The sequence below is a fragment of the Solanum dulcamara genome, chromosome 9, assembly GCF_947179165.1.
Source record: "Solanum dulcamara chromosome 9, daSolDulc1.2, whole genome shotgun sequence".
NCBI classification, from domain to species: domain Eukaryota; kingdom Viridiplantae; phylum Streptophyta; class Magnoliopsida; order Solanales; family Solanaceae; genus Solanum; species Solanum dulcamara.
Genome location: NC_077245.1, coordinates 18,889,142 through 19,033,320, shown reverse-complemented (window position 1 = coordinate 19,033,320; position 144,179 = coordinate 18,889,142). Strand labels below are relative to the sequence as shown.

The following is a 144,179-nucleotide window of genomic DNA, read 5'->3' as shown; positions in this document are numbered from 1 at the left end:
CGTTGGAAATATTGTATCAATCTCACATGTTGGTAACACACACATCTTTGGGAATCAATCTATTGGCAATGTTCTATTTGTTCCTGACTTCAAGTGTAATCTCCTTTCTATATCACAGCTCACCAAAGAGCTCAAATGTATGGCAGCCTTCTTTCCTGACTTCTGTATTTTCCAGGATCTCTTCAGTGGTCAGGTCAAGGGGATTGGTAAAGAGGATCAAGGGCTCTATATTCTGAAGGAAAGAGGTCCAAAGGCAGCAGTCAATGGTTGTTCAACTCAACTCCCAGGTGTAGCTCCTACACTCTCCACAAGTAGTAGTGTCCATCCAGTTGGCAAACCTGTCTCAGCTACTCTATGGCATCTAAGACTAGGTCATGTTCCTATAGATATAATAAAAAAATCCTCCAGTATTGAGGTTCTAGACAATGAACACTCTATCTGTACAGTTTGCCCACTTGCTAAGCAAACTAAACTTTCCTTTCCTGTAAGTTCTCATGTGTCAAATGTTGTATTTGAACTAGTTCATTGTGACATTTGGGGTCCCTACAAGGTACCCACTCATGATGGAAAGAAATACTTTGTAACTGTGGTTGATGATTACCCCAGGTTTACTTGGACCTTTTTTATAGCCTCTAAGTCTGACACAATTGTGGTGTTAAGAAATTTTTTCACACAGGTTCACAACTTATTCTCCATAACAGTGAAGATTCTGAGAACTGATAATGGCAGTGAGTTTCTTAGTGCTCCATTTCAGACCATGCTGTCTACACTTGGCATTCTTCATCAGAGTACCTGTGTTTATACTCCTCAACAAAATGGAGTTGCAGAGAGGAAGCATAGAACTATCCTAGAGATGGCCAAGGCACTCAGGTTCCAATCCTCTGTACCCTTAAAATTCTGGGGGAGTGTGTAACACCCCTCAAAAAATTTCTCTAAGATTCGGACCCTTCTTGTATACGGGTAGGGTCGAACCCGAGTATTGAGGAGCGTATGCATGAGCTAGGATGAGTCCCCGAGAAATTTAAGGATGTTGGAGGTGATGTGGGGTCACAAGGGGGCCCTTAGTACCAAATCAAATCCAAAAGATTCGTCGTGGCTAAGTTTGAGGAAGAGTTCGCACAAGGGGTTGACTTCTAACGACCCTATCTTTTGAAAGACGATAATTTGGGTGGCCCACAACCTATCAAATTAAAGTTCGTTGAGTCTTCTTTCCAACGCCACTAAGAATGTAAATTTTGAAGTTCGGAGTCAAAAGATATGGCGATTCTAAGACAAACTAGCATGGCAGGGATTTCAGGCCTAGGTTGCAATTGCTGGAAAACTGGGCTTGGCGCTACAGGGGCGCGATGCGCCACTATCGCGCCAGGAACATGCCTCAGTAGTTTGGTCCTTGGTGCGACGCGCCACTAAAAGTTGTGCAGGGTTTTTCAAGCCAAATTTCCAGAACCCAGGAATAATGGCCTTGGCGCTGTAAGGGCGCGACGCGCCACTATCGCGCCAGAAACATGCCTCAGTAGTTTGGTCTCTGGCGCGGTGCGCCACTATGAGGTGTGCAGGTTTTAGGCATAATCGGCCTGGCACTGCAATGGCGCGACGCGCCACTATCGCGCCAGGTGCATTTTTGCCTATTTTTCAGAACTTTTGAGAAGGGGCAATTTGGGAATTGTCCCAAATTATATATGTATCCTCCTTGAGCATTTGGAGACACATTTTTTAGCCCTCACTCTCTCTCTAGAAAAGCCCTAGAAATCTCTTTTTCTTCATCTTCTTCTTCTCCTCCATTCTCAACAAAGATTTGTCCCAAGAGCTTCAAGACTCCAAGTTCCCATTGAAGGCCCAACAACAAGGTTTTCTTCAAGTCTTCACTAAGGTATGTAAGGCTATCTAAAATATGGGTTGAGTCCACCCATGTGCCCTAAACCTTCTTTGAGAATAAATGTCCATAGGAATGGAGTTTCTTGCTAGGGTTATGTTCAATTGAGTCTTGTCATCTATTAAATTGATTTTTTCTATGTTGATGAGGTTGAGTCAAGAAACTTCTAAAAAGAGTCTTTGTGTGAGTATGAGTTGATGAAGATGAGTTGTTAAATATGTTTTATTGATTTTTTTAGCTATGTGGATTATGATAAAAGATGCTATTTTTCTTAAAAATGATGCTTATCTTGATTTGTTGATTTAAAGCCTTGGAGTTGTGATGAGATTCCAAGATTAATTGAATGGATGGAGGAAATGATTGGTTATGTCTATATGTTGTTATAAATGTGCATTTAAATTTCTCTTGAAAGATATGATTATGAGAGGTTTGATTGTGATAGAGTTGATGAGTTGACAAGGTTTAAATGAGAATTGTCGATATGATTTGATTGAATCGATTGGATGGAGTTTTATGAGCATTAAGTCTTGGGAGGAGTATCGAGCACCGAATTGGGTAAGAGTAATGTCCATACTCGAACCTAATAACTACGTCGCCAAACGTAGGAGGGGATTGAACTATTAAAGTCGAATGTTTCCCCAAAATATTTGTCCTGACATTATAGGACTTGGTTGGATTGGATCCATGATTGGTTGACTCGTTCATGCCCTGGGAAAGTATGAACGGACGCGGCAACAACGTCGGCTTGTTGTACTATTACTGGCTCATAAGTGACGGTTGTCGGATAAGAGAAACTCCCACATAAGTCTTGATAGTACTCTGAGTCGGATTGAGTTGAATGGTATGTGATTGGTCCCGTCTAAACCGTATTCTCGTTTAGATCTAGGACATTTGATTGAGTTGTTATTTCTCTTGAGTTGAGTTTTGATAGAATTGATGTTTCCTTTATGTCTTTCTATTTGGCCATTTTACATACCAGTACATTCCACGTACTGACGCCATTTGGCCTGCATCATTTTATAATGCAGAGACAGGTACCAGAGATTATCAACCAGCGCTCCGTTGAAGATCCCCACCCCCACCCAGCTAGCGGTGAGTCCTCCTAGTTCCGGAGGATGTCGAGCTCTTCTTATATAGTTCTGATGTCATTTGCTTTATTTTGAATATTGGTAGCCATGGGCTTGTCATGGGCACCTTCTAAATTGTAGATAGAGACATTATAGACCGGAGTGTAGAAATGTTGAATTCTTCTTTTGAGCAGCCCTTTTTAAAAATTTTTGTCGAGTTGATGATTGTTTGGCCTTTGGCCCTAATTTATGAATAATATATCCTTAATTGAGTTTTTCCGCTAAGAGAACGTGATTGAATGAACATGTGACTGGACCAGGTGGTTCACTTGGGAGTTAGAAATGGCCTTCAAGTGCCGGCCACGCCTAGGGTACCCTCCCGGGGCGTGACAGAGTATGTCACTACTGCAGTCTATCTCCTTAACAGAATTCCCTCAAAACTACTTCAGTTCAGAACCCCATTTGAGATGCTTCATCTACATCCTCCTTCTTTAGCCCATATCAAAGTCTTTGGCTGCCTCTGCTATGCCACCTACCCACATATTCTTGACAAATTCTCTCCTAGAGCTATCCCAGCTGTCCTTATGGGGTACTCCTCATCAAAAAAGGGGTATCTTCTGTATGATCTCCACTCCAAAACCTTTTTTTGTTAATAGACATGCAATTTTCAAAGAGGATATTTTCCCTTTCAAGGATGTCCAGACCTCCTTTAATCCCAGTTTCCAGTTCTTAAACTTCTAGACTCCTCTCCATATTTACACCAAGAATTCATCCAACCACCTTCTCCTCCTGCAACATCTCATGATAACCTCCAGCCTCAACCTCTATCCCCTCCTGTCCCTCCCAGAAAATCTTCCAGACCTAGTAAGCCCCTTTCTTGGCTTCAAGATTTTATCATAACCTCTACAGGCAACTCTTGCTCATATCCTATTGCAGCATATATATCCTATTCTGATGTCTCTCTTTCCTACAGTTCCTATCTGGCTGCATACTCAGCCATCACTGAACCCACCTCATATAAAGCTGTCTCTCTTGATCCTCTATGGGTTCAGGCAATATAGTTGGAAATTGATGCCTTGGAATCTAATCACACTTGTTCCCTAGTGAATTTACCACCTGGTAAGAGACCTATTGGCTGTAAGTGGGTGTACAAAGTCAAATATAAATCTACAAGTGAAGTTGAAAGGCTGAAAGCAAGACTGGTGGCCAAAGGGTTCAATCAACAAGAGGGCCTAGACTACACTGAAACCTTCAGTCCAGTGGCTAAAATGGTCACTGTTAGAGCTGTTGTGGCACTTGCTGCATCTAGAGGGTGGTTTATTCATCAAATGGATGTCCATAATACCTTTCTCAATGGGGAACTGCTGGAGGAGGTGTACATGACTATCCTAGATGGGTTTGCTAGACAGGGGGAACCAAATACCAAGGTCTGCAAACTCCATAAGTCCTTGTATGGCTTCAAACAATCCCCCAGACAGTGGAACTTGAAGCTGACTGAGTCCTTACTGAAGTTGGGATTTCATCAAAGTCACTATGACTATTCCCTGTTCACCAGGCAAGTTGATAATGACATACTTGTAGTACTAGTCTATGTGGATGACTTGCTGGTTACAGGTAGTAACACAGGTCTAGTAGAGGATACAAAAAGAGACCTACAAAAGCAATTCAAAATGAAAGACTTAGGTGAGTTGAAGTTCTTCTTAGGCATTGAGTGTGCTAGATCCAGCCAAGGGATCCACATGTCTTAGAGAAAATATGCACTGGAACTGATTGCTGAATATGGGCTAGGAGGAGCTAAGCCTGTTGGAACACCACTAGAACAGAATAAGAAACTCACATCAGTAAAATATGATGAACTCATCTCACATGAAGGCAGAGTTGATGATCAACCACTTCAGCATCCTGAAAGGTATCAGAGACTGGTGGGGAGACTCTTGTATCTCACCATGACCAGACCTAATATAGCTTTTCCAGTCCAAGTATTGAGCCAATACATGCACAATCCTAAGAAGTCACATATGGAATCAGCACTGAGGGTTGTCAGATACCTCAAGGAAGCTCCAGGTCTTGGGCTGTTAATGTCATCTCAAGGTACAAATACATTGACTGCCTACTGTGATTCTGATTGGGGTGCTTGTCTAGAAACAAGAAGGTCTGTCACTAGATACTTAGTAAAGTTTGGTGGATCACTAATCTCCTGGAAATTAAAGAAATAAGAAACAGTATCCAGGAGCTCTGCAGAGGTTGAGTTTAGAAGTATGGCCAACTGTGCAGCTGAGATCACTTGGCTGGTAAGTCTGTTTAAAAAGCTAGGAGTTCAGATTGAATTGTCTGTTAACATGTTTTGTGATAGCAAAGCTGCTATTCAAATTATTGCAAATCCCATCTTTCATGAAAGAACCAAACACATTGATATAGATTGCCATTTTTTAAGGGAAAGATTATGCCAAGGTATGCTGAAAACTAACTTCATACATACCAAAGACTAGCTAGCAGATATACTCACCAAAAGTCTAGGAAAATCCCAACATCAACAGTTGCTAAATCAGCTTGGAGTTATGAACCTCTTCAAATCATGAGCTTGAGGAGGAGTGTTAACTTGGCAAGCTAACATGGTTAAAGTAGTTAGAATATTGTTACGAGTTGTTAAAAGTTGTTGGTAAGTTGTTGTAGTTAGTTGAAATATAGTTGAATGTATAAAGGATGTATATGTACAAGTGAAAAAATATAAGTACATATACTGATGAAGTAATACATACACATTAGTTTCATTTTTTGAGATATTTTTCTCTCTCTACCTCACCGCTCCTCCTTCTCTCTACAATTCCTCTTCTCTTCTCTTCTGTACATTCTTCTTCATCTTTATTCTTTGTTCTTCTTCTTCCTTCTACTACTACTTTCCTCTTCTCAGGTTTAACTCCACTGGTGGAGTTATCAGTAATATACTGGTTTGATAAATTCATGCGCCAAAAAAGCGCTCCTAAAAAGGACTTTTGTATTAGAGATGACGATGGAGTAGTGAAGGTTTTAGGCTATACAAAGCGGACAAATTTAAGATTTGTATCCTATTTGACTTAATATCGATGAAAGAAACTAAACTACACTGAACAATGTCAATCAGCCCAATTAGAAGCAACCTCAACTTGACATGAAGGGTACAAGTAAGATGAATTGACATGAAGATGAAACATTCAAAGTTGACCATCTTGCCATAGTCCAAAATCCTCTAGATATTTGATTTGTATAGCTCTTACATTTTGGTTGTTAAATTATTGGTATTCGTAATATATTGATTTGGTAAATTCATACGCCAAAGAAGCGCTCTTAAAAAGGGGGTTTGTATTAGAAATGACAATGGGGTGGTGTTGGTTTTAAGCTATATAGGGAGGACGGATTAAGATTATGTGGGGCGAGGCAGTTGCACGGTGAGTTAAAAAAAATTTCTTTAATTGACACGGAGCAAGTTGCAGGTTGTAGAGTTATGAGTTTTGATATTGTGAATCATTATCGTTGTTTTTTCAGAGAGATCTATATTAGCCATTTAGAATGATTTTCTAATTTTTCGCTGCCATTTAGATTGGTTTTTTATCATTATTATTTTTTAAAAGGAAAAAATAATACTAAGCCTCCCTTGGTACATATTCCTTTAATAATATGGTATGAAAAAAATAATACATATTTATTATACTATAGTTGATTTTACATTATAAAGATTTCAGTTAATATTTTCTAACATATTAAGCTGTTCTATTACGGAAGTTGGGATCCCACACGCTGGGTTAATCACTAAGGTCTCTTATCAAAAAGAATAACAAAGTAAGTGGCAGAAAGGTCATAAGAAAAAAAAAATCAAATTATGTGGAGAGAATTTATGTTGGATGAATTTATGCCAAGTGAAGTGGGTTGAAATTTTTTTGCTATGTGGTTTGGAGCTAAATATTTGCGGCTTACACAAGTTTAACCCGCACCCCACCCCACCCCACCTCACCCCACTTGCCATCTATATTTTTTATTTTCATAATTCAAACTCTAAACGTCTAGTAAAGCGTAAAGTGTAAAACAATCTTATTTAACTCACCACATTTCTTGATAATGATTAGGACATCTAGTATCGTGTTGTTAATATGTATAACTATTTTTTTCGTTTCAATTTATGTGACACTGTTTGGATGTTGAGAGTCAAATAAATTATTCTTTGATCATACTTTTTCATACCTTTTTAAATTTTTTGAATTATTAACAATTATAATTTATATTACTTTTTACGTAATTTTTAAATATGTAAATTTTATTCGAAAATCTAAAAGATTCTAAGGGCCCGTTTGGTCACAAGTATTCTTGGGAAAAATTTGAGAAGTGGTGTTTGGTCATATAACTTGACAAATATATTTGGCAACATCCCAAGTTCCCAATACTAGAAAAAATTGGCCAAGTTCTAGTATTTGAAAAGTTTTAAATATTTAAAAATTACTTTAAATTTTTATATTTTATAAAAAATACCATCATTTATTTATTCCAACTAATATTTATCTACCTCTTCCGAAAAAAGTTTGAGTTATAATTTGAGTGACAAGATTGAGAAAAAAGATCAATTTGTTTTCAATGGATTATAACTCCAACTGAATCAGTGAAAAATTTGAGTATGCGATTAATGTATTGCTTTTGCCCATATTGTTATTTTGTTGTTATTGATTGTTATAAATTATGTTATATGATTATTTTTTAACATAGCATATTCATTATAAAATGATAATACAAACTTATGGTATTTTTAATAATTTTAGAATTTACGGATATAAGTCATATTTTTTGAAATCCTCAAATATTCTTGTGTGGTCAAGGGCATGGTGAAACTTCACCAAAACTTCACCTAAGCATAACTTGCCAAGAATATTTGAAAACTTCATCCAAACATAACTCACTACGTTTAAATATAAAATCAAAAACTAAAAAATATAAATTTCAAAAATTAAAAAGTGTCGCATAAATTGAACAAAAAAGTACTATACGTTTGATATTATATATTATAATATTAATAATTCTATATGTAGAACTATTACAAATCTACAATATAGAGAGCAATGTTTTTTTGGGTAGTTATGACCTTTTAAATAATATATAATTATAAAAAGAAAATTTGTGTTCTTTTGTTCTCCGTAGAGTAATTTATAGGGAAAAGTACACGTGTTCCATAAAAATGATTTGCTTATTTTCCTAGGGAAAAGACATAAAAAAAAATTTAAACTTATTTCTAATATGACTATCTATTACGTATTTGTACTACTAAAAAAATGAATTTATTTACTTTTAAAATTAATGTGGCAAAAATCTTTTAAAAAAACGCGTTTGATAAAAAAATTAATTAAAATCTTCTTTCCACCACCATCTTACCCTACCCTATCCCATCCCCCACTTCTCTACTTCTTCTTCACACCCCACCCGCTTCTTCTTCTTCTTCATTTTATTTTTTATTTTTCATCACCTTTCATACTCGATTCCCACCCACTCCACCCCAGCCCACTCCCACCTCCACCAGAATCATCTTCCCCCCCTCCCCCTCCCCCTCCGATCATATCCTATTTTAATTCTTATTTGATTTTACCATTTTTATTATATTCGATTTTTTTCTTCAACTTTATTGGTGATTGATAAAATTGATGATTGGGTTTAAAAAATATATAATATAGTGGTAGATTTGTTGTGATGGGTGGCAAAGAAGAGGAAATTGAAGGTGGTGAAGAAAAAAATCAATATTGATAATGGTGGTGATGATATTTGGTGGTGGATTTGTACCTTTTGATGGTGATGATGTGATTTTAGTGATGAGTTTAGTTATGGGTGTTGAATTTTGTGGTCGTTATTTACAATTTTTGTGGGTTTGATCGTAGATGATTTTGATTTTTAATAGTAAAATATATGAATTTGGTAGTGATATGATGGCAATGCTAGTGGTTCCATAGTGATGTTCATGGAAGAATAAGCAATTGATGACATGGAGATTTTTTTTTGAAATTTGACATGACATCTGATGTGGCAGTGGGCTGACAGTGATGTAGTGCTAATGTAATACACCTCTCATTGTGGGAGTGATGTTATATATCTCGGGGGTAAATAAATTCACTTTTGAATAGTTATGGATGTAATAGATCATCATAATAATTTAAACGTGTTAATTGATTTTTCGAAATAAGCTGAAAGGTGAATTTATGTTTTTCCCCTATTTTCTTATTAATTTTGTCAATACTCATTTGGCGCAAATTAATTACATGCTTTTTCGCGCATGGTCAGCGTGACATCAACAGGAAATCTGTCAATATAAACATATCAAATGGATATCAACGTGATTGAGTTCTTTTCTCTAAGAATAAATAAAAAGTAATTAAGAGAAAAATATTAAAGTCACTAGCTTATTATTAAAATATATTATCATGAAAATATATTTTTATAGTTTTTTTATCTTTTGCAAATAAAGAAAAACTTATATCTAAAATATAATTCTATTTTTTTGTAATTATTTTACCAAAATTAACTTGTTAAAAATGATATAAGAATTAAAATATCAGAATTAAGCTTATACTCTTTGTTGTATTTTTTTTATTTTGAAGAAATAAACAATCTTCTATGTACTCTATAGTATATGAATATATCATATAGGATTGAGAAGTATTTTTAAGAAATGAATCAGTTTTTATGATACTCTATTAGTATATTTCAATTAAAACAAGACATTATTCAACTCTTCAAATTAAGATTTTATTTCATTAACTCTACGATTATATTTTTTTAATTCAACATAATTTCTCTACGTTTCTATCCTAAAAGTCTACTCATAATCACATAAAAATCTCGCGAAAGGATTTAAAATTATTACCTTGATGGTTTGGAATGAAAATTCTTATTTTTTTTCTTTGATGGTTTTGGATGAAAATTCTTATTTTTTTTCTTCTCCTTTTCTCCCTTCCTTTTCTTTTCCAGCTTCTGTTTTTTGCTACGTTTTCAACTTGTTTCTCTCTTTCTTTTTCTTTTCTTTTTCTTTTCCTTTTTCTTTTCCTTTTTCCTTTTGGACCCTCCCTTCTTTTTTTCTATAAATGCCTAATTCTTTTTTTTTTTCATTTAAAACCTCTAACATCCCCTTTTCTTTTCCATTATTGTTATTAACCCATAATTAATATCGAATTATTACATTCTTTCAAAAATAAATTATTTTCTCCGAAATCATTCAATCACTTAAAAATTGCATTACTCATTTCGCAAGTCATAAATCACATAAAAAATACGAAAAGGGTTAAAATTTAAAAAAAAATCACAAAACGACTAAAAGGATCATTACACAAATGAATTTTGTGGTTTTCTAAATTTTTTGATAAATTGATTCTAGAAAATTCGTTGGGGATGCCATTTTAAATTTGTGATTGAAGTTTGAAATTATTTAGAAGATTTGAACTATTTTTGTGGTGTTTTGACTCATTTTCTGGCTTGAAGTTCGTAAGAGATGAAATTAATTTTTGTATAAGTGTATATAATTTTGTATAATAATATAAAAATGTGTATAAACACCTATTAGACACTATTAAGCATCTTATACAAGGTTGATACATTATGTATAGTAAATGTATATATATATATATATATATATATATATATATATATATATATATATATATATATATATATACACACCAAGTGCATAAAACTTGTTACAAAAAAGCAAGAGTAAGATATGCGGGTGTAAACTAAATATGTGGCTACATGAATGTACAATTTTGTGTCGGGTTGTGTATTTTTTAAAAATATTAAATATTTTTGTGTAAAAGTAATTTTCCAACTAACACTTTAGTATTTTTTAAAGAGTTGGTTTGTGGCTCTTTACAAAAAAATAAATAAATTAGATTTATGTTAAAAATTCTCAAAGATTTTATTTTTATACGTAGATCTAGATAAGGAAATAATATACAAGAAATTATTTTTGGATAGTGAAAAATACTCATTTGTAAAATATGAAGGAGGGAAATATTTATAATAGGGAGGAAGTATACTTTGTAACAATGTAATTCAACTATTGTATCATATATGTATACGATTTCTCTCCGCTAATGTCAATCATCTTTTTTCATGATTCTGCAATAGTATAATATTATATAATATAATTCAGTGCAATAATATGCAGTAATAGTATACCATATATTGTAATAATACATTGCAATTGCATATAGAAACTATAGTGAATCTATATTCATTTATGGTAAAATAATTAAAATTTCAGGAATGTTTTATTTTTTCAAAATTGCTACACATTTTTTTTGATATTTTTAATTTCATTTTTTTTAAATTCAAGTCTTGAAATTATGTTCTTAAACGATGGAACAATCAAAACAAAAAAATAATAAAATTAAAGTGATACTTTGAAGTAGAAATATGAGATGAGTTGACTTCACTTTAAACTGAATTTAAAGTGAAGTGTTGATTGAAGGTCAACAACTCGTTTAAAGGGGATGAGTAAATATGTGTCAATGAGTATTGATAACTAAGCAATTATACCTTGCATAAAGTATTTGTGTAAAAGTTTCAACAAAGTTTGATTTAGTTTAAATTTGTTATTTTATCAGTTTTGAGATGATTTTGATTTAGTTTAAATTTGTTATTTTATCAGTTTTGAGATGATATCTTTATTATCATTTCAGTTTTTATCAAGTGTTCCTTGAAGGGACTTGAGATGATGGTATATTATATATGTTCACAAAAATAAAACATCTTAAATTATCATATCATTTACGTAAATGAATGTTATTGTTTTATTGGTTAAATGTGAAATAATTATTTTTTTGCTGCCAATTGTGATTAAAATAAAATATGCTAAACAAAAGTAAAGTAAATTATTTCAAACAAACACTCAGGATGAGCATAACCTATGTTACGATGAATGTAGAATAGTTAACATATGTTTACAATGAATTTCACGAGTCAAATCTATTCTAAATTTATGTTGTTTATCTTCTTTTTCGAGCTACAATAGAACCCTCTTCATTTTTCTCTTTTTTAAAATTTGCATGATACAGTATTATACATCATTATACACTATTATATATTACATATATGATATACCTCCTTATATAATGTATATGATTTGTATAATTGTGTATAAACACACGAAACCAACTCAAATTGTAGTTGAATATCTTATAACTCAAAATTGCATTGACTATCATAGGTGTATAGATCAATAATGTATTTGTTCTGTATAACTATGTAGAAATCATGTATATGTTTGTATGACTATATACAAAAAAATAATTAAAATAATGAGCATCACTCAAACATTTCTCGTTCTAATTTTAAATATATATCAACTTAATAATTCTCAAATTTTTGGCATCATATAAGTCAGAACAAACAAAATATTTGAATAGCACTATGTCACGATCCGACCTCTCGAGTCATGATGTTACCTATTATAACCTCCAGTATATAAGTCAATCCGTATTCCGGAACTGCAAGAAATGGGATTAATGATAGAAATTAAACAGAAATAAAGCAATAATTGGAATAACATGAATAAGCGAAAGCACATCAAATAAATATATACATCAAAACATAAAATCACTCCCAGAACCTGAAAGTCACAAGTACAGAGCTACTACCAAAAATTGATACAAATCCCAAAAATGGACCAGAGAAACAAGACTTGTCTCAAAAAGCAAAAAACTAGTCAAATATGTACATATGAAGACACTAAGATCCAAAAACGTCAAGTGCTCACCCACGCATCCTAAGTAACTGCAATTGACCCGAATCAGCGCTGGTAACTGGTGCTCGGACCTGCATCACGAAAACAAATGCAGAGTGTAGTATGAGTACCAAAACAACAGGTACCCAGTAGGCATCATAGGTCGACTGAGCTTGAAAAGTAAAGGCAATAAGAAAAGCTTGAATCAGAGGAAAAACTAGAATCAACAGAAAGGTATAGGAAATACACACAAGTGTAAGAACTAAAAGAACTAAGTACAACTAACTAAACTTAACTAGGCTTTCATAAACCCAGAAGGTACACTCATGACAAGTTTAAGTAAAAATTCGAGCGGACCCCTATAAGCCCGACGGGTACACAAAATTGCTAAAGCTACTAAGAATGTGAAATGGTGAGTCCCTGAGCTAGAAAAGCGTAGCCCAAACCTCGAACCGCGGATAACCTCCAAGTAACCAATAGCAACAACCCAACTAAGAAGTCCAGTGCTCGGACCTCAAACTATGGATAAGTCTCAAAGGGGAAAATCAGTCTACAGTATCCAAATAGTCAATAAGGACAGTCCAGCTAAGAAGTCTAACGTCCGGACCTCGAATCGAGGAAGTGTCTCAAAGGGGCAAGAGTCTGTAACCAGATAAATTATCTACGTAGAGGATAATAGGGCAGCATGACCAAACCTTAAATCTACGATGATAGTGGCTGCCAATTAGTATCGTGTCATCTCTTTATTGTGAAACCATCGTGGATCAACGTCCACTCTTAGTTATTCAACCAAGCACTCCAAGCTTGAACCAAATCAAATCCCAAATCCCCGAACGAAGCCTTATAGCTTAAACCATACGTGCACGGGCCATAAAAAAGGGAGAACAGTAGAAGTCGTCAAGCTGAGGCAACGCCTAATGTAAGGCTCCAACTACCAGACCAAAGTCCGATATTCCGATCAATAGGGAGCTAAGCCGTCCAAATCAACGTCGGAGTAAACGCAAGGCCTAAGGGCTCCAATTATCGCAAGTCTATGGCAAATACTAGTCTAAGCCTAGATTAAACCAACATGCTCAGTATCAACAGAAAACAATAATACACAAGGCCACAAGGTATGGATGATCATATTAAAACAACAATAAGCTCACAAGTATCAAGTACTACCCGAAAAAGGCCTAAACAGGATTTCTACACTAACAGGCATACTCAAGCACCTAACCAACCCAAATTATAAATAATCTTCATGCTATCACATAAACAAGCTCAATATAGGAAGAGGGAAATCGTAGCCTACTTGTAGGCCGATCATGCGCGCTCCAAAATCAAGGTACCAGAACTTTCCCTTTTCGAACGGTCTCCGAACGCTGTCACACTATCAAAATAGGTTCACAATGTCAATACGATCGTTTAGACACTAAAATTACTAAAATTGGAGACAAATCAATTTTAGAGTCAAAAAAGAAATGTGGGACCCGCTTCGAAAATTCCGAAATTGACTCTATGAAAAAAATCCAATTTACCTCCCTAAACTTATGTTCTAAAATGGAACACAATTTGGGGCTCGAAACAGTCCGAACTTAAGTCATGCAATGATGATGACCAAGAGGTTAAAAGAACCAAAAATCATAGAAGCGTAATGCAAGAATTACCTCAAGCGATGCTTCTTCAACACTTTCCAATCACCCCAATGAATTTCCCTAACAAAGTCCAGCAATCTAGCCTTTGAACCACCCAATTTAGACTTAAAACAAGAGAGAAAAAGACTTTTAAAGTTGGAGAAATAATCTAAAAAACAGGCTTAAAATATTTTCCATAGGTGTCGCAGAAGCGACCAAATAGGCACTTAAGCGACCACCCCTAAGGAGACAGGCCTCGCTAAACTGAGACCCTTGTCGAAAAAGCTGGGGTCACTTTAGCGAGTCCACTATCGCTTTAGCGACACCCGCCCTCAGGGGCATGCTCGCTTTAGCGGCGCCCTGTTCACTTTAGCGACAATCACTTTAGTAACCCAGGGTGGCTTTAGCGACGGCACCAGACATAACTGGTGCAGTTGAATTTTGGACATGCCCAAGTCTCTGACGGGGTGCTCTGATTCATTTGAAATCCCATACACACAAATGAGATATTTTATCCCATCAAATTCGATGTTTCAGACTCAATGGCGCAATCGAAATTTTCATACAAGGTCATTTTGATAAAAAAGTAGGCCCCACACCCAAGTGTTATTTTTAGCCAAATTCACAATGGGACTCAAAATTCGACCGAAAGTCTCGAAAAGCGCACGAAATGCCGTTCTAGATAATACTCAATATTTCGGAACTAACCGTGCTAATGAAATTTTTATTCGAGTGTGTTTTCCAAATATGTTGAGCAAAGTCAAACTTAGGCCGAATTTCAATGGCTAAAACGCTTAATGGTCCAAACTCGCATCGAGAGCCTCAGGACTCGTGTCGACCATGCTTTTTGCCTAAAATGACCATTTCAGAACTGATGGAACTATCATAATTCTATTTTGAGATCACTTACCTGATGTTTTGATCGAAATCAACTTTTCAAGATTCAAAAGCTCCAAAATAGGGAAACGGGCATAAAACTCAAACGAACGACCAGAAAACTGAACAGTTAGTGCCAACAAGTCATAAATGACTTGTGGTCACTATCGTAACGTTCTAAACGACGAAATGAATGCATTAACGTAAAAATAATTTGGAAGTTCATTACATACAAGCATTTCAAATTGTTGATTTTTATCTTCTACAATGGATATTTTAGGTAACGTCAATAATGTACTTATAAATAATTAAATTGGATGATGTCACGCTATATATATATATATATAATATACTAGTTAAGATACATGTTTTCACTTTTGTATTACATTAATTAATAATTAATATATATACAAAACTTGCTGAAGGTGCGATCCCCCTTTCCATTAATGCTACTTTCCTTGCTTTGATTCCTAATATTTTGAACCCGTCAATTTGGGATCCAAATTAGAGATTTTCCTTGGAAGTTATCGTAAAGTATTTGGAATGGAATAATATCGATTCATACAGAAGAAAAGGTAAAGAAATCGAATATGAAAGAAAAGACAAAGAAATGAGATAATATCGGATTCTATTTCTTTGGATCTGAGCTGAATCTGAATTGGGTCCATGAATCTAAGAAATGGTGAGAATTCTTGATCTCTCTCAATATCTCTCTCAATAATTTACATGTACGTTTATATTATTGAGTACAAAACTATAAACGCCTTGAAAAAACTACCACAGATGCAAAGGCTTCTATGCTCATAGTTACGGGTGTAGTGGTATTTTGAATGTGCTTACCTAAACTGATAATAAATATCCAAATCTTGGCCTTCTCATTAGTTACCATATATTGGGGATATCTATCTAGCCTGATGAACTACATATAATACTCTCTCACACTCATGCTTGTATGTCTCAGTTCCTCAAACTTAGTAGCATTAGCTTCCCTATCCTCTTCTAGTATGAAATTATCTATAAATGTCTAGTAAACTTTTCCCAATTCAAAGGTTTATCTTCTTTGCTCCTTTATTTTTCCTATATCGATCTCGAACCAAGCATATGCTATTTGAGTGAATGGAAGGCGAACTCAACTACATCATTTTCCACCATTTTAATAACATGGAGAGTTTTCAAAATTTTCTCTAACCATACTTGTGGATCTTGCTCAGGCTTAGTTCCACAAAACACCGGAGGATCTAAGTTAATAAATTCCTTAACCCTAGAAACATAGAACCATATCGTCAACCTGTGTTGTTTATGTAGCATTCTATTAGTCAGCAACTAACTCATTCTAACTAACCATGTGATAGGTTGTTACAACTAACAACTTGAACAAAAGGACTAATATGCCATTTACTTAGTCTTAACAGCCACTTAACTCCTAACTAATTCTCTCACCAACTCTTTATATCACAATACTCCCCTTCAAGCTGGGAGGTGCAAAAATATTTAAAACTCTTAGCTTGTATAGAAGATGTTCATGTTGAGGTTTAGATAATTCTTTTGTTAGGATATCGGCAGGTTTTTCTTGAGTGGGAAGGTAATCTACTTTATAAAGTGAAAATCAATCTCAATGTGCTTGGTCCTTTCATGGTATACTGGCTTGGCTACAATTTGAATGGCTGCCTTACTATCACTATACACTTTAATTGGTAGTTTAACTTCAATACTTACTTCTTTCAGCATTCCAAGTAACCACACTAATTCAGACACAATAGAAGCAAAACTCTTATACTCAGCCTCACTTGAACTTCTTGATACTGTAGTTTGCTTCGTGTCTTTCCATAAGACTAAGGACTTACCAATATTGATAATGTAGCCTGTAACAAACTTCCTGGTATATGGACAAGAGGAATCGACATCACAAAATGCAATAACCAATTCATCTGAGCAACTAGCCAACAATATGCCTTGTCCAGGTTGTCTCTTTAGGTATCTGACTACTCTTAATGCAACATCCATCTAAGACTTCTTTGGTTGATGTGGAAACTGACTCAAGGTTTGAGTACTAAAGGATATGTCTGGTCTTGGTCATGTTAAAATACAAGAGCTTGCCTATTAGTTTCTGATACATAGTCTGATCTACCAAGGGATCTTTTGATGCTTCTTGATTCTTTCCCACATGCTCATCATACTGCTTTGATGTTAGTTTGATGTTAACATCTATAGGAGTTCCTGCAGGTTTGGCTACTGTTATTCCAACTTCAGATATAAGCTCAAGGGCATACTTTCTTTGATGCATTACTATCCCTTATGCTGATCTAGTGAACTCAATGCCAAAAAGTATTTTAGCTCCCCTAAGTCTTTCATCTTAAAAGCTTATTGTAATGCCTTTTTTGTTTCTTCTGTCAATAACAAGATGCTGCCAGTTATCAACATGTCATCCACATACACAAGTGCAATAATGATATCTTTTTTGGATTTGTTAATGAATAAGGAATAATCATATTGACTCTGTATGAACTTAAGATTAATGAGAGCTTTAGTTAGCTTATAATTCCACTGTCTTGGAGCTTGTTTAAGCCCATATAAAGACTTTGTCAGTTTAGACACCTTCTCACCTTGACTGACAAACCCTGAGATAACTGCATACGGATTTCATCCTCTAGATCACCTTGTAAGAAGCATTAAACACATCCATCTGATGTATGTGCCAATGCCTTGAAGCTGTGAGAGATAAAATGGATCTCACTGTCACTATCTTCACAACTGGTGAGAAAGTCTCTTTATAATTTCTCCCTTCTTTCTAACTATACCCCTTAGAAACTAATTTTGCTTTGAACCTCTCTATTTCACCTGTTGATTTTTACTTCACTTTGTATATCCACCTACAACCTATAAGCTTTCTCCCTTGTGGTAAATTAGTAATCTCCCAAGTCTTGTTACTTTTCGGGGCTTAGATTTTAGCTTGCATGGCATCCACCCACCTTTTATCCTTGATAGCTTCTGAATAACTGGTTGGTTCCTTAATAGAAGAGGTAGCTTCAATATAAAACTGATAAGTAGGAGAAAGATTAGAATAGCTCACATAGTTAGAAAGTAGATACTGCACACTATTGGTGATGTTTAAAGACACAAAATCCTTCATCCATGGAGGAGTTTGAATAGTCCTAGTAGATCTTCTAGTAGCTACTGGCAGATCAGTCTTTTGTTAAACTTGAACTGGTACTCTAAGAGCACTTTCATCATTAGGAATAGTTGCAAGTACAAGTACTTCAGACAAGTCATACTCTTCACTAGCATGGTCAAAACTAGTAGCCTATTGCTCCATACTAGCATACTCTTTTTCAGTTTCCACACCTTCTATTGTTGTAACATTTTCATTATATTTAAATGAATGAGGATCTAACTGGTTGAGGTCTTCGAATTGCATACCTGAACCCCGTAGTGTATCTATAACTATGTGTTGTGTTTCAGGATTATTCATATGTGAAAAAGGGAATATGTCCTCTCTGAATATGACATCCCTACTTGTAAAGAATGATCTATTAACTAGACCAAAGAATATGTACCCATTTTGTATTTATGAATACCCCATATAAACAACGGACTTTGATCTTGGCATTATTTTATCATTTTTAGTAAGATTCTTGGCAAAGCATAGACACCCAAGTGTTCTCAAATGAGACAACCTGATTTGCTTCTATATAATCTCTCATAGGGAGTTTGATAATTAACACACTGCTAGGTAATCTATTAATGAGATAAGCTGCAAATAATACACAATGGCACCAAAATCTCAAAGGTGTTTTGGCTTGAAATCTTAATGCTATTGTCATTTCAAGTAAATGTCTATATTTTCTCTCAGCAACTCCATTTTGTTGAAAGATATAAGGAGAAGACCTTTGATTTACAATTTCCAATTCTTTAAACAAACTGTCAAATACTGAGTTAACAAATTCAATGCCATTGTCAGACCTTAACACTTTGACAATTCTTTCAAATTGTGCCTTAACAAACTGTAGGAATACTTTGAGAGAGATACAAACATTTGCCTTATGCTTAAGCAAGAATAACCAAGTTATTCTAGAAAAGTCATCAATTATTGTAAGAAAGTATTTATTTCCGTCAAAAGTAGGTGTATTATAGGGACCCCAAAGATCAACATGTATCAAATCAAAATAATTTTTACTTTTGATACTATTGGAAGGAAATACATTTCTTGTCTGTTTAGCAAAAGGACACACCAAGCACTTAGAGACTTTACCCCTACTTTGCTTATTCATTTCAAACATTCTAGCAAGTACAACTGAGGACACATGTCCTAATCTTTGATGTCACAATGCCACATCTGACTCCTTGATATTTGAGTGAATTTTATCAATAACACATGCAGTTTCTTTATCATTACTGTCATTGCTTTGAGTTAATTTTCTCCACAACAAATACAACCCTCCTTATTCTTTACAAACCTCCTTCACCTTTCCAATGTAGAGGTCCTGGAGAACACAAAAATCAAGGGAAAAGAAGACTGAACAACCTAGTTTCTTTGTGATTTTGCTGACAGATATCAGGTTATACTTGAAGTTAGGTATGTGAAAAACATTTGTAATGACACTTTTAGCTGATAAATTACAAGAACCAATATGAGTCACTTAAATAGTATCACCATTTAGCAGAGATACATCCTTAGGAACGTCAAGTTTTGATACAGAACCTTTAGTCAACATATCCAAGTTAGAAACCATATAAATTTTTTCTCCAGTATCTATAATCCATACTTCACTAGTTCCAGTAACAAATAAAGCTTTACCTGTAGCATTTGCAGCATTGCATTGAACTAAAGCAGTTTCTGACTTTTGATTCATCATCTTAAGAATGTAGTCATATTGATCCTTGGTAGTACAATTCTAAAGTAGTTGTTTGACATCCTTCTCGGCTTGACTTACTGGCTGAGTGTTTGTTTAGGAAATTTAGTTGTAATTTTATTAGGGGCATTTTGATGATCAAGATTTCTTTCCCAAATCAGTGCCTGAACATTAGTGTTTAAGCATAGGAGAAATAAGCTTGAACTGGTTGAGTTTGATTAGAATAGCTAGTATCATTTGCAGCATAGGTAGAATTGCCACTTTGAACCTTCTTTCTGGACTTGTAGTCTGGTGGATACCCCACAATTTTGTAGCAAAACTCTTTGTTGTGGCCTTTACACTTGCAAAAATCACACACCAAAAGAGAGTTCTTCTTAAACCCCTGACTAACTCCTGAACTACTACCAACTTTTGAGTACATAGCTACTGAGTCTAAGCTAAGAGAATTCATTCCCATACTAATAACAACCTTTAGAGTCTCATCTCCCACTATTATAGCATATGCTTGGTTAATAGTTGGTAATGTATCCATCATAAGAATTTGACTCCCTGCCTGATGATATAATTTATTTAAACCCATTAAAAACTGATATAGTTTCTGCCTATTTATGTGTGTTACAAAACCTTTAGATTTTACACAGTTAAAGCAAGGTGATGACACTAACACTTCAAACTTATTCCATAGATTTTTGAGCCTAGTATAATACACTAAAAAGAAGTAGTACCTTATTGTAAAAGAACAATATCCTTGTGTAGACCATATATTCTTGAACTATCAATTCTGTCAAATCTCTCTTGCAAATCACTCCAGACATTCAAAGCACTAGAAGCAAATGCAATTCCACTAAGAAGACTCTTTGAAACTAAATTCATTAACTAGTACAACACAATGTCATTTACTCTTTCCCATTGTCCTCCACAATTCTTCACCATATATTTCCTTTCTACATGTTCCATCAACTAACCCTAACTTGTTTCTTTCTAAAAAAACCAACTTAATTGATCGACTCCATAAAGTGTAATTATCCAGACCAAGCAATTGAAAAGAAATAATGCCAATTCCACTCACATTAGTAGGACTAAGAAATAAAGGATGATTATAGTCAATACCTTGCCCTGGCATAGAATTTTTATTTAAAAGAACAAAGTTACCAGTTTGTTGAACATTGTTGAGATCCACTGCTGCATGTTCACCTACCATTGTTGATCTCTGGAATTTGAGGTTTTTTTGAGATACCTTTGTTGTGGAAGCAAATATTGTATGCAGATTCCAACTTCAGCAGAGCTACGACTTGCCAATCAACTCTAGAAATGAATGAATCTATGAATCAAAAACTTGATTCTTTGATACTATAACCAAATTGCCTCTCATAGTAATCATTGTGATGGCTCTGATACCATGAACGTAAATGAAGAAATCAAAAATGGAGGATGGAGAGTGAGCAAATATTATGATCTCTTATTAAAATTGAGAATTTATTGATTCACTGAAGGAGATGTTGTATATATAGCACTTTATTAGTCATTAACTAACTCATTCTGTCTAACCATGTGATAGATTGTTATAATTAACAACTTGAACAAAAGGACTAATCTGTTCTTTACTTAGTCTTGACAACTACTTAACTCCTAACTAATTCTCGTAACAACTCTTTATATCACAACACATATCTCTTAACTACATTGAAAGCTTCTACCATTTGCAAAGGAATCACGACTTGAGTTGGAATAGTTGTTGGCATTAGCTGAGGTACTTGTTCCTGAATCACATGTTCAGTTTGTCTGGCTTGAGGTAATTAAGCCATCTTAGTTGAGGTCTTTTTAGCTCTTCTCTATGCTATAGAAAATTTTTCAATAGATATGGCAGAGCATTATTGTCAGAGTTACGAACGCGAGCCATTTTTGCGATTTAAAAACAATATGTCAGACGTATACTTAAAATTAGGCTTTATCATGTGATCAAGAATGAAATGATTTGCTTATAGCCCCCTGTATATAAATATAGTGCGTTACATACTTATAGACAAGACTATATTGACACAATATAACACCTCAAAATTTTACCTCAAAAGTTCTAAGTCTAGATTAAACTACGCCTATCAGATCATGAGGAGTTAAATGATTGATAATTTTAGAAACTTGGGGTTTATGGGTGAAATTTACGACTTGTAAATGGAACCATAAATTATAAATGAAGCTCGTAGATCAACTTCAAAAACATGAATCTTAGCTAGAGTTTTATGGCTCCAGTCTACGGGTTGTGAATCTCTTTATGAATCATAGATGGAGCTCATGAAATAAAGTCTTGAAACCTAATTTTAGACTGACTTTTATGGACTAAGTCTACGGTTCATAGATGGAACCATGAATCGTATATTGGTCCGTAAATAAAACTTATATTTAGTCTGGTTTCTACTGAAGGGATCTACGACCCATAGATCAATCCACGGATCGTAGATGGTCCTCGTGGATTGATTTTGACAGTTTTCTTTCAGGGTTGTTTTGGTCTTTAATTTTTCCATTCTTTTAATCTCTATACTTTGTCATTTGGGCCTATCCTAAGTGGGATTAATGAAAAAATAGGTGACTGAACCTTCTCATTCATGCCCAACACTTAGACAAATAAAATTCTGTATATTCTAAGTTCTTTTAAGGAAGAAACTAGGGTTCTTCATCTTCAAGCTTCAGTTCAAAAAATTTCAAGCTAGTATTTTCCTTCCAGGTATGTGGAATTTCATCATCGGTATTCTTTCATCCATTGAGTCCCAAAGCAAACCTAGTTCTCCAGTTAATGATTTCTACAATAGTTAGGGTTCTTATGAAAAGCATGATTTTCATTATATTTCTCATTTTTCTACATTGATAGTTTGATTATGTGATTTCATCTATAAATTGGTACTTCTAAATAGTATTTTCATGTTTGATTATGTGATTTCATCTATAAATTGGTACTTCTAAATAGTATTTTCATGAATCCTCGTGACGTAGATATTTTATGTCTTAGAACCATGTTGTTTTAGATTGCATGTCTGCGGTTATAAATTTCTCATGATTAAAGATACTTTTAGATAAAGTGTCTATCAGTTATTACTAATTTATCAGTATTCGTGAGCTATTCAAATTTTAGTTTTATCATATTATTAGTATTATTAGTTAATCAACATAAATTTCGTTGAGAGTATTACTTAACACCGAGCGGCCAAAGGGATGAAGAATCACATGAAAGTTTAGGAATGAGCTTTAGTAGCAATCCTTAATGTCAAGCCCCAAACTAGGGGAGATGCATAGGCACCCGGTGCCTCACTTGATCGAGCAAATCAACAAAAACATAAAAGAAATAAAATAATGAAGGCCGACAAAGCCATCACCATCAACTGCTAAAATAAGATAACTGGATCGACGGGATCCCAACAATAGCAATGATATAATGAAAGGACCGACAAGGAAAACTTAACTGATAAAGAACTAGCAAGACACTATAGCTGCAACTGAAATTATATATATAATCAGCCGATAAGGCTATAAATGGAAGCTGAGTAGACCCAACAAAGTATGTCCACAATTCTCTAAAAATATTATAACTCAACTAGTTGGGAAGAATCCCCTAATAATACCAATAATTATATACAAAAATCAAGTATGCAAGACCTATAGACAACCAACAGCTTCAGGAAGAATAAAGCTTGCTAATCCCTAGCTAAGACAATACCCCTAGTGCCAAGGCCGATCAGGACCTCTATCTAAACCTGCAGCACGAAATGCCGAGTCTCTATGCAATGGGACGTCAGTATGAATGAAAATGTACTAGTATGTATGGCTGAAAGTGAAATCATAAATAACTGCAGTAAAAAGGGTAATAGAGATATCACCTGAAACTGAAACTCTGACAATCTCATACATGACATCTGACCTTATAATAATCAAATATTCATGGGATGCTGGTGTGATCGTTTATCGAGAATATATATATGTTATCTATTGTCTCTACTATGTGTAGATAATCTTCTAAGAATTTTTTCAATTTCTTAGCGGTTTGTTTTATCTTATATTCTCTATAGAATAATCAATAACTAGATCTATAGTCTCTATAAGCAAGGTGTCTTTTCATCTAGTATCCACAGAAATTTCTTACTCTGATACCAAATTAAAATAGTGTTACATATATATATAATGGCATACCCAACTAAATGCTAGCAATGACAGTCTCTTATTGTAGCTAACCGGCATCATATTGCTAACTTGTGGCCATTTGTACAACATATATAGTCGTCTGAGAAAATAGTGCCCTTCCCTCTAATCATAGCTCGAAGTCCATACATAATGAGTCATGTGTGATATGAATTTTGAATTCACATAGTAGGCCATAACAAGAACTTAGTCAATCTTGGCTCATTAGTACTCCTATTCTCATAATCTCATAATCACTTCCGTATAACATGCAAATGCCCTGTAGAACCTCATATGTTTTTCAAATAAGCCTGAACACTTAACTTGACTCTAGAAAGATAACTTAAACCTAAGGACATTCACAAAGAGCTTAAGGTGCTTAAAGAATCTCATCGTAACTTTGTTTAACTTTCATACGACCCTTTAGGTCTAAAAAACTCATAATAGAGTAGAAGCTCTTGACTTGACTTCAACTTAACAAATTAATCACTTAGAAACTCAAAAGGAGACTGACATGCCAACTTGATTTATTGGAGGCGACTCTAAATTGGTGATAATATGATCCTTCTAGAAACAAGATTGCTTGACAAGTGTATAACCAAAAGAATAGAGTGCAAGATTGGGCCTTAAAATCATTTTCAAACAACATTTTCATAAAAGCTTCTAACGGAAAGGAATGGTTTAACAATCCTCCTAAGATACAATATAATAATTCCCCATTGTAGGACTTTTAAGGATCACCCATCAGACCAAAATTGATACCTTAGTTCTTTAGGGACATCAACTTAGTAGTACCACATTATCTTAGATCAACCTCTATACCCTAGCAAGATATATTGGGCTCTTTTCGATGGAGATTATACATTGAAGTCCATGTTTATTTCACATGGTTATATGTCAGTTAATAGTAGCTCCCAAAATTCATTTTTAGTTATCGCATGACCTCGTAATCAGTTGTTTCTGCTCAGTACTTATCACTTGTATGTTTTCCTACTTGATCATTGCATCAGTTCATGTATTTCAATTTAGTATTTCAGGTTTATCATATTCAATTTACTATACTTACTATGCATACCTTACATACTCAGTACATTCAAACTACTGACCACATACTCTTCGTGCTATATTATTTTATAATATAGGTTCAAACACTCAATATCCAACTCGTGGTTAGGACAATTTCGTGTTAGCTCAGCAATAGAGTTTGGTGAGTCCTCATCTTTCAAGGACAAACCTTATATTTATTTCATTTATTTAGTCTTTCAATTTTCAGACAGCCAGAGTTAGTTAGGGGTCTGTCCCAATAACTCATCATAATAGAGGCTTTCAGACAGTCAAATAGAAGCTTCAACTTATGTTTTTTTTTCATATGTTTCATTTAGTGTTTTGGAATTTAATGAACTATTCATATTCAACTTCCGCATTAGTTATCTTCAGTGTTAATAATATAAATCTCAGCGTTATGCTAAATCATGAGTTAGCTAGGGATCACTTGTAGCTTTAAGCATCATGTTACGATCATAGGGTAGTATCAAATCGCGACACATGACTTCATAGACTATTAGGACTTCTTAAATTTGTTGTCTTGATATCAAGTTTGTCATGATCCATGAATAAAATCGTGATCAACACCCGATGCTTCACTTGATCGAGTGAACCGACTTGATTGTTCTAACATGTACCTTCATATCATACCCCGCATGTATATAAAAATAAATAACTTAACTCTTTCTTAGAAATTTCAATTCAAAATATTCTTAAAATAATCCAAATAAAAATTAGAATCTATAAAAACTAGAATCTACTTACAATAATCTCAAGTAATAAAATCAACTATCACTCAACTAAAATTATGTCTATGAAGCCTCTACTAGGGTGTTAAGAGAAATGCATATGACATATATTTTTTGACTAATCTATGAAATAAATGTTGAATAAATAAATGAAATTGTCTAATTGAAAGATAAAAACTCCACGGTCAAGGACAAAGATCACCAAAACAACTTCTGAAATAAATCAACCTAGTTTGTAACTCATCTGTGAAACATACATCTACACTAACATAGGTCAATGTCGGTTTCACAAAAAAAATTATCAGGCCACCAGTAGTGATCCTAGTAAGTCTCAACATTCTGCTCGCTAAAGTCAAAATAAGACCTTGAATAAAAATATGTGGATAATGAAAGGATAAGAGAGGAAACGAGTCATAATTATCATAGAGTATCTTATAAAAGTGATGCAGAAAAATATCACTAAAACTTATAGCTTAATTTTTTTGTGCCACATTATGGCAATATTAACAACCTTTTGTATGGCTGCTCATATTCCTTTATATGGTCACCATTTATGATATGTCTCATTATGGAAAAGTTAATATCCTTTTATACGATTACTCGTAATCATTTACGATTACTATTTATGTTATGCCTTATATGACAAAATTAGTAACATTTTGTAATGTTACTCATAACCCTTTATATGACTATCAATCATTAAAGTTCGCATTAAAGTTTCAATATTTTTCTTTGTTATAATCATAATATAAGAGGCACATTGTGACTTTCATCACTATGAAAGAGAATCATATAATTCGGGATGGGATAGATTTTCTTTTCTTAATTATATTTTTAGAGACTAACCAAGCAGTTGGCGAGATCCAAAGAGTAGCCTCGAATGCAGACTAGAGATCTTAAATGATTTAGATACTATTCTGAGGCTAAAAATTATCACCTAAAAGAAGAATACACAACCTATCCATTTATTAAGTGAATAAAAACAAAGAAGAAGACAAAAATCACGAGTTACACTCATTCAAGGAAGGACAGTGTGAGTTCACTCGTTTCACTTTAACTCATACTAATATTTAGAAACATTCTATTAAACTTTTTACGGACAAGACTTCATAAGGAAAGAACTTTAGTTAAAACAAGTCTTACTCGCATGAAAGTTTTAAATTCAGCTCACTTCTTCAATTTCCAAGAATATTCAACAACTCACATTCTGCAAATATAAAATCTATAACCATTAAGAACATACTCAATTAGCTCAATTTATCAATATTGAACTAAGTCCTAAATCATGAATTTCTCAATATATATTTAAAACCTTATCTGACTTGAAACCTATTATGTTCCGTATAATAAAACTTTAGTTACTTTATCTAGCTCATAACATCTTTATTGTAAATGAATCTATCTAATGTCGAGAGAATGAGAAGTATACCTTATAACCGATGTATCTAAATATATATACTCAATTTATGGAATCTAAACCATATCATTATACGTATATTACGAGAAGACTATTAACAGAAGTAAGGTCTGGAACTAATTTTAAATGCACAATTGAGAACTTTTCACTTTTATCACTTTCTAAAATTCACCATAACACCAAATAACCTCTTTAATACCATTCACTTACGGTTACTTAAATAATCTATATATTTCAAAATTGTACTTCATAATTACTTTAATCAAGCTCAATATATATTTGGTAATCGATAAATAAAAAAGATCATGAAAGTGAAGAATTAAAAAGAATTTTTACACTATGTATCAATTTTGTTGCGTATAAAGGCATGGTGTTAGGCATGATGTTGCTCTTTTCTCTATAGCTTAACCTTATAAAGCTATTCATTAATCATAAATGATTTAACCAAAATCTTTTCACGTGAATTAAGTGGGTTTGACCTCTTGCTTTCATTTTTCTTTTAGTTTGGTCAATTAAAAATTTTCACAATATCAGTTCAAGTAACTTAGTTATAGTGTGTGGGTCCTTATAACCTCCAGACCACCTTGATGATGCTATATTAAGTCTGTTATTTATCAAAATTGTAGATCTATAAATTTATGGAATTTTGCATGTAGAACTAATAAACCTGATTCTTTAATGATTTGCCATATATAAGAAAAAATAGCTACTTAGTTTTAAAAATTGTCAAAGATCCAGGACGATTAAATTCAAAAAGAACATTTTTCTTGAGAAAAAAGAGAAACTTCAGAAGATAACATCCAAGTTTCACAAAAAACAAAATGGATATATACTTGAATCATGAACTTTTTGAGAACTTAGATAAAGGTACTGATTCTCTAGAAAACGAAGATGATTTGCATATCAAGAAGGCAATGGAGAAATTGAAAGATGTCAATGCTTTTCTTGATAAATTGTTTAGAAACTTATTTAAAAACCTTTCTTTTTTGCAAAATAATCTATTTTTGAGCCACTTGTTGAATACCAAAATCATACTAAATATTTTCACTATAGTGTGATATGCCAAACTTACTCTTCAATTAAGAAGTATAAAGTAGTCGCTGTCAAATATAGAACCTAATTAGGTTGGGGTCGAACCCATAAAAAATGCGGAGAAAATAAGTTTACTAGCACTTAACTTCAGTTGTAGTCAGTATTTCAAAAATAACAAACATGCATAAAGTAAATGGGGGAATTTTATTGTTTTGATAATTAGAAGTTCGCAGCAATAGAATAAGACTTAAGTTTGTTGACAATGTGAGATGGTAACTAGGACTGTGTTTCCCATGACATATAACTCAGTAGTCGTTATGTATTGATAATATTGTATCAGTGCGTCGCATGCAAAATCTAGCAAGTTATGTATATTTAAACGCCTCCCGACCCTATTAAATGTATTTCACTCATCTCCTCCCGGTCTCAAGTTCTTAGAAGAAGGCTATTCTTTGAATCTTTATTGTAGTTATCTTTTCCTAATCACTACCGCTCTCCTGAGCAATTAGTGAATACAGACGAGTTTTAACATGTGCACTCATTAAAAAAAAAACAAGATGAAGAAAACTACAATGCCATGCTAAACACTAACCGACAATCACCTATAGTTTTCCTACTTCATTATTGTGCCATGATTCCCACAACCCTAGTTATGGGGTTTAGCTACTCATAATCATAAGAGATGAATCAAGAATTAGTGTTGAATTCATACAACAAGACTTATGTTTATAAAAAAGTAAACCTCGAATTGCAAGATGAATAATTGATCAAGAACAAACAAAGGATTGAATTAAGTTTGAATCTTGAAAAGTCTCCAAAATATGCTCTTACAATGTTCACAAAAACTAAAAACTCATAATAAAACATGTAACCTCAAAAAAAAAATCGGGTATTTATAGAAGTACAAAACCTACTCCTAAACCAATTAGGAAAATTTAAGTCGGCAGAGTTCACGCCCAAGAACCACGGTCCGTACTGGCTCTCACGGTCTGTGGTCCTGCTCCGTGGTGTTTGACTTAGCTCCACCACTATGTGGGCCTTCACTTCTTTACGGGCAAGCACCACGTCTCGTGGTCATGACTAGGGCCCGCACTAGGGTCTGTAGTGATTTTCTTTATAAATTTCCATCTTCCATCAGCCAGCCTCCATGAGATTTCATCACGCTCCATAGTGGACTTTACTTCCCGTGAAGGATTCTGTGGAGTTTCACTTGATAAAAATTTTAGAATCTACAACTCAATCGTAGTAGCATCACGCCATCCACCATGGCTCATAAAGTCACCACGGTCCATGGTGGCCCTCGTAATCCCTGGTCCTCAGCAAAAATGCATCATATCATCAAAAATCATCCAACGACTTAGTTTTCTTGTAAAATGAACAAAACACACATCATATTTACAAAATCATGCTTTCAACGCACACGAATCCACCATTTTGAGCGTCGAAAAGTCATACATATGCGACACATCATAGTTTTGTAAGCTAATGTAATTGTCTATTTATTTTGGTCCCTATGAATTAAAAGGAACATCAAAATTTCTTCTATTTAGACTTCGATGAGTTTTTGGGTTGAAAATTAATATTGTTATATTCTCATTAAGAATCTGTTTAGCATTGTTTCTTTCTGATGATGCCAAAAGAAAAAGAATTAAAGAGAGATTTTTTAGTCTCTGATGTACATACAATATCTTTATTGAATTATAAAAGAACATGACTCTATGTATAACCAACATGACTCTATGTATAACCATGAGATATGTTCAGGATTGAAATAAAAAATATATAATTTCTTAAAGAAAAATTAAGAAGAAAGTTCATGAATATAGAAGTTACAAATACACTATGTAATAATATACAAATTTTGTTGTAACACTTGGTTCAAAAAGAAATAATCTGATCCTCATGCTTATAATGACGAGATGTGAAAAAGAAAACACATGAATATGATCAGATTCTAAAAATAGTCATTTATAGAGTTGTAATGAGTGAAATATGGATCTGCATAACTAATAAGTGAGCTTACAAGCTTTTTCTAGTCAACCAATGATTTACAGTAAATGAAAGATAAGACCTCCATAAACTAATATAAGCTTACAAATCTTGTTGAAGTTTACAAACAAGAATCAAGCTTACAAACCTTGTTGAGGTTGACATAGATTGTAGTAAACTTAAAAACCTCACTAAAGTCAGATGAACAAAAGTCAGAACCAATATCAACAATAAAGCTCGTTCTCGAGGGGGGAGATTATCAAGATAGAAGCTGCTTGAAAAGGGAAATGCATATAAAAATAATATGAAAATTTATAAAGCTACAAAATAAACATGAAGAAGTATGACGTTGTCATTAAAAAGGAAAAATTGTTGCATTGCCCAGAGCTATCTTGATCTCTGAATCTACATTTAAGATCATATGTTATTTTGATGATTGAAAACTATTGTATAAGTGACAATATATGAACAAAAAGAACGAATAAAGAAGTACAAGAACAATGTCCTTAACATATTTTATAAAAGAACAACATCAGACCATATGAATGGTACCTCCTTTTGAGTCAACCTTGTCAAATGCGTAGCAATGAAGGCAAAGTTCTTGACAAATATGTGATAGTAGCTAGCAAGACTCATAAAGCTCCTAACATCTATCATAAAGTTGGGTCGAATCTAATTCTTAACTACCTCAATCTTTTGGGATCTACCATCAACCTTTTTTCGAGACTACATCCTCTAAGAACGCAACTGAAGATAGACAAAATTTGTACATTGAAAACTTAGCATATAATTTATGATCTATAGAATACCCAAAACAATATGAAAGTGATCTTCATGCTCCTCCTTACTCTTAGAGTAGATCAAGATGGCATCTAAGAATACGATCATGAAGGAATCTAAAAATGACTTGAAAACACCATTTATCAAACTCATGAAGGCCATCGGTGCATTGGTCAATCCAAACGATATTACCAAGAACTCATAATATCTATATCTAATATTGAAAGGCCATTTTGGGTATGTCCTAGGACTGATCTTTAATTGATGGTACCCTGACCTCAAGTCAATCTATGAGAATACTGAAGCACTTTGTAATTGGTCAAAGAGGTCATCTTTGCGCGGTAAAAAAATTGTTGTAGATAGTAACCTTATTTAACAGTCTGTAGTCTATGCAAATTCTCATACTATTATTTTTTTTCTTTACAAACAACACTGGAGCACCCAAAGGAGAAGCACTGAGACGGATAAATCCTTCATCAAAAAGTTCTTAAAGTTGAATCTTGAGTTTCCTCAACTCTGTCGAAGCCATGCGATAAGAAAAAATAGAGATTGGATGAGTGCTCAGCTCTAAATCTATACAGAAATCAATATCCTATTCAGAGAGATATCAGAAAAGTCCATAGAAAATACCTCCTAAAACTCTAAAACTAAAAGGATTGGATAAAGAGAAGGGGACTCCACACTAATATCCCAAAGATGAGCCAAATAGGCCAAACAAATCTTCCATACTAACCTTCTAGATTGAAAAAAATATGATCTTTATTGGCTTAGACTTATATACACCTTCTTATTTATTCCTACCCAAGATCTCAAGAGTTACTGTCTTAGTGTTACAATTCAACACAACAAAATAAGGACACAACCAAGTCATACCCTATATCACATCGAAATCTATCATATTCATATGACCAAATCTATCGAATTATGAAAACTCACAAATATCAAAAATCATAAAAGGCACACATAAGTTAGTACTACATACTCTTCAAGCGGGGTAGAAATATGAATGGGGGCATCAAGGATATCACAATTTAAATTAAGACTCAAGGCAAACTTAACAGATATGTAGAAATAAGTAGATAGAATTCATCTGCTCACAGATGAGAATAATATCTGTTATCACCACGTCAGACGCCTTAGACTCAGACTTATCCAAAAAGGTGTAACACTGAGCTCTATCATGAGTACGAGCAACCCCTCTGCCTAGTTTTGCTGCTCTTCTTCCTGCGCTACTATTTTCTTAATTTCCATGGCCTTTCTATTACCACCTCTCCCACCCTATGGGCGTCCTCTGTCATTGCCACCTCTACTTGCTGGTGCCACAACCTTTACCTGTTGCTGCATCCGGCCACTCGCCTACTTGTGAGGGCATTACCTCTTAAAATATTCCTGCTCACCATAATTAAAACATGGTCATTCAAGTGGGGGCCTGCTGGCTAATGAGTAAGAAGTCCTTGACCATCTTGAGTCAGAGATTGCTACACGATCCTCGAATACTCGCTTGTAGAAGCGGGTAAAACTAGCTGGGATGAAATGAATATACATGTTGACCCCAACCCTTGGAATAGAAATCTTTGAAGTTGCCCACACTTTTTGACTTCTTAGCTAGTACCTTGTCCAATCTGCTGACTCTCTCTAGCTTCTTCACATAGTCAGTCACCTCATTAAAGCTCTTTTCTTCAGCGGTTATGTGCACAGATAAGACATGCAATTTAGTGTTCAACCCCTTAACATATAATCAGATCCTCTCCTCCTCTGTTCCCAATAACTGAGTAAAATAACGGGACAAAGCATGAAACTTAGCATCATATGATGCAACTGACATATTGCCTTGCTCAAGGGACATAAATTCATCCTTCTTATAATCTCTTTCGGTTCTGTAGAAATAATGCATGAAGCTGGGTCCAAGTTAGTGGAGGAAAAGTTGATGAACTACACTCCATATGAGCTCTTCACCACTTCTTAACATCCCCTTACAACTAAAAATCCACAAAATTCTACCCCATGTTGTTGCACAATGCCCAACCTATGTAACTTCTCATTGTGGTCCAAGATAAACTCAAATGCATTCTCATTCTCTGAACTGTGAAATATTGGCGGCTTCAATTTCAAGAACTTAATCAATATATTATGTTCCATTCTAGTCATAATAGGGCCCAACAACGAATGGAAGAACACATTAGTGTCCGAAGCTTTATTCATCTTGGAGGCGATAGTACTAATAAGATGAGTACCTGGAGCATGATTAGCCGACAGTGTGGGAGTGACTCCAGTTCTTGTCAGCCCATTCAAGAATTCTAATACCTGCTGAATCACCTCAGAATCCATAAGGGGGAGACCTGCACCCCCCACCCGTGTTGCTACTTCTGGCTCAGCACCCTCCTCATTCTCTACCTCAACCCCCTTTTCCATGTGATCTTGGGGTAGGGGAAGGGTTGCATATCTGGGCTCAGTTGACTCCCAAGCTCTACCCCTTACAGGTGTTACTCTCCTTCTGCCCTTGCCTCTTTTTTTACCTCTACCTTTGTCTCATTCTTATGTTGCAAGTTTCGTAGCTAGAGCTACTATCCTGCACCATTGCTTCTAGTATCAACTATGTCCAGATAGAAGAATGAAGTAAGTCATACCAATTTTGATCGCCATAAACTAATTGGAATAAAGTTATAGCACGAAGGAAATAAGAAGAGGTAGTTTCCTAAAGTCCTATAGTCTCTCGAATAAAAGTACAGATGTCTCAGTACCATTCTGAAGATTCAACTAGACTCATTTTGATACGACGAGATTAATGAATCTAGGACTATGATACCTACTTTGTCAAGTTTTAAATCATCGTGAGTGGCACTCACACTATATCCCCGATGGAAGAACCGACTACCAATCCAACCCATAATTACCAAAAAACTAAGAGAACAATTTAAAACAACAAGAGATTAAGTTTCCATAAACAAAATCCATTATCATAAAACACCTGCAGAAAATACTTCCCCTAGATTCTGAAAGTCATGTACAAAACTTTAAAGTTTCTAGAATAAGGGGATTCAACCCCAAATAAAAAAAATAATTTAAAATGTTTAAGTCCGAACAAATAGATTAACATGTAAAGAAGAATACATGGCAGTCTGGAAGAAGTAGCTCACTCTTTGATTCAAATAACGGAGGTCTCACAGTTGAGGTCACGAAACAACCACTTGAATATGCCATGTACTTAACAAAGAGAAAGTGCAATATCAGTACACAAAATCCACAGTCGAAGATAGGATCATCGGTCAGCTCCAAATATATAAATGTAAACACATAACCAAACATAGTAAAACAAGTCATTTATAATGACCCTGAGATTATTTTTTATAATTTTTTCAAAATGACCATTTTTTCCCTTTCGGTAGTTGCTGTGAGTTATGTTTGATCAGTATTCGAAGTTGGTTTTGTGAAATTTGGGATATTTGAAAAGAATTGAATTTTGAAAGCTTAAGTTGTGAAATAGTGGTATTCAATGTCATTTGGAGTTCTGAGTCTCAAAATAGATTTCCATTGATTTCATCAGCTCTATAATGTGAAATTTGATCTAGGAAAGTTGATGGAATCAGGTTTGGGGTTATATTGAGGATTTGAGGTCCTAAGTTGGAAATGAATGAGTTTTTGAGTTAGAGTTGACTATCGTCAACATTCGGATTTAGGATTCTTAGAATTAAATTATAATGACTCTGTTGGCTTCGGAGGATGATTTTAGACCTAGAGAGAGTTTTTGTGTATTTTTCAAAAGCTCCGAGGGTGTTTTGGTCTTTTTGAAATGTAGAGTTAGTTTAGTTGTGACTTATTAGATTCTAGGTCAATGAGACTTCAAATTTGAATTCCGAAACTTTTATTGAATTCGAAACATTGATTTAGTATGGTATCATATATGTTTTGTGTGTATGGAATTCTAAATGAATCTCGAGAGTTGATTTAGAGTATTTTTAGAAGTTGTGAAATGCAGTTGTGATCAGGTGCAGGGTCCGTTTTAGCGAGGATAACATCACGTAAGCGACCTCCTCTTTAGCGAGGTACCCATAGCTTTAGCAAAGAGATCCACTTAAGCGGAGTTCGCGAAAGTGACCCAGTGTCGCTTAAGCGCCACCTGAGAGGTTTTGGCCAAGGTTTTAGGCCATTTCTCCATTTTCAGACTTTGGGAACTTGTGTGGGCAATTTGTGAAGTGATTTCTCGAGTATTTTTCATTGGGTAAGTGTTCTTTACCTAAAATCTACATTACCCATCCATTATATCATGATTTTAACTTTGAATTAAGAATTTTGGACTCCAAATTTTGAGGATTTCTTCAAGAACTTCAAATTTCTTAAAAGGGTGATTGTGGATTATTTTGAACACCATTTTTGAAATGGTTTTCTCTAATGAATTCCTAATACTTTGAGGATCATTTTCATCCAAAAAATTTTGGATTTAAACTCCATTTTTGAAATTGGATTTTGAGCCATTTTGACCCTTCACCCGAATTTCATGATTTTGGTGTTGTTAGCTTCATAGTTTGATTATGAACCACTATTTGGATAGATTCTGGTGTTTTTGATTTGATTCGCAAGGAAAATGCTCAAATACTTGATTGACCGAATATTGATTAATGCAAGTGAACTTTTAAAATTCCGTAAATCTTGTAGATTACTTGAACTTGCTTCGTATATGTGTTAGGATGAAATGAAAATGAGGTTTGGGATGATAATCATATGAATTGTGCCTAACTAAAGATCATGGTAATAAAAGGACTATGTGTGCTATGATGTTGATCGAAAATGTGAACTCGTTGACTTGAACTTGATGGAATGCTATGATAGCCTAACTGTGATTATGAAATTGATGAATGTGTTATTTGCTCGTGTTTGATTATGAGAATTGACTTGGACATACATGCTCAATGATGGATCTTAAATATGATAAAAGGGGTAATGAAATATAGACTTGATAACTGATAATGATGTAAATAATGCACTTGTGGATATTGATATATAATTGATAGTGTGACGTGAATTACATTGATATGGATTGCTTTGTCACTGTGAACACTATCATTCTCTCATTATTTGTGTAAACATACTTATTTGTATTAGTCCTGAAATATTGTGATGAGACTTGATTAATACTTATGCCGATGGGAAATGGTTCGTCAAATTGATATTTATGCCAATGGAAAATAGTTCCGGCAGATTCATATTAAGAGGAAAATAGGGATCGGACCACACGTCCATGGCAGGACTATCTATGAGAGTGAAGGAATTAGGTCACACATCCGTGGCGGATACATGGTCCTTGTGTGGCCCCCATGGGTTTCGATCTTTTATACAGAGGATGTGTATCATTAGGACAAATATGCATCACCCTACCTGCCATCACATTGTATTGCATTGCATCTTATCCGTCGTTGTGAAGTTGTACATACACCCCTATATTTTCTGTGATTTGATCTATTTGGAACTTATATGACTTATTTAGTGATATTATTGAGCTATTGTTGATCTATGTGCTATATGAATTGTGTAGAATAGATTAGGCTAATTTCTGTGCAGGTTGTAGTTGAAGAGGTTCAGTTGGGAGGAAAGGAGTTTTAGTATCTACTAGATTTATTTGGATTTACTATTTGGATTACTGAGTACTGTGTTGTTTGGTACTCACTCTTTGCTTTCTACACTTGTGTAGGTTTCAAGTCCGAACAGTGATTCAGTCTTTCTTTTCCTCCATTCGAGGCTTTTAGAGGAAACTTGCGAGGTAGCTATTCAATGCCGACTATCTTTCTTGTCCCTTTTATGATACTTTGTTCTATTGGAGTGACAAAGATATTGAGACTTGTATTTATTTTCATTTCTATTATATTTTGAGGCTTGTACATGTGACAACCAGTTCTTTAGAGGTATTTTAGTTGACTAAGACTTCCGATTTTGTTTATTTATCTATCTATTTAAACTGTTTCCACTTTATTTTCTCCATGTGTTGGGTTTTAAGCTAACTTATCTAGTGAAAAAGGATAAGTGCCATCACACTCGGATTCGGGCCATGACATGATCACATGCCACAATAAGTCAACAACATAATGAGACTCTAAGTCACCAATCCAGACTTAAAAAATACATGAAACATGTCCAACATGATCACACACAAATTCGATTCACTCAAGGAATCCAAACATGCAAACATCACCAAACATGGACCATGCATGGTATCCTAACCAATCAATGAATAACATGTACTAAGCGTGGTACCTGAGTCAACTTATAATCTATACTAGGCGTGGTATCCAAGCCAATCAACAATCACATACATCACACACAATTACACATACAATAAAACAACCACAATTATAAAGGCACAACGAATTGAACAATCATTGCATGAGATTGACAACATGATATCATTTCACATCCATCATTTATGTTTTCTCTAACATCATTGTACAAGTAATACTATAGAATCAATTAACATGCATAACTTGGAAAACAAACAACCATCATCTATCTCGAATCAAATTTTGGAAACTCTATTGAACCTGAGCCTTCCGCTTGTTATGAATCCTATCTTGTTCTTGGTCTAAAAAAAATACAAAATACAAAATACAAAAATCAATCACAAATGGCCTAAATATTTTTCGATTGTAACTTAATCCTAGACCCTAGGCCAAGCTCATGATCTTTCCACTTAAGTCAGGGCTTTATTATCATTAATTCACCTAGAACTATCAATTTCATGGTTACACTAGTGAATTGTGATAGATAAAACAAGAATAACCATTCTTAAAAATAACCCTAGATCTTACACCCAAATATCCCCATTAACTCGGATTTTTCCCACCTTAGGATGAACCCAAACCCTCTTTTAGGACTACAATACTACCTCTAAGGCCTAGAAATCAAAGTGTCAAAATAGGGGAGTGATTTGCTTGCCTTTACGGATGCTTTCAATGAGAACTGGTAATTTTTGCCCTAAGTTGCCCTTATTTTTTCCCAAAACACAATTGTAGAATAATAGATAACTATGGGGAATTTTATGCATTAACTGCGACTAACCTTGCATATAGCGGTCCGATCTCACAATAGAGCCGCCGTCATAGCTGAACTGTCCGCTATTACAAAAATTTCCATGGCCATTATATCGATGTGTCAATCACTATAGCGGTTTGCATGGAAAAAAAAATCAAAAATCTCTCAAAAAGTATCCATTTTACAATACACCTTCGAAGCTTGATGTTCTAAACCAACCTCTTCATGCAAAGTTCGTTATCGAGAGTTCTACTCACCCGAATTCACTTCCAAAAAGTTATACAGACTCATTATCGTCTTAGCTAATGGAAAAATTAACCTAAAATTAGACATTATCCCAATTCCTTTCCCGGATTTCCCTAAACTTCGCCTCGGTCAAAAATCGTCTGAACCTAACCTAACTTGAAAAGTTTAACTTACTATTGTGAAAGTTTTTCACTCAATTTTTTCCACATTGATTTACCCATAATGACCGAAGGAGTCATTACAATTTCACACTTTTTACCTTCTTGATAGTTACTTAAAGATCCTGATTCTTTAAAATAGTAGATCGTAGTAAAGTAACACATCATCTACATGCTAGTGTAACATTGTGAGATTACATGTATGTCAGATCACATGATTTAAACTATTTAGATATGCATTGCACATCTGTACAATTGTTTGGATATGTGGTTCATACTCTACACATATGTTCGAATGATAAGTTGGTGTGACTTATGACTTATGTGCCAATGGTTGAGATGATGAGCCTATGTAGTCAACAATTTAGGTGTCTATGATCATATTCCCACCTCATATGAGTTAGGGTCAAAGGGTTTAGTGTGATCCATAATTTGAGTATAACAATTCATGGTGTATGAATATGATTATGCCCCTCTAAATTTATTATATTACTCGAGTACTCTAGACGATGCACAAGCGATAGTATAAGGGGACACTAGTTATGAAAAAAGTGGAGTCTTTAGCATATGCATTTGATTTTGACTCATGTTATTTGCATAACATAAAATATGTTGTATCTATGGATAATTAATATTTATGTTAATTCATCTTATGTTGTTTATTCTTATTATTTACATAATTTGATTAAGTAAGTACATTAAATTCAATTCTAGTGGTAAAAGAAAGTCAACCCTAGATACTACTTTATTGGAGCTGCTTGCGATATTTATTGTGTACACAATAATTTATGTAATATGCTATACTTGTTGCACTTTCTATATAGCTATCGATTCATATGCCAGTAAAATTTGAAAGTAAGCTTACAAATCAACTTTGAAGTATTCAGGGTCGAGATTCTTGGAATTGATTTCCTCTTTCGTATCAAACCAAGTGAGTGAAATAATTTTATTTTCACTTTCTTTTATATTTTAAAAAATAAAAGTAGGGTGAAATTTATCACAAAAAATAAAAATAGGATAAAATATACCCTCTAGTTTAAAATGATGGTCACATTCATCCCCTGTTATATTATATGATAAAAGTTATCTATCATTAATAATTTTTTCAAAATCATCGCTTAATTCTCAATTTAATTATCCGATTCACTTTATGAATGTATAGCTCATGACTAATTTAACCCAATTCTTAATTTAATTGATCGATTCACAATTCATAATCTATTCAACCTTTTAATTTAATTAGGGTTAGTTGCCCAGTTAGTCAAATTTTTACACTATATTTATCAAATATAGAGATAGTTTTAAAAAAATTACCAAACATAATTACATTTTATGTTTTCTATCAAATACTCGATACACACACATTCAATCCCCCCACCCATCCCTACCTTCTCCTCCCTGAAACCCTCTTCCTTCCTCTTCCATTATGAAACATTGTTTCTCTGCTCCTCCACCACGTTGCCCTCCATCTCATCTTTACCAAACATAGTTACATTTTGAGTTTTCTATCAAATACCCGATACGCACGTACATTCAATCTCGCTACCCATCCTCACCTTATCCGATTCAAGTTTTAGCTATTGAATCATCATACCATTACAAAATATAGTTAAACTATTGATAGGCTCGAGAACATATTATAATTTAGGTGAGTAATAAAAATAATAAATTTGGGTAAAATAATGTAGATCTATAAAATAAAATTAGCATATGGGTGTAAAAATATGTGAGAAGCATAAGTATTTTGTTTGGGCTGCATTAAATCGAAGACCTCAATGCTCTTGAAAGATATTTTGATATTGGACTTGATAGTTGATAAAATTAGCCAAATTTCGTAAATCTAGTAATTTTTTGCTCCATTTTCTTGGCTATCAGAATTTGAACTGAATTTGGCCAGAAAATAATTATCTATCATTGCCTCGTTATTAATATTGTTATTCTGTATTTGTTATATCACTAATGTCTACTTTTGTGTTGTTTTTTAATTAAATTTTATATGGTATATAGATGAATATTTTGTATTTGCTAGATGATTCCTTTTATGAATGTTGCATTCTGTTCAAAATTGAATATACATTGCGTATTCAATGCGATTATATGCATATTCAAATCTTTATACACGATCTTTTTATAATTAGGTTGAGTGACTATAATTATTTCGTGATTTGTTTTTATCCAGAGCAATGGTACACTCTCCAAACCACACTTGTATTCATGAGTTTAACGATAACAATATATCTATTCGCTCAATCTAGCTGTATGTGTGATCGTTTTGGAATGTATTGAAGTGAGCTATATATGTGCTAATATAACTCATACAAAGCACAAATATAATGTATTTTAGGTGCAAATTCAATAAGATTACAAGTATTGATATAATTAGGTTGAGTGAACAAATACATCGCATTCATACAATTAGATTAAGCAAATATATATAATATATCCAGTAGAGGGAATGAATACAAATTAGAGCAGATGAATATAAATGGCACAAGCTAGTGATAATTGATACAGTAGAGCGGAAAAATACAAATAAAATTAGAGAAAATGAATACAAATAATACAAGTTGCTAACAATTAATATGTGGTTTTTAAATAAAATATATTATTTTTTTTTGAAAAATAAGTAAATAATTCTCGTGGCCAAATTCAATGTTTGGCCATTTCTTTCCAAAGGAAGGGTCAAAACATCATTTACTTGTATTAGCTGCTGTTCCGTTGTCGGAGTGATATAAAGCCCTCACCAAAAGTCGCACAGCTCGGATCAATCAAACCCCTCTTTTTTCTTTTTTATTCAAAAGCCCTTTACCCTCATTATCCCCAAATTCTCCTTCTCTCGATTTTGGAAACCCTTGTGTGATCAATGCTCCATTTCTCCAAACCCTAGACATGGTTGCTTTTGATCCTCGTTAAATTTCATCTGTTTGTATAGTGTTTTTGTAATGAACAGTTCCACAGAAACAGCTATGGATGTTTTTGAGTTCAAAGCAGAGGAGCAGCAGCCTTCCGAAATCGAGGCTAATAGGTTTTGCAGCAACTTTACAATCGCTCAAAATGGTAATTTTTCTGTTTTCTCAAATAAAATTTTGGGTTTTGCGTTGTGCTACGGCAATTTTTGGAATGTTTTAGCTCTTTTCTTAAAGCTTAAATTGTAAACTCTTAAGTCTTGTTGTATTTTGTACTTTTTGGCTCGTGGGTGTGTAGTAACTATTAATTTGTGAATTGTTCTTTTTTCCTTTTCTTTTTTGTTGTTGAAATTATAGTGTTTAACAACAACTACCTTAAGATCATAATCTAGTTGGGGTAATGTATTATGGATTTTCCAATATCCATTTCCCTTTATTTAGATCTATTGCATTCCATTAATCAATATTTTCATTCCAATGCTCAATAATTTGGGTTCCAATAGCATTAAAGGTTCTTTAAATTTTCTATTGAAATGTGAATCACACACTGGTATATTTTCTTTAGATAAGGAGTTGGTTTAATAGAATGTTAGAGTTTGGCATTAAGCATTAGAGTAAAATCAGCCCCTGATTGGTCAAATTTAAGATGTTAGTTGTATCTTAAACATCTATTTAGTATCATTAAGTTATCGATTTTTCTATTCCTTATTTATTTTTCTCAAGAGGATTCAAAGCCTTTACACTCTACACTCTTGATAGAGACGTATGTAGTTTATACTTACAAGTGGACAACCTTAATCTGCCTATGCACCCAGTTTTTTCTTCTTCTCACTGTTCCATAGTTATTCCTCTCTGCGGTGATTGAACAAGCAACTCCTTTCTCATGAACGTTGTAGCAGTTCTTGCTTCCCATTGTGACCATTTTGGCGGCGTTCATCTCTTTTTATGGTGCCCCTTCTGGTGGCATGCACCAATTTTCAGTGACTAATGGTGGCATCCATATCTCTCCAGTAACATGTTGTTGGTACCAAACTTTTCTAGTGATTGCTCCAACATCATTGCACCTTATTTTGTGATCGTTTCGGCTACATCGCATCTTTTCCTTGGTGATCATTTTTGCAGCATTGTTCTTTTCTGCATCAGCTGATCATTGCTGTGACAGCACATTTTTCGACAAGATTTTGGCGACTAGCTTTTTCGACAACTTCTAGTAGGTTTTTAAACTTCCTTTTTTGTATTTCAAAGGGATTTTTTATTGGATGATTCAAGTGGGGAGAGGAAGTTCCACTTGGTAAATTAGGAGACCATCACCACACTGAAGTATTGGGGTGGACTTAGGGTCAAAGCTGTAACAAATTTTTTACTAGGCATCAATGGGAAAGTGGTTATGGAGATTTGAGGTAGAGGAGAATGCTTTTTGAAAGGGGTGATTGAGAAGAAATATGGGGTCTTTGAAGGGTGGGTGATGCGAGTATGGTAAGTTTTTGGAGATATAGGCGGTGTGAGAATAAGGTTTCTAAATGTGTGGGTTCATGTAGAGATGCCAGTTTTGACATATATGGAGTCTAATGGGGAAGGGGGGGATGCATTGGTATTTTAGGTTTAGGAGTGACTTGTAAGTTTGGAAGGTTTTTGAATTTCAAAGTTTGGTCAAATTGATTCACAAACAAAGAACTATACATGATAGCCATGGCATAGGGAGATGGGGCTGGGGATAATGATGTTTTTTCTGTTTAGACCTATCATATATTTTCATTAGGGAGGATTCAACTTTTCTATATCTTTCGGTATGGATACTCAGGGTCCAAGAAAGGTGTGTTGGGGTGATCTTGATGGAGGACAATAGAGGTCTTCATAGTTAATTGCAAAATAGATCCAAATCAATAACCAAACCAAATTTATTAAATAAATTGATACTGTTTTTGATTTGTTTAAATTTTAAAAAAATTGTAACATTTTATTTTATTATAAAAAACAAGACGAATCAACTGATAACTTATATATACCAACTTAATAATTATTTATGTATAACATACTCCCTCCGTTCCAAAATAAGTGGTGTTTTTACCTTTTAATTTTGTTTCAAATTAAGTGGTGTTTTACATAATCAAAAAAAATATTTTTTTTCTTCCAAATGTTTTTAATACATGGAGTTTTACACCATTAAAGAACCACTTCTTTCTTTTGACATTTAATTAAGGGTAAGATAGTAAAACACTTCTTATTTTCTTGGAGTGAGTAGTTTTCTTAAGGGGTGTGAACACCACTTATCTGGGAACAGAGAGAGTATTAGTTTTGTATGAACAATTTTAAATACTTTCATCATAATTTTATTTTTTCATATTAGTTTCACTGTTGATAGACTAATGACCTTTAGGTCTTAAGCCAAGAACACCCAGTCCAAACTTTGTCCATTCCTCTAAAGAAAAAATCGTTCAACTTTAGCCATAACACGTAGAACTATAGAGATCGAAACATTCAAGGGTGTGACCTAGTGGTTAATGAAGTGGGTTGAGAACATGAGGTCTCATGTTCAAATACTAGCAGAGGCAAAAACACACACCTGTCCAAACCTTGGTGGACAAAGTTACCCAATACCAGTGTTGGTGGAAAATAGCAGATACCACATGGAATCAGTCGAGGTACGCGCTATTTGGCTCAGGCACCATTGTTTTTTTTCTAATTTAAGAAATGGGGTTTTGGATTAGCTTGGATAGAGTATTTCGTACAACTCCTTTTTTAGCTAAATGTTTGCTTTTTTTAAAAGATAACAACCACTACCTTCCCCACTCTAAATAATTATTCACTTAAAAAAATAACTCCATATTATGTTGGTTAGATTTTTAAGTTGGTAAAATTTAAACCGAACAAAATTGGAAGTCAACAAAACATACAAAAACTAAATCGATAAATTTATATTATGCTTGTTTTGATATGGTTTGAATAGTTAAGAATCCGACTAATTGGTTTTGGTTTTATTTTTATTTTTAAAAAAATGACCAAACTAAACCTTCACACCTATAGTGGAGAATTTGAGATAGAGGAAGATTACTTGTGTCAGTTGGTGTTTCCTGTGTAAAAACACAGTAGAAATGTGAATCATCTTCTTTTACATGGACGGATAACATCTTGTTTGTGATGGAAAATATTGAAATGGTCTGGGCTTCAGTTGGTGATGCCAAGTAGTGTGAAAGAAACAATGTTTAGCTGGCCTTTTTGAAGATGGGTGAAATATGCAGAACATGAGATGTTGCTCCTTTATCACTTGTGTGGACAGCTTTTGATGAAGTAGAGAAGGATTTTGCACACTTGAAGAATAGTTGCTCATCCCTTATTTCTTTTTGGTGCACAAGGTTCTTATATGTATAGAAGATCGGATTTATTCGTAAAAAACCATATCTTTTTGTAAGGTTGTCTACATTTGATATACTTCTTGTTTATGGGTGTGTTATTGACCTCCTTTTCTACTGTTGAAATTTATTACTTTTTCCAAAAAAAGAGTAGACACTAAGTTGAGCTTGTTTATGCTTTTGGGTGTTATTGCACACTTCTCATTTACAAGAAGGGGTAGATGCAAGTCTAATAAGTATTAACTGCATGACATTTTATCAAATTTGGGAGAATTAGATTGATGACCAAAGTCGGTTGTTTAAGGACTGACTGGTGTGTTTCTCTTACCTAAGCTGACAAAGAAGTGGAAAATATGGGTTTTCCTCTTTGCGAGAAGTGAATTACAAAGTATGTTAGGATAAAGTTTGAATTTTATGTAGTTGTTGTTCCAGGGTTTTGTTACTCATTAGCCTTCATTGGTACTTTGGTCAAATGAATTGATGGGTGTATTTGGTAGTTTTTCAACATATTCGTTGCATTGGTTATCCATTTATCCATTAGTGCTACCTCTATTTGTTTATGTGTTATCGGTCATTAGGCAATTAATTAGTAGTTAGATTATCCCGTTAACACTGATTGTCTGTATAGCCTAAATAGCACACCCCATTGTGGAAAACTTGAGGTTCTGTTGGTCTGCAGACCTAATTTGTGATAAATTAAGCAGGTTCCTTGGTGTATCAAATAAGTGATCTCTTACTGGTTGGTTCTGCCTAAAAAAGAAAAAGAAATGGAAGATCAGTCCTTTGTATTTGTGAATTAATTTTGGTTTGACATTTTTATATGAATTTTGTTTGTTAATATTCAATTAAGGTGCGCTAGGAACCAATATTAACTCGAAGGGGACTGGTGATGAACCATCTGAAGACATTGAAGCAGCTGACAGTGATTTCAATGGTAACCGTGCTCTCTCAAGTCTGGATGCAGAAGGTTGCAGTGATGAGAGAATGCTGAGGTTGGGTAGCATGCCAAAAATTGCTTCAACAAACAAAAGACGATATCCCCATAGAGAGCCTAACAATTGCATAGGTGGAAGTTTCTTGGAAGGCAGTTCATATAGCGGGACAGCTTTTCAAGAGATTTTCTCTGGATCTCCTTCCAACGTATATTTACAATCCATGTTTTTCTTAGTACCTTTTTGATTTTGAAAGACTTTTAAAACTGTCATTTCAATGGTTGAATATGCGCAGGATGAATCAGTTGGTGCGGTTTCTGATGATGATGAAAGCACAAGTGAGGAATCGGCATCTGCATCATACTCATCTGCTACTCCAGAAAATCATGGTATGTTCTTATTGCCTGCATCATTCTTTTACACCAATATCACACCAATTCAATATTGTATGGTCTGCTTACTTAGCTGCTTGTATTTATTTCAGAAATCTTAGATGGACCATTATCAAATCACCACTTTGACCACTGGGGAATGGTAATGACAGCTACTCAATTTATGAAAGCCTTCTTCATATTTTGTGTAAATAATTTATAGCATTGAACACTCACTAATCCATTGCTGTTCCTTTTTCCTGTAGGCTATATAATGTTTTCTCTATTATTTGCTATGTTTTCTTTACTTTTGTCTGCTCCTTTTTATACTGCTTTGATATGCATTATTTGGCCGAGGATCTTTCGAGGAAACAGCTTTTTACCTCCATGAGGTACGGAGGTAGGGGTAGGTTGCGTACACTCTACCCTCTTTAGACCCCACTTGTGGGATTACACTGGGTCAATGCACACTCACTAATCCTGCTCAAGTAGGGGTCGTTTGGTAGGATGCATAAGAATAATGTTGAATAGAGTGTATGACTAATGCTGACATAAGTAATGACAATATTAATTATACTTGCATTAGTTGTGTTGAGATAATTTCTTATGTATTTTTTGGTTTGGTGTACTAAAAATAAATGCATTGCGTGTTTCTAAAAAAAATATTTGTTTACTAAGATATCCTCTACAAATATAGTGGAAAGGATGCGGAAAAGGTTTTGAGGAGTAATTGTGTCATTTACCCATGCTAATGCATGCATTAAAACCCTTTGCATTGCTAATACCATGGTTTTCCAAGTATTAGTTGTACATAACATTATACCAAAAGAGTGTTAGTTATACATAAGTTGAAAAAGTGTACCAAACAAGGTATTAGTAATACACAGAGCTAATGCATGCATTATTTTTTCTAATGCATCCTACCAAACGACCCCTTAGTGAGTGAATGATTTAAGGATCTACAGTTATTGGATTAAAGTGCTGACTCCTTTTTGTATGCTCTATTTTATCATTATGACATTTCGAAACAAACTGTATTTACATTGATGTCATGTTTTCAATGTGTAAAATATAAATGTCGAAAGTGATAATGATATGAAACCATGTGAAGTTGCAAAAAGTCGTGAGCGACTTCTGTACTTGTGGAAATATTAACAACGCCATTCCCATACACTTTATCTCCCATGCTGTACTTCCCACAACAGCTATTGTTCTATGTTATCTCTTTTATCATTTTAACTTTGAAAAAGAAAAATGATACCGTTATGAGCAATAGCACTACACGAAGAAGTAAAAGATGAACAGTAAAAGCTAGTCACACTGCAGTTGAAAAGATATTCTGTTGAATCTGTCCTATTGGAAGGTTTTGGCATCTGCAGGCTGAATATATATCTATTTGAAAAATTCATACAGTAGGGCTTCCACATTCAAGGATTTCTGCTATTCTTTGGCCTGAAGTCTCTAAAAATTATTTGTTGGCCAACGGTAGTGGAGCTCATTTGGAATTAAAATTATTTGATAACTTGTGCAGTTTAGTATCTTCCATTTTAACCTTTATTTACCAATATTTTTTCTGTTTTGCAGTTTGAAAACAGCCCAATCGTTTTCTGTCCCGATTATCTCAATTATCGAGGAACATCCTACGTAGTGACAGATACTACAGTAACCTTTTCCAGTAACTGTGTTGAGGTCAAAGGTTCAACAAGGAATGAGAATTCAGGAGCTTTTTGCATTCGCTTTGAAGTTGAAGACATAATCCAAATTCAACCACGTTTGTCAGGGAGGGTGAGTTTTATCATTACACATTTTCGAGCGAGTGTTATGTGATGCTTGCGCAGATGTCGTGGGGCTGAAAAGTGTCATTGTTTTGTTTTCAGTTTGACGTAGCTGTGTTTAAGATCCATGTAAATAAAAGATCAACAACACAAGGTGAAGATGCTCATGAGACTTCTGGTACGCTGTACTGCTGCTCATGCTCTTTCTCTGGATGTATTCATTTTTCAGTTGAACTCCAGTTATGTCTGTAATTTTATGCTCTTCTTATTTTGAAGTTTTTTATTATTATGCCTAAGTGGGAATCAGTAATGGGGTATTTTTTATGATTTTTGAATCCAGTTCACTCTTCACCCTTCACCCTTCACCCTTCACCCTTTAACTATATTTTTTGAGTAATGAAATTAACCATAAGAAACAAGTAAACTTTGAAAATGAATTGGAAATGTGTTTCTTGTTTCGAGTTTCTTGTAGGTGAACTTCTTCACTTTTGGAGGTCTTAGGACCATGAGATGCTTATAACCTGCAAAAGCAATTTTTTCTAAAAAATAAAGGACCACCCTTTTAACCTTTTGGCTTAGTGAACCATCCTATGATCTAAGACTTTGACTTGCTATAGCTTTTCATTGTCAAGGTTTTACTCTGTGCTGCTTGCCTGCTTCTACGTTTCTTGCTAAAATGTTATCAATTCTCCGGGGAACCATTAGATTTTTTTTCGTTGATAGCATGATAACGTGCTATGAAAGTGAGCACTCTTGTTGAACATGCAGAAGTTTGTTAACTAAGCTCCTTTTTAAAGGAAAAGAGAATAAGAACAAAGCTATGCAAACTATCCTATGATCTAAGACTTTTGGCTTAGTGAACCATCCTATGATCTAAGACTTTGACTTGCTATAGCTTTTCATTGTCAAGGTTTTACTCTGTGCTGCTTGCCTGCTTCTACGTTTCTTGCTAAAATGTTATCAATTCTCCGGGGAACCATTAGATTTTTTTTCGTTGATAGCATGATAACGTGCTATGAAAGTGAGCACTCTTGTTGAACATGCAGAAGTTTGTTAACTAAGCTCCTTTTTAAAGGAAAAGAGAATAAGAACAAAGCTATGCAAACTATTAAGGAGTTTAAATAATGTTTCACTGTTTGTAGAAACTCTCTGTCTTGGCAAATACAAAAGAATTAAAATTTTGACAAGTTGTTTTCTCTTCTTGTGTCTGTTCTTCTGTCCTTTGATTTAGGTTTCAGTTATCGATGTGAGTACACATTATGGGCTTGGAGTAGCTACTTTGTGAATCATGCTTCTTTTCCTTTATGGTCTATTCCAGAAATTGTCACTTTGTAAATTCTTATATTTAGAAACTTTTAACTTTAAACGTCATTTTACCCTTAATAACGTGCTTTAATAGGCATAGAAATATCATAGCATGTTTAAGACCACACATTCTAACAGTACTTTTGGTATGTGCCAATAATCTTACTTTCTTTCTTAAACTCCATGCTCAATCAAATTCAAACCATATATAATAGCAGATGGAGGATTATTATCAAAATTTTAAAATGCAAGTAAATGACGTTTTTAGCAAAGAACCAAACCATTCTGTATAGATGACATACAAATTATAGGTAACAGATTGTAGAAGAAATCATGTTTCCTTTTGCTTTTCAATAATGTAGACTTTATCATGCTACGTTGTCAGACAAATTTACTCCTTTCCTTCCTTTTGATGATACATGTCCTTATCTTGGGGAGGATCTGTGGATAGGGACTTCCCTCTCTCCGTTGTATATTCACGTTTGTGTTGCCTTTGTTGTCTATGTAATGCTCCAGTCTCGTCATTTTGTTTCTTAGAAAGTGGTTTGGTTGCTTGAATTTACCATTGTATGTATGCAATGCTTCAGTCTAGTCATATTTTTTTTTATAAAGCGTTTTGGTTTCTTGAACTTGCACCTTTTCTGCATTCTCAATGATACAACAACATATCCAGTATAGTCCCACAGAGTGGGGTTTGGAGAATAGAGTGTACGTAGACCTTACCTCTACCTCAGAGGTGAGGTATAGAGGTTGTTTCCGATAGACCCTCGACTCAAGACAAAAACAATTTAGAAGAAGACGTAATGGAAGTACAAGAGACAACAGAAAATAACAAAAACAACGTAGAGTAGTGAAACAGTACTACAACAATAATCCTATTATCAAACTACACGAAACAACAAAATAGTAACATAAATCGAAGAACAAGAAACTACAAGAGTAGTACTATGCCTGATAGTCTAGGCAACAAGACAATACACTACTACTTACTAGTATAAATGCCCTTTTACCTACTTACCTTCTATCTTAATTCGTTCCCTTCATACGTTTCTATCTAAGGTCATGTCCTCGATAAACTGCAACTACGTTGTGTCTTGTCTAATCACCTTTCCTTAATTCTTTTTCGGTCTACCTCTACATCTCCTGAATCCATCTATAGCCAACCTCTCACACCTTTACATTGTGGCATCCGTGCATCTCCTCTTCACAATTCTGTACCATATCAACCTCGCTTCTCGCATCTTGTCTTTCATCAGTCACTCTCATCTTGTCTCGGATATCCTCATTTTTAATCCTATTTCTTCTAGTATACCCACCCATCCATGACAACATTCCTATCTCCGCCACATCCAGCTTTTGAATGTGAGAGTTTTTGTCTGACCAATACTCTACTCCATACAACATTGTTGGTCTAACCACCGCCCTGGAGAACTTGCTTTAAGTTTAGGTGACAGCTTCTTATCACACAAGCCTCGGAAAAAATGCAAACCTCTATTTCATCCACCCTACACCAATACGTTGATTGACATCCTTGTCAATATCTCTATTTCCTTGGATAATATTTCCAAGATACTTAAAACTACCCCTCTTTTGGATAACTTGTGTATCAAGCCTCACTTCCACGTCAGCTTCATGCATCACATCACCGAACTTGCACTCCAAGTATTCAGTCTTGATCCTTCTCAACCTGAACTCTTTAAACTCTAGGGTCTATCTCTAAATGTCCAACTTAGCATTAACTTTGTCGCGAGTCTCATCAATCAAAACTACGTCATTCACAAATAACATACACCATGGCACCTTACCTTGCCTTGGAGTAACTGGTAAAATTGTTGTCATGTGACCAGGAGGTCACGGATTCAAACCTTGGAAACAGCCTCTGGCAGAAATGCAAGGTAAGACTACTTACAATAGACCCTTGTGGTCGGGCCCTTTCCTAGACCCTATGCCTAGCGGGAGCTGAGTGCACCGGGCTTCCCCCCATGACACCTCACCTAGAACTTGTCGTGTCAGTATATCCATCACCAAAGCAAATAAAAATAGGCTAAGGGTTGATCCTTGGTGCAACCCCATTAACACAGGCTAGTGCCGTGAGTCTCTTCCCACTATCCTTACTTGGGTTTTGGCTCCATAGTACATGTTTTCAATCAACCTATTGTACGTCACAGGTACACCTTTAGCCTCCAAACACCTCCATAGAACCTCCCTGAGGACTCTGTCATAAGCCTTTTTCTAGATCTATGCAATACCATATGTACGTCTTATTTCCTCTCCCTATACTGCTCCACTAGTTTCCTTACGAGATGAATGGCTTTTGTAGTTGAGCGTCACGATATAAATCGAATGGATTCTCAGAAATAGTCACAATCCTCCTTACCCTCATCTCCACCACCCTCTCCCATACTTTCAGAGTGTGGCTTAGCTGTTTGATACCCCTATAGTTGTTGCAATTTTGAATGTCACCCTTGTTCTTGTACAGCGGAATCATCGTGCTCCATCTCCATGCTTTGGGCATCTTCGCCGTCTTGAAAACGACATTAAACAAGAGGATCTAGAAACGACTGAGTTGTTTAATTATGGGAGAACCGTATGTTCCTTTTGATGAATTTTGTGGATTTGTGGTTACTGCAGAAGGTAAAGTTCGGTTGGAGCATGCTAAACTTGTAGTTCGGAGGTGAATTCGGTTTTGGTGAAATACTAGAGTATTTGAACTTAAAACTAGTTCAATTTTGGGGGGCAAAGTAGTTTTCTTGGCATCGAAATAGTGCAGGGGAGAAAGATAGAGTTCAATGACATCCAAAGTGAATTCTTGTCAGACTCTTATATGCTTCAAAATTTCTGATGTCACTTTTCGAGGATATCTTGACGTCATTTGTAATCTTCATTAACTTTTAATAAATTACGTTTTTCTCATTTGACCTCATGCTTTTATAATATAAAATGATAATACTAGGACTTCATTAAAAAACAATAATCTTACAAAGAACAATAGAAATATAGTAAAGTTATTAAAATTAATTTGTTATCCATATTCACGACTAACATTAATATCTCCATTGTGACCTCTAATTAAATTTGGAACCACATGAATCATGTGATCGTGATACAGTGCATTGCAAAATTGCAGTACACTGATGGGTTCACAGTAGATGGATATTTCAAGCTGGATGTCGTTTTCTTATAAGTTATCAAGCAGAATATTATAGTATAAGTATCCGGTATCATAACATATGACAACTATATCTTATAAAAATAAAAAAAAAACATATGGAAACATTTGAGTCTAGCATTTATTTTGCTGTTTACGCTTTTACTCTGAAAGTTGTTTGTATATGCCTTGAACAACTAACAATTAATGTTGAACTGTTTCACAAATCTGATCTGGTTAAGAGTTCAGGACCGATATTTCACTGAAATGTTAGCAATATTGTGATGAAGTTCAACCAGGTTTTCTGACCTAAGTTCAGCAGCAGGAGAACAGCAGATCTTGACTGAGGCTACATTTGTTTATGGCTGAATTAGAGCTGAAACTGAGAGAAAATTAATAGCCTTTAATATTGATGGAAATCATTGAAGTTGGAGGGTCAAATGTTTAGGATTTTTAGAGCTGTTTAGGTTGGTGTGTTGAAGTGCAGTGAAAGATGTGGAAATTGGGAGGGAAACTGTAAGATTGAAAGCTTTGAATTCCCTAGGAATGTCCCCAAAGGTAAGGTTGAATAAAGAATTAAAGAAGTAGCAAACGCTTACTTTGGAACCATATGAATGCAGTCATGATTTAATCCTGTATTTGGTCGGACTATTGTTTCTTGTATAAGCAATCCTGGGATTAGTTATGCCACAATTTTGTTTTTTTCTTATACCACATTGAAAATTGGATAACAATCCTGGGATAAAACAATCAAAAGACAAAAGAGTTATCCATCAAAGCTTTTCTTCCAAAGTCCTTTAAGAACTCTTAAGGTTTAAATTGGAAATAAAAATTAATTCAAGTTTTTATATTACAAAACTAAATACATGTTTTATATTATACTCTATATATTTCATTTTTTAATTCAATAAACTTAATATCTGCCAAAAAAGTATATCCACTAACTAATCCGTTAGTTTATAATTCTACTATAATTTGTTAACGACTCCTTAAAGCACGCTACATGCTAAATTTGTATATATTGCTTCGTTTTTTTTTCGACTTGTATTTTATGTCAGCTATAATCTTTAGATGCGACATCCCTGATCACAAATAAAAGATGCAGCTTGTCCAAGTGGTGTTTTTGGTGTTTGCTGCTTGTTTCCTTGAAATCCCTATGTTGCTCTCTCCTCTGATAAATACGTCTTGCTTCTGTTAATGAATGCTGAAGTTCTTAATGTCAAAGGTATTGAGGAGGTGGAGTTTGCTGTTAATGATTTTGACTTGTCTGAGAAATGTGAAGCAATTCAATCATTGGATGTCTACAAGGCAGTATGGAACTACCAGTGAGTGCTTTCAATCACCATTTCTCACTTGTGCTAGTGCTTTTGGTTGTAGAATTCATATGAGGAAGGGTGTTCTTTTCTGTTAAAGTGGATTTTGAATTGTTATCAGCTCTAATTTATAGTGGGGCTAATTTTCCTTGGAGAAACATTTTCTCATTCTTCTATAGTTAGAGCCTTGGAGGGAAAATTACTGCTAGAGATATACCTGATAATATTTTTTTACTGCTAGAGATGTATGAATAAGCTCCAAAACATGGCTGCTTACTATGGTCTAGAGTTTCTTCTAGACTGAAATGCCTGGTTTCTCATACCACTTTAAGGCATTTCTCAGCAGGCTGGTGCCTACCTTTTAATTATAGTGAAGTAATATTTTGATATTTTAAAGAGTCCCAATAATGCTTACAATTGCTTATTATCAGACATGATGAAAGTGCGCCTTCCAAATGCATGAACAGTAAGGTTTTTTAAAGTTTCATTAAGCTACTGTTTGCAATTAGTGGCCAAGAACTTAGGCTGTCTCTGATCTATTATCTGAACTTGATTGATTCAGTGACACTTTTTTCTGTTCTTATTCCATGTATGGACCTTGGACTTAAGCTCTTCTTTTATATATTGTGTTGTAGCTGTGTTATTCTTCTCTTATCTTTGATCACCTGATCTTGTAGCAATGAGAATGAAGAATGCAGGGAGAATTCATATGAGGAAACATCAAATCAGCGACCTAAGAAATATTTTCCAAGGTTAGTGAAGCTGTTTGTTAGACTATCTGCAGGTGGAGATTTAGATTCTGCTACAGCAAGGGCCTCTCGTTTCTTATGTGTGGTAATAGGTGTCTTTTATATCCAATGTTTTATGAGATTTTAGTGATATCACTTCTAGTGCAGTATGCAGAGCCATGACGTTGGCACACAATATATTATTTCCATTTTATGTGTGTTTTCTATTCTCATTCCATCTTTGACTTAGAGTCTCATTGGCCAAGCGACTAAAAACTGTTTTGTTTTGAGAAGCACTTTTTTAAAATAGCTTTTCTATAAAGTAATTTGGAAAAACAATTTGTATTTGGCTAATTCATTTGAAAAGTGCTTTTGATAAGTACATTGTGTTTTGCTTATTTTTTTCCTAAAAAGTGCTTTTGAGTGTCAAATTACAAAAAAAGACAAGTATCCATGCATGTTTACTATTAAGATTATTTTATAGAGAAATTATTTTATATATCTATTATGAAAGAATTTAATTAGGTTTTTACTTTTATTTTAATTTTAATTAAAAAGTATATCTTAAATTTTTCAATCAATAAAATACATAGATAAATACAACAACAATAATATGCCCGATGTAATCTCACAAAGTGGGATCTCAGAATGGTAGAGTGTACACAGACCTTACCCCACTACCTTAGAGGTAGAGATGCTATTTCTGATAGACCCTTGAGCCCTCAGCTCAAGAAAAAAACAGTCCAAAGCAATAGAGAGAAAGAAATAATTGAAATGAAGAAAGTCATGACAAAATACTATAGACAACCTATAAATAAAGTGAAATATTAAGTATTGGTATAATATTAACATGATGATTTAAATACACTAAGAAACATCAAGAAAAATAAATTAAAAAATCATTCCACAAATTAAACACTATGTAGTAAAACTTTTTCAAAGTTAACTATATAAAACGCAAAATAAAACAAAGGAAATTGCATTGTGTAAGAGCAAGAATAAAGTCTGTAAATGGAAGTTAATGAATCTTATGAGATATGCTAATAAATGCCTAGTTAATGAATCTTATGAGATATGCTAATAAATGCCTCCATAAGTCCCAAGGGACTATATTAAGTGGTTAAGATCGCATATTACAACATATGTTTAAGCATCTATTTCGAACTTTTTAAATTATACATTTATAAATCATGTAAAATGTATTGTAAATCAAATATTTTATTGCTAAAAGTATTAAAAAGTGGTCGAAAAACTTGATGTCAACGAGAAATATTGATTTAATAAAATATATTGTCATGCTTCCAAGTAAGAAAAGAGTGACAAGACTGCTAAGCGTAAAATATAAACTTCTTTTTTTTTTGGACAAGAAATGAATTATATATAGGGTATAAAATTTGAAATATATATAAATACAACTTGCTAATTGTAACAAGAATATGAAGTAACTGTAATTTTATTTTTATCGTCTAAATGTATGATTGAAATCTCTTAAAGGAATTGTTATACGTAGTAACCAAACATGTTGTTTAATAATTAGAAATTAGTGAATTAATGAGGGATATATTTGGTAAATACACTAAAAAACAGCAACCAAATATCAATTTAAAAACTATTTCAACAACAACAATATAATCATTGTAATCCCACAAAAGGGTCCCGGGAGACTACAGTGTGTGTATACGTTACGCCTAGCTCGTGGAGGTAGAGAGTTTGCTCTTGAAAGACTATCGGTTCAAGTAACGCATATCAAAGCCAGTAGGAAAGAGGACTACTTATCATCTCCAACCCCTCTCCGTTTTGCTCTCTATTCTCTATATTTGGAGAATAAACTTGAGAATGCCCTTTCTAACCACTCTATTTCATCCTCTTCTCTCCAATCATAGAGAGCTGAAATGTAGATCTCCAAATTTTGGGAGAACTATTATTCAGTCTTTATTTCACTTTTTGATTATTATATTATATTTCTATTATACAACATTTGTAATTAACATATTGTAAATCACATAAGGCCATTAATTAAATCTCTAATATTCGTAATTCTTTTTTAATGTAATATTACATTTTAAAAAATGTATTATTTAATATATACTACTTTCATCCCAAATTAATAATATTTCTAATATTTTTTTTAATTTTCGTCAAATATTTCAAATAGAGCATTTATGGGATAGCGTAATAATCTTGAAAGTTGAGTATTTATGTAATTGTATTTCATTAATGATTTCACTTTTATTTGAATTGTCCATTAATATGTATATTTATAATATTTGTTTGCAATTTATGTTATTTAGAAATTTAAAATAAAATATAATTTTACATTAAATAAAAAATTTGAAAAGAATAAAATTTAATATTGCATGAAAATTATATATGGTGATAATTTGGAAAAAAGAAAGAAAGGGTTTATATTATGAAATAAGAAAATAAAAATAAAATAGAAATAATAATATAAGAAGATTCCTTTTTTAGAGAGTAAATAGATAATTGGGTTGGAGTTGGTTGTTTCAAAAAATAGAGAACTCTATATTTGGAGGGTGAAAGAGGGTAAGGTTGGAGATGCTCTAATCAAAGAGAACAATAAATCATAGGAAAGGATTACATAACATTCAGAGAAAAAAATAGTAACAACAACCAAATAACACAATAACCGAAGGCCGAACACAAGAAACAATATATAGTAACATGAATCAAAGGACAAGGAAATACAAGAACAATGCTACTACGACCGGTAAAGAGGGAGAAACATGTTTACTGTACCAAACTACCACCAAGTCTAACCCGTATGAAGGCGAGACAACACACAAATATTTATTAATTTTCTACCCTAATCCGCGGCCTCCATGCCTTATATCTAAGGTCATGTCTTCGGTAAGCTAAAGATGGGATATGTCCTGTCTATTCTCTTCTCCCTAATACTTCTTGGGCTTCCTCTACCTATCCTGACACTCCCCATAGCCAACCTCTAATATCTTCTCAATGGGGTATCTGCGCGTCTCTTCTTCACATGTCTGAACCATCTCAACTTGTCTTTCCTCGTCTTATCCACCATGGAGGCCACTCCCACCTTGCCCCGGATATCTTCATTTCTAGTTTTATTTCTCTAGTAAAATTTAAAAAGCATCCCACAAATTAAATCACTATATTGTAAAGCTTGAAAGTTTAACTATATAAAATGTAGAATGAAGCAAAGGAAATTGCATTGTGTAAAGAGGAAGAATAAAATCTTTAAATATAAGTTAACGAAACTTATGAGATATGCTAATAAATGCCTCCATCTGTCCTAAGAGACTACATATTTAGAGGTTCAGCTCACATTTTAAAACATATGTTTAAACATCAGTTTCAAACTTCTTTAATTATACATTTGAAAATCTTGTAAAATGTTTTTGTAAATCAAATATTTCATAGCTGAAGATATTAAAAAGTTTTTGAAAAACTTGTAAGTCAAAGAAAAATGTTGATTTAATAAAATAAAATAGTCATTCGTTTAAGTACGAATAGAGTAATAAGACTGCTGGAACATCAAAAGAAAAATAAACGTCTTCACCACCAGTCTTTTTTTTTTAAACACGTAACTTTACTTCATCACCATAGTCTGCAGTCTATTACTCAAGTCACGTTGGAGTTAGTTGCATTCAGGATCTGCCTCCTGGACTCAATAATCTTTCTGATAACCCAAGTGGCATTCATGGGAATTGAGCAGCTTTCCACAGTTTCATGTTTCATAATGAAAAATGATATCAATAATCATAAAGCTTTAAATAATCAATTTTCTTTTTGTTTGAACACACATATTATCTTTAAGTGGGAGTTCCTAGGAGTTCTAACTCCTACACACTGACACCTCATATGTGCACCATGGAGGCTACCATCCACTCGATATAGCTTGGTGGGTCAGCCTGTATTGCTGTACAGTCTCGTCAAATCCTGGCTAGCAATCATAATCCCATATGAGGGAGCCGACATTCGTGTGTGGCAACCATAGTACTACACCGGCACGTGTAGCTTCTGCTTCTATTTATCAACATCTTTACTTATTGGCTAAACTCCTCAAATTCCCCCCCCCCCCCCCCCCCCCCCCCCAAAAAAAAAAAGTGCTTTTGGCCTCCAAACCGCTTGGCCAAACAGGCTCTTAGTAAATTAATCTTGTGGTGAAGGTTTCTTTTCTCCTGAAACTTTAGGTAGATGAAACGTAATGTTCAAATGTCTGTCCAATGACTGGCTTTTGCCATATTCCTTATGCAATAGGTGATCCATGTCTTTGGCACCTCCATGTTTTGTTTTCTCCATTTGGTGTCTATTCATTGAGCTCTATCTTTGACTTGGTAACTTAGTCCTGTAGCAGTTGGCAATGGGGATTGGCATGTTCAAAATCTATGCTGCCTAAAAGATATTCTCCCTGATCATTGAAACAGTTTTTTAGCTTCTGTAGGTGGAGATTTGAGAGCTGCTTTGCTGTTCTATTCAGAATTTCTTGTTTCTTATGTGTGTGGGTGTCTTTTCTTAGGCAGAGTTTAACAGTTTGGGGTTCATTGTTTATATCAATGCTGTTTTGCATTTTAAAAAGTTAATGCAACAAATGTGATGATCTTCAAAATGTTATACTACTAACTTCATAAAAGAAAGAATCACCCAAGAAAGTAACCACATTGCTGAAAATCAGATTGACAACAATCTTACTTGATGAGGATACTTGATTTTGTGGGTTACAAGCTCAAGGGACCTGGTAACAAAATTAATTTGACGAGGAAACTTGGTTTGACACTGTTTTTGGAGTGGAAATGAACTAAACATGGCAAGTGGGCATTACCACTTAGCCCCACAAACTGGCCCAAGGTTCAAGGCTCAGATTCACTGCACTGTAGACTGTAGTGGGATGAGCTTGGCCGGACTCCTCTCCCAAAGGGATGGGGCTGGTCTACCACTTCTTTCACTTTAGTCGCTGCACTTTGTTTTTCTTCCTTTTCTTGTCTCGCCATTTTTTTTCCTTTCCTTTTTTAGTCTCACCTTTTTAAAAAAATTAAACTGACGTTTTAGAAGTAAGATAATAATTGTCTATGGTACTAGTTTCTACAAGTAAGATAATAATTGTCAAAGTAGAACTTAACGAAAGCTAAGATAGACATACCGTTACAAGGGAGGAATTGCAAGAGAGGGATGAGGAACATATCTAGACTTTGAAGGGTCAGAAGGAAGAGGGAGAACAAAACTTCGAACCGTTCCCGAGCTGGATTTGACCAGAATTTAAAGAAGAAGAGTTTTGAACTTTAAAACCATTCTTCCACGGGAAACTATTTAGGTTTATATAAAGATGGTGAACTGGACTGTGAGTTCTACCTCAATAGAGTTGTATCCTTGTCAATAGTAGGTCATTTGACGAAGATGACACATGCTGGTACATGGTTCGGACATATAAGAGGCATGTGGACATCCTCCAAGGTTTGGTTTAGTGGTAAGAGCATTACACATGATATGTGAGTTAGGCGCATGTCATGAGTTTGGACTCTACCGCAGACAAAGGCTTGGTATTTAGTGAAGAAACGTAAAGTGGTGGACCAATTATTTATCGAGGTTTGAACCTTGTGCTAGTTTGGCCTTGGGATTCCTCAGTTTTAACAAAAGACCCATTTTTCACACATTTTGATACTGGTGATGGGGTTGGTGGGGTTGGATTATGTGTTTATATGGGTGGTGTGATTCAAAGATCTTTGACTAGAGATGAGTTGAAGGTTTGGTTCTAGTGTGTTCATCAGAGTTCTTTATTTTTGGTGAATAGAAGAAAATGATATGGAGAGGGACTTTTTTGTGATAAAGAATATAGAGAAGGGATTTAAAAGGCTCTGAAGCCACGTGGAAAAAAATAGAGATGTGGAGAAAGAAGAGAAGATTTTGGGAATGTTGAGATTGATCATTTCCACAATCTGTTGGGGTTTAAATAGTGTATACATATGCTTTAATTTTGGAAATAATACATAATGATAGTAATTAAATATCCCTAATTGATGCGCATGATATTTATTAAGTTAAATTTGCATAATTATAGAATATTTAAACCTATGTCTTCGCACTGTGTTTATTTGTAAGGATGAAGGAATATATTTTTTGGCTCTGCTCCTTGACATTTTCTCCCAGTTTGCAAGCTTAGCTATTTTTAAGCTCTGGTGGTTGTCTGTGGTAAGATTCAGGATGTCATGCCATTTTAATCCTTTTCAGTGTAATGTTTTAGCTGGCCTCAGTAGGAAAGTGGATTGAGAACAAATGACTTCTTGGTGCAAACAGAAGGGACTTTTTGGCTTGTAAATTTGGTCTTTCTGTTTTTTAAGTGTTAGGGGTGACTTGTCATATAAAACAAACAAAGATTTCTTTTTTTAAGTTTCTGATGCTGAAGAAATTTAAAATTTGCAGTTACGGTGAGCCGCTTGAAGAAGTTATTTATCCTAAAGGGGATCCTGATGCTATTTGCATTAGTAAGAGGGACTTCGATCTTCTGGCACCAGATACATTTGTCAATGATACAATTATTGATTTCTACATAATGTAAGTTCTTTGTTACTATTACTTATTGTCACACCATCATATATTTTGTGGCCCAAAATGGAGAAACATATATTCTGAAACTTGTCACCATGCTTAGTGCATGCTTCTTGCATTTTCTTTTCTTTTTCTTCACAATTGGAACTTCTTTGTGAATAGTATGTGAAGACTGTTGATTTCTATATTGTCTCTCTTGTATTCTGATTTATCTTGGTTTTCCTTATGCTGCCATTCTCATTTAGTATGAATTGGAACTCAAATACTTCCAGGTATTTAAAGAACGGAATTCCACCAGAAAAAAGACCACGATACCATTTCTTCAACTGTTTCTTCTTTCGAAAGTTGGCTGATATGGATAAAGATCCAAACAGTGCATTTGATGGCCATGCTGCTTTTTTGCGTGTCCGTAAGTGGACAAGGAAAGTGAACTTATTTGATAAGGACTTTGTATTCATTCCGGTAAATTACAAGTAAGATACTTAAACTTCTGTTTTCTGTAGAGGTGATCTTTTTTCAGTAGTTGTAAGTAACTTATTTTCTATAATGACAGTTATCACTGGAGTCTGATTGTCATATGCCATCCTGGTGAAGTGGCTAACTTTACAGGCAAGTTCATTATATATCACTTGACTTCTGCATTTGTCTTACTGTTTTCCCTAAGAACTTGTTTTGTGTTTTTCAGATGATAATACTGCAGCGAGCTCAGTCAGAGTACCATGTATATTACACATGGACTCTTTTAGGGGAAGTCATGTGGGTCTCAAAGATCTTATTCAAAGGTAGCAGTTTTTCCATTAACCAGATACTAATATTCGGGAGACTTCTTTATAGTACTAATGTTTTCATGCGTAACATGCAAGAATAATCATCTAACAAGTGGGGTCAACAGGCAGTGATGCTTGAATTGTCACTGGTCGTATAACTACCAAGCTGTATGGATGATTTCCTAAACTGAACTTGTTTTTCCACACCGTAGATGATGCAAATTTTATATCTCGTCTTTAAAGAAGCAGTGAGTGGATGTGGGGTTGAGATTGTTCAAACACAGACAGTTGGGTTCTACTAAAACAGTTCTGTATTTTGTAATTCCTTTCTTTTGTTTCTTTGAAAAGGGCAGGGACAATGGGGTACATTTGTCAGGTGTCTCCTTTTTATACATGTTACCCAAAATATAAATGATCTTTCATCGATTAATATTTCAAATCACATTTTTATACATGTTAATCACTTTTGTTCCGAAAATAGACTTTTGACCTGAGTCAATTGATAAATAGCTCACAAGGTCAGGATTGTCCTATATTACACCCAGTTCATTTCCCTAAACCAATGTGTGATATTTCGCATCACTTCGCACCAGGTTGAACATTTTGAGTGTGAACAACATAACACGGGGCCACAACATTGAGTAAATCAAGAATAGTGATGTGTTTGGCTTTGATACCATATTAATCCTTACATTACCCAAGCAGGTAGGAATTCTCTAGCTGTCCGGTGTTGTATTCGACCTCCATATGTTGTGTGCTCCACCTACAGCCTACTCATTAAAATGTGCTGTCGTAATTTTTTTCATTTAACAATATAAATAGTTTGTACAATCTTATTTTCCTCTTTTAGTTGTCCTTGAACTTAATCAAACCTTTCAGAATGGAAATCTCACTTCAGTCTTCATGCCATCAACACTGAACCAAAAAGGATTTGGGGAAGATGCACTTAATGTTAAAAAAGATGCATGAAAGATGTTTTATGTAAACAATCCATCGTTTCTACTGAAAAGGTGTATTGGTCGGATTTACTTCCTCAGAGACTGAATGTTATAAGTTAATGAGCCTTTAGCTGGCAGAGAGCCACTCGAAGTTTGTATTGCACGGCCTCAATTTTTTATGCGGTAGAATCTGATGAGTTTTGTCATTTCCATCTTACTATGCAGTTGCTTTCCTTGCAGTAGCATCAAATTGATTGAATTTGACTTCAATGACGTCTTTATTTTCATCTTTTCCTAACAGCTACCTTTGTGAGGAGTGGAGAGAGAGGACAAAGGAAACGTCTGATGTTGTCTCTTCAAATTTTCGAAATTTGAGATTTCTCAGTCTTGAGGTACAACCTGATGTTTCATTGTCCATTCCAACTGTAATACAAAAAGCTGTCTCATATGCGGAATTTGAATGTTCAGTATGAGAAAATAGATTTCAAGTTTATGAGATGATGTATTTTAGTCTTTACCTTTCTTGATATGGCCTTTCTGTGTTGGAGACATGGTCTCCAGTTGATTGTGATGCAAGTTGGCTGTTAAACTAGAGGTTGTCATCACCCTCAGGCACTCTATAATATGAACATTTTGATTACAGCTAGTAACGTGTCTAGTCTCTTAAAGGTGATGGTTGTGAAAGACAAGCTAGGTAGAACAGATAAAATTCACGAAGGGAGAATGGTATAAAGGTAAGTGTATGGGATGTATTGACGGTTTATTAGGAAAGAGTCACTGTGAAGTTGAATTTTGGTACTAAAGTTCTGTTGTCGGTAATATCATTACAATCTATTTAAGTGTTCATTATCCAACCGTATGCATTGAAAGAATTTGCTTCCAAAATTACTTAGGAGACAAATCTTTTTTATTTGTGCATCTATGTTCTTTAACATAACTTGGTGTAGTAGTTTTACTTTTAAAAATTTAATGGAAGAGAATCACTTTGAGTCGTGGGATAGGTGGGGGTTCGAAGGGCCTGTGTAAGGGTCAGAACCATGCAATGCTCGTGAACAAGGGTTCGACTACATGCTTGGTCAGTTCTTCGGTGAGAGGGCCAGTAATGAAGGTCATCTTCCTTCTGGGCATGCAGTTTTGTCTCAGGCAGCTCTAAATACAATGAGGAGGGAGCAGGGTAAGGCCCCTAGTGGTGTGGGTATGGACAATTCCTTAGTTTCTGAAGCTGCTGGTGTCCCTACACTTCTCGGAAAAGGACAGTCATAAATTGAGGATGATTGTTTTACTTCCTGTGTGCTGAAGAAGGTTCTGGGGAAGGGGATGTAGGGGGTGGATGGTTGCAACAAGGACAGTGTTATTCAGTCTCTGGCAATTATAGGAATGGAGGTCAAAGTCATTCACCTCTGTACTTCCCATTGAGGAAGGATCAAGAGGTATAACCGATGGATCTTGTAGCAACATGATGGGTAGGGGAGGGGCTATTGACAATGACTTAAAAGGGGAGACAGAATAGTGGTGTATGAATGAAGAAATAAAGAGACAGGAAAGGGGAGGGAGTAAGGTGGTGAAAGGTAAAGTAGTTTCTGCTGGATGAATGACCCAAACAAAAGGGCTATCATCAAGGTACGGATTAGGTTTTTTTTTTTTGGGGGGGGGGGGGGAATATAACTATATACCGGCACCGGGGAATCATGGTACTTTGTGACGAAAGGAAGATGGAGAGTTTGGAAATGAAGAACGCTGAGTTTATGTTAGTGGGGGAATTTAGAATCATTGGGGATTTGGGGGAGTTTATGGCCCTGTGGTGGATGGGTCAGAGGTGGCTTTTTGAGAAGTTGATTTTGTCCACATTTTAGACCTAATTGTATTTAAATTGTCTGTTCTAGTTAGTGCATTGAACACAAACTGATTTAATGGATGATAAGATAGAGCAAAAATAACATGTAGAATTTGTTAAGAAAATAATCTACACTCCCTTCCAAATTATAAAATCACTCACGAACTGATTTAATGGATGATAAGAAAGATAGAGCAAAAATAACATGTAGAATTTGTAAGAAAATAATCTACACGCCCTTTCCAAATTATAAAATCACTCTCTTCCTCATCAAATAGTACCCAATGTGATGACTTCCCTAACTTTGTAGAATGCACCTAATGTGACAGGCTTCTTAAATCGGAAATATTTCCTCACTCAATGCTTTCTGCAAATGGATAAATAACAAATTTGGCTCAATTTGGACATGCTCTAATTTGAGTACTGTGACCTCTTGGTTTCTATTATTCATTAGTCTAGTCTTCTATAATTTGGGACATGGGACTCCATTAGAAAACCCATGCCAAGCAATATTTTTGGATTGCGGTGTTGTAAACTCTTAGAGATGTGAGCAATACTTGCTCTTTTGCATAGGATGTTAGTCATGCTACCTGTAGTTGGGCATGTTCAGTACTGTGAAGAGAAATCTGATGGTGATGGAGGGGTTCTTGGAACCCCAGTTACATGTTCATCTGCCAATTAACTGTTAAAAATTAAGGTTTTCTAATGTTTCTTCCACTAAGAGATTGTTTGATTTTTGACTGTTATGCTTTCTTAGGCTGCATATGTTTGAGTGAATACAACCTTACTTGCATTTTCTCTTCATTCATGGTAGCTACCGCAACAGCAAAATCTATCGGACTGTGGCCTTTTTTTACTACACTACGTGGAGAGTTTTTTGGAGGAAGATCCTGCTGGCATCAGTCCATACAGTATAAAGAACTACCACAATGAATTTGTAAGTGCAGTGCTTGATTTGCACTTCAGTGTTATGTCTTTGAAGCTCTCAATTTGTGCCGCTTTTTATGTTTTTGAATCACTTCGCATATGAATGGACGGAGGCAGCATTATTTTTGGATTTCCTGGAGTCAGAAATAGAAACCTTGCATAGTTTTGAGACCATTTCGAAGAATTTAATGTCTGATCTGCAGTAATGCCAGAAGAAAATGTTGAGCTGCTTTTACATCTCTGCTACCTTATTGGTATTCAATGCATGTTCACAGGCTTTGCCAACTGTTTTGATGCACAATTTGGCATTAACCAGTAACCTGTTCATGCAATTAATATTTGTTTTCTAGTGACCGAAAATTTGGCTTACCTACCTGCGTCAGCAAATAAATAATGTACTATTCCCTCTTATGGATTGTTGGGAGTCGTTTCATTACCTTTTTTCTGGGAATAGGTGCATTACCACCCTATGTTTTTGGACAACCATTTACCCCTTTTCCAATTCCTGTGACAAAACAGGCTCAGAAATTCAATGAGCCCCGTCTCCTAGAGATTTTGAAGGACGGGATACCGATTTATCAAAACCCCCAAGGAGAGTAACTCCCCTCCAATTTCATTCTCAAGATGGGGTGATTCACTTGACAAAAAAGAAAAAAAGTTAATTAGAGCGATGTTGCATCAGGCATGCTGCAGCTTCAGATTGCTTCTTCCTCCTTTTGCTTTCACAAGCTATTGATTCTGAGGAGATTGTACATTCTTATAACAGTACCGTGGTTGCTTAAATTGATTTTTTTGTTTGTTTTGGAAAATCAGTTCCCCAGTGCACTTCTTAGTTTCTTTCGTAACCAGAATATATTATTTTAGTCAGCTGAGTGCTAAAAATATTTACTGGACTTAATTGTTCTATTGGTTTCACCATCCATGACTGCACATTCTCCCAAGATATAGAGAAGGAAGAGCAAAAGAAACGAGATAAATGAGGCAACTTTTAGGGATGGATTATGGGCAGCCATTTTGAAGTATTTGTGTCATGGCAATTGAACTACTTCCAGGGTAAGAAAGGGGTATATAGAATAGAGTTCTTCTCCCTGCCGTGGACATGAAGCAAAATCTATCTTTTCCAAATTGAGGAACTTGGTCTTGTCTAAACAGAGCTCCCTGCTACTTTCACATAGCTGACATAAGAGTAGGAGTTACGTTGTTTAGTCTAGAATTTGTCCTGGTTATGGAAGTCCATATCCTAAGATCTCAGATTGCTATTCTATGTGACAAATGAAAAGAAAAGAAGAAAAACGACATTTGATGCGATTCAATGAACTTTGAGTCTGCATGCTGGGGCAATCGGCAAAATTCTACTTCAAATCCTCATGAAATTTTTCTTGCTTCTCTATGTTTTCCTTTCTTCTCGTCTGCTACCATCATTCTTCTCAGATCTCTTCGATTAATTTTTTCCTATGCTGTTTGTGTGTTAGTTTCTTGCATTCTTTATTTTTCCTCTTTTTCAGATTCTTGCTTGTGATTCATGGGTGTTATTTCTTTGAGAAAACTTTAGGTCATTGATGAGTTTTATACCTAAAAGTTTCTCTACTTTATTTTGAATCCAGCTCAGCACAAACTGGTTTCAACCTCATGAGCCTTCTATAAAGCGAAGTGCAATTCAAAGACTGATCAGTAATCTCCTCCAGAATCTTTCTCTCGAAAATTCTCCCTCTTGTGTGAGTAATAGTTGCTATCCTGAAGGTGGTCTCAAGACAAGCAATGATGATGAAAATGCTTTAGAATTAGTGGCTGATCAACTTGGTTCATCAAAGAGTTCAGACAATTTACCGCGTTCTCAAGCTATTGAGATAAACCCATTTCCTACTTCCTCTATCAGGGATGTTTGTACTAGTGCTTCAGGCTTTGTTTTAAATGATTCTTTTGAGTCTGAATCTGACGAAGAACCTTTACTTGACATGGGTTTTGGTCACTCAGCATCTTTTAATGAGTTCAGGAGTTCATTACCACCAATACAGGTATGTTTTTATTTATTCTCAAGAAATACAGGTATGTTGTATGTATCTGCAACTAGGTTCAATAGTTCTCAAATTGGTGGACATAAACATGAAGATAAGAACTTATGTTAATATTGTAGTTTTCAGATCACGAAGATATCATCATCCTATTTCCGTTCACTTTTCCCTTTCCTATTGGTTCCAAAGGAGAAAACGGTGCTGTCTTCTAGGAGTAGTATATTGAAAATTGATGTAATAACATTTAGTTTACTGGCTGTTCCATTTAGACTTAATTTTCTTTTAGCCAATTGGGAAGTGACACTTATTATGTACTATGTTTTGTAAAATGCTTCCTAGATGCACTTGTATCCATTTATCGAATATTTGTGTGTCACAACAAGCAACAGAGAGAGAGAGAGGAACAGTTGGGATTTCTGCAGGGAGGTGAAGGGAAAGCTCTGTTATGTATACAGACATGGAGAATGGAAACAGCAAAATTATTATTTTTTAAAGAGTCCAACCTGGCAACTTTTCTTATGTGACATTGTAGGAAGAATGTTAATATAGTTTAGGAATTTTTTTTATTTTTTTTTAAATGTAATGGGGTAAGAGAGACTGGGGTGATAGTTTTGAACAAGTGCTAGGTGAGATTTATATTTGAAGCAAGTTCGTAGAATTTTTGCAAAGATATTAGTCAGAGAGAAAATCAGATTTCCACTATCCCCGCTTCTTTTCTGCATCTATTGGAATATAAGATTCTCTCTGAGAATTCCTTAAAAGTGGAGGGAGTTCTGTTATTGTGGTCATTTATGATGCTGTAACTAGTTCCACTTTCGGAGGGTATAATCTATGTTGCTTCTTGTTGACTTCTCCTGCTTGTTTTAATCATGCATGGATATTAGCCGGTTGTCTTAGTTAGATCTCGGATTAACTGATTTTGGTTGTATCAGTTCACTTTGCCAAGGGTTTGAATTTGTTTATATGCATTTGTTTACTGTAAATTGAATAGGTTTTCTTGTGTTTAAACTCTGCTAGAAGTCACTGAGTTGTTGATGACCTTAAACAGGAAGAGCTAGAACCTGGAGATCATCTTGTGTACACAGCAACTGACACAGGCCTCCAGCATCTGGGTGGGAATGGATCTGAACCCTGTGCCTTTTCATTTTCATCTGGGTCTCTTGTTGCGGGAACTTCCTGGATCCCAGGTGTATCAGTTGTCCAAGATGTGGATGAGGAATTGGACTCATCACCAACTACTTCAGTCCGTGACACCAAGAATCCATTAGAAGTTGAGGTTGTAGAACTGTGCAAAGTAGATCGAAATATGAGTTCAGATGAGAAAATAGATCATCCAAAGTCGAGTATTGATTGTTTGGTTGATGGACATGCCACTCCTGGCGAGCTGCTGGACATCACTTTGGCACAATGCTCGATTGAGACTCATGATAACAGTGGTACTGGTCTTGTCACCTCCGGTGAGGAGAACCCATATGATATCCATGGAAATGTCAACCTTGCCTGTAAAAGCTTGTTGCTCATTGGTAGTGGTTCTGGCTCAGAAGCAGATCCTGAACACAATGTGAAAAGGAGGCGGCTTACAGCCTTGGACGAAGAGGAAGTTGCATTTAGAAGTAGTTTGACACATGATCTGCATTTGTAGATTTGACCTATGGAAGTCTTATCAAGCATTCTTTGCTCTCATGGCACTAGGAATACAAGAATATTATTTGGTAGCTGCATACTCCATACTGTGAATAGATTTTCTGTACACCCGCCATCTGAATTTTTGTAAATGCTCTTAATCGGGGTTTTAGTTGCATCCATTTAGGGACCTCTTTGGACTAATCATGATTGCTGTCTTGTTTTAGTTTCTCATCAATGTGATGCTAACGTACTTATTTAGAGATGTCCATTTTAGACTGCTTTATTTGCTCGAGTTCTTCTGTAGGCTGAGTTTGTTACAAATGATCCATAAGCTTTCAAAATTTGTACACGCTTATAGTGGGAGCCGGATCAGTTTTTCTTTTAATCAGAGAAGATCACTATAAATAAGAGGGAGACTTGTAATGAACTTCCTCCGTCTAAAAATTATAAAATTTACCCATATCTTGGGACCCATTCACAACAAAGACGATAATATTATCCCAAAAAGAGAATTCCTGTGACACCGAGAAAAAGTACCCATTCATTTGGTGTTGATATATGTGAAATGACTTGTTTTCATAAGCTTTTGATCCTTGCCCAGCAAGTTCATTTGGTGTTGATATAGAAGAACGAATAGCTGGGATGGTAAGATGAATGAGGAGTTTGCTTGTATGAAAGTGCTAGTTCTTTACCTATAACAAGAGGTTTGTAAAGATAGATGAACCTACGTCAGCATTTCTCACCAGCTGTATAGTAAATTTTACAAATAACGGTATTTTGATGCTTGCTTATTAAACAGAGCGATAGTTTGACAAAATTGGTTATCAAAAATAGCAACAGTTCTAAAATTCGTGTTGTATTAGTGATACCGTTTTCTGAAATTTGCTCTGTATCAAATGATACAATAATTCAATCTGTGTCAGTGTATACAACAACATATTTTATGAGACACACTTATATCATCACCAGAAAATCACCCCAACCATCACCTTAAATTCTAATCTTGATTCCATTTACAAACCAGAAACACTCCAGATACAACCTAGCTATCTTTGAAAGAATAACCTACAAACAGTTCAGATACAATACATGTACAATGTAGCTATAACTTTGAAAATCACTTGTATCAGTTGTTACAAGCATATATAATTTGTATACGTTTACTCAAATTTCATTTATAATTATTCACTCTACTATACTAATTGTAATACAAAATCATCCATAAGTCATAAGCGGAAGTAAAAATATAGAAAATATGGAAAAAACAATGTATAATTCCAAAATCTGGTCCTACGAATACAAGAACTTGTAGAATACTTTTACAACTTTCTCAAGTACTACAATGTATACTAGAAGAAAAGACATGAATAAGAAAAAAAACAACCAAGCAAATATGCAAAATAATCAAGAAAATTAAAAACGTGCTCAATTACCAACCAGATTTCAAGTCAAGTAAAGTAAACAGGGAAGAAGTCATGCAAAATGTTGATTGTTGATTGTTAATCCCTTCTTTCTTCTATCTCGTCTCATTTTTTTTTTTAAGTTGTCAATGTTAACATGCAAACGTTATATTACTATATGTTAAGGCTAGATGTCAAAGTTCTCCAGGCCGAATTTTCACTTTAGATGCTACCTAATAATTAATTTTATCTCCATTTAGAATTTTTTTGCAGTGAGTTCACAAGTACTAGTAATTAGACCACATTTATCCTATATTTAATCTAATGCTTGCGTGAATTCCATTGAAATGTCATGGCATTTGTCTTGCTCATGTATTGCTATAATTTATGTTCTTTTGGTCATTTAAGCTTAGGCATCGCTGGATTTCCGGCCTCAAATTTGTTTATGAGGAGGATTTATAAAACATCAAAAAAAAAAAAGAAGGTACGACATAATTGTCCTATTTACTTGATATCTGCCAGTAAAGTCAAGAAAAAATTCATGAACCTTGTATCTTTATGCGAATTTTAATGTTTATACGTCTTATAATATTTAAATTGTTATTTGAAGTGTTTTTCACTTTTTAAGAATAGCGCTATAATTGACTTCATTTGAAGGAAGTTGAAGGTATTATATCTTATGGGTGACGAAAGGGTGAAGAACTCTCACTGTTCTAATAGTTCATTTACCCATAGTAATAATTTATGGTAAAAAAATTATAATTAGTAAAGATTGATTTCATATCTATATGGCAGTAATTATTTAGTTATATTTGCATTTTTTTACTTGGAGCGAGTAATTTCTCTAGTTATGAAATAATGGCAAAGTTTGAAGAAGTCTAAGAAGTGGTTATTTTCCCATTCCAAGCTAATCAAGAACAGCAGAGGATTAATCAAAAAGTAAATATATTTTCCTTCGCAAGAAATAGATCCAGCTAGCTCTGTCGTAAGCAAGTGCAAACTTGAAAAAATTGCACCTCAAAATAACCAGTAAATATGTTTTGCTCAACTTGTCCATAAACAAAAAGTTATTTTCTCCTGTGCGATAAACATAGCTTGCAACAATAATAGTACACAAGAAATTCATCGGAGATAGTTGAAAACACGCTTCTTCCAGAACCATTCTTTTCTACTGGATAACCCAAAAGAACCAACTTCCAAAACCTGGTCCTATCAAAATCTAAATCTTGATGTTGAAGTAATCATGGTCAAAATGATGCAATCTTACATATCCATCTTCACCACCACTTGCGAAACTGCAAAATCAAATAGGGAGTTCACATGACACTCGAGATGGAAGAACCAATTAACTTGGTCAACACATCAAGCTTAAACAAATTCAAAAATGGAAATTGATAAGCATTACTGGAATTTGTTATTCATTGTGATCGAAAACTCTCAAATTGTTCCCAATGGAATGAAAAACAAATTTCAGGGTCACAATGAGAAACATCTGATGCCCCCCTATTTCTATTATGCTATGCTTGGAGTTGAAAAAATTCAAGGTTTTATTATAATCTTTTTTCTGTTACTATACACGAGTTTTCTTCATACGACTCCCTACCATAAGAACACTTCTACCACAGCAAAACAGGAGACACCGTGTCTCCAGACCCCCACCAGAATAGATACAATATTTCCCCTTACTGTAAGCTTCTCGATAGGTTTGTGGCTTCAATTACAACTCAATCCCAAACTATTGGAGTCAACTGTATGCATTCAGCACTATTTGAGCTCATCTCTAGAACACTAAATAGCTTGTCTTGTTAAACAAATTACAGGTAATCTAAACTAGAAGTTCTCTAGACCTTCAGATTTACCACATTTGCATGCAAGTCTAACAAAGTTGCAGAGGTACCCGACAAAAAACAGACTTTTTATATCCAAAAAAATCTAACAAGCAATAGGCAAATTAAAAAGGACCAAAATGAGTCAGAAAAGGAAGCAAACGTATAATCTAACCCCCTCTCATATCAAGTTGATGATCCCAAATACAATTGAACCAACTCAATTTCAACCTAATATAAAAATAGAAACCACAGTCATAATAAATATGAATTCCAACTTTATTGAGATTTTCAAGGTTAACATATTTAGAGAGCAAGAATTAAGATAGAAATGTAAGTGTTAGGATATTACTTCCTTTACTCTCTTTGTTTCATTTGCCAGAGATTTCAACAGACTACTATATCGATGTACATTTGAGACCAAGTACAAAAAAATATCTGCTCAAGTACACACTAAATATGTATAACTTCAATAACTTAAAGGTGATGTTTCTTTTCCTGTTTTCACTCTTTAGTTGAAAGGATCCAAAGGTTACTAATTGGTCCAAAAACTTGGAGAGGAAGTAAAGAGAACCATCAAGGGCATACCACACTAGCACAAACAGGCAGTAAGATCGCAGTTCAAAAAATTCCAACTACTAATTTCACTCTACTCATCCAAAAATAGTTTGCTTTAATTTTATATCTGAGTTGTCCTAAAATAAGTCCACCATTTTCTTAAACAGGAACCTTTTTGTTCATTAATCATCGATTGTTGATAATTATGTGACCATAAAAACTGATTAGGAACCACTATCATTCTTATAAAACTTAATTGTTAATAAAGAACAGCTCCATCGTAGTAGTAGTACTACAAAAAGAGGAGAAGACAAGAAAAGTTGAGATTTCTCTGAACCCATAAAAAAAAGGTAGGACAATTTTTAGAATAAGTTATTGGATTGAAATCTAAGACTTGTGACCCCACATGAAAACAAAGTCAAGTTTCAATAATGGCATGAGTACATGACATCCGCAAATGAGATGCAGGAATGTGGAATGATCAGTTACCTTTTCCCATCAGGATTGAAAGCCAAAGCATTTATTGGTCCAAAATGCCCTTTAACACCTCCTATTTCTTCAGTAAGAATCTGATGCATATCCAGATACAAATTACACACTCCGAAATGTTATGAAACCAAATCACATTCATTTTTTCTCTATATCAGGGTGGGGGAAAGATCATTCCTAACACCAAAATATCTCTGCTTACCTTGTCATAGAATTTGGCCTCAAACTTTCCAGCACGATGATCAGTAGTGGTGACAGCTGAAGCATCTTGACCACCTCCCAAAACCACCTATTGACCATCAGCAGCATTAGATTAGAGAGATACTTGAAGAAACATTACAGAATGCCTCGGAATCACAGAGATTACAGAAAGAATAAATCTTTAGACTAGCAAAATCAAACCGATGCAAAGTAGGACATCTACGGTCTTTTTTTGTTACTTTCTTAATCGGTAATAAGACATCTCCTCTTTAGTAGTTACGAAAAACATCTCTTTTGCTTCATAAGATATTTAAGTTTAAGTTTCCTTATCAAATGTTGGACAGTAATGATCAAATGTTGGTTTCAGTGAGTGTTGCGTTCCCTTATCCTGCGAATGATTAAAGATCTACCGCAGTATAACGATTTAATCAATCTCGTGTAATAGTGGACTTGTAACTCTCCATCAAAATATCTTTTTGAGATTAAAAGACTAACACAAAAAGAGCTGCAAGTAGGAGACATTATCTTCAAGGACGCAAAGGGTAGCTGCATAAATATTTCAAATTTTAACTCGTTCCACCCAAAAAAAACTACATAGAGATAAGATAACAGATATGTAGCTACATACAGACAGCAGATATTTGTCGCAGCAGAACCATTCAATATATTAGTTAATGAGTGTGTCAATACTTACATGATTAAGAAGCGGCGACATAGTGACAGCATTCACTGGTCGTTCAGTTGTATAGTTCTTGATAAGTGTCAAAGTTCTGATGTCCCAGAGCTGGAAAATCAGTAAAGAGATTAGAAACAAAGAGGAACTATAAAAAGAAGGAAAAAGCAAAGTGGATATGGAAATGAAATATTGCTAGTGAGTTGCAAGAACTTAGAATGAAAAATGTCCACACTTCCAATGGCTATAAGGAGCTACCTTTGCAGATTTATCAAGCGAACCAGTAATGAAGTGCGAACCATCCACTGATTTTTGTAGTGATGTAATGCCCTTTTTATGACCGATTTCCTTGTCAGACTCCTTCAGTATCTTTCCAGTCTGCAAATTTCAAAAGAACGTCAATACATTTAAGAAAGAAAAACAAAACAAACAACTAAACAGATAGTGCAATGTGAATAGATCAAAAACCAGGCCCACCTGATAAATCACCAAACTGTTCAAAAAAATTAAATAAAGCATCTAGAATAATAAGCATAAATATCTATTGAACTTTGACATATTGACAGCACATTTTTCCATGAAGCTGAAACACACTAACGTACCTCAGAATCCCAGATACGTATTACAGCATCTTCACCAGCACTTATAATTGTTTTATTCAGGGGTCCCCACACAGCTCTGTTGATTCTTCCCTGGGGACCCTTTAAGACAAGCACCGACTCACTAATTTCTAAAATGACAAGAAGATTATTTATTAGATATAGTGAATGTCAAGATCATGAGATGAGAGTCACAATGTGCCCCAAATAATGGAAGATAGTTTGAAATTAGAATAAGACAGCAACCACCAGAGAAGCAATAGCAACCTATATAAGGCATATCGCTTCATCTCAAATTCCAAAGCATATTAATGTGTTAGATGTGACAACTCTGGAAGCATATTAGACTTGACTTTTGATAACAAATATTCCCTAAAGCTATGTCCTCTACCTATTAATTGAATAGAAAGGAGGACCCTGGTGTTCCATTCTCTGGCACATAAAACCTACATGTTTTTATGGTGGTCATCTTTGCTTTTGATATCATCTACAGGACAATTTTTTCCAACGCTCAAGTTCTGGTTTACATCACATAAAGGAAAATGTGTAAACTAATTAGATAACTATTAATGATAAGTGAATTTAAAAGAAACAAAGAGGAAGTATAAAATGACTATAACAATTTTTTCATTGGAAAATGAACTTAAAAGGGGTGAGGAAGAAATAGAAGTCATCTGCTTTTCCCCCCAGACCCCATAACCAAGCTCCGTATCAAAGTGAATTATCTTAACTCAGAAGTAGCACTAGTAACTCTATAGTTAAAGGACATGTGATTGTAACAGGACTTGATCTGGTTCCTTCAAGCTGCTTTGAGTGAAGTATGGGAGTAAGCTCTGTCCTGTCAGCTTCCAACATGCAACAGTAAATTCACTTTACGTACCCAAATGCATCATGCTCCAAAACCAACATACAGTTTCTAAGGACACTACGTGTTTAGTGGTAGAGGAATTCCGAACTTGATAAACATGAACACTCCAGTAGTGAGTGAACATGGTTTCGCTCCACTATTCTGGTTGCGTAATTATCATAGAGAATAAATTATACGTTGGGCTTCTGCATGGTAGCATAGGTGCCAGCATGGAAGTTGGGTGTTGCTATTACCGATAGAGGAATCAGTACCAGGACTCCAGGAGGGAAACATTCTGTTCAGTTTGAGAACAGGGGCCAGTGCAGACATATAATACAGCCGGGTGGCCTGTGTTCGCAAGTCAGAGAGCAATGAAACTGCCCCTTCACTGAACATATCTTAACAATTATTCATATGCTGATATTTACAATGACAAGTTTCTTCAATGATAATAACCACCGGTCACACCAGGAACAATCACTTGAAAGCCCATAGTAAAAAGGAACCTTATTTGGTGCTTTCACAATAATTCAATACATTATTCGCAATTTTAAAGAAAAGAGAAAACAAAGACAACATGTACTTCACAAACAGAAATATAAACCAACAATTAAACAAGACAACACAACAGAAGATCAACCTTAGAGTTCCTAAACTTACGTTCACTGGGATCTTTGCTGATGCGTTTGACATGGATAGCAGATGTCAGTCCCATGAAAGGATCAGTGGTGATCACTGCGAGTTTATCACCAACCGAAAAATCAACAGACCGAGCAGGGGAGTCAAAGGTGAATTTGTGCAGCTGGGTACCAGTTTGGACGTCCCACAGCATTGCAGTCTGATCTGCACTTCCAGTTATTAGCCTGGACGAATCCCCTTTAACAAACAATCAACAAGTCAACAACCACAGACAGTATATTTTTCAGTAGTTTTAATTAAACTTTACCATACATAATACAAACAAACAAAAGAATGCCCTTGCTCTCTCGTTCTGTGACTTCCAATTTTCGTTGACCTTTTCTTTAGAAAAAGAAAACATGCCAGCAAGTATTGGACCTCGAAGCTTTTGTAAGGTAAAAATGACAAGACAAATGAGATATAACTACTTTACTACTTCCAATTTTCATTAGCCAAAGTGGATATAATACATAAAGAAAACACCGGAAATTCCGATAACATATATTGAAAAAATATGAAGAGAAAGAAAGGAGAGGTAAGAAGATTTGTGAATGAAAGTTTTACAATCTTTAGCAAAAGATTGTGGTTAATGAAAGAAGTACAAGATAGACAATTAGTTTAATTCTCAAAAAAAAAAGTACAAGATAAAGGATGAGAGATGATCCTGCACAAACTTTCCCATCAAAAAGAGAAAACGAAATCATCCTACACAAGAGAAACTATAATTAATTGCAACAGTAAGTAACTTGGTTTTGCAGAAAATCAGTAAGACAATTCAAGGATGATAATTGGATATTAAACTTTACAGTAATCAAGTTCAAGTTCATCTGCAAAATCTGTGCTTGGTTTTGCAGCATATCAGTAAGACAAGCCCGGTATGATTATTGGACATTAAACTTTATTAGCTAAATGTGAATTAAACATGTGATGACAAAACTGGGACCATATCAGTTTCTTTTACAAGCAGGTGAACTATCAAACTAGAATAGCCCTAAATGTTCTTCGGTTATTTCACCTGATTTAAATAAAACCTACTGATTATGAACAAAATCATTGCTTGGTTATGAGACTAAATGTCGCTTCATACGGGATAATCAACTTGTCGGACTATAAACAGTATGTTGTGTTGGGGAAGCTTAATCAAGATTCTCAAGTACTTTCTTAGGGTGCCAATAGCGGTAACTAAAATAAAATCTCCGGGCTGTTACTTGTAGGCTCAAAATTAATTGATTTAAATTCTTTGAAATTCGTCCGAGAAGTGCACCTAACCCACACATTACACTCCTAGTATTACTAGACCAAAAGCCCCTAAAGACGAAGATAAATTATCTGACGAATAGTAAGCAAAGCTTCACTATCCAAAGAATAAAGGACCTATACCAAAGGGGAAAAAATAAATACACAAACCAAAGCAATTATCTTGTTGATAAACATCAGTTCAGGATGTAAATAGTAAGAGAAAAAAAGTAATTACGAGAAACGTCGCAGCACCAAACGGCACCATTATGGCCACGGTAAGTGCCGAGACGCTCGCCGTTATCGGCAAACCAAACGGTAGGGGTATGGTCCTTGGCGCAAGAGAAGAGCAGATCTCCATCTCTGTTGTACTTCAGAAAAGTTAACGGCCTTTCATGGCCCTTCATCAATATTGGCCTCATCGTTGCTCGTCGCCGGAGTGATTCCCTCAGTGAGATTGTTGTTCGTCGCCGGAGTAAGTTCGCCGCTGAGAAGAGAGGGAGAGAGAAATAAGACGGTTGATAGGGTTTATATTTCCTGTAAGTTTTTGTTGTTGTCGACCCAATACTATCAATTGGGCCAAAATATTTTCCCCCCTTATTAAAATAGGGCAAATTTTCAGTTATGACAAACCTTTAAGTATAATTATTCAATATGGATATAGTTTTTTTAATTACTTATAATGGCAAATATAAATTTTGTTATTACACAAATGTTGTAGCAAATTATATAAAAATTGTAGCGAATTATACAATTGTTATACCCACAAATTATTTATATAACGAAATATACAAACACTAGTATACATATGTATTTGTATATCTGGCAAGTGAGATTAAGAGAAGAGAGGAGAAAGGAGAGCGAGATCGAGAGATGGAGGAGAGAGGCAAGCGAAAGGTGAATTGTATATGTATATTTGTCAAAAAAATTTATATATGTAATTGGTATATATATGTATTTCTATATCTGGCAAGCGAGATTGAGAGAGGATGAGAGAGGCGAGCGAGATCAAGAGAGGGAGGAGAGAGGCGAGCGAGATCGAGAGAGGGTATATTTATCAAAAAAATTATATAATGGTAACTGATATACATATATAATGTATATCTGGCAGCGATATTTGCTATACCGAGTAAATATGTTTGCTGCGAATCGTAATTATTTTAAACTATATCCATACCGCGTAATATAGTAAAAAGGTTTGTCATACTGCATAATTTTTCCTTAAAGATAAACAATATAGACATACGAGAAAATTGAAGAATTGATATTACTAGTCCTAACAGGATTCTTAAGTTTTCAAGTTGTAGCATTAAAATTCTAATAATAACTAACATATTTTATATCTAAAATTTAAGACATCAGAAAATAAAAAGTTAATTATGTACAAACTTATCTGATTTAATTCTTTCGATAATGTTTAATTTTTTTTTGGTTCGAATATTTTTGTTGACACACACATGCATCGCACGTAATCTAAACTAGTACAAATGGTGCACGTATGTTTCATGATATTATAAAAAGATAAGAGGAAGAAGAATTTTTATGACCGATCGAGGATTAAATGGGGTGTCTTGACACTTGTCCTTTCTCGGAAGATGAGGGAATAGTTGATTGGTTTGGGGGATTGGAGTAGTAGCTAGGATAAGAACAACATGTGGGATATGACTGCTAGTTGCATTAGGAAAGAAACCATAGAGTATCAGGGGTATTAAGAGGGATCTTAGGTGACCATCAAGGAGATTAGTGGTGGAATGGAGAAGTTCAAGGCAAAGTGAAAACAAAGAAGGTTGCCTATACGAAGTGGTTGGAGTGTGTGGATTAGGATGAGAAGCGGATTCTTAAAGGTATCTATAAGACGATGAAGATAGAAGCAAAGCCGACAGTCACCAATACTAAGACTATAACTTTTGAATACTTATATGTTGAGCTAGGAGAAAAGGTGTGGATAAGAGATTGTATATGCTCGCAAATGCGAGAGAGAGAAAAGCTCACAACTTGGATCAAGTGAAATGTATCAAGGATAGGAAGGCGAGGTGTTGGTGGACGAGAGCTCTATTAAGCAAATGTGGCAAGCATACTTCCATAAACTCTTAAATGAAGAAGGGGCCAGAGGCATTGTGCTGAGGGATTTGGTGCACTCTAAAAGTTTTCAGAATTTTGGGTACTGTAGGTATTTTAGGGTTGAGGAGGTTAGACGTGCTGTTAGTAAGATGAGTAGGGGAAGAGCGAGTGGACCAAATGAGATTTCGGCAGAATTTTGGATGGGCACTGACAAGGCAGGTATGGAGTGGTTGAATAAGTTATTTAATATTATTTTTAAGATAACTAAAATGCCCGACAAATGGAGGTGGAGTACAATGGTTCCATTGTATAAGAACAAGGGTGATATGCAAAATGTTATAATTACAGGAGTATTAAATTGCTAAGCCATATTATAAAGATATGGAAGAGAGTGGTGTAGATGAGGGTGAGGAGAGGGGTGTCTATTGAGGAGAATCAATTTGTATTTATGCTGGAGCGATTGACTACTGAGGTAATCCATCTTGTGCGGAGACTAGTAAAAAGATATAAGGAAAGAAAGAGGGACCTTTATGTGGTGTTCATTGATCTTGAAAAAACTTATGACAAAGTTCTAAGGAATGTCCTATAGAGATGTCTGGAGGCTAAAGGTGTCCCGATGGCGTATATTAGGGCGATAAGGGACATGTATGATGGAGCCATGTCTAGGGTGAGAATAGTGGGAGGAGACTCATAGCATTTTTCGATTGAGATGGGGCTACATCAGGGATCAGTCCTGAGCCTTTTTCTATTTTCTTTGGTGATGGATGTGCTGACGTGATCTATTCAGGAGGAGGTTCCATATTGTATGTTATTTGCAGATGTCATAGTACTGATTGATAAGACACGGGACAGATTTAATGATAGAGTGTAGGTTTGGAGACAAACTCTGAAGTCCAAAGGGTTCAAACTGAGTAGGACCAAAATAAAATATTTAGAGTGCAAATTCAGTGTTGCGTTAGATGAAGCGAGTGTAGAAGTGAGGCTTACCACTCAACCTATTCCCAAGAGAAAAAACTTTAAATATCTTGGGTCCATCATCCAAAGTACACATCGACAGTGATGTCATACATCGCATTGGGCAGCATGGATGAAATAGAGGTTTGCCTCTGGAGTACTGTGTGATAATAAGGCTCCACCTAAACTTAACGGTAAGTTTGGAGTGCTGGCTAATAAAAAACTCACATATTCAAAAAAATGCATGTGCAAAGATGAGGATATTGAGATGGATGTATGTGCATATTAGGAGTGACAAAATTAGGAATGAGGTTATTCAGAAGATGGGGATGTTGAGATAGATGTATGGGTATACTAGGAGTGACAAAATTAGGAATGAGGTTATTCAGGAGAAGGTGAAAGTGGCCTCTGTGGAAAATAAGATGAGGGAAGCGAGACTAAGATGGTTTGACATGTACAGAGGAGGTGTGTCGATGCCCCAGTGAGGAAGTGCGAGAGGTTGGATTTAGGGGGTACGCGGAGGGGTGGGAGTAGGCCAAAAAAGTATTAGGGAGAGGTGATTAGACAGGATATGACATAGCTTCATATTATCGATGACATTACTCTAGATAGAAAATAGTAGATGTCGCGTATTAGGGTAGAAAGCTAGTAGGGATAGAGTGTAGTCTTTCCTTATGACGGTTTAAGGCATGTTATACGACTAGTCGTGCCACTGTTGTTGTGTTATTATTGCTTTTCGATTATCACATTATTTTGTTGTTATTGTTTTTCCTGTACACTTTACATTACTTTTCTTTTTAATTGTTATGTTTTATCTATTTTTTTCTTCTTTCTTTACTTGGGTTTGATACACTTGAGTCAAGGGTCTTTCAGAAACATTCTTTTTACCTCCATGAGGTAGTAGTAAGGTCTGCGTACACGTTACCCTCCTCAGACCCTACTTTATGAGATTTCAATGGGTATGTTATTGCTATTGTTGCGACTTTATTCTATGTCGTTCATGAATTTGAACATAATACCAGGGCAATAGTATTTTGCTAACTTGGCTAGGACCCAAAAATAGCGACAAGTGCATATTCTACAAGTCAAGAATAGAGAAAAGATATTGACTATCACTAATGCATGAAACACAAAATATAGGAAAATACTATTAAGTGAAATAGTAATTTTATAGCAGACCATAAACCTTAAGATCCAGTATTGAGGTAATAATTCTTACTTTCATGTTAGTTTCATAATCATTTAGTAAAGCTTCTAAACAAGAATCATGTATCCTCGCGGCATACTTTTTTCTAGTATAAGGTGACCCTATCCTGACCTTTTGGCAAGGATTTTCTCAATACGAAATATAACATATTCAGCCTAATTTAAGAGTTACAGTTTATATTTTTTTACTATCTTTGTTGTCTAAAATGTGTCAACTATAATATGATCTAATTGCTAAATATTCAATTGTTGGTGGATCGGACTTGAGAAAAGAATCTTCTTTTCTCTAGTGTTTCTCCTACTACAATCGAACTTAGAAGGCCCTATGGTGTAGTGAATTTGACATCTTCACTCGATCTCTGACTGAAATGTGCTAGAGCAACATTTTTCAAAAATTATAGGTAACTTATAGAAATTACTTCATCTTTTGAGTTTCTTGCAGTTTTGCATAATGAATTTTGAAGTATTCTATCCCTTTGGCAGAACTATTACAATTAATGCGTTAAAGGAAAAAGTATTACCACAAAGAGGTAATTAAGGTTGAATTAATAACATCAAACATTAAGGAACCTGATTTGATGATTAGCTAAAATGAGAACCTATCTCTAGTGGTGAGGGTGATTTTCTGTTAGAGGACATCAAGGAATCTTTTTCTGTCTCCAGAAATATATCAAAAGATGTGAAACGCATCGGCTTTAGTTCGATTGTGAATAACATGCTTGCACATGGACTCTAGATTAAAATTTTGATACATTCAATAATGTCGGGTAAGGTTCGTGGATACTATTGCAAAATTGACAGGTGTTGAGGTGGATGAGATGACTCTTTCAAGTTATGGGATATCATAACAATCAGGTGGTGTCGATTTTCTTCCTATAGAATGTTCAATTCTAGAAAATGATCTGGATAAAAATCAACTGGGTTCTGATTCTGAAAAAATTAGGTTATCATATTTTTTCGTTGCTCTTCTAAATGATGCTGCTAATTTGAAAAAAAAAAAGAACAAAAAAGCGGTAAGATTGATATTGAGGACATCTAATTTACAATGAAGCTAGACATAAAAGATGCATTTGGGACCAAGATGCATGATTTGCAAATAAAAACTAGTTCAATTAGTTGTGAAGAAAATATTATCTTGCTAAATGGTGTTACAATCCACACCTACAAAAGCGGTATTAAAGTCAGAGAAAATAATATGTTTGACAATGAGAAAATAAAAATTACTGATAAGTTAGATATGCAAAATACTATTGAGAACAAAATAAGTGATTTTCAACCCTGAAACTTATTTATTTATTGGTGATGAATATGTTGTCTTGCCAAAGAGTCCAGCAATCCATACTTGCAGAACAGATTCTGAAGTCACTCTCTGCTAGTTCTTCCTTGGCGGATGTTACTCTTTCAAAGGATGAAATTTTTACTGGTTCAAATGTTCAACAGCTAGAGATTAGGTAGATTCCATATAGATTTTCGTGATCAAAATGATGCAAATGGTGTAGTCTTAATTGATACACAAGTTAACAACAACCCAATAGAAAAAGAATAATTTAGAGATATAATATATCATTCTACTACCTTACATGATGAATCATGTAATAGTGAGCATCACAATCCAATGAAAGTGGATAATGAGTATTTAGTTGTTGAGAAGGTGCCAAGCAAAGATATTACATATTATGTAGGTGATAATGCTGGACTAAGTCATCAGATCCTAGATGGATCTTTGTCAGGTATAAATCTATTAGTTTTGTAAGTGATTGTCCAACATTTGCTTTCTCAGGATAAATTGACTTATTTTTCATTTGGTTTTGAACACCAATAACTATTCTCAAACATTTTTTAAATTATTATTGAAAAATGATGTTAAATTAAAAATTTTCTATGTATGTCCCCGAAAATACCAACTGTCAAATGAAATGGAGCATAAGATTTGAAGTGGATAGAATAGTAATCATTTTTATGGAAGATTTATTAATTGATATAACATTCAGATAATTATTCATTTCTCCTTTTCCCTCTATCTTTATGGTCTCAGTTGCAAAAGTTCCTTTCTTACAAGTATCATCATATGTTGAGTCTAATATCTTTTGATTAGACTTCATATTTATACTAAAAAAAATATTATATTATATTTGTATAAATATTAATTGTGAAATCAATTATTAGGTTCAATGGCAAGTTCAAAAATCATTTTTTATTTTACCTTCGTCTTTTATTAAAAAAATTATTTTTATCTCTGTCTATTAATGTTTATTGGTTACCATTAACATTTGATGCCCTGCCATGGTTTAAATTTGTTGTTACCTCCTTACGATTAGATGTTCTTTTAATGGGAGTGATTGGAATCTTTTAAGTTCAATAGCTCTGTATAGTATTTTTTTCTTCAGATAATTAGTATATTTATCTTGCATTGTTGTTCTTCTGATGATTTTTTTTTTAGTTTCTGACTGAAGCATATGTTTTAATGCTTTCCTTCATCCTTTGCAGGAAATATAAAATGTAGGATATTTTATCGGCCTTTGTTGTTTTCTTCCAAATGCTTATTAACTCTAGGCCTTCTATTTTAAGAGGGTGAATCAGTTTACGACTTTGTGAGGTTTGTCTAGTTGTTTATTAAAGTCAATATTGACAAGTGTAACATCATAAGACGCGACTATATGTTTAATTCTCTTGTGATGTTTGTTTCATGCATAATGCCCTTTTGGATTCTTTTGGCTCATGATTCTAACTTAATTGTTCTATGATTTGGCTAGTCTTTGTGTATTGTGGATCTTATCATGTACATTATATGCACTTAGAATATTGTGTCTCTCATTAAATATTACATCTATCAACAAGATTAATTAATGAAAATCCTCTCATGGCACCTATTATACTTGGCTAGTTAATTCTAGTTATATAGATGAGATTTGATATGTATGTGATAATATCAATATTTAAACAACTTAAATCTAGAAAATTCAAATTAATTTGATTAAGTTTATATCAGGCAGTGGAACAAGAAATCATTTTCTTCCTATCTATGGTGTTTTTATATGTTGTCACTAGCGTCCTCTCAATTGCCTCTTATTGATAAAAGGAGTCCACTTTCAATACTTTAACATTTCACCATATCAACCATTTTTCTCTTTGTTATCTTCGTTATTATTCTTTTTCTCATTTGTTGGTATTTGATCTTGGAGGAGATTTACCTTCTTATAGGATAAAAATCATTGGTCTGAGAGACTATGATAATTATTAAGATTTACCTCTAAGTATCATCATTTTCTTATGAGGTTGGTGTACAAACAAGTGTTGTATTGCAGATTCATAATTTCTTGAATATATTTCAATTTAGGTTTCTATCTTACAAGGATTCTTATATTATATTGCAAATAACAAACTGTTCACATCCTCTGGTGGACTTCTCCCCTTTATCCCTACCCCAAAAAGGGAGAAAAAGTTAAAAAAGAAATTCCTAGGTCATATGGTGGTTACTTTATTCTACTATATACTCCTGTCTATACTTGATAGTTCTTCCTTCTCTTGCACAAAGCTTAGAGGTTCAAGCCTCTTATTAGAGAAATCAATTGCCACTCTAGCTTTGCTAGCTGACATTTTCCTGGCGGATGTTATGTTTTTGGTAGTGGCATTCTCTCATTCTGAAAAGATAGCTTTGGTTGGTTAATCAGATAGATTCTTTCAATTTGTAGGGATTGTTGAGTTTTGGAAATCTAAAAATTGGCTTTGTTGTGAGCTATATTATCATCTCTCTTCAGTTTTCTTAGTCTAAGACCAACAACAACAACGATAACAACATATCTAGTGGAATTTCACAAGTAGGGTTTGGGGAGGATAAGATGTATCCAGACCTTACCACTACCTCATGGAGATAGAGAGGCTATTTCCGAAAGACCCTCGGCTCAAAAGTCACAGCCCTAAGTAAGAGAGAAAAATAATATATAGCATAATGAAAAAAATAAAAAATGATGCAGATTTTACAATATAAGAACAATAACGATAACAAAGTAATGTGATAATCAAAGGCAATAACATCACAACTATAATGACACACCTAGATTTATGACCACCCTAAACTAACACAAGGTAAGACATCATTCTATCCGTACTAGCCTTCTACCCTAATCAGTGACCTCTACTCTTTTCTATCTAAAGTCATGTCCTCGGTGATGTGGAGTATTGTCATATCTTGTCTAATTATCTCTACCTAATACTTTTTCGGTCTACCCCTACCCCTCTACATAACCCCCAAATCTAACCGCTCGCACCTTCTAACTGGGGCATTGACACCCTTCATCTGCACATGCCCAAACCATTTCAGTCTCATTTCTCTGATCTTGTCTTCCATAGAGGCCACTCCCATCTTCTCTCGAATAACCTCATTCCTAATCTTATTACTCCTAGTGTGTCCACATATCTATCTCAACATCCTCATCTCCGCAATATGCATCTTCTGAACATGAGAGTTTTTTACTAGCCAGTACCCACTCCATATAACAACGTCGGTCTAACCATTATTCTGTAGAACTTACCTTTAAGTTTAGATGGTACCTTCTTATCATACAGGACTTTAGAGTCAGGTCTCTATTTCATCCATGCTGCCCCAATGCAATGCGCAACATTATCATCGATGTCCCAACTACTCTGGATGATGGATCCAAGATATTAAAAGCTTTCTGTCTTGGGGATAGGTTGAATGGCAAGCCTTACTTCCATACCCTCTTCATCCATTGAAACACTAAATTTCACTCCAAGTATTCTGTTTTGGTCCTGCTCAATCTAAATCCTTTTTCTTTCTCTAAATTTCTCCATCAGTCTCCGTATAAGATGAATTGCTTCAGTAGTCGATTTCTCTCACATAAATCCGAACTGATTCTTTGAGATTGAAACTTCTTTCCTTACCCTCATCTCCACCATTTTCTCCCATATCTTCATAGTATAGCTTAACAATTTGATACCCCTGTAATTATTACAGTTTTGGATATCACCCTTGTTCTTGTATAATGGAACCATAGTACTCCACCTTCATTCATCGGACATCTTAGCTGTCTTCAAACTAACATTAAACAACCTAGTGAACCACTCCAAACCTGCTTTGTTAGTGCTTTTTCAAAAGTCCACAGGAATCTCATCAAGCCCGGTCACTCTCTCTCTCCTCATCCTGCTAATAGAATGTCTAACCTCATCAACTCTAAAGCACCTGTAGTATCCAAAGTCTCGAAGACTATGAGAGTGCGCCAAATTACCCAGTATAATGTCTTCATCTCCTTTTTTATTTAAGAGTCTGTGGAAGTAAGCTTGCCACCTTTACTTGATAAAGATCTCATCCACTAACACGTTACCTTCTCGCCCTTAATGAACTTTACTAGATCCAAGTTGCAGGATTTTCTCTATTTCGCTTTGGCGAGCCTATACAATCTCTTATCTCCATTTTTTTCTCCTATCTCGACATATAAGCATTCAAAAGCTGTCATCTTAGCACTGGTGACCGTCGACTTCACTTCCGTCTTTGCCTTCTTATAGATATCTTTAAGCCTACTCTTCTCATCCTTATCAATGCACTCCAACCACTCCATATAGGCAACCTTCTTAGATTTCACTTTGCCTTGTACTTCTCCATTACATTACCAATCTCCTTGATGACCATCAAAGATTCCTCTCAATACCCCTAGAACCTCGGTAACTGCTTTTCTAAACAGTCATGTCCCATATTTTGTTCATATCCCAGCTACTACTCCAGGCCCCTAAACCAATTAACTTCTCCCTCATCTCCCAAGAAAAGGCGGCAGTTAGCCCCCCTATCTAATCCTCGATCAGTCATAAAGGGTCTTCGTTCTCCTATCCCATTTTATCTCCAAGTCCATCACCAAAAGATTATGTTGGGTAATAATATTTTCACTCGAAATAACCTTTCAATCCTTACAAAGGCCTCTATCATCCTTCCGGAGGAGTAAGTAGTTAATCTGAGTCCTAGCTACCATGCTACTAAAGGTAACCAATTGATTACCCCTCTTCAGAAAACATGAGTTAGTAATTACCAATTCAAAATCTTTAACAAACTCCAGGAGAGATGCCCCGCCGCCATTTCTTTCCCCAAAACCAAAGCCTCCATGGACATCATCAAAATTATTAGAAGTTGTACCGATATGACCATTCAAATCTCCACCAATGAAAATCTTTTCGGTACTCAGTATACCTCTCACTAACTCATCTAAATCCTCCCAAAAGAGCCTTTTGACTTCCTCATCCAGACCCACATGGGGTGCATACGCACTAACAACGTTCACAGTAAGCCTGTCTATAACTAGCTTAATAAGCATCATCCTATTACTAATCCTCTTTACCTCCACCACACACTCCCTAAGATCCGCGTTGACTAGAATACTTATTCTATTTCCATCTCTTGAGCCTCCTGACTATCATAATTTAAATCCTTCCACATACCGAGCTTTGGTACCTACCCATCTAATCTCCTGAACACAAGTTATATTAATCTTTCTCCTCTTAAGACTCTTCACTAGATTTATGGACTTCCATGTAAGCGACCCTATGTTCCACGATCCTACTATCAACTTAAGAAAACCTGTCCCCCTCTTACCACTATTTTCCCTCGCCTTCAACCATGAAAGATAAAAAAGATCTATATAGGAGTGGAGAATATGTTTTAGTTTGGGGCCTATTTGGAAACCAATAGCTAGCCGTTTGATCAACAATTAATGTTTGATCAAACTTTTTAAAAGCGTATTTTTCTCAAAAGTGTTTTTCAAAAAAATGTTACTACTTTGTTTAGCTTATAGAAATACAAGTTCTGCTATTCTCTTCAAACACTTATTTTCTCTCAAAAGCTTGACCAAACACCTCACTTTTTATAATTAGCACTTCTGAGATTTTTTTTTGTCCAAATAGGCTACAAGTTGTAGTAATTAGACAACCTTCACAGAATAGTAATTATATGAATTGTTATTTGTCACAATGTAATTTCCAATCATCCAATGTATATATTTTTTTTTATAAAAGCATGAATATTAAGCGCCACATATTGAACGACAAAAATATCCCAAAAATATTAATAGACTTTTATGTCCTTTAAAAGCTAAATTATTCTTTTTTATATATAACTCCACAGTTTACTTTTATATGACTAAAAAAAGTTGTTCATTTGGACCCGTGCTAGGCACATTCAATCATACAAATTAGAAGAAAAGGAAGAGAAATCTGAAGGCGTTGATTTTGGGATTTAGGGTCTTGGGTTTTCTAGGGTTTGTGCGTGTCCGAGGGAAATAAAAATGATAGTATAGGGCATTAGAAATGGGGTTTGGGCCGCGTCACAAATTAATTGTGGGCATGATGTGGCTGATTTTTTTTAATTCGCTTCACTTGATTTTGAAACAAAGGGATGAAAAGACCTGGTCCTTTGGTGTTGAAGAAAACAAGTTTGAAAGGACCAGGTTCTTTAACGTTTTATCAAATTGAATTTTGACTTGAATAAATAAGAATTTATTAAAATGGAAACAAAATAAATTGTATATTTAATTAATTTATTGAGCTTCTTAAAACTTTAATAAGGTAAAATAATTATTTTAACATAGATTAATTATTTTTTGAAAATTAAGGATTGATTATACCAATTAATTTGCAAACTATTCGTTTTTTGGGAGAAATAAAATGCATACTTAATTTAAACATTATTTTTTGGCAAACAAATTTCCAAATATTTATTCAAAGTAAAATTGTATAAATCTATATATTATGGGATATAGAAATATATTTATTATTGAAAATGGTCAAATTGCCTTGAAAGTAGTTATCGAAATATTTTTAATTTTTGCAAAATAATTATTTTAAATTATTTGATTTGATGAAGCTCAAAGTTAATTAAAGTAGGGGAGGGCCAAAAAGAAAAGCTCTTTGGAACTTGCAAACAAATTGAATAATATGTTAGGATAGTTTTTACAATACACAGTGCCATGCAGATGCAGTTACAATAGACCTATCTTGCCATGCTAGAGAAATGGCTCTTGGATCCTCAATTTCAAAAACTCTAAACCCTACATTTCCTCCATCAAGTTGTATAGTAGAATTAGAATAACTTCTAATTTTCAGAAGCAACTTTGCTTGCATTATGTTCTTACAACTCAATGGAATTCCTAAAAATCCATGACTTTTCATTCTCCCTTTCCATGTCTCCATTTGTTCATATCTAGATGATGAGTAAATATTACTATTATTGTTGCCACCTTTATGATGATCATAATTCAACACATTCTTGATCTCTTTCCCAAAATGGTTTTTTTCAATACTCAATCTTTCTATACTATCAATAGGTAAACAATCATCCAATGAGTCAAACATGGCTGCAAAATAATGTAATGACTCCATGAATCTTGGCATGAAAGTTTGAGGGATTTTGCATCCTTCTTGTTCCACTATGGTAACTATAGAAGGGCAAAGATCATGTACTTCTTTCAATGTCTCTGAAATCTTGGAATAAGTGCTTAATGAGTTCAAATGAAAGATCAAATTTATAGCTAATGTTTCATTCTTCCTTTTTTTTAGGCTACTAAGTTTAAAACCACTTAAAACCCCTTGAAACTCAAATGATAAATTTCGAAAACCCTTTGCAAAACTCACAAGCCTTGTCTTGGTTTCTCTCAATTCATCGATTGTTTTTCCATAGCCGGTGATCTTGAGAGAGATTCTATTAGACGTGGTTGCATTTTCAGAGAGAGATTGAATAAGTGAAGGCCATTGGAATCCATAGGATATGTCAAAAAAGTCAATAACATGCAATAATCCATTGTTATATTCTAATTCTTTCTCAAAGACTTCAAGAATGGCTTGGTTAGCTGTGAAATGAGCAAATTGGTAAAAAGGAGAGACCTTGTAGAATTCAGTAAAAGCCAAGAATTCTTCTTCTTGTGTTGGAGGCTTCATTATCATGTCATAAAATGGTGATTTTCGCGTTAATAGCCTCGCTATTAATCCATCAGCAAAATAGGCAGCTACCCTTTGAACAGAATCACCAAGTAAGGATATATTTTTGTACAATTCATGTAGATTTTGAATAGCTAAATCCATGCTATTTTCATCAATTGATGTGGCTGAAATAAGCAATGAGTGGATTAGGTGAAGACCTTTTCCATCTTCAACCACATGATGATGACCCTTTTTCTTTACATCATTTTTTAGCATGATTTCTCTCAACTCCAAAAGACTCAATATTTTTCCTTCACAATTACTTTCATTCAAATCCCAAGTGTTGATCATGAAATTCATCATCAATTCCTTCCTCTTCCTCTTCTTGATCTTGATCTTATTAGTTATAATATTCATCTGATCATTACAACATGATGAACCATTCACTATAGCAAGTCTAAGACTCAACAACTCTTCCTCGTGATCTACAATATCTCCCATCTTGTGTTATATATATTGATAAGAGATAACTAAATTGAGGAAAATGTATAGAGGAAGGACCAATTAGGCAGCTTTATATAAGGGAAAATATGAGATGGGGATTTAATTATCTTGAAAAATTCTCTCTTGTCATTTTGTGACAAACGTAGTAGGACAAAGGGGGAGGTATAAAGAGTTTGATTAATACAAAGGATTGAAGGTATCTTCTTGTTAAAAAATTAAACAAGTGTTCAATGTCAAGATGGTTAGTTTTGTTTTTCTTTTAATATGTATTCTTGGTGGTGAATACTCTTTGAAGAATATGAAATGGATCCCATATGTATTTTTAATTTTTTTGTTTGAATCCTCAAATTCGAAATGAGCTGTTGATTAATATCTCTATTTAAATCTTAAAAAAGAAGTTTTTCATTTTCTGAATAGAGTACTGAAGTCTCTCTTATATGTGGTGCTTATTATATATCTTTGCTTTTTTGAGACGAGGGTCTTTTTTCTTAGATCGAAGGTCTATTGAAAACATGTTTTTTTACTCTTAAAATAGGAGTAAAATATGCATACATCATTATTTTTTTCAAATTAAATTTATAAAATATTTAATCTTAAGATTATACTGACGTTAATGTTAATATGTTATAATGAGGAAAAGCAAAAAAGATGCCAACATGAAAAAGACAAAAAGAAGCTGAAAAAACTATATTTCTAACCTACCGTCCCCTCCTTTCTAGATGCTTTTCTACCAAATGTCTACATTATTCATTTTTCATATTTATGGACAAGAACAGCATTTTTGGCCATATCCCACATTAATCTTATCATAATTAATAACTCTAAGATAATAGTTGCACTTCACCTTAAAGTTGTCATTATCTATTAATTTTACTATTCAAATATATTCCTCCAATAGATTCCATTTTCATTCAAACTACTTTTCCTATTTTAGAATTCTTGTGAAATGCGAGGGGCGACTTTGTTTCACAAAATGACGAAAATATCTACGTGAAGTGTTCTATTCAATTTTTAAAAAAATTAAAATCATATTGAAAATTCATGTAAGTTTGAAAGATTAAATTCATTATGATGCAATAATGACGTATTGATGAGGCAGGTATATTATCATATATATAGCTTAATGAGATACAGTATAATATATATGTCCTAATCCACACGTAGATCCTTTGAACAAATATTCTAGCTAGTCTTAATCTTAATGTCTATTACATAGATATCCTGTCAATTATATCTACTTAATTATATTATAGTTTAAAATATTAGGAACAATGTTTTTTATATAACAGGATGTACGCACGTATTTTACGTGTAGTGTTGGAAATATTAATTTATAAAATATATCATTTAATTCGTTTTTCTAAATAATCTATTTTATTTATTTTTGTTTAAACAAGACATAAATAGAGGACTCGAGCTTTTCGAAGTGCGATCTTGGAATTTTAGAGTTCAAACATTGGGAATAGCATCAGAGTAATATTCAAGAATTTTATTATAACAACAAATAGTAATATCAATACAAATATCAAGAATAATAAGAATAGTACACATGAGGTAGAATTTGGAGTATGAGTCAACTAGTTTATAACCCCTTATAAATGTATTTTTTACCTTTTTAATTAAACAATCTTTATTTTCATGCGTAGGAGATTTTTGTATGGTCATTTTCTGCCATTTTATTTATAAAAGAGTATGTTAACCTAGAAATGTCGTCGGAAAAATTAAATTCCTATACTCAAATAAGTATTTAAGGAAATATAGCCAATTTAAAGCTGTCAGTTTGATAGACATCATATATAGCTTCATAGGCGGTAAGTTCTAGCCTACTACCTACGATTTACGTGAATTCAATAATTTTTGTTCAGATTCTATATTTATATTACAAAAATCTCAATTATATATTTGTTTGTAAACCTAATTATTATTATAGATTAATTTGAGATTATTATAAAATTTCATAAATTTTAAATTTTGAAAGGGTGAAATATTTGCATAAGATGGCCCATTATTGTGAATCCTTTCTAAAGAGAAAAACTTGTCTTCTTTTAGCAAGTAATCATAGACAGATTAGGTGATGTTTGGAACTTATGTTTTGAAGTCTTGTCACTTGTGTATGGATGCTTTTGGTTAATTTCTGTTCATCTACACGTAATTTCGTCCATGCATGCATATTTCTATTTATTTGTATGTTCATTAAGTTCCTAACTAATTTACTTGCTCATTAGGTTTTGAAAATTTTCTTGTTTAAAATATGTTAAATGTTCCTAAATAAGAGGATACAAAAGTGCCTTTTTTCTATCAACTATTCATTTATTTATTTATTTTTGTAACTTTGCGTGTTATTTTCCTTTCTTTTTTTCCCATCAAAAAGCCAATTAAAAGTTTTTGCTTATGATATATATATCATTGTTGGTTGTTTATTGTATTTTGATTATCGCATTGTTTTGTGTTTTTGTTCTTTTCTTGAAGGATTTGCACTGTTTTTCTTGTTAGTTGCTATGTTTTCTTATTCTTTGTACTTGAATTTGCTACATTTGATGAGCTGAGGGTCATTCGGGAACAACATCTCTACCCCATAAAGTAGTGGTAAGGTTTGCGTACATTCTATCATTCTCAAATCCCACATATGCGATTCTACTAGGTATTTTGTTGTTGTTATTGTGTTATTGTAACAAAGCCAATTAAATTGAGAGTTTTTTCTTTCGAAGATAATATTTTATGAAATAATTAATAACAAGAAAGTTAATAAGATAAATCATTCTTATTTCTTATAGTAGTTGGTAACTTAATTAGATCGTAAAATAATTCTTATTTCTTCTAACTTGACTGCGCTTTGCGGGTGAAAACATCAATATAGATGCTAAGAACTCAAACAAGTTTTTCTGTACTCACAAATACTATTGATGTACGTACGACTCTTTTTTTTAAAAAAAGAAAAAAAAAAGAAAAAAATTGGGGGAATCGAGGGGGGAGGGGATAGAGAAATAGGGAAGAGTATTACAAGCTGAGAGAATCGAATCCTCACGAACAATATAAAAATTTTGATAATCAACCAACTAATCTACTAAAGTTCCACTTGATATACGATCCGGTTCTTTTTTACTCTCTTTATTCAATTAATTAAAGTTTGGTAGAAGTTTTGGGGAAATTGTGTTCAATGGTTACGAAGAATGAAAATTGTTTACATAAACAATTGAATTTCTATGCAGTTTTAAGGATAAGAAATAATGCTTTGATTCTAAGTAGATAAATGATTAACAATTGAAAGATAAGTTAGATAGTAAATCGAATACGATAAGTAAATAAGAGATTAAGATAGCCTATGCTGGCCCGATTTTGGTGATATTGATATTGGAGATATCTGCAGGCAAGTCGAGCTAAGGCGATAAGGTGATGCAGCAAATAATGAAATAAATAGGAAAGAGAATGATAATACTCAGTAAAGTATGATTCAGTGTTTTTTACAAAGTTATAATCGTACAACTTATGTAGGGATCATTTTCTAGGAATTTATTGTCTATGATTAATCCTCATAGCTTACCAACATGGGTTGTGGTGTAGTGGTGGAACTGCGATCCACCCTTAATCAGAGGTGTCAGGTTCAGGTCCTAGATATGGAGAAAATTTTGTTGGGAGCATCACCCCCAGAATGGGCCTTGCAGTGCGCGTGTTCCGATCCGAATTCGGATGTGATGATATCCATTTCCACCGGACAAGTCAGCCTAAATACAATAATTGCGGAAAATAATGCGGAAATAGTTAAAATAGATAGATAATAGACAAAAACGGAAGTCTTAGTCAACTACAACCCCCCCCCCCAAAGGACTGGTTGTCACATGTACAAGCCTCTATTATAATGATAATGAAAATAAATATAAGTTTCAAAATTTTTGTCACTCGAATAGAACAAAGTAAAAGTAAAGAGGAATAAGGAAGATTGTCTGCATCAACAACTACCTCTCAAGTCTCTCCTGTAAGCCTCGGATGAAGGGAAAGAGAACTGAATCATTGTTCGAGTTCGGAACCTATACAAGTGTAGATAGCAAGGAGTGAGTACCACCGACACGGTACTCAGCATGCGAAATAATTAAGACTAAGCAAAGCTAAGAGAATACAAGTACTCCGGTCATACCAACCGAACCTCTCAGATTACAACCTGCATAGAAATCAACCCAGTTTAACAGTTTTAACAGCACAAGCATATATATATATATATACATATATATATAGAGTATAGCTCAAGTCTCAGTCAAACCATACTAATCAATAGTATAAACCACAGAAATATCAAGATAAACACAGTCCACAAATGACAAAAATGTATGATGTAATGAGTGCAATGGAATGTCGCGTATAGTGATGCATGTTTGTCCTAATAATACACATCCGTTGACTAGTAGGCCAGAATCCCATGGAGGACACACGAGGACCATGTATCCGTCGAAACCATTTCCCTTTGGCATGAAAACACTTCCCTTCGACATCGACGGAACCATTTCCCTTTTGCACAAATATCAATCGCCGGAACTATTTTCATCCTCAAATCAATTCCATCTCAATATATCATAACTAATGAAAATAGGAAATGATCATGTAAATCAATAATAGAATGATATCAACAAGTCATAACTCATGTCACAACAATCTATTCACGTATCCACAATTAGTCAAAGGCTTAATCATATCTAACACATTATTATAACTCATCAAATTTGCCATTTATTACCTTATTTCTTTTTTATCAAGTTCAATCACATAATCAAATAGTCCCAAACCTCTTTCCAGTACTTCCCAACATACAAAACAAGAAAACAAGATCCTACAAGCTTAAACGAAAGTTTAGAAGTTCACTTGCTTCGAATTTATCCCAAACTACTATGAAATCTGAGCCTTGCTCTTATGCCGATGCTTCGAGTCAATAAATTTTTTTCAAATATGAATTCCCAATAAGAATACGAGTCTAACGACATCAAAATCATAATTTTTGAAAGTCGGACCAAAATCGACCCAAAAATCCAATTTCAAAAATGAAGGGAAATCTGGAATTTTTTACATGAAATCGTTCATTGAAGCATTTGAAAACTATTAGTGAAAGCCGTTTTAAAAAAAGGGATCAAAATCAACTCAGAATCATCAAAACATTAAAAACTTAGTTTCTTGAAAACCCCCAAAATTTGGAATCAAATTCACAAATTAAAGGTCAAAATCACTATGTAATCACTAGATAATGAAGTAAATGGATTGAAATCACATACCCAAAAATTTTCCCGCAAAACCCCCATGGAATCGCCTCCCCCCGAGCTCCCAAAGTCTAAAAATGGAGAAAAAAGGTTTAATTCTCGACTGTTGTGAGGAACACTGTTCAGACACAATTTACTCTTTGCAATCGCTATGACCAACACCTCGCGATCGCGATGAGTCATAAGGGTCAACTCATTAATTGACCCTCTCTATCGCGATGGAGTTCACGCGATCGCGATGCCCAGGAAACCAAAACTACGCGATCGCGACTCACCGAGAAACAAAGCTTCGCGATTGTGATGAACAAAATGTGGTGCACCAAATATCAACAAAACACAACAAACTCACTAAGTTGACAAAAGTCAAACCTTAGCCTAAAATTCTTCAAACTTCCAACTTAGGACCTCAAATCTCCGATATAACTCCAATTTCAAAAACGACGACTCATCCAGACAAATTTTCACATTTCGGAGCTGATGAAATTGACAGAATTTTGATCCGAGACTCGTAGCTCTGATTGGTCTCAAATACCACTTTTGAACACTTCAAGCCTTTAAAAACCTCAAAATCCTCAAAACTCAACTTTTTCAAAGAATTTCTCAAAACCAATATCCAACACTGATCAGAAATGAGTCGGGGCAACTCTCGAGAGGGATAAAATGATCAATTTACAAAAAATTTCAAAAATGACCTTCAGAATTATTACATCGCGATCTAGATTTAGTCGAGACTCAAATGGATACACCAAGTGAAAACCCAAAAAAAGAATCCTCATAGCTCATGATAAATACCGTAATCAATAATGACAAGCAAGGAGTACCGTCGGCTTTGTTTGGGGGACAGTTTCATAACGGGCAGTGTCGTCTATTACTTTTTCGTCCTAGCATTCCAATACTTAGTCCAATGTCATTCCTATGACATGAATATCATAGGCTTTTTCAAATTTCAATGCAATATTGTCATCTTAACCTGTTTTCACGCGTCTCTGTATGATTCATCCACGTATCTCTCCCTCCTTTTCCTTGTGTGATTTTAATCACTATCCACATATCATGATCCGATCGGACGTGTCTTGATTATTTTTTACTCTACAAAAATCTGAATTTTTTTGTCATATCCTTTTTTGAAGTACTATGATTCATTTGCTGGAAGAATTTTTAAAAAAGGATATAAATTAGGAAAGGAATAATTAGTTAGTGGTACATGATATTCTTCTTAATTACATGCATTTAAATAGGTGCCTGAAAGAATCAATTTTGTTGGGGAAATCTGCAAGAAACATGGAATCTGTATTGTTGTCATGGAGGTGAATTTCAAACTTTTTAATGGACAACATATATTGATGGCTAGCTGTATATTCATTTATTTTATATTTTATTTGTTTGTTTGAAGTATTATTAATTTATTTTAAAAAATATTATCAATATGCTAATCTGAGTAGCATAGACATAAGTGTCAAAAACATACCTAAATTATCTTTTTTTTTTAGTTTCATACCTAAATATAAATTATTGAGAGTGTGAGTTTCATACCTAAATTATCACTTCTTAGTTTGAGAAACACACATCTCTCCTTATTCCACTCTCACCATGGTGTGTGTGTTACACTCTCTCTTTCATTTTAAAAAATATGTCACATCACACTCCACATAGACAAAATATTCCACCTAGACAAAAATTAAATAAATTCTTAGAATTAGTTAAAATTAAATATTAAAGTATTACTATCCCACCCTAAAAAAAAATACAAAATAAAATATAAAAATATTTTTATTACCCCACTCCACCACTTTTTCTCACCATACCCCCCTCCCATTTTTTTTGTTTTATTTTTATTTTCTAAATTCTTTTATAAAAGTTTTTTTAAAAAAATTCTTACTTCATTTTCCCCCTTCCCCTTCAAATAATAATTTAGATATTATTTTCATATATATCTTTCTAAAAAAATTATATCCCGCCACACCTAATCCTCCGCTTCCAATTGTTTTTCTCGTAGAGTAGAAAAAGTGTATTTTTAACACTTATCTCTTACTTAATTTATGCAAATCATGTTCATTCTTCCTTAATCCGTGCATTTGACAAATGACAGATTACTTCACAATTACTCAACGCAAACAAAGTAATTAATATAAGCATTTTTTTTTAAAGAAGAATCATTTTTTGATTTTTGAAATAAGAGTTGTGCTTTATGCCATATGTAGAAATTCTTTTATTGGTCTCTAATTTTAACTTGACCTGAAAATTCGATATAAAAATTGCAACAAGAGTATTCAATCAAGAGTTTAACTCTTAACGCATTTGTTTAGGAAAAAATGGACAAATAGTCCCACTTTTCAGATCGCTAATCGACATTTAACTAGCTCTTCAAATCTATTTAAACTTCAACCGCTTTTTAATAGGGAAATAAATTTAAATAAAAATATCCTAGCTAAATGTCTTATTTCAGATAGTTCAAGGAAAAAAATTGACTTATTTTATCTTGTTTTGAATAAACCGTTACAAGGAAGAGTATTTTTGGTCCATTTGAATAGTTGAATGATATTTTTGAGCCAAAAATATAACAACAAAGGCATTTTTTTTTACCAAAAGTATAAAGGAGGATAACTTTAACCTATTTTGAATAATTTAAAAGTATTTTTTTTATCATTTCCCCATTTTAAAATATTTGATCATTGAGAAAACTAATTTAAAATGTTTTCTAGATAAGATCTAACTAGAATTTTATCAACAACTTTTCAACATAAGAGAGATTGAGTTTTTACTAATTCTTCAACGTCTTTCTTAAAGAAATAATGAAGTGATGGTTGGACCCCCATTACATGTTTACCCATTCACACATTCAATTAACACACTAACACTTTGAAAAGAATCAAAAAAAGTCTCAATTTGCCTTATTCGAAGTCCGACAAATCAAATTACGGTTAATACCTTCGAAAAGTTCAATCTATTCAAACACACAATCTATGTAAATAAACGAGTATGTAGAAACCTATTTTCTATACTCTTACTCCAGGTCCAAAAGTCAACCCAAAGCCCACAAGAGCAAAACAATAATTTTTCTTTCAAAATCAGATTACCCACAACGTAAGGAGTTCAGATCTAAAATTAAAAAAAAAATGAAAAAGTGTGTTCGATACAATGGAAAATATTTTTCAAGGAAGATGTTTTCTTGAAAATGTTTTATAGGAAATATATAAGTGGTTTCTTGCTTATTTTCTTATGTTCGATATATATAAAAAGATATTATTCTAAAATCATTTGTATATAACGTAACCTAGACAAATATTGGAAGAGGTGAAGGCGTAGGATTAGGGCCATGGTTGTGGGCACATGATTGTGAAACTTGTTTTCCCTACTTCCAATAGAAAAATCATTTTCCTTATTTTTAAGAAATTTATTTTCCTATAAAAAAATACTTTCTAAATTTTTTGACCAATCAAACATGAAAAAAATAAAAAATATCTTCCTTTCGAACACAACCCTGGTCTTCTTTTTAGTGGCTCCATTACCAAAGGGAAAAAAGGTATAATATTTCCAAGAGAATAACAACTAGCATAAGAAATATAACAAGAGCTGAATAGAGGAAAGTTATGAGAGAATATTCAGAATACGTTATTTTTTCCGTCAATTTGTATTTGGCCAAGAAATTATTAGGTGAGTCATATATACTCTTTTTATATTTCAAGAAAAATATTGGTCAATGAAATCTAACTCATGAGAACTATGAAAATGGATAATATTTTAGAATACATGATATACTATTGCAACAAAGATTTATCATTATTTAATTAGAAGTGGCCTAAAGAATCCACCTTCCAAATAACCTAAGAAAACTCTATCGATTGTCTTATTCATTTGGCTTTATATTCTTAAATATTTTTGTACACGCAAGATATTAATATGATGTAATTTTGATTTTTTAAAAAGTCATAATTTTTTATTATATGTAATTTGAATTTGAACAATTTATAATTTTCGATTTATCATATCATTCGTTACCGTAATCAAACCTAAAGATATCAAACCATTCAGTATTATTTGATATGATAATAATATAGTATTCTTTAAAAATCACAAATCAAAATTTTTAATATCTTACCATAAACCCCCCCTAATTCCTAGACATGGTGAGAAAATTTAGGTCAAAGGCATCTAGTTTGATATTTCCTATTAAAGACAAGTTTGATCTTTTTTATTTGAAAAAAAATGAAGCGTGACAATTTCCATAAGAGCATCTAAATACATCAACCACATTGAAAAAACAACAAGCTATGGTGATTAACTTCATCGTATTCTTAGTTGGTTATACCATAGTAGAGATCAAGAAAGTCAATACTCAGTATGCAAGCTGAAATTACAAAGCTTTTGGCTTATACTTTGTTTTCTTCATGCATAATATAATTATTTTATTTCATGAGATATTCTCCTTTCTAAAGCAAGAGTCAAGGGTCCAATGAACCAAGGCAGCTCTTAAGAGAAGATTAATGCTCAGTTTGACAAAAAAAAAGAAGCAATTAATCATTAAAATAAAATAAAAAAGGCAATTATAGAAATCATGAGAAGCTTCTATGCTTGTTCCTATTTTTGGCTTGATGTGTGTGTTTGGTATGAGGGGAAATATTTTTTTAATATTTTTTTTTTAAGAATGAGTGCGTTGGGTTTTCTACTTATTTTTCTCGTGTTCTTTTTTTCTTAGAGAAAATATTTGACCAATCAAACATGAAAAAATTGAAAAACTTAATATCGAACGCATCCTAAATTTTGTCTCCAAGCGAAAGTTACTTGTAGTATAGTGATAGGAGTTAAACTTTGGATTGTCTTATTCAATTGGAGCTTTCAGAGATAATATGTCAGATGGTCACTCAACTTAGGATAGTTTACTTAGAAAGTCATTCAACACTATTTTTTTAAACTCAAAAGTCACTCAATTTTCACTTAGAAAGTCATGAAGTTGATTGACTTTCTAATTGTCCTAGCCAGGAGCGACTCAAATAAATCGGTGGCCTAAAACCAAATCTGAATAGAGGCCTTAAATTCTAATATATATTTTTTTATGAAGTTTATTATAGCAAAAAATTTAATCTTTCTTGAGACATAGTATTCAAGATTTGTCAAACTTCTATTACTTCTTTCCTCTTATATGAAAAGTTTATATTTTCTACAAATTATACTCGATATTTAGAAAAATAATACTTATAACCTATTATTTTTGTAAAAAATGAGGCCCTCAAAATTAAGGGCCTAAGGCAATTGCCTTTATTTTAAACTTATAGAGCCGCCCCTGATCCTAGCTAATCTAAATTGAGTGACTTTTGAGTTATAAAATAAAGTTAAGAGACTTTATAGATAAACTAGCCTAAATTGAGTGACCATATTATCTCTGATATTTCATTGTTTTGGTTAGCCTTCTATTTGCATTTCATCAGCCAGAATATTCACGAATCATGAATAATTGTTGAGAAATTTCGAGCACTGATATTATTTTTTAAAAACAAGCATTGGAAGAATACTCTAGCAGTAAGTTTGTTGTTAGGGCTTAGGGGATATCAAGTGGTACCCAAACCATTGAAGAGGTTAAAGAAAATCAGTAACAGTAACGGGAATTACATTACTTCATCTTTAATTAAAATTTTTTGATTTAAAAATTTAAGAAATTTAAAACCTTTGATGGAAAACGTGTTCCACTTAAATGAATTTTATAACTCAAATTTAGATTAATCGAATTAGTAAATTTTAGTAGCTAAATAATTAATTTAAAAAAGAGGCCAAAAAGAAATCAAATGACACATGCATCATAGAGTAAATATTTTGAAAAAGTGATTATAAATTAAATGGGATCTGATGCAACTAAGCTAATGAAAGCAATAAAACAATAAAGAAAACTAAGAAAGAAAGGAAAGAGAAAAGGAAAAGAGTAAAGGACAAGCTATTAAGCTGCAAAAAAGACCATTGCAATGCTTAAATAGCCAAGGCATTCCTTGAAGGTAGTACGAAAACTTAAATGCCAGTATTGGACCTAAAATATCTAATCCTCAAACATATTGGCAATTCTGACAATAAGGAAAAATGACTTAAAAAACCATTGGGCTAAACTGAACAATATGAAACTACCCCTCTTAAATGAAAACTAACCAACTTAACAGCTAGGTACAACCCCTCAAGCACTCAGTACAATCTTTCTAAACTTTCGAGTCCATTCTTGCATCATTCCCCATTCCTTAAAAACCTTCTTGTCCTCAAGAAAGGAACTGAGGAAATCTCAGCTTCATGGTAGAGTAGTCTTCCCAGGTTGCATCATCACTTGACATTTGTTCCCATTGAATTAGAACTTGAGGAATGACCTTGTTTCCCTTTTTTATCATCCTTCTTTCCAGAATTTTCTGAGGTTGCACACAGTTACGAGATGACACATCAATGGTTGGAGAATGATTAAAATCTTTTGGCACTGCATGACAAAGCTTCCGTTGGGATACATGAAATGTATATATATGGCGGACAACTATGTGAGATTGTAGAGATAACTTGTAGGCAACTAGATCAATCCTTTGCAATATCTGATAAGGGCCATAGCATTTAGCTGACAGCTTCGAAAAGGTCCGATTGGAGATAGTGAGTTGCCTATAAGGTTGGATCTTTAGGTACACCAAATCTCCCTCTTCAAATTGCCTATCAGTTCTGTGTTGATTGGCCATAGAAACCATTCTTTGTTGAACTCTAGCTATGTGAAATTTGAGCAACTCCACTTTGAATTCCCTAGTAAATAAACTTATATCCACCTCTTCTTTTGTAGAATCCCCAGGAACATATGGAATGTGGAGAGGTGGTGGTTGCCCCTAAAAAGCCTCAAAAGGAGTTGTTTGGATTACTGAGTGAAAGGTTGTGTTATACCACCACTCGGCAAGGGACAAATAGCTGGCCTAATCCTTCTGACTATCAGCATAAAAACAACTCAGATACATCTCCACTATTCTATTGAGCACTTCTGTTTGGCCATCAGTTTGAAGATGGTAAAAAGTAGAGGTGCTCAATACAACCCCTTGCATTGCAAATAGTTCCTTACTTTGCTCATGAATATAGGATCCCTGTCACTAACGATATTTTCAGGCATTTCATGGAGTTTATAGACCTGATCCAATTACAACTGAGCTACAAAAATGGATGTGTAAGGATGACTAACACTTGTAAATGTCCATACTATGTAAGTCTGTCAACCACCACTAATATAATGTCTTACCCTTAGATTTTGGCAACCCATTTATGAAGTTTATTTTTGTGCTACTCCAACCAGTAGAGCAACTCTATCATATTTGTTCCTCTAAAAGGTTGTACACTGCCTCACAAAAATAGTTACATCTTCCTTGAGTCCATTCCAGTAAAAAAGATTTGAGATCCTTTTGTAAGTGTTTTCAATTCCTGAGTGTCTTTCCATGGTCTTTTCATGCCAGATAAGGAGGATCCCCTTCTTCAAAGTTGGTTCATCCCCTACCACCAACTTACCCTTCCTCCTTAGTTGTTGATTCACAAATGTAAATTCTTTATGTCATTCCTTTTAAGATACCACCTTGATTAGGATTGATTTGGTAACAGGATCCTTTCCCCAACTGTCCTTGATCTTTTCGAACAACTCACTAGCCTCATGAATTAACATCATTGATACTACCTCACCTATTTGCACTCTGAACAAGGAATCTACTACCTTATTCACCCTTCCCTTTTTGTGCTCTATCTCAAAGTGGAATTGAATCAACTTGTCAATCCATTTCATTTGAGACCCTGTATGGAGTTTTTAATCCAATAAAAACTTCAAGACCTTTGATCAGTTCTCACAATGATTTTTTTGCCCATCAAGTATTGATCCCACTTAATAACAGCTAGAACTAAAGCCAATAGCTCTTTGTCATACACAGATAACCCTTGATGTCTCAAAGAAAGCCCTTTGCTGAGATAAGCAATGGGGTGACCCTCTTGCATTAAGACATCTCCAATTTCATAGTCATAAGCATTTGTTTCTATAATAAAAATAACATAATTATTATGTAGAGCATGGAAAGGTGCTGAATTCAGTGCCTCTTTCAGTTCATCCATGATTTGAGTGTCCCTTTCAGACCATTGAAACCTATCCTTCTTTAATAAGTCAGTTAGTGGCTTGCTGATTATTTCATAATATTTGATGAACATCCTATAGTACCCTGTTAATCCCAAGAACCCTCTTAGCTCTTTCACATTTTTGGGTTTAGGCCATTTCTTAACTGCAACAACCTTCTTAGGATCAATAGATCCCCCTTCATCAGATATCACATGCCCTAAGTACTCCACTCTACTAGCCTTAAATGAACACCTAGCCTGTCTCACACAGAGCTTGTGCTTTATTAGTAAGTCAAATGTTATCCTAAGATGAATTAAATATTCTAATAAATTCTGACTGAACACCAAAATATCATCAAAACACACCAATATGAATTTCCTTAAATTCTCTCTAAAGACATGATTCATTAGACTTTGAATAGATGATGGAGCATTGGACAGACCAAATGGCATCACTAAATACTCATAGTGACCTTTATGTGTTCTAAAAGTAGTTTTGGCTATGAATAGCCAATGAATAGTTGGCCACTTCCCTTTGTTATTTTTCCCAACCTCTTATCCTCCACAGTTCTCACCTTGTCCACATGACCTTTCAACACACATTACTGCCCTTGGTAGATATAGCCTAAAGTAACTCTTGAAAGTTCAGCTTAATATCTCCCAAAGAAAGCAACCATTGTACCCCTAATATCATGTCATAAGATCTGAGAGGTATCAATAAGTAATCATATGTGTAAGTTGGTTTCTCCATCATCCATGAAAATGCTTTGCACAGCTTCTGGGTTTGCTTATCATGCCCATCAACCATATTGTTGGCACAAGTGCTGACACTTTGAATATTTCCTTGGAGTTCCCTTGCTAGTTCTTCATGTATGAAGTTGTGTAAACTTCCTGGATCAATCAATATATGCAAAGGTCTTTGTTGGCAATACCCTTCCACCCTTAGAGTATGGAAGGTGGGAATGTCATGTAGTGCATAGACTGAAATCTCACAAACCTTTCCTTGCTCTTCTTTCCTACTTCACTCAGGGGTAGGTAACTCCACCACTCCTTATTCAAGGATTTCTTCCTCTTCCTCTACTTCTAGCAAGTACAAAGATTTCCCCTCCCACATCTGTACCCAGGGAAAAATTTATCCTCATAGAAAAAACATAAATCTTTTTGTCTTCTCTCATTCATCTCAGCTGAAGTCAATCTTTTGTTGTTTGTTGTTGTTCCTGTTAAGATTCAGAGAAGCTTCCATCTTACCATGCCCAAAAACATTTTTGGGACCAGTTCCCCTAGGTGAAAGGCTGTATGAGTTTCCTCTATATTGAAACCCACCAGCAAAAGAGGATGGTCTACTGAGCTTAAGTTGAGGATTAACTTGAGCCTCAGTGGTTCTAGCTAGCTGATAGGTTTAAGGAAGTGAAAATAGTCTATGGTTCATCACAGTATAGCCTATTTCAGGCTTAAATCCAGTAATGAACCAACTAATCGAATATTCCGGCAGGAGTTGTAAGCCTGGTCATGATCTTATCAAACTCATTCTGATAGTCCTTAACAAATCCAGTTTGTTTGACCAACATCAACTCAGCCATAAGATCTTCAAACTCAATTCCAAATCTATCTATGAGGGCATACATATATTTATCCCATGTAGGATAAGGTAGGTGTTACCAACTCTCTATATATGCTAAGTGCCACTCTATGGCCAGACCATGAAAGTGTAAGGAAGCCAATCTCACCTTTTGATTTGAGGGCATTTCATCTAAAGAAAAATATTGATCCACCTTGTAGATCCAGGATGTGAGATCTGTTCCACTGAACCTTGGAAACTCTATTTTGGACAACCTAGCCATAGGGTTGAAGAAGTGATCATGGACAAAAGGTTGAGCTCTTCCTCCTCTAGGGATTCCCATTGGTGGTTGGCCTTGGAATCCTCCATATGACATTTGTGTTGGGGATCCAGTGGGCATCTGAGAGCCACCTCCTGATACGCTCAAAGTATACCTCCCTAAAGAAGTATAAAGCGATAGTTAATTAAATATAAAACCTAACGAAGGTTAGGGTCGATCCCATGAGGAATATGGTTTAGACTTTAGATCAATCATTTATTATTTATTTTAGTAATCAAGTTATTCCCATAAAAAAGAGAAAACAAAGGGGAGGGATTTTTATAAAACTAATAAATAAATCAAATAACAAACGTCAACGAACGAAAGTACGGTTTAATGTGGTTTAAATCAATAAAAAGTAAAACTAAAGTTTTATGTGTTCCCCACGAATCCTTAACTAAGTAGACCTTTTTTTATTAGTAATTCTTTCCTAGTGTATTACATGTAGAATCAGTAAGTTAATCTCACCTAAGTCCTTGATCCAGCAAATAAGTGAATTTCACTACACAACTTGATCCGTCTACGAGTGTATGCTTTACTAACCCTTACCAATGATCTCAGATTTAGCTGTCCCTTGATCTATTCAAGCAAATTAGATGAGGATGACTAGCCCCAAATCTCGTTGTTTAATCCCTTTTTCCATCTGTTATCTCCTTGATTCGACAAGTAGGAATAAGGCAAGTTCTAACGTTGGCCACCGTTAAAAGCAATCAAAACGAAGGGAAAAACAATACATGCATGCACATTATTTAAGAATTACTTTTTATTAAGTTCTACGTCGTTAATTCTTCATGGTTCCCACAACCCTAATTGTGAAATTAACTACTCATAATTACGTGTTCACAATTAATAATATTCAGGTTAAAAGAAATCATAAACTTACAATGAGAATTATGAAAACCCAAAAATCTTCAATAAAATCTGAACGTAAAATATCGATAACAAAATCCAAATTCAAGAATAAAAGCTCAAAAGTAGTTTAAACTATATTCTCAAATCCAAAAATGTGTATAAAGTAATCTGAACCTAAAAAGTGTATTTATAGACAAACATTTCTAAATAAATGTGGATTTAGAAACCATAGAAAACTAAAACTCGGTTTGGGTCTACAACTCGCTTCTATGAATCGTAACAACTTAGATGATCATAGACCCAGCTCATAGTCCTTCACTTCACACTGAAGATTCTTCTTCTTCTCGACCATTCTTTATGGCTAATAACACTAAAGACGGTTTGTCAAATGGGGTCGTACATACTGCCATCTCTTTATCACCTGTAAGTTCAAGATATGAGTGAGTTCTATGACTCGTAGGAACTTAGATGAGCCATAGAACTTACTCGTCTTCTTCACTTTGCCCTAATTCATTCACTGCTTCTTTGATGACTACTTTTGACGACCCGTAAACCTGAGAATGAGTCATTCACTTCACTTGTGGTCTTCAATTCAACTTTTATTTTTTTCCAATCTTTTGATGATTGATACCTATGATCCATATAACTAATGACGAGTCGTAGGATAAGCCCATAAAGCCTAAAAATACCTTCCTTCAGTGCTGTGATTCCTCAACCAAATCTTCGACTTAGTTTCCTGCAAAATAAGCACAATCAACATCAAATATACTAACAAATGCTTAAAAGACATGCACATTCTTAACTTTTAAAGCATTAAAAGTACCTTAAATCCACGGTACATCAACACCCTCAACTTAAAATAGTTGCTTGTTCTCAAGCGACACAACTATACTACAACGACACAATGCAAAATAAGATTAAGAATGTACAACAATCATATGCTATTAACTCCCGACCCTTTCCAATTTCCATTCATGATACTATTGCAACCATTATTTCAAATCAAACTAACTTATGTGGATCAATGCTAGATACTTCAACACTAATAGACAAATTAACATGCCAAAAACAACATTCACTGTTTTTATGACTATTTAGACAATGTCACTTGTGTCCTCACTGAAAAGAAGTCCCTTTTTCACTCATAATTTGCAATTTTTTTTTAAACTCAGGGACTTGTAAAAACACTCACGCTCAAAAAAGAGATTCAGACTTTCATGCACAATACCATAGGCTTGCCCTTATTTTCAATACTTAGTCTCTTGAACCACTGAACTAGGATCACTATAGGACTTTTGCATCTTGTAACGTAGGCTCAGGGGCAGGTGTGGTACATTTAGATTTTAGTGACTTTCGTCCCTCCCCAAACACTACATCAACTTTGAGTCTACCTTTTACAACCGACACTTCGTTTCACTCTTTTTCTTCGCTTGTTGCTTTTGCCTTAGGTGTGGCTTTTGTTTGTTTGTTTTACAACAATTTTCTTATATTTTGTACTTCTCTTTGCTAACTCTTTCTAACCCATTTATTCGTCTTAGCCAACCACCTTTTTCTTTATTTCACACATCACTTTTTCAAACCTTTTCTTTCTTTTATTTTTCTTTTCTCATACCCCTTCTCTTCTCGCTTTCCTCTCATAGTAGCCACACTCAACTTAGGATTTTAGCCTGAGTTGAGGTGCAAATTATTCTAGAAGGGACTAGGCCAAAACAAAGGACTACAATTCAGATTAGGGAGATTTGAAACACATGTTTATTTGATAAAAAAAGTCTTTTAGAAGTTTATATCTTTTGGTTCAAAGGGTAAAAAAATATTTGGTTGGTTCTTTTAAGGTTAAGTGGACTAAGTCAAAATGGTCTATGATCCTTTCCTAGTCAACAATTCAATCATCACAATACGACCAATGGGGAAAGTTCTAGATTGGCACAAACAGTCAGAACACACAAACACTTCACACACACTTGGCAACAAGTTTCATTGTCAATCATCAATCTTTGGTTCATGTTTTAGTCTAAGTCATGTGTTATCATACTGGTTTACATCATGTCACACAAAGATCCTACATAATCAATATGTCAAAGAAACAGTCACAACAATTCAAGTAAATTTTGGAGGGGTCTATTATTTTCGTTTAAAACTTTATAGCCATCATGTAATGACCTTGAGGGTGATTTTCGAAAATTTGTACAAAACACGCGTGAACAGTAACACGCGTGAACAGTAACTTTTTGGGCAGAAAATGCCCCTTTCTTCCCATTTCAATATTTTTCATCATTTGTTTGAGTTCTTGAACTCCTTGAGGTGATTTGAGAAGAGATTTTTGAGGCAAAGTGTTGGGTAAGTGATTTTTGACCTAAAACCTTCCTTTTTCATTAAGTTTTTGACGATTTTAACTCTTAAATTTTAGTTTCAAACCCCAAAAATCTTTGTTTCTTCCCTAATCCGAATTTAAGGAAAATTGTGATTTCCAACTCGTTTTGAGCTCTATTTTTATGGGTTTTTCAACCATGAGTTCCTTATTACCAATATAATGGGATTGTTCAATAAATTTCCAGATTTGACCCTTTTCGAAAATAGTTAATTTTTGGACTATTTTACCCCCGGTTCCGAAACCTATCAATATGGGTGTCATTGGACTCCTTGTGACGTGTATGTTTCATTGTTGATAGTGGGTTGTCATTCCGGGTGCTGAATTCGAGAGTTGCTTGTCCGGTGGAGGTATTCGAGTGCGGCTTCGGCAATTGAGGTAGGTTTAGCTATCTTTCTTTGAGATTGAGATGGGGTAATTAGTCATTCATATGTTATAGACTTTGGGATGGGGTTGTAGTATGAGTTGAGAATGTTATATATATTGTGATGTCCGTGTGGAGGCTTATTTATTAATGTGTTGCCGTGACGGGGTTTATTTGTATTACATAGCCCGTGTGGGGGCCTTATTTGTTATCTTATTTGCTTTGAGAGCATGTGAATTATGATTTGCCTAAGAGAGAGGCTTGAGTATATTATTTGACTTGTGATGCCGCCTGAGAGATTGAGTTGGGGGTTTTAAGCATACTTGAGTATTGAAATATTGTTGAGAAAGGGGTGAATATTTAAATGAAAGTGTGTTCTCCCCGTTACTATTTATTGAGGGTGAATAGCATGTGTAGGTTAAGTTTTGAGAACTTTGAACCTTATACCACATGTGAGTTGATTATTACTTCCATGCATATGTGTTTTGATGCATTCATCCTCATTCATCATATCATGAAACATGGGAAGTTGAGAAATATGGAAATTCTTTTTGAGAAAGAAAATGAAACACCTTTAAACCTTTGTATCTTGAGTCCCTGACCGAGGCAGTTTTCCGGCAGGGTAGTGGATGCATTGTGATCCCAACCTTTGTATCTTGAGTCCCTGACCGAGGCAGTTTTCCGGCAGGGTAGTGGATACATTTTGATCCCAACCTTTGTATCTTGAGTCCCTGACCGAGGCAGTTTTCCGGCAGGGTAGTGGATGCATTGTGATCCCTTGACCACGAGGAGGTGGCAAGGATAATGAGATATTGTGATTGAGGTATATGGTCTGCGAGACCCCCATGGGTCCTGCTTGGTAGCACAGCTCGGCAGGTGTATACGACAGGCTGTGCGATAGTCTTGATTCCACCGTACCACCACATCATTGCATCATCATATTGCATTGCATTGCATTGATATCTGTGCTGCTTGAATTATCTGATTAATTGTGATTATGAGCTGTTATTATGGGTTTACTTTACTCGCGCCAATATATATATAAACTGGCAGCACCGATGCCGAAGTGGGACTTTTCTATATGCAGGTGGAAGCGTTCCTTAGTTTATTTCATAGGTTTGATTAATTCCTTATACTCAGTCAGCTAAAACCTACTGAGTACATGTGAATTGTACTCACTCCTACTTCTGTGTCCCTTTTTGATGCAGATACTAGTCGGGGTACCCCACGTGGCAGTTAATATTCTAGCGAATTGTGTATTCTCAGATTAGTGGTGAGGTCCTAGAATTCGGATCGTCACTAGTCTATCTTTATTTTTCAATCTTTTGTATCATTCAGAGACTTATGTTGTATCTTCAGATTCGAACCTTGTATTAGATGCTCTTTATACTTATGACACCAGGTTTTGGGATAATTTCTTTATTTTTTTTTCTTTTTATTTAAATCGTGGCATCACTTTCCCCTTTGGGAGTCTTGTATGAGTTTTATTTTTAGGGTTACACATCAGATTGGGTTTTGAGATGTGTGCCATCATGACCTCAGTTTTTGGGTCGTGACAATTGGTATCAGAGCACTAGGTTCACCGATCTTATAAGTTAAAGAGCAGGGTGTCTAGTAGAGTCTTGCGGATCGGTACGTAGACGTCCGTACTTATCTTCGAGAGGCTACAAGATACTTAATAGGAGAATTTCTTTCTTTTTACTCCCTTCGTGCGATTTATTCATATCAAGTGTTATTTACCTCTGATCTATTCCTTCCGCATTAAAAGTAACTGTCGGGTTCGAAATATCGGCTCTTGCTTAAGGATGATTTAGTGATGCCTATTCGAGCCTGATTATGAGTATGAAGATGTGGAGCAACAAAAAAAAAAGTATGGAAGATGGTCGGTTAGACTTTGATAGTTAGATTTCAAATTTTAGATATCTAATTAGCCCACTTTGGATTCCTTTGAGATCTGTGGTTCCACCTATGTCTTCTAGCGTTGCTATGTTTACTTAGGAGCAAAAGAGATTTGGAGAGATTCGTCAGGGTATTGTCTCCCAAGTTTGAGGTTATCACTGTTGAGAAGGCTTATATCTTTTTGACCAAGTGTCAGGACAGGTTGTTCAAAATTGGGTATCTTGAAGGCACATGGAATGTCTTATTTCTTTTTATAATTGCGGGAATGGCTAAGAAGTGATAGAGGTCTGTTCTTGCTCATAGACCTGTCGGTCCTCCTATGATGAGTTGGGAGTAGTTTACTTAGGTTGTTTTGTGATGGTGAGTTTGAATAAGGGGCAAATATGTGATTCTTCTTCTATTTAGCCAGGGTCACAAGTTGTCTGCAATACACCAGTTTTAGTTGTTTGAGGTGCTTTATGGAGTACTCGAGGTGGTGGTTGTAGTGGTTCACAGGCTAAGGGTGACCATTAATTATGCTATGCTATACTAGGTAAATTTGAGGCAGAGGCCTCTGATGTGGTTATTACATGTATTGTTCTGGTTTGCCATCATTTTACGTCAGTATTATTTGACCCAGGGTCTACCTATTCTTATGTGTCGATTTATTTCGATGTGGGTATTGATTATGTGAGTGAGTCCCTTATTGTGCCTATTACTATTTCTACCCTAATAGGTGAATCTTTAGTAGTGGATCGGGTATACAAGGGATGTTTGGTGATATTTTCGGGTAGAGAGACCCGTGCAGACTTGATTTTACTAGAGATGCTTGATTTTGATGTGAAATTGGGTATGGACTGGTTATCTCCTTATCATGCTATATTAGATTGTTATGCAAAGACCGTGACCTTAGCTTATCCCGATTTACCTAGCTTAGTATGGAAGGGTAATCCGAGTTCGTATCCTAAGGGGGTGATATCTTATATTCGTACTCGTCGCTTGATGGATAAGGGTTGTTTGTCTTATTTGGCTCATGTACGTGATCTCACCACGGAGTCATCTCATATAGAGACTACGAGGGTGGTGAGAGAGTTTATGGATGTATTTCCTACAGACTTGCTGGGAGTTCCTCCTGACCGTGATATCGATTTTGTGATTGATTTGGAGCATGATACTAAACCCATCTCTATTTCTTCTTATCGGATGGCTCCGACAGAATTGAAAGAGTTGAAAGAACAATTGGAAGATTTGTTGAAGAAAGGGTTTATTAGATCTAGTGTATCACTGTGGGGTGCACCGGTTTTATTTATGAAGAAGAAAGATGGTACTATGAGGATGTGTATTGACTATCGACAGTTGAACAAAGTCACTATCAAGAACAAGTATCCTCTCCCTCACATTGATGATTTATTTGACCAGCTTCAAGGTGCATCGGTGTTCTCAAAGATTGATTTGAGGTCGGGTTACCATCAGTTGAGAGTTCGGGAATCTGATATCCCGAAGACTGCATTCAGGACTCGTTATGGGCATTATGAGTTTGTGGTTATGTCCTTCGGATTGACTAATGCCCCGATTGCTTTTATGGAGTTGATGAACCGGGTATTTCGACCTTATTTGGACTCGTTTGTGATCGTGTTTATTGATGACATCTTGGTTTATTCCAAGAATGAGGCGGATCATGTTAGGCACCTGAGGACAGTCCTTCAGAGATTGAGAGAGGAGAAGTTGTATGCAAAATTCTCCAAATGTGAGTTTTGGCTTGAGTGCGTGACATTCTTGGGTCATATAGTGACCAAGGATGGTATTATGGTTGATCCAGCCAAAGTTGCAGCGGTTCGTGATTGGGTTAGGCCTACTTCGGTTACCGAGATTCGGAGTTTTATTGGGTTGGCAGGCTACTATCGTCGGTTTGTTCAAGGATTCTCTTCTATTGCAGCCCCCATTGACTAGGCTAACTCAAAAGACCGTGGCATTTCAGTGGACTGATGAGTGTGAGGCGAGCTTTCAAAAGCTCAAGGAATTATTGACTTCAGCACCTATTCTAGCCTTACCCGAGGAGGGCGTGGCATTTATTGTGTTTTGTGATACTTCGGGAGTCGGTTTGGGTGGTGTATTGATGCAAAAAGGTAGAGTTATAGCTTATGCTTCTCGACAGTTGAAGGTACATGAGAAGAACTATCCTACCCACGACTTAGAGTTAGCAGCGGTGGTGTTTGTTCTGAAGTTGTGGAGGCATTATCTCTATGGAGTGCATTGCGAGGTCTATACTGACCACCGTAGCCTTAAGTATATCTTTTCTCAGCCGAATCTGAACATGCGGCAGCGTAGGTGGTTAGAGTTATTGAAAGACTATGACATTACCATACTTTATCATCCGGGAAAAGCTAATGTGGTAGCGGATGCCCTAAGTCGCAAAGCATCTAGCATGGGTAGTTTGGCCTTTCTTAAATCTGTGGAGAGGCCTTTGGCATTGGAGGTTCAGTCATTGGCTAGACAGTTGGTCCGACTTGATATTTCTACACATCATGGTATTTTGGCCTTTGTGGAGGCTAGGTCTACTTTGATGGACCAGATTCGTACGCACCAGTTTGAAGATGAAAAGTTGAGGGCCATTTGAGACAAAGTGTTAAGTGGTGAAGCAAAATCAGCCTCTCTTGATTCGGAAGGAGTTTTGAGGATTAATGGTCGCATTTGTGTGCCCAAGGTTAGTGAATGGGTACGTATGATATTGGAGAAGGCTCATTGTTCCAAGTATTCGATTCACCCAGGAGTGGCAAAGATGTTTCATGACTTGAAACAACACTATTAGTGGTGTGGCATGAAGAGAGACATTATTGATTTTGTGGCTAAGTGTTTAAATTGCCAACAAGTGAAGTATGAGCATCAGAAATCGGGTGGTCCTATGCAAAAGATGCCCATTCCTGAGTGGAAATGGGAGCGTATCACTATGGACTTCGTGTCTGAATTACCCATGGCATTGGGTAAGTATGACTCTGTCTGGGTGATTGTGGATCGATTGACCAAATCAGCTCATTTCCTTCCGGTGAAGACTAGCTACAATGCGGATCAGTTAGCTTGGATCTATCTTCGTGAGATTGTTAGGCTGCATGGGGTGCCTATCTCTATTGTATCGGATCGGGGTTCAGTGTTCACCTCTCACTTTTGGAAGGCATTACAGCGTGGTTTGGGTACGCGGCTAGAGATGAGTTCAGCATTTCATCCCCAAGCCGATGGTCAGTCCGAGCGGACTATTCAGGTGTTGGAGGATATGCTTAGGGCCTGTGTGATTGATTTTGGTGCCCGATGGGACCAACACTTGCCCTTAGCAGAGTTTGCCTATAATAACAGTTATCACTCCAGCATTCAAATGGCACCATTTGAGGCATTGTATGGTCGTAGGTGTCGATCACCCATTGGATGGTTTGATTCTATTGCGGTTGATGCATTGGATACTGACTTACTTAGGGATGCTGTGGAGCGGGTACGTTTGATTCAGGGTCGACTATTGACAGCTCAGAGTCGTCAGAAGAGTTATGCTGATAGGAGGGTTCGTCCCTTAGAGTTCATGGTGGGTGATTGCGTGTGGCTTAAAATATCGCCCATGAATGGTGTGATGAGGTTCGGAAAGAAGGGCAAGCTTAGCCCAAGGTTTGTTGGCCCGTTTGAAATCCTGAGGAGAGTAGGTGGAGTGGCGTATAAGTTGGCCTTACACCCTAAATTGTCAGCTGTCCATCCGGTGTTTCATGTTTCCATGCTTCGCAAGTACATACCGGATGAGTCTCATGTGATTTCTTATGATGCGCTAGAGTTGAGTCCGAATTTGACTTATGAGGAGGAGCCGACAGTTATTCTAGATAGGCGGCTTCGTAGACTCAGGACCAAGGAGGTCGCTTTGGTCAAGGTGCAGTGGCAGCATCGGCCTGCTGAGGAGGCGACTTGGGAGTTAAAGTCTGATATGCAGGCTCGGTACCCTCAGCTTTTTGAGACCCCAGGTACTTTATTTTATCTTATGTTCGAGGACGAACATCCTTTTTAGTGGTGGATAATGTAATGACCTTGAGGGTGATTTTCGAAAATTTGTACAAAACACGCGTGAACAGTAACACGCGTGAACAGTAACTTTTTGGGCAGAAAATGCCCCTTTCTTCCCATTTCAATATTTTTCATCATTTGTTTGAGTTCTTGAACTCCTTGAGGTGATTTGAGAAGAGATTTTTGAGGCAAAGTGTTGGGTAAGTGATTTTTGACCTAAAACCTTCCTTTTTCATTAAGTTTTTGACGATTTTAACTCTTAAATTTTAGTTTCAAACCCCAAAAATCTTTGTTTCTTCCCTAATCCGAATTTAAGGAAAATTGTGATTTCCAACTCGTTTTGAGCTCTATTTTTATGGGTTTTTCAACCATGAGTTCCTTATTACCAATATAATGGGATTGTTCAATAAATTTCCAGATTTGACCCTTTTCAAAAATAGTTAATTTTTGGACCATTTTACCCCCGGTTCCGAAACCTATCAATATAGGTGTCATTGGACTCCTTGTGACGTGTATGTTTCATTGTTGATAGTGGGTTGTCATTCCGGGCGCTGAATTCGAGAGTTGCTTGTCCGGTGGAGGTATTCGAGTGCGGCTTCGGCAATTGAGGTAGGTTTGGCTATCTTTCTTTGAGATTGAGATGGGGTAATTAGTCATTCATATGTTATAGACTTTGGGATGGGGTTGTAGTATGAGTTGAGAATGTTATATATATTGTGATGTCCGTGTGGAGGCTTATTTATTAATGTGTTGCCGTGACGGGGTTTATTTGTATTACATAGCCCGTGTGGGGGCCTTATTTGTTATCTTATTTGCTTTGAGAGCATGTGAATTATGATTTGCCTAAGAGAGAGGCTTGAGTATATTATTTGACTTGTGATGCCGCCTGAGAGATTGAGTTGGGGGTTTTAAGCATACTTGAGTATTGAAATATTGTTGAGAAAGGGGTGAATATTTAAATGAAAGTGTGTTCTCCCCGTTACTATTTATTGAGGGTGAATAGCATGTGTAGGTTAAGTTTTGAGAACTTTGAACCTTATACCACATGTGAGTTGATTATTACTTCCATGCATATGTGTTTTGATGCATTCATCCTCATTCATCATATCATGAAACATGGGAAGTTGAGAAATATGGAAATTCTTTTTGAGAAAGAAAATGAAACACCTTTAAACCTTTGTATCTTGAGTCCCTGACCGAGGCAGTTTTCCGGCAGGGTAGTGGATGCATTGTGATCCCAACCTTTGTATCTTGAGTCCCTGACCGAGGCAGTTTTCCGGCAGGGTAGTGGATACATTTTGATCCCAACCTTTGTATCTTGAGTCCCTGACCGAGGCAGTTTTCCGGCAGGGTAGTGGATGCATTGTGATCCCTTGACCACGAGGAGGTGGCAAGGATAATGAGATATTGTGATTGAGGTATATGGTCTGCGAGACCCCCATGGGTCCTGCTTGGTAGCACAGCTCGGCAGGTGTATACGACAGGCTGTGCGATAGTCTTGATTCCACCGTACCACCACATCATTGCATCATCATATTGCATTGCATTGCATTGATATCTGTGCTGCTTGAATTATCTGATTAATTGTGATTATGAGCTGTTATTATGGGTTTACTTTACTCGCGCCAATATATATATAAACTGGCAGCACCGATGCCGAAGTGGGACTTTTCTGTATGCAGGTGGAAGCGTTCCTTAGTTTATTTCATAGGTTTGATTAATTCCTTATACTCAGTCAGCTAAAACCTACTGAGTACATGTGAATTGTACTCACTCCTACTTCTGTGTCCCTTTTTGATGCAGATACTAGTCGGGGTACCCCACGTGGCAGTTAATATTCTAGCGAATTGTGTATTCTCAGATTAGTGGTGAGGTCCTAGAATTCGGATCGTCACTAGTCTATCTTTATTTTTCAATCTTTTGTATCATTCAGAGACTTATGTTGTATCTTCAGATTCGAACCTTGTATTAGATGCTCTTTATACTTATGACACCAGGTTTTGGGATAATTTCTTTATTTTTTTTTCTTTTTATTTAAATCGTGGCATCACTTTCCCCTTTGGGAGTCTTGTATGAGTTTTATTTTTAGGGTTACACATCAGATTGGGTTTTGAGATGTGTGCCATCATGACCTCAGTTTTTGGGTCGTGACAATTGGTATCAGAGCACTAGGTTCACCGGTCTTATAAGTTAAAGAGCAGGGTGTCTAGTAGAGTCTTGCGGATCGGTACGTAGACGTCCGTACTTATCTTTGAGAGGCTACAAGATACTTAATAGGAGAATTTCTTTCTTTTTACTCCCTTCGTGCGATTTATTCATATCAAGTGTTATTTACCTCTGATCTATTCCTTCCGCATTAAAAGTAACTGTCGGGTTCGAAATATCGGCTCTTGCTTAAGGATGATTTAGTGATGCCTATTCGAGCCTGATTATGAGTATGAAGATGTGGAGCAACAAAAAAAAAAGTATGGAAGATGGTCGGTTAGACTTTGATAGTTAGATTTCAAATTTTAGATATCTAATTAGCCCACTTTGGATTCCTTTGAGATCTGTGGTTCCACCTATGTCTTCTAGCGTTGCTATGTTTACTTAGGAGCAAAAGAGATTTGGAGAGATTCGTCAGGGTATTGTCTCCCAAGTTTGAGGTTATCACTGTTGAGAAGGCTTATATCTTTTTGACCAAGTGTCAGGACAGGTTGTTCAAAATTGGGTATCTTGAAGGCACATGGAATGTCTTATTTCTTTTTATAATTGCGGGAATGGCTAAGAAGTGATAGAGGTCTGTTCTTGCTCATAGACCTGTCGGTCCTCCTATGATGAGTTGGGAGTAGTTTACTTAGGTTGTTTTGTGATGGTGAGTTTGAATAAGGGGCAAATATGTGATTCTTCTTCTATTTAGCCAGGGTCACAAGTTGTCTGCAATACACCAGTTTTAGTTGTTTGAGGTGCTTTATGGAGTACTCGAGGTGGTGGTTGTAGTGGTTCACAGGCTAAGGGTGACCATTAATTATGCTATGCTATACTAGGTAAATTTGAGGCAGAGGCCTCTGATGTGGTTATTACATGTATTGTTCTGGTTTGCCATCATTTTACGTCAGTATTATTTGACCCAGGGTCTACCTATTCTTATGTGTCGATTTATTTCGATGTGGGTATTGATTATGTGAGTGAGTCCCTTATTGTGCCTATTACTATTTCTACCCCAATAGGTGAATCTTTAGTAGTGGATCGGGTATACAAGGGATGTTTGGTGATATTTTCGGGTAGAGAGACCCGTGCAGACTTGATTTTACTAGAGATGCTTGATTTTGATATAAAATTGGGTATGGACTGGTTATCTCCTTATCATGCTATATTAGATTGTTATGCAAAGACCGTGACCTTAGCTTATCCCGATTTACCTAGCTTAGTATGGAAGGGTAATCCGAGTTCGTATCCTAAGGGGGTGATATTTTATATTCGTACTCGTCGCTTGATGGATAAGGGTTGTTTGTCTTATTTGGCTCATGTACGTGATCTCACCACGGAGTCATCTCATATAGAGACTACGAGGGTGGTGAGAGAGTTTATGGATGTATTTCCTACAGACTTGCTGGGAGTTCCTCCTGACCGTGATATCGATTTTGTGATTGATTTGGAGCATGATACTAAACCCATCTCTATTTCTTCTTATCGGATGGCTCCGACAGAATTGAAAGAGTTGAAAGAACAATTGGAAGATTTGTTGAAGAAAGGGTTTATTAGACCTAGTGTATCACCGTGGGGTGCACCGGTTTTATTTATGAAGAAGAAAGATGGTACTATGAGGATGTGTATTGACTATCGACAGTTGAACAAAGTCACTATCAAGAACAAGTATCCTCTCCCTCACATTGATGATTTATTTGACTAGCTTCAAGGTGCATCGGTGTTCTCAAAGATTGATTTGAGGTCGGGTTACCATCAGTTGAGAGTTCGGGAATCTGATATCCCGAAGACTGCATTCAGGACTCGTTATGGGCATTATGAGTTTGTGGTTATGTCCTTCGGATTGACTAATGCCCCGATTGCTTTTATGGAGTTGATGAACCGGGTATTTCGACCTTATTTGGACTCGTTTGTGATCGTGTTTATTGATGACATCTTGGTTTATTCCAAGAATGAGGCGGATCATGTTAGGCACCTGAGGACAGTCCTTCAGAGATTGAGAGAGGAGAAGTTGTATGCAAAATTCTCCAAATGTGAGTTTTGGCTTGAGTGCGTGACATTCTTGGGTCATATAGTGACCAAGGATGGTATTATGGTTGATCCAGCCAAAGTTGCAGCGGTTCGTGATTGGGTTAGGCCTACTTCAGTTACCGAGATTCGGAGTTTTATTGGGTTGGCAGGCTACTATCGTCGGTTTGTTCAAGGATTCTCTTCTATTGAAGCCCCCATTGACTAGGCTAACTCAAAAGACCGTGGCATTTCAGTGGACTGATGAGTGTGAGGCGAGCTTTCAAAAGCTCAAGGAATTATTGACTTCAGCACCTATTCTAGCCTTACCCGAGGAGGGCGTGGCATTTATTGTGTTTTGTGATGCTTCGGGAGTCGGTTTGGGTGGTGTATTGATGCAAAAAGGTAGAGTTATAGCTTATGCTTCTCGACAGTTGAAGGTACATGAGAAGAACTATCCTACCCACGACTTAGAGTTAGCAGCGGTGGTGTTTGTTCTGAAGTTGTGGAGGCATTATCTCTATGGAGTGCATTGCGAGGTCTATACTGACCACCGTAGCCTTAAGTATATCTTTTCTCAGCCGAATCTGAACATGCGGCAGCGTAGGTGGTTAGAGTTATTGAAAGACTATGACATTACCATACTTTATCATCCGGGAAAAGCTAATGTGGTAGCGGATGCCCTAAGTCGCAAAGCATCTAGCATGGGTAGTTTGGCCTTTCTTAAAGCTGTGGAGAGGCCTTTGGCATTGGAGGTTCAGTCATTGGCTAGACAGTTGGTCCGACTTGATATTTCTACACATCATGGTATTTTGGCCTTTGTGGAGGCTAGGTCTACTTTGATGGACCAGATTCGTACGCACCAGTTTGAAGATGAAAAGTTGAGGGCCATTCGAGACAAAGTGTTAAGTGGTGAAGCAAAATCAGCCTCTCTTGATTCGGAAGGAGTTTTGAGGATTAATGGTCGCATTTGTGTGCCCAAGGTTAGTGAATGGGTACGTATGATATTGGAGAAGGCTCATTGTTCCAAGTATTCGATTCACCCGGGAGTGGTAAAGATGTTTCATGACTTGAAACAACACTATTAGTGGTGTGGCATGAAGAGAGACATTATTGATTTTGTGGCTAAGTGTAAAAGAACCTATGGCGCCTAAGCGCCGAAGTCTATATGGTGGCATCCAGGTCCATAGGTGTGGATCTCAGAAGTTTTTGAGAAGAATGAGTTTTCACCTTTGGATCTTTAATGTGATGTATTCATGGGTCGAGTCACCTATTTAACTTACTAAGTTCGTGAAAGAGGCAAGTTACGACTCATAACAATTATTATAGGTCGTAGACTTGCGTCGTAGATTATCTCAAAGGAAAGAAAACATACCTGGAGCCCACGAGTGTAGGCTACGAGTCATAGAATATTCTATGAGTCATAGAGTACACTCATAGAGTTAAAGCTACTTCATGTTTTGCATCTGGAGTTTGACGAGTCAGGTCTACGATCCGTAAAAATGACTCGTATGTCTAAGTCTTTTTCAGTTTCCAGTATTTTCAATTCGGCATGGGCACGCACTCAACCTTTGGCCTATTTTTTATGCTTTTTATTGGTGATTCTAATTTGACACGGACCCTAACAAAGTCTATGCTATCCTAAAAACTATCAAGTAAGAATAGAAAAAGATAAAAATAGACTGAATGAATACAAAGTAAATTGGGCTGCCTCCCAAGTAGCACTTGATTTAACATTGTGACACAACGTATATATGTTTAGTTACTCAGACTTCACTAAGCTTCCATGCTTGCACGATTTTGATTTCATCCTCTATGCCCATATATGCTTTGATTCATTGACCATTAACTTTGAACTTCGTACCATCCTTATTTTCTAGCTCGACTGCACCATGTGGAAAGACTTGATTCACTCTAAGGGGTTCCAACCATTTTGACTTGAGTTTGCCAGGAAATAAACATATCATTGAATTGAAAAGGAGGACCAAGTCTCCGACACAAATGTTCATTTTTCAATCTTTTGGTCGTGGTATTTCTTTATTCTTTGTTTGTATAAGGCTGCACTCTCATGTGCATTTAGGCAAAACTCATCAAGCTCGTTTATTTGATTCATCCTTTGATTTGATGTGGCGTCCCAATCCATGTTCAATTTCTTCAATTCCCACATAGCTTTGTGTTCCAAATCTACGGGCTGATGACAATATTTTCCAAAGATAAGTTGATAAGGCGACATACCTATGGGTGTCTTAAATATAGTGTGGTAAGCCCATAGAGTGTCATCAAGCTTCCTTGACCAATCATTTCTATTTGTGCTCATCGTCTTTGCAAGTATTTGCTTGATTTCATGATTTGAGACTTCAACTTGTCCACTAGTTTGTGGATGATAATGAGTTGTTGCACGATGTCTAGCCCCATACTTTTCAAGTAACGCTTTGAATAATTGATTACAAAAGTGATAATCTCTGTCGCACATTATTGCCCTTGGTGTATCAAATCTTGAGAAGATGTTATGCTTGAGGAAGGCGGTGACACTCTTTACTTTATTGTTGGGAAGTGCGACAGCTTAAACCCATTTAGACGTGTAGTCAACCGCAATGAGGATGTATTTCATTCCACTTGAACTCATGAAAGGTCCCATGAAGTCAATTCCCCATACCTCGAATAATTTAATGACTAGAATATGAGTGAGTGGGAGTTCATCTTTTCTTGAAATTCCTCCTTCCCTTTGACAACGATTATAAGACTCGACGAAATCATGAGCGTCTTGATGAATTGTTGGCCAGTAGTACCCACATTGTAGGATCTTGTAGGCTGTATGTTTCCAAAATACTCATCATCTCTACTTAGGGTACACAACGATGAATAATTTCATCAAACCTCTGCCTCTTTCTTGAAAAGAAACTATGCTTGATAAGGCGAATAAAGACTCATCTTCTTTCATATCATATGTGTCAGAAGCATCAAATGATGTTTTATGAGGTGGGGGAATCCTAATCCAATGCCCTAAGCTCGCGGTGACAGAATGCTGTTATGTCCCTGGAGAGTGCTCCCCAGGTGTTGTGCCAAAAGGAACTAAAAGCGTACTTTGCTGCTAATCTGGTAGCCATCTAGCAGTATTTCCTATTTTTTGACTTACTTCTTTCTCTTTCTGTTTTTGGGGTTTTTTCCTGTGATGTGTACCTCTGTCTTTGAAGAAAGAGAGGATGGGGACTAGTTTTGGAGTCTAATTTTTTTGATTCATTCATTCATAAGGGTCGCTCAGCCAATCTCTGAGGTGAGGATGCGACGGTCAGTCTAGAGATTGAAAGGAAACTGAAAAAGGATACTTTATCAAATATGCCAGGCCCGCGTCTTCCATCAGTCTAGAGAATACGGGTCTCTCAAAGGGTCGGGAACACTGTTAGCTGGATTCCAAATCAAAGAATGTAGACATGGGAACTGAATAGATAGCTTGGGGCACGAGAGCTTCCCTTAAGAGAAGAGTTCATTCATATGGCAGGAGAAGGAGAGGGAGAATAAACATCTTCAACGTAGGGAACTTTTTCTCATATTCTAGAAGTTCTAATCGCTCAAAAACATGGAACAAGTATGGTTCTTCCCAAAAGAACTTCTTCACATCGGACATGAACCTGTGGCGTTGGTGTACATTTAAATCGGATGGCACTATATCACTAACCAAATAGTTAGCAACGTCGGCAGACCATGGAATTAAGTCATGTGATGCTGTCAATACTTGTTCGTCTGGAAAGGTGTCATTTATCTCAACTCCATCTTCCAACTTTAACATCGCCTATTTTTCAAGCCTAGAAAGATGGTCTGCAACTAGGTTTTTTGTCCCTTTTCGGTCTTTCACTTCAAAGTCGAACTCTTGTAACAACACTACCCAACAATAAGTCTTAGCTTGGCATCCTTCTTTTCCATGAGATATCTCAATGTAGGATGGTCTGTGTGTACAATTAATTTGGTGCCCAACAACTAAGATCTAAACTTTTCGAAAGCGAACACAAGACAGGCAACTTTTATTCGGTCATGGTGTAGTTTCTTTGAGCAATATTAAGGGCTTTGCTAGCATAGTATATTGGATGTAAAATCTTCTCGCGCCATTGTCCCAATACTATACCAAGGTTTACTCCAATTTCATCATACATGACTTCAAAGGGTTAGTCCCAATACGATGCAATGATGATAGGAGCCGATACTAACGTTTTCTTCAACTCTTTAAATGCTTTTAGATAGGTTTTACCAAAAATAAATTTCATCTCATTCTCTAGTAGTTTGCATAAAGGATGAGCTATTTTGGAAAAGTCTTTGATGAAGCGGCGATAGAATCCGGCGTGGCCCAAAAAGCTTCGAATACCTTTGACGGAGATGAGAGAAGGTAACTTTGAGATTACCTCAATCTTTGCACGATCTACCTCAATGCCTTTGTTTGAAATCTTGTAACCCAGCACTATGCCCTTTTTCACCATAAAGTGACATTTCTCCTAATTCAGTGCAAGGTTGCAATTTTCACACCTTTTTAGTACATCATGGAGATGAGCTAAGAAATCCTTAAATGAGTCACCTAACCACTGGAAAATCATCCATGAAAACCTCAATTGTATCTTCCACCATATTCGAAAAGATAGACATTATAAAACGTTGAAAGGTCACCGATGTATTACACAATCCGAATGACATTCCTTTAAAGGCAAACGTCCCATATGAGCATGTGAAAATGGTCTTCTCTTGGTCTTCTGGTGCTATAGTGATCTGATTGTAGCCCGAATTTCCATCAAAAAAATAGTACCAACCTTTGCCAGTGAGACAGTCGAGCATCTGATCCATGAAAGACATTGGAAAGTGATATTTTTAAGTCCATGAGTTGAGCTTGCAATAATCCATACACACTTTCTAACCGGTGACAGGCCTCATTGGAATGAGTTCATTCTTTGCAATTGGCACAACAGTAATACCATCTTTTTTGGTACACATTAGACAGGACTTACCCAATTACTATCTATAATTGGATAAACAACTCCAGCATCTAACCATTTGATGATCTCCTTTTTGACTACCTCTTGCATAGATGGGTTGAGACGTCATTGATGTTCAATGCTTGATTTGAAATTCGGCATGAATTGGATTTTATGAGTATATATGCCCGGTGGTATGCCAATGATGTCAGCTATGGACCACCCTATTGCTCTTTAGAAATGCCTCAAAACAGATGTAAGAGCTTTTACTTGCTTTTGGTGAAGATCGGCAGATATTATGACCGTCAGCATATTGTTAGGTCCCAAGAATGGATATTGCAAGTGAGATAGCAGTTCTTTGAGTACCAAAGTGTGAGGTTCCTTGATGGATGCCTTCGTGGGCGGAGTTGCTCTATTCTTCAAGTGTACGTCGAGTCCCTTGGGTGCGTAATTGAAAGTCCTAAGGCTATTTAGTGCACAAACGATCTCATCATACTGTCGAATATGATTTTTATCAAAGTTCATGATGACGGCAACTAGAGATGCAACACCCAACCTCTCTTCAATAGGTATGTCTGGTTGCAAATTATCGACAACGTCAATCACGAAAATAACTCATAGATCATTATGATGCTTCATTGCTCGGTATACATCAAAGATCAACTCTTCATTGTTTAGTCGAAACTTTAGTTGGCCAATTTTTATGTGTATCAAAGCATATCCGGTTGCCAAGAATGGTCTACCCAGAATGATAGGAACATCAAAGTCTACTTCGCAGTTAAGAATGACGAAGTCAGTAGGGAATATGAATGATTCAACCTTCACTAGAACATCATAAATAATACCCACAGGCTTTTTCACAATACAATCTACCATCAAGAGCCATATTGACGTCAATTTGGGGGCTCATAAACCCAATTATCGGAACACTGCGAGCGGCATTAAGTTAATGCTAGCACTCAAGTCGCACAACGTTTTTGCAAAGTTGAATACCCCATTGGTACATAGTATGGTGAATGCACTGGTCTTCTTGCTTTTGCACAAGGGAGCTAGTGCGATTGCACTATAATTATGTAAGTTATCGGCCTGTTCAAAGCTTACCGTTCTCTAGCGCATCTAACATGGGAACATTCACTGAAAGTTGTTTTAACATGGAAATAAACTTAAGGAACTGTCCATCTTCGGCCTTTTTCTTCCATCTTTGCGGAAAAGGAGGAGGAGGTCTGTGCATTGGAATTGAAGTTAGAGCAGGATATTTTGCATTGCCTACTTTCTCATCATGTTTTGCATATCTTTTTTTAGGCTATTTGGTACTTGGCTCTTCGCCTACTGCTTCTTCCTTGATTTTGCTTTTTGTTTCATCCTCACTAATAATCACGTCGTTCACATCATCCTTAAGTTCTGGCATTGGTGGATTAACTACTTGAATGCCACTTCAGGTGGTCACCGCCATACATTGCCTGTCATTTTTTGGATTTTGAATTGTATTACTTGGGAGAGTTCCTTTTCGGTGTGGGTTCAAAGATGATGAAATCTGCCCCAATTATTGCTCAATAAGCTTTATGGATGTAGAATATGACTCAACTTTTTAATTCTTTCCGGAAAGATCATTGCATATCTCCTTAAGATTATCCTCTGTTGCGTTATACTTTTTCATCATCTTAGCTATCATGTCTTCGATTTTTGAGAGGGATGTATGCACCACTATTGTTGTTATCTCTTTTTCTCCAATCACCTTCTCTGTCTTGCCCGCGGTTTTGATCATTGTATCCATTCCAGTTGTAATTTTTCTCGTGATTGTAGTTTCCATCACGATTGTAGTTGTTGCTGCAGTTGTAATAGCCATCTCGATTGAAGTTGTTATAGTTCCGACCTTGATTTCCTTGACCTTGGCACCAAGAATCCTGATTGGATTCTTGGGAGTTATTCCACAAATCCCCCACTTGATCATTCACATAATAAGCATCTTCCTCATATCCATAATCGTCATAACTTGATGCCCTGCTTTGATGGTCGATTGCATTAATTTTCTCTTGTCCCATACTTTTGACTACCAACCTGATGTCAGTTTTTAATTGAGTCAGCTCTTGAGGTATCTCTTCATTTTGTAAGTTGGGATTCTGATTTGTGCGAACAGAAAAAGAGCTTTTTAAAGTTTTTGTGTCCCTAGTACTCCAAGCTCTATTGGTCTTTGTAACACGATCAAGTCTCTCTGTAGCCTCTTGGAAAGCGTTAGCCAAAAATGCTCCACCAGTGATGGTGTCGACAACAGCCTTTCCATTATCATCAAGTACGCGGTAGAATAGTTCAAGAAATGACTCATTTGCTATCCTATGATTTGGCACGCTTCGTAGATACTTTATAAATCTCTCCCAAGCTCCACAAATTGACTCTCCAAGAAACTATTGGAAATTGTTGATTTTGTCTGTTAGTTTCAACTTCTTACATAATGGGAAATACTTCTCCATGAATGCTATGCGTAATTCATCTTAAGTTGTGATGGAGTTGTACGGGAGTTCAGACAACCAAATTGAAGCTTTGCTAGTAAGTGATAATGGAAAAATGCGCAATCCAATTATATTCATATTTAAGCCTGGGTCGCCAACACTGCTTTGGCAAACGTACGCCACATTCTGGAGATGAATGTGTGGATCTTTGAATGGCAATCCTGAAAATAGCCCTCTACTATGAAGTATTTGAATCAGCTAGCTTGTGATGCTAAACTTAGTTTCTGGCGGTAATGGAGGTAAGACATTAGCATCCGTAGTTTCGACGGCATCAGGATGGACCCCATAGTTGTTCCATATGCCGAATTCAGGGCGTTGTCTAGGTGGAGGACGTTGCCTTGCTACTTGTGGATTATTGAGGACATTTTGTAGTTGATGTTGCGGAGGATGTTGTGGTGCATTTTCATGTTGCTCTCCAAGATGTTCTGCGCCATCACCAAGTTCGTATCCCTCGTTGTTATTGTTGTTGTTTGCCATCCTACGTAATGTTCTTTCAATTTTGAGATTGAATGGAATCAAGGGAATGCCTTAACTTCTCGTATTTGGCATGCACTAGGAATCAAAACTTATTTCAGCACAAACAAAAAGAAAAATAACATAAAATAAGAAAAGAATGACTACCAATCATATAATAAAAATTAATCTTAATCTAAAAGCCAAATTCCCCGGCAACGGCGTCAAAGTTTGATATGCTCAAATTACACCTCCCTAAAGAAGTATAAAGCGACCGTTAATCAAATATAGAACCTAACAAAGGTTAGGGTCGATCCCACGAGGAATATGGTTTAGAATTTAGATCAATCGTTTATTATTTGCTTTAGTAATCAAGTTATTCCCGTAAAAATAGAAAACAAAGGGGGGGGGGGGCATTTTTATAAAACTAATCAATAAATCAAATAGCAAATGTCAATGAATAAAAGTATGGTTTAATGTGGTTTAAATCAATAAGAAGTGAAACTAGGGTTTTATGTGTTCCCCACAAATTCTTAACTAAGTAGACTTTTTTTTATTAGTAATTCTTTCCTAGTGTATTACATGTAGAATTAGTAAGTTATTAATTTCACCTAAGTCCTTGATTCGGCAAATAAGTGATTTCACTATGCAACTTGATCCGTCTACGAGTGTATGCTTTACTAACTCTTACCAATGATCCCAAATTTAGCTTTCCCTTGATCCGTTCAAGCTAACTAGATGAGGATGATTAACCCTAAATCTCATTGTTTAATCTCTTTTCCCATCCATTACCTTCTTGATCTGGCAAGTAAGGATAAGGCGAGTTCTAACGTTGGCCACTGTTAAAAACACTCAAAATGAAGGGAAAAACAATACATGCATGCACACTATTCAAGAATTACTTTTTATTAAGTTCTACATCGTTAATTCTTCATGGTTCCCACAATCCTAGTTGTGGAATCAGCTACTCATAACTATGTGTTCACAATCAATAATATTCAGGTTAAAAAAATCATAAGCTTACAATGAGAATTATGAAAACCCAAAAATCTTCAATAAAATCTGATCATAAAATATCGATAACAAAACCTCGAATTCAAGAATAAAAGCTCAAAAGTAGTTTAAGCTATATTCTCAAACCCAAAAACATGCATAAAGTAATCTGAACCTAAGAAGTGTATTTATAGATAAACATTCCTAAATAAATATGAATTTGGAAATCATAGAAAACTAAAAGTCGGTTTAGATCTACGGATCGCTTCTATAGATCGTAACAACTTAGACGAGGGTAGAACCAGCTCATAATCCTTCACTTCGTACTGAGGATTCTTCTTCTTCACGACCATTCTGTACAACTTGTAACACTGAAGACGTTCGTCAAATGGGGTAGTAGATACTGCCCTCTCTTCATCACTTGTAACTTCAAGTTACGAGTGAGTTCTATGAATCTTAGAAACTTAGACGAGCCGTAGAACTTACTTGTCTTCTTCACTTCGCCCTTATTCATTTACTGTTGCTTTGACGACTACTTTTGACGACCCGTAAACCTGAGAACGAGTCGTTCACTTCACTTGTGGTCTTCAATTCAACTTTTATTTTTCTCCTTTCTTTTGACGATTGATACCTACGACCCATATAACTAATGAAGAGTCGTAGGATGAGCCCGTAAACCCCAAAAATACTTTCCTTCAGTGCTGTGATTCCTCAACTAAATCTCCGACTTAATTTCTTATAAAATAAGCACAAGCAACATCAAATATGCTAACAAATGCTTAAAACTCATGCATATTCTTAAGTTTTAAAGCATTAAAAGTACCGTAAATCCACGGTACATCACATCCCATAGTAGGAGTATGATGCATAGATCCCTCTAGGAGTGACTAGAACTGAGTCAAAGACCCCATTCCCTGTTGATAACCATCAGGGGTAACCATGGTTGGAGCTCTTCCTGTATGAGATGCAGAGACCCAAGCCATGGGTTGGCCAGAAGGAGTGTAAATTTCACCTTCTCCTTTGTATCTTCATGGTTCTTTCCTTTATCACTTTTCTTTACAGCATCCAAGGCCTCTTTCAGCTGAGCAAAAGACTTCTCATATTGCTCCTCTATTTGGTTTTGCCTGACAAAGGAGTTGTCTAACTTCATTGTTATCATGTCAAACATGTCTTTGATTTCTCGAACTTCATTCGCCATTTTTATGTACCCACAGAGCTTAAAAAAGTGCTTTGATACCAAATGATCCAACTAACCTAATGAAAGCAATAAAACAGTAAAGAAAACTAAGAAAGATAGAAAAGAGAAAAGGAAAAGAGTAAAGAACAACCTATTCTATATTTAGCTAAACAATTCTCTGCATAAGCTGTAAAAAGGACCATTGCAGTGCTTAAATAGCCAAGGCATTCCTTGGAGGTAGTACGAAAACATAAATGCCAGTATTGAACCTAAAGTGTCCAATCTTCAAACATATTGACAATTCTGACACTAAGAGAAAATGACTTTAAAAACCTAATGGGCTAAACTGAACAATATGAAACTACCATTCTTAAATGAAAAGCTAACCAACTTAACAGCTAGGTACAATCCCTCAAGCACTCAGTACAATCTTTCTAAGCTTTCAAGTCCATTCTTGCATCAGGATCGATCGTCCGCGTAGGCTACCCCGTAAAACTTTTACCATAAAACTATTCTCTACATTTTTTACTAGTGGTGAATATTCATAATTTCCGTTTTTAAATCTTATTAATTTTTCCCCTTTTTTCTCCTAACTCAGAAAAAAAATGTAATTAAAGTAAATTGTAGGATGAAGTATGAGGGATTTTTTTTTGAGCTTGTTTCAAATATATATAATAAAATAATTAGTTTACAACAAATATTATTTTACATAAAATATTGTCAAAAGTCATAGAAAATATACACTGATTATACAATATAGCTTAGCATGTCAACATGAACCATACACTGACTATACATTGTGATATACTCAAAAAGTTGAATATAGTTTTAACTATACATAAAGTATATATCGACTATTCAATATTGATCAACTCAAAATCACCTTTAAAGAATCCCAAAATTTTAGATATGAAATCCTCGATGTTTCGAAAGAAGAAGAGTCGAATGGCCATTTATTATATTATTATAATATATAGCTTAATTAAGAACAAGAAGGAGAAAAGAAGAAGAAGAAGAAGCAGCAGCAAGAAGCAAGAAGAAGCAAAAGCAGCAAAGAAGAAGAACCAGGAAGAAGAAGAACACTGGCCAAATTTTGTAAGGAAAAAGTGTCTAATTATTATTTATTATAATAAATGGCTTATTTTTTTAAGTGGAATAATTTTTGTGTAAGACATATAACCTAATGGACATTTTAGAGAGTGAGACTTTCCGACTCGAATCCGAAGTTAGTTGGCCCCATACCAAACATCAATTGTATTGGGATATTAGTTTGATTTTCAAATGCATAAATTCCCTCTTGATCTTATCTTGAATTTAAATTGCATATACTGAACACCAATTGTAGTGACACTTATTTTTCGCGAAAAACCTATTACTCGTTAAGTTGTTTTTTTAAGTGAAATTACTATCACCTCAAATGTTGATAAGTTTGGGGTTATTTTAAAATATATAAAGACATTATTTTTTTCCACAACAAAAAAAATGTTCGCAAAAAAGTATTTTCTTGTTATTTTCGGGACATCTCATCAAAAATATTGTTATTTACAAATCAACTCCCTCAAATCCCACATTATTTTTCCCTAGTCAACTTGTAGATTTATTAAATTACAAGTTTTACTATAAAAATCTTCTAATATTAATTACAAGTTTTATTATAAAAATCTTCTAATATTCAGATATATATGTGAATTCAAAAGTTATTTATGCGTTGATATTTTTATCCTAATTTTACAATAGAAAATAATTGTCTATAAATCAAATTGAAGGAAGTATGAATTTCAGCTCCCCCATGTCCTCATCATTTAGAAAAATTTTAATAAAGTATGGGGTAATTTTCTCTAAGTTTTTTTTTTTTTTTTTTTAAAAAAGTATTGTAATAATAGTGGTATATTAAATGAGATAATTAGCCGTTTCACGCAAATTATACTCCCTCCCTAACGGTCACCTTTTTCAAGATTTCTTTCTTCAAAACCCTCTTCTCATTTCCACCCAAATTATACTCATTCTTGAATTCATGGCGGACAAGCTGGAGATTTCACCTCCCATTGAAGAAGAGAAGAAGATTCCAGTATTTACAGTGCTAAAGAATGGGGCCATCCTCAAGAACATCTTCTTGCTTGACAACCCCCCACCTTGTTCAAATCAAGAATCAGAAATTGAAGAGATTTTGGTGGTTGGTAGACACCCAGATTGTAACATTACATTGGAACACCCAAGCATCAGCAGATTTCATCTCCGTATCCACTCTAAACCATCCTCTCTATCCCTCTCTGTTACTGATCTTTCTTCAGGTACTCTACTCTGCCCTGCCCTGCCCTGCCTTCTTCTGAATTAATTATGGTGGAATGCTTTGGGGATGTTAGTTATGTTGAAATGAGTCTGATTTTTCCTTTCTTTTTCTGAGGCTGTCTGTATTTATAATGGTTCTTGAACGTCATCTTATAATTTTTGAATTAAAAGTTTTATATTTTGATTTGTGATGCTAAGTTGACTCCACGAGTCTGCGTACATTCTAGTCTCCCCATACCCCACTTGTGGGATTTCAGTGGTATGTTGTTGTTGTTGTATTTGTGATGCTGATATGAGTTGCTGTTTTCTTTCCAGTTCTTTATACGTCTCTTGTTTGCTGTAGATTCATTATAAATGGTTCTTGAAACTTAGTATCAAATTATATGAGGTATAAATTCTTGAACATTTTAGGGCTTTCGTAGTTTCTCCTTTGTGCGATTGATTGTTAACAATGGTGTGTCATCTTTGAATCTTAACTACTGTTGTATTTGTATTGATCAAGACAAGATATGTGATTTTCAAACTCTTTGTACAGATGGAATTTATTGAGGTGTTAAATGTTGCTCGTACAATTTGCCTGTTTGTATTTCCTGTAAAAGGTATTCTATGGTTCTTGAACTTGCTAAAATTCACAACTATCTCCGCCGGTGCATGCCTTTGGGTTGAAAGTTTTATGGAGTAATGAAGCTCTGTGATTGCATATATGAGCTTTAAACTCTTGAATTCTTGTTGGGTCGAATTTCCTTTTTGTGCAACTGATTTCATAATGTTTTAGTTGGTGCTGTTATTAATGATACAAGTGTCTCGTATCTTTCGAACTTCAACCATTTTTTTCTCAAATTGATTAAGACAAGACTTATGATTTTAATGCCAATTCATTTCTTGTTTTTATACATTTCTTTTCTGTTTTTGTGGTTTCTTGCTACTTTCGGTTAATCAGTACGGTCATTTTCTGTGGATATCTTGTCCTTTGCAGTACATGGGACATGGATTTCTGGTAAGAAAATTGAATCAGGAGTTAAGGTGAAGTTGAAAGAAGGTGATAGGATGCAACTTGGAGGTTCCAGCAGGGTCTACAGGCTTCACTGGGTTCCAATCAGCCATGCATATGATTTGGAGAATCCATTTGTACCTACTCTTGGTGAATCTGAACCAGAAGAAAGCACAGAGGAGGAACATCAGGTGAGCTGAATCAGTATCTTAAAACTAAATAGGTTCAGAATTTTATGGTTCTGTAACCCAATTTTCTTATTCTTTTGTCGTTTGCTCTAACTTTTATCCTGTGCCGTGCAATATGCATTTATTGATTCTCTAGGATGAAAGTGGCTTTTCTCTCCAGAATGACCAAATTCAGAAAGAAGATTATGATATGGTGCAAGGTCTACTAGACTCATCATTTTCTGGTATGAGTTCGTTACCACATCTGAGAAGTTTGACTCCACCAGCTCCACCAATGCTTGAGCAAATGAGATCTCCATTTCCTGATAAATATGAAGCAGCAAACCAAAATCTACCTGGGAATATCCATGAAGAAGGTGAAATTAGTTTGCTGCAGCTTGCTTACCAAGCTGACAAGGAAAATAACGCACCAGAAGCTCTTCTTGTTTCAGGACAGTCCCCAATTGAAACTGCAGATGGTACCCCACCAAGATCTCAGCAAAGATGTTCAAGTATTTGGTCTAGAAGGGGAAAAACCTCCAGTGTTCAGATTCAAACTGGTAGAGATAGAGCAATGAATGAAAAAATTGACATGGAAACTGAAGTTGAATCGCTTAATCATGAAATAGCAGGAACTTTATCAGTTTCTAAAGATCTTTTTGCTAGTGGAAACAAGGATAAAGAGGAAGAGGTCTTTACTCCTGACAAAGAGAACCATACTCCTAGTTCTCTCTTCCTTGGATCCATGAAGAAATCGTGTCTTTCTGAGATGACAAATAGATCGGATAGAAAATCTCTGCTTTCTAATATGGATGAGACTGATGAAGAAATTTTCACTCCAGACAAAGAGAATATGACACCAGAAACTCTTCAACTGAGGTTAATGAAGAAGATGGGAAGCCAGCATCAAATTAAGCTTCCAAAACCGTTTAAATCTTCATCTCTGAAACTTGTGGTTGAGCCCAAATTCAATCAAGCGGCAGGTTGTGTATCCCACAAAAAAGAGAAGCTAGGATCAACTACTAAATCAACAGAGTCAAATATGGATGAAAATGATGAAGAAATTTTCACTCCAGATAAAGAGAATATGACACCTGATACTCGTTTAATGAGATCAATGACGAAAATAGGAAAGTTGGAAGATCTGAAGCATCTAGAATCATTTAAATTTTCTCTGGACAATGTAGTTGATCCCATATTCAATCAAAATGGAACCCCATTCTCCTCTGAGAAAGATAGTCTGACTGACAAAGTTCTTGAAGAACAGAAATTAAAAATTCTTGCCTCCAGAAATCCAGGAAGATCGGAGGTAAACACAGTGAAGAACAGAAGGGATAGGGTGCCTTTGCAGTCACTTCTTGTGAACTACCCCGCAAAGACCAGCTCAATATTTCCAGAAGAGGACATTAAGTTTAGAGACAATCCAATCAAGCATCCAGAGACTAAGGAAGTATGCTCCTTCTTCATAAGTTAAATATCAAAATTTTATGCTGAAAATTCTTCTTTTTTTTTTCAAATTTAGCTTATAGGGCCACCTCTGCAAGGTCATCGATTTGGAGAAGTTATGATTTTTCCTAGGACAATTCTTCTGCTTGCATTTGTTTTACATTCATTTCCAAACTACTCTTTGATACAGGTTGACCTCTGCAAGGTCATCGATTTGGAGAAGTTATGATTTTTCCTAGGACAATTCTTCTGCTTGCATTTGTTTTACATTCATTTCCAAACTACTCTTTGATACAGGTTGATTCACATATCAAATCAGTTGTTTAAAGGACAACCAATTTGTTATGTGAATCAACTTGTCTCAAAGAACAATTGGTTGTTCAACAAATTAGCTATAATGGTGTTTTTCCAAAGTTTTGTTGTTCGAAACATACCAATTAGTATTACAGTTGACTAGTCATCTGGTTTAAACGTAGTAGACTCTTATTTTGGTCTTAAACATTATCTGCAGAATGAGAGTGTCATGGAACAGAAGAGATGGACCATTGTAGTAGACACTGGTTCATTGCTGAATAAAGAATCAAGGAAAAGTTTGCAGCTTCTGCAAGGTCTCAAGGGAACTTATCTGATAATTCCTAGAACGGGTAATGAACTTAACCCTGTAAACTTTGTCGTTTCCAAATGCAAATCATTCTCTGACCATTTACCTGCTCCTTGTTAACAGTCATAAGAGAATTGGATTGCATGAAGAGGCGTGCTAGTCTGTTTAGAAGGACAACTGAGGTATCTGCAGCATTAGAATGGATAGAAGACTGCATGATAAATGCAAAGTCATGGATTCATGTACAGAGTTGTGCAGAGGAAACAAGAGCAGTGGCACCAACCCCTCCTGCTACTGCTCCATTGTCTTTGTTCAGTGAGGAGAATGGCATGTTTCCTGTTGGCTCACATCAATTTTCTCCGCACAGTGGTCTAATGGAATTTGCCTCACCCACAGCAGAAGATCATATCCTTGAATATGCCCTCTTCTTCAAAAGAACCAAAAGAAACGGACAACTCGTCCTCCTTAGCAATGATCTTACCATGAAAATTAAGGCCATGGCAGAAGTAAGACCATAACAAATTCATCCCTACCTTCCCAATTCTAATTCCATTATCCAAGCTGTACTTGGTGAATTCTCATTCTGACATTTATTGACACATGCAGGGTTTGAACTGTGAGACAGCAGAAGAGTTTCGCGAGAGCTTAGTGAATCCATTCTCTGAGAGGTTTCTTTGGAAGGACAGCTCTCCCAGGGGAAGGACTTGGGCATGTGAGGATGACTTTGTTCTTAGGGAAACATATTACCACGGCCCTCCAAAGAAGCCATCAATGTCAGGAGAAGCGGCAAAAGGGTTGAAGCTCGTATTGCTCCATAATTCTCATTATAGGCACCACAACAATATGGCCAGCTGAACCAGTTGGCTATTAGCTAGCTGTGTACAGCTTCTTCTCTTCAATTGCAAAAATCATGTTCAATTTCTTTCGACAGTTTTTAGATTGTGGTGCTTTGTAATCAAGGACAAGAAGGCCCTTTAGAGATAGGGGCTAGGGGCGCAACAAAAAGTAACGATGTGGAAGATTTCATGCCATGTTCTGAAATGGCAGCGTTGCAATCTTCTTGGACCTTTATTTCAATGAAATAGCTTGGTTCTTTTTTCTGTGTGTGATGTACAATATAAAATTTTGGTTTGACTATGTCCTCACTCCTCAACATTGTGTAGTCTTACCCCCTCCACAAAAAAGGAAGAAGCAGCATTGTACAGTTTGGTAGAAATTTCTTTTCATCTGATGGCTTAGAGGATCGTAACTGGCCAAGAGATTATTACAGACGGATCTGTTAGTGAACGTTATATCTAATCGAGGTTCTTGGGAAGGTTGAATGAGGCTTTTGTCAAACTGCTTTAGACAGTTGATGCATTTTCCTTGTCACTTGCTGCAACTGACAAACTCATAGCAACAGTGATACTAAATAATTTAAGGAAATCACAGTTATTCTGAGAAAAAATAATGACATGATAGAATAGATAGCTACAATGAACCAAAGACTAATTGAATACTGGTTGATGTTATTCCATTTCAGTAGAACTCATAAATTTTGCAGCCTTGTGAGGAGGGTATTCACATGATCCAGATAGCAGAAATGAGAATGAGCTATCTGACTCGTCAAATGGTGGTCGAGGGAACTCTTGAAATCCAATAAGATTGCTAGTATCAAAGTTCAAAGGAGAGAAATAACTGCTTGGATTGTATGCACCCTCTTTTACAACCCCATAATTTTGAAACTCATCGCCATGTGAAGCATTTACCTTACAGTTTTCTTGTTGAGCTTTCATGGTGACTTCACTGGTTTGGCCCCGATCAAATGTCCCAGCAGATCCTTTAGTTTCATCCGAAGAAACTGCAGGAGTATGACCTTGAAAAAGGGAAATGTGTCCAAAAAGCTTGTCTTTCCTAGAAAATGTTGTTCCACAGGAACAAAGCCACTTATCCTTTCCACAATGCTTTTCATGTGTTTTAAGATCAGCAATTACTGAAAATTTCTTAATATTACATCTACTGCAAGTATAGGCTTTCTCACAGTGGGTTCTCTTGTAATGGTTTTTCACACATAAGATGGTCTTCAGAGGTTGAAACTTTTTATGCTCCTTATTGCGCTTGCATCCAACATAAGGACAGGAATACCTTTTAATGAGTGTTGGCTCAGAACTGGGTTCTTTATGAGGCTTTGCAAGAGCTGCTGGAGTCTTGTACTCATCACCATGACCTCTCATGTGCATCCGCAAATTGGCATCCCTCTTAAATCCCTTTCCACAAATTGTGCAAAAGTGAGTGTGTGGTGCAAGGATTTCCTCCTTTTCCAACTGTAGAATCTCATAGGAACCAGGAGGAAGGTTCTCTTCTTCCTCAGCTTCATCTTCATCTTTCAATTCATGTTCATCGGCAGCATGATTTTGTTCAATCCCACAATCTCTCAACTGCTCAATGTGGTTGGACTGATCTTCCGCCTTCGCAACACCGTCATTACACGTCAGCCCACCAGCACTAGTACCTGTTGTAGAAGGAACTGTGACACCACCAACCTGCCCAAGCTGGCTGGCAGCAGGGATCGCAGAGGAAAGTGTGTGCTTCATAGTTGGAAGAAGACTTCCTGCAGTTGATATCAATTGGACAATAATAGAAGTAAGATCAGCTGTGATTAACTGTTGTTGCTGACCTATAAGGTCATTTCCCTGAACCCCATCTTGACCTCTCCGCCCAACAATCAAATGCACCAGCTCCTGGAGCTGATGAATCTTTTGTTCGAGAAACGAAAGGTTGTTCAGCAAAGCTCTTGGATCCCAGTCATGTGTTCTGGTCATGTCATGATTTTCATTCCTCTGATTCCCCAGTTGATCCATCTCAGATGTGTGTTTCGGTTTAGTAAATCCAGAAAACTGTTGCTCAATCCTGATTTGTTGATCCAAATAAGAGGAACCTTCCCACTTTTGTGCATGCAGATTTAAATTGGGAAATGAATGGTTATCTGATGGCATAATTTTCAGCAATTCATTGCCAGACGAAGAAGACTTTATCCAAGGGTCTTCACTTAGACTGTCGTCAGGATCCATATCTGATACTGCTTCCTGAGGTAACATGGCGCACAAAGAAAAGATGGAAAACAAAGAAAAATAAGAGCACTTCAAAAAGCATGAAAACAGTATTTATTCAGTTAACATGTGAATTAATTGATCATACTTTTACAATAAAATTATCAGAAAAGTACTTCAATCACATCATTAAAAGCATAAAAAAAAAGAGAGGAACATCAACAGATGATATAATATATGATACAGCGAGTGTGATGACACACAGAGTAGCATATGGGTACATGTAGATAACTTTTAATAAGCTCTTTAAATGATATGTATGAAATACCTATACGACACACGGAGTAGCATATGGGTACATGTAGATAACTTTTGATGTAGCTCTTTAAATGATATGTACGAAATACCTATACCACACCATGCCTGTTCAACACAGCTATATCAAGGCAAACAAACAGTCTACGCGACAGAATGGACGGTACAGTTCAACCAAATTCATTCTTTCAAACAAGAAAGTGTTCTGTTAAATCCGGTGTAGAAATCGTTAAATTTGGTGTACTAATTACATGTTTCTACTCATACTTTTTCCCTTTATTATCTTGGTTTCTAATTCAATTGTCATGTAATCAGCTACCGAGCCTCCAAAGAACTAAATATCCCATAGTAAACTTCCACAAACACAAGCATCAAACTATTAGTAAGAATACATAGTTCTTGAGATAGATATGCAACATAAGAAGCCACAAATACATGAATGTTTGATAACTAAGAAAAACCCAATTTCAGTTATTTTCATGTATGAAGATTGGTAGGAACTTTGGTTCAATTCTAGGTCAACGGCCCGACCCCCCTCATCTTCCTTTCCCTTTATACAGGTCAATCCATCCCCAGAAGAAAATCAAGAAAAGAAACCCAAATTTCATTTTGTGTGTCTTTTTTGACCAGCCACACCCTTCAACACCCACCACAAAATAATTTTTTTAAAAAAAATTGGAGATCTCAATCTCATCAAAATCAATAATCAATTCTGAGAGTTTCCCCAATACAAGATGCACATCAAAAATCCAATCTTTCTCTCCATTTATGTTATAAAGACATCATATTCAACTCATCAAAGACAAGAGGGGAAAAAACAGTTAAAAAGGACTAAACTTTTCAGCAAGAAACTATCAGAGAATCCACCAAATAGGAACAAAGTGGAATAGATATAATGAGAACTCACCAGATTGAAGGTCAGTCAATGGTTCTTCTTCTTTCTGTTGGGAACTTTGGGGAAGGGAAAGAGAGAAGTCGTTGAACCCAGTTCATATATATATAATTAAAAAAAATACTTACTTTGTAAGCATATATTGATTCTCCTAGCTATGGCTGTCCCAAACAGAGTCAAATGCCTGAAGACGGGACCCACTTAGCATATCCTCACTCTTATCGCAAGAAAACACGAATAAGTGTAAATTCAACCCCCCAAAAGGTGTAAGCGTGAATCGGGAGTTTAAACGAAAATAAATCTGACTTAGATATCATAAAAAAGATATGATATCTAACTTAACTTACTCTCAAAAGTTAATTCACCAAGGAATTGCTCAAGTGAGACCATCAATTAATTTTTTAATCAATGTGGTACTTTTCAACCTTTAACAGTAAGTGCTCCTTACACCATGTTTCACGGTAAAATTTAAAAAACATAATTTTTCTTTTTAAAGTAAAATGTGGTGTTTAAAAATTGAAGTTGTGTTTGATGATAAACATAAATTGAAGTTGGTTTTGATTTTTATGAGTAATTTGAACTGAAAATAATGAAATACATTTTACATAAATTGAAGTTGGTTTTGATTTTTATGAGTAATTTGAACTGAAAATAATGAAATACATTTTTTTAATTCTTGAAAAAATTAAAATTCAACTTGAAGTTGAATTCCGGAATTTTATAGTCAAACATGTTTTTTGAAGTTAAATATGTGCACATTTTATCATTGAATTATGATATACTCCCTTTATTCCATATTAAGTGAATTTGTGAGGCTCACGCCTATTAAAAAAAAAGTTTAGAATATAAATTAAACACTACTTTTACCTTTTTAATTATTCTCAAACTATTTTTGAAAATATAAATAATTCAAACTAAAATCATAAATATGAGTAATTAACTCTCTTGAAATTATCACTTTGAAAATGTAAATAAGGGGGAAAATGGAAAAAAATTTCAACAACTCTCTTGCACTTTAATCAATTTACTTATTTTGAACATTAAAAAAAATCCCAAAATTCACTTAATATGAAATAAAAATAATATATTTTAGTAATTATTAAAATTAAATTATTCTATTTAATATAAATATTAAATACGTATATCTTTCATTAATAATGGTCAAGGGCGGAGCTACACCTTATCAATGGTGGTCAGATGAACAATCTTTGTCAAAAAAAAATTGTGAGTATATATATATTAAAATATTAATATTTTTAGATATATACTAATTGTTAAACACACTTGACATAATAAAGAAAGATAGCTTATTAGTTAAGGTTGTTCAAAGTTGCTTAGTGGCTTGGATTTGAGCCTAAACTTACGTGTTTTGTTTATTTTTTTTTAGTTTCATTTTTTAACTTAAAAAAAGAGAACAAAATATCAGTTTATTATTTTACTTGTACTAAAATATAAATATTCTTGATGAAAATTCTGACTCCGCCACTAAGTATTTACTCTGGTTGGTAAGACTTTTTTGATTTGTCGATTGGAGCTATAGAATCTATTCTAATAAAAAGTTTTTTAACTGTCAATGTATCATGTTTATTCTGCACGAATCAGATGTACGTGTATTACTCTTTTTTAATGTAACATTCAATTATTTCTTTTTAATTTACTTCTAACGAAATTGTACCTTCCACTTCTTCTTTTTTTTAAAAAATAAAAAATTTAACTGTATTCATTGCCCTTTTTTCCTTCCTATTTTGTATTACATTTCTGCTAAATCTAAATAAAATACTCGATATACGACGAATAAAATTGTAACTAAAATGAGTCAAAATGAAATATATAGTATAACTTTTTGATAGATTTGGATGTTTTTTAACTTCACACTAACAAGTGGAAATTTTCTAGTTTAGGAAGAATGGAAATATGACATTTTTTTATAATAATATCGTGATTGTTTAATATAGATAAGAATTAGAATTTAAAAAGTACAATAGAATTTAATGATTTATTTAACGATTTAAAAACTTTAATAAAGGTATAAAGTGGACCTTTTTTGTCTTTTAAAGTAGTAATATGGATTCTCACGTAAAATAATGAGATAGATTAAATTTAAATCGCTTAGCATTTAATAATATTCGCGTGTTATTTATACTTCAAGACAAGAGTAGAAAAAGGTGCTATTGTTGAAATAAAATATTATAAATAAGATTTCTTGTTTTCTTACCATTTGAATGGAGGAAAAATAATTTTTTTCAAAAATTTTATGTAGAAAAATAAAGATTTCTTATATATAAAAATAAAATTTTCTAGTAAAAAGGACGTGAACTGAAAAGAGTTTGTAAAGGGTTGGAGAAAATGAAATTTGTTTACTCCCATGAATATGAGTTCTCACATAATAAATTATAAAGGGGAAAATGTTTGAATGCAAACTTAAAAATAAACACTTAATTTGAAATAATATAATGTATAGAGGTGAAATTATGAGAACATATTTTTGTCCAAAATATAGTGAAGCCCACAAAGTCACCAACCAGGATGATTCTCTCACTTTAATGCATCTATTCTGACACACTAAAGTTAATTATCATATGGAAGTTAAAACTTTCTAGAACTTTTCGATTAAGACAGACCATTAATAAATACAGTAAAAATTTGATATTAGAATTGCAAAGTATTTCCCATCCTTATCAATATTATTCTCACTTACTCTTTAGCGTAATTCAAATTCTTATTTATCGGCAAAGGCAGTCCTATCCTATGGGGAGAGAGGTCATGTGCAATCATTGACCTCTAATGTTATATATACAGGCGGGGACATTGATCTAATTGTTGCTTTGTTTAATGCTTAATTTCATTGATTTTAGTTTGAATCTGAAGTGGAAGAATTGATGTTCTAAAACATTTACAATTTTACTTAGTTATGTCCCTTATATATTCATTTTTACACATTAAATATTTTCATTTTTGCGAATTAAGATCCGATCCGATACATTTATGTCCGATCTGATTTTTCAGGTCATGATGACACATACTACAACCCACCAGTAGGTAAGCATAATCCTTAGATCGAAACCAAAAGTAGCTGGCTATCAAGCACAACAAATGAAATGAAAGACGAATAATAAGAAGCCAGAGGCTTAAGACAGTGAGAAGAAAGGTAAATCAACAGAAGTAAATATGAGAAACAATCCCCAAGATGTGTCATCGGTCAGTATTCGAGCATCTAATCAAAATAAGAATACAAGGCTTTTACAAATACAAAAAAGTATAGGTTGTCTTCGAAAGAAAAGTAAAGACTAGCCTTAGCCCAAAGTAGATGGAAATCGACAACACGAATGTCAGGAGCTCACCCAATCTCCATATCCAAAGTTGCTTTGCATGAAAACCAAATCAACGACAATCACTCGTACTATGATCTGCAGGGAGCAAAAGTGTAATATAAGTACCTAGCGAATGGTACTCTGTAGGCATAGGCCAACTGAGCTCCACAAATAAAGTAAGTATAAATAACGTATAAATAATGTAAGTACAACATAAGTAACTACACATGATAGAACATGTAATGAGAATGAAGCAGCAGGATACATGGAGTAAAGGAAACGAGTCAAAGAACGTACCTGCGAGCGCAAGCTCAACAACCTACACGCAACAAAGAATACTACATGAGTCAACTAAGCAAGGACATATCTCCAACAGTCATCACTAATCAACATAATAGCCTAAAGACTAATCCAACTCAACCTAACAGGGAGTACCAACATCAAGTCAAGTAGGTCACATAGTTAACCAACTCCCAATGCAATACAAGATGAACACAATTATTATCAGACAATAATCAACTAGACGCCCACACTCCCGAAAGGTACAAACATCAAATATAACCCAACCGCCCCCATAAAATTGGCAGATTCCATACAACAACCAATTATACTGGTGATAGGTGATACATATGAATGCAAGTTGTAGTAAAACCAATGTATCATCTGTAACCAATGCTATTAGTAACCAAGTGTATAGACATACCCCAACCCTCGATCAACTAGGTAAGACCCATGTAGCTCTCTTATCTGGTTTAGTGGTAAACACGATGAGAGGGGCCTATAAGGGATGCATAAAGTTCGTATACACTGCCTGGACTCGAACTAGGTCTTACAACAAGTCATTTCCATCGTGATGCCGGAGGAATAAGTAGCCAAACCATACAGGAAAGGGCGATGATGTGTCATCTAGTCAAGTAAAAGTTAAGTACATCCTAGATGCCTCT

General features: G+C 35.1%; 6 protein-coding genes and 1 pseudogene across 10 annotated transcripts; 3 read left to right on the top strand and 4 right to left on the bottom strand.

The window, feature by feature from the left end:
* The first annotated feature begins 41,274 nt into the window (after positions 1-41,274).
* On the top strand, positions 41,275-69,329 carry LOC129904728 (probable ubiquitin-like-specific protease 2B). Of its 3 annotated transcripts, none has more exons than XM_055980314.1 (16): positions 41,275-41,665; positions 45,724-46,004; positions 46,092-46,185; positions 46,281-46,330; positions 47,752-47,952; positions 48,045-48,120; positions 53,606-53,720; positions 54,386-54,460; positions 60,842-60,973; positions 61,240-61,440; positions 61,521-61,576; positions 61,653-61,749; positions 62,974-63,064; positions 65,321-65,443; positions 67,038-67,448; positions 68,494-69,329. In XM_055980314.1, exons 1-16 carry the CDS (start codon positions 41,551-41,553, stop codon positions 69,085-69,087), a joined length of 2,712 nt encoding a protein of 903 aa, XP_055836289.1. In that variant the 5' UTR covers positions 41,275-41,550; the 3' UTR covers positions 69,088-69,329. The 3 variants fall into 3 exon arrangements, with proteins under 3 accessions (XP_055836289.1, XP_055836290.1, XP_055836288.1); XM_055980315.1 differs by having other exon boundaries at positions 45,715-46,004; positions 53,621-53,720; XM_055980313.1 differs by having other exon boundaries at positions 45,715-46,004.
* A 2,165-nt stretch (positions 69,330-71,494) lies between these two features.
* LOC129903112 (eukaryotic translation initiation factor 3 subunit I-like) lies at positions 71,495-78,129 on the bottom strand. Its single transcript, XM_055978605.1, has 8 exons — positions 77,817-78,129; positions 76,325-76,540; positions 74,821-74,948; positions 74,477-74,596; positions 74,240-74,329; positions 73,547-73,633; positions 73,345-73,424; positions 71,495-71,766 (listed from the first exon to the last, which is right to left on the bottom strand). Exons 1-8 carry the CDS (start codon positions 77,998-78,000, stop codon positions 71,691-71,693), a joined length of 981 nt encoding a protein of 326 aa, XP_055834580.1. The 5' UTR covers positions 78,001-78,129; the 3' UTR covers positions 71,495-71,690.
* Positions 78,130-79,641: 1,512 nt separating this feature from the next.
* On the top strand, positions 79,642-83,584 carry LOC129903591 (uncharacterized; annotated as a pseudogene).
* Positions 83,585-87,711: 4,127 nt separating this feature from the next.
* Positions 87,712-88,122, bottom strand: LOC129903590 (uncharacterized). Its single transcript, XM_055979140.1, has one exon. The coding sequence runs from the start codon at positions 88,120-88,122 to the stop codon at positions 87,712-87,714; it is 411 nt and encodes a 136-aa protein (XP_055835115.1).
* Positions 88,123-89,749: 1,627 nt separating this feature from the next.
* Positions 89,750-91,402, bottom strand: LOC129904121 (GRAS family protein RAM1-like). The gene has a single exon (XM_055979653.1). The coding sequence runs from the start codon at positions 91,214-91,216 to the stop codon at positions 89,750-89,752; it is 1,467 nt and encodes a 488-aa protein (XP_055835628.1). The 5' UTR covers positions 91,217-91,402.
* A 40,691-nt stretch (positions 91,403-132,093) lies between these two features.
* Positions 132,094-136,892, top strand: LOC129902492 (FHA domain-containing protein PS1-like). Of its 2 annotated transcripts, XM_055977755.1 has the most exons (7): positions 132,094-132,485; positions 133,460-133,665; positions 133,799-134,018; positions 134,094-135,091; positions 135,599-135,731; positions 135,812-136,194; positions 136,295-136,892. In XM_055977755.1, exons 1-7 carry the CDS (start codon positions 132,209-132,211, stop codon positions 136,541-136,543), a joined length of 2,466 nt encoding a protein of 821 aa, XP_055833730.1. In that variant the 5' UTR covers positions 132,094-132,208; the 3' UTR covers positions 136,544-136,892. The 2 variants fall into 2 exon arrangements, with proteins under 2 accessions (XP_055833730.1, XP_055833728.1); XM_055977753.1 differs by having other exon boundaries at positions 132,095-132,485; positions 133,799-135,091.
* A 118-nt stretch (positions 136,893-137,010) lies between these two features.
* Positions 137,011-140,146, bottom strand: LOC129902493 (protein SENSITIVE TO PROTON RHIZOTOXICITY 1-like). Of its 2 annotated transcripts, none has more exons than XM_055977757.1 (2): positions 140,053-140,146; positions 137,011-138,753 (listed from the first exon to the last, which is right to left on the bottom strand). In XM_055977757.1, the coding sequence occupies exon 2, from the start codon at positions 138,736-138,738 to the stop codon at positions 137,197-137,199; it is 1,542 nt and encodes a 513-aa protein (XP_055833732.1). In that variant the 5' UTR covers positions 138,739-138,753; positions 140,053-140,146; the 3' UTR covers positions 137,011-137,196. The 2 variants fall into 2 exon arrangements, with proteins under 2 accessions (XP_055833732.1, XP_055833731.1); XM_055977756.1 differs by lacking the exon at positions 140,053-140,146 and adding an exon at positions 139,940-140,040.
* Between the last annotated feature and the right edge of the window lie 4,033 nt (positions 140,147-144,179).

Bases quoted from the DNA above. Each gene is read 5' to 3' on its own strand.
- LOC129903590 (XM_055979140.1), bottom strand. From the start codon at position 88,122: ATGATGCTTATTAAGCTAGTTATAGACAGGCTTACTGTGAACGTTGTT.
- LOC129904728 (XM_055980313.1), top strand. From the start codon at position 41,551: ATGAACAGTTCCACAGAAACAGCTATGGATGTTTTTGAGTTCAAAGCA. The intron at 53,721-54,385 runs GTGAGTGCTTTC...CTGATCTTGTAG, and splicing joins AAGGCAGTATGGAACTACCA to CAATGAGAATGAAGAATGCA. The intron at 63,065-65,320 runs GTACAACCTGAT...CATTCATGGTAG, and splicing joins TGAGATTTCTCAGTCTTGAG to CTACCGCAACAGCAAAATCT.
- LOC129902492 (XM_055977753.1), top strand. From the start codon at position 132,209: ATGGCGGACAAGCTGGAGATTTCACCTCCCATTGAAGAAGAGAAGAAG. The intron at 132,486-133,459 runs GTACTCTACTCT...TGTCCTTTGCAG, and splicing joins TGTTACTGATCTTTCTTCAG to TACATGGGACATGGATTTCT. The intron at 136,195-136,294 runs GTAAGACCATAA...TGACACATGCAG, and splicing joins AAATTAAGGCCATGGCAGAA to GGTTTGAACTGTGAGACAGC.
- LOC129904121 (XM_055979653.1), bottom strand. From the start codon at position 91,216: ATGGGAGATATTGTAGATCACGAGGAAGAGTTGTTGAGTCTTAGACTT.
- LOC129903112 (XM_055978605.1), bottom strand. From the start codon at position 78,000: ATGAGGCCAATATTGATGAAGGGCCATGAAAGGCCGTTAACTTTTCTG. The intron at 74,597-74,820 runs GTACGTTAGTGT...TGAAATTTGCAG, and splicing joins TACGTATCTGGGATTCTGAG to ACTGGAAAGATACTGAAGGA. The intron at 71,767-73,344 runs GTAACTGATCAT...TTGATTTTGCAG, and splicing joins TTCAATCCTGATGGGAAAAG to TTTCGCAAGTGGTGGTGAAG.
- LOC129902493 (XM_055977757.1), bottom strand. From the start codon at position 138,738: ATGGATCCTGACGACAGTCTAAGTGAAGACCCTTGGATAAAGTCTTCT.